General features: G+C 43.5%; 1 protein-coding gene across 2 annotated transcripts; it reads right to left on the reverse strand.

Moving 5' to 3' along the window:
* Window positions 1–12,999: 12,999 nt before the first annotated feature.
* On the reverse strand, window positions 13,000–91,995 carry TOP1 (DNA topoisomerase I). Of its 2 annotated transcripts, XM_032767335.2 has the most exons (21): window positions 91,835–91,994; window positions 91,066–91,090; window positions 58,154–58,256; window positions 46,687–46,813; window positions 46,088–46,143; window positions 41,912–42,007; window positions 40,430–40,505; window positions 39,143–39,243; window positions 34,877–34,992; window positions 31,842–31,963; window positions 30,025–30,147; window positions 27,805–27,992; window positions 26,965–27,109; window positions 25,731–25,874; window positions 23,866–24,051; window positions 21,959–22,027; window positions 20,388–20,502; window positions 18,886–19,013; window positions 17,113–17,207; window positions 15,839–15,988; window positions 13,000–14,454 (listed from the first exon to the last, which is right to left on the reverse strand). In XM_032767335.2, exons 1-21 carry the CDS (start codon window positions 91,865–91,867, stop codon window positions 14,352–14,354), a joined length of 2,301 nt encoding a protein of 766 aa, XP_032623226.1. In that variant the 5' UTR covers window positions 91,868–91,994; the 3' UTR covers window positions 13,000–14,351. The 2 variants fall into 2 exon arrangements, with proteins under 2 accessions (XP_032623226.1, XP_074928396.1); XM_075072295.1 differs by lacking the exons at window positions 13,000–14,454; window positions 15,839–15,988; window positions 17,113–17,207 and adding an exon at window positions 17,228–18,793 and having other exon boundaries at window positions 91,835–91,995.
* Between the last annotated feature and the right edge of the window lie 52,184 nt (window positions 91,996–144,179).

Consider the following 144,179-nt stretch of genomic DNA (forward strand, 5'->3'; position numbering starts at 1 on the left):
GTTGGAGGTGGTTGGTGGGGCACTCGCTGCCGGTGAAGGATGATGCACCATCGGTTCTGCTGATCCCGGATTGGACTCTGCTTGTGGCCAGAAAGCCTCGTTGACAAGGAACTTCCTGAGGCATAATAGACGACCCTCGCAGGGCTGCAGGGAAAGGACTGGCAGATCTCGCAGTGCATAGCAAGATGCACCTCTCTGAGGTAGCGAAGGCAGAGAGGGTGCTCATTGCTCACTGAGAACAAGCAAGGGCATGACGTGCAGTTTTTGAATCCTGGAACGCAGGGCATAGTCCCCGATGGGGGCAGCGTGGGCTTCAAGGCAAGGCTAACTACATTATCAACTATCTATACATAAAGAACGTAAGAGAACTATCTAACTATGGACAACAGACAAACGTGCTCTCGCAGCCAGACTACGAGCACGGAGGAATGAGGACTGCGACTCCAGCCATGTGGTGGTAGAGGGAACTGAAGGCATGTCAACCCTACACAGCCTCTTTAAAAACCTTGCCTGGAGCAGAAGGCAACATACGACTGGGATGACTCAACGGACACTGCTACTCGACAACTTCCGGCGCATTGTGCACATGTGCACCCATGTTTGGAATACACATATGCAAAGTACCAGATTTGCTGGTGCCTACGCAGCTGTGTGCTACTCCAGCCACTGCTTCAGCTCTTCCCCCATGACCCCACCCCGCTCCACCTCTTCCTCTGCCCCAGCCCCACCTCTTCCAGCCCCCATCATCACTCCCCTGAGCTCTGCACAGGACCAGGGGCACTGCAGTCACCGGTTGCATCAGGGTGGCTCTAGCTTTTGCGCTCCAAGCACGGCAGGCAGGCTGCCTTCGGTGGCTGCCTGCGGAGGGGTCTGCTGGTTCCCGCGGCTTTGGCAGACCTCCCGCAGGCAAGCCGCCGAAGGCAGCTGCCTGCTGCCCTCGCGGTGACTGGCAGAGCAACCTCCGCGGCTTGCTGCCCAAGTACGCGCTTGATGTGCTGGGGTCTGGAGCCGCCCCTGGTGGCAGGAATGCAGCAACCTGGCCCAGCTACACTGTGGTGAGTGCTGGGGGGTGGTTCCTCCCGCCCCCGAAAAGCCAGCCATCTCACCCCCATGGAGGCCTGGGGCCCACTCTGTCCCGCAGAGGCCTGGTGCCACCCTGCGGAGACCTGGAGCCAGCCCCTGCTCCCCTCTGCAAAGCCTGTGAGCCCGACACTCCACCTCCCATTGGGGTGGGGAGTTGCATAGGGCCCAGAATAGCTAGGGATGGCCCTTTCACATAGGGACCATCGCTCAGAGAAGCAGTCACTTTTCAAGTTCTCTTATTTTCCCTGCTTTGCATCCTGCCAGAAAACCCCCAAACAAACAAAAAACTTCAGAAGAACCACATTTACATCCTCTCAGTGTCACATGCAACCTTTCCACAGTCTGTCTCTGTTTCATTTACCTCCACTATAATCTTGACCACTTTTATGTCACAAGACAGGGCAGTGCTATGACCCCATTTCACAGGCGGGAACTGAGGCACAGAGAGGATAAGTGGCTTGCCCAAGGTCACACAGGAAGCCTGTGGTAGAGCCAGGACATGAACTCAGTCTCTCAAGTCTCAGGCTAATGCCTTACCCCACTGACAAGGGGTGCAGGAGGGGTCTGGGCTAGGGAGTGGAGCTGAGCATTTTGAGGTGTGGGATGGGGGCTCTGGGCTGAGGCAGTGGATTGGGGTGTGAGAGAGTTTCCGGGGTGGGGCCAGAAATGAGGGGTCAGGTTGCGGGAGGGGGCTCTAGGCTGGGGAGCAGGTTGAGGTGGTGTGGGGGGTGAGGACTCTGGCTGTGGGTGCAGAGTCCTCAGGGTGGGGCTGGAATGAAGGGTTTGGGGTGCAGGACGGTGCTCTGGGCTGGGACGAGGAGTTTGGAACATGTGGGGGAATCAGGGCTGGGGAGGATGTTGGGGTGTGTGGGGCGTGAGGGCTCCAGCTGGGGGTGCGGGCACTGGGGTGGGGTTGGAGATGAAGGGTTTGGGGTGCAGGAGGGTGCTCTGGGCTGGGATTGAGGGATCAGAAGACAGGAAGGGGATCAGGACTGGGAGGGGATTTGGGGTGCAGACTCCAGGCGGCGCTTACCTCAGGCAGCTCCCGGACGCAGCAGCACATCCCCTCTCTGGCACCTATGCAGAGGCACAGCCAGGTAGCTCTTCTCGCTGCCCCGCAGCTCCCATTGCTGCAGTTCCTGGCCAATGGGAGCTGCAGAGCCAGCGCTTGGGGCAGGGGCAGCGTGCGGAGCCCCCAGCTGCCCCTACACAGAAGGGCCAGAAGGGGGAGATGCCTCTGCTTCCAGGAGCCGCACAGAGCCACGGCAGACAGGGAGCCAGTCTAGCCCCCACTGCGCCGCCGACCGGACTTTTAACGCCCGGTCAGTGGTTCTGACCGGAGCCATCAGGGTCCCTTTTTGACTGGGCGATCCCCAAGGGGAATAGCTAGTGTTCATTAGTGCAGCGCTCGTTTGGTAAGAGACAGATATGAGTCTGGAGACCTTTGATGAAAGGTGAATTCTACTGGGGCCACTGTTATGTGTAGAGAGACCATCAAACCCCCCAGGGCTGGGAGGGCCAGGAATGCCCCCCCCCCCACCCACTGTACATGGGGAGGTGTGGGATGCTGGCAGAACCCCTGTCCTGAGCTCAACTGCAGAGTGAGCACTGCCCTCTAGCGGCAAGGTGCCCTTACTGCAGGTTCTCCAAGGCCATGCTGCTAACAGCTGGATACAGACAGAGAGATGGAAACGGGCACTGTTGAATAATTCAGCCAGCTGGATGTGTATTACAGGCAGAGCAGGCAGAGATGCCTAATACTTTCCATGGTCAGAGGCATGCGTGTGTGTATACACACAACATAGATAAATACAAACCCAACACCCTACCAACATCTTCTCCCTGCAGGCTCACACCTTAGGCACGGATTCACTGCAGGCCTAAGATTAAGCCTCAGCCTGGCTATTGTTAGACGTGGCTGCGAGATGCACCTGTGTTTGGGTCTTCCCAGCTGAGCAAGCCCTGACCTCCTTGCTGCCTGGGCCAGGGAACCTGGCACTCTGAGGTCCTGAATGGTTCAGCGAAAGTCTTATTAGGCACCAGAAACAGATGCTTATGGGAATAAATAACTAGCAGAAGGGATTGTGCCTGGGGAACAGAACAGCTTCTGCAGCTTGCATGGAAAACAGTCGCCTAACGCAAAGGGGTGGGGGGGCTGCTCTTCCTTGAGGTGCTACTGTAATAAATAATAAGCTCACTCTACAAATACTGGGACAGTTCTGGAGTGTTCCACTTCAGTCACTTGTTTCAAATTTCAGCAGCAGAGCAATGTTTCTGCCGAAAGAGAAAGATGTGGAGAAGCTGCTGGACGCTCCTCCCACACATTCTTGAGGAAGGACAAAACCTAGAATCTAAAAGTTCTTGCCAGATATAAAGATCATCACAACACACACAACTCCTTTGAAATGAGAGCCAAGGAAAAATGTTTGGGAGATTCTTCCCAGGCCAGCTTTCAGAATAAAGTGGAAAGTGCCATCGGTGGGCACTGTACCTCTCTTTTTAGCTTTGGACCTGTGGTGCACCAGGGCTTCCTCGCTGTTTTATACTGACTTTGTATTTTCTGCAACTATAATTGTATCTTGTGCAATGAATATGGCATAATGAACCCACACACCCAATCACTGTGTTCATTCTCCAGTGCCTTAGACTGGGCTTTGCTAAAATTGACCTGGTCACTAATAAAAGATATGCAGGTTGAATGGACTTTAAGAAAACAACCTATCCCCATTCCCTGGGGTGCGCCGATCAGCAGATCTAATTGTGTAGTAAAAGGAGGAGAGGTTCAATGAAAAATAAGCCTGAGCATGGCACAGCTGCACCATAATGGCCATCCCCGGGGGAAGATGACTGCTCTTTCAGCTCAGAATGTCTAGCTTGAAAACTGTCCTTACTGCACTTGCTGAAGCTTTTAGATCAATTTCTCCAGGGAGTCTGTAACTGCACTGTGGCTGCTGTTGGGAATAGCTCTCCGCTCACTACAGTTCCCAAACAGACCAAGCTAATAAATCATCTTGAATATTTTTTGCCTGGCTCAGCCACAGCACCAGGCTGCAGTCTAGTAAGCAGAGACTGTCCAGTAAACAGGAGTGGGAGAGATTTACAGTAACCCGGTGAAGAGGTAGCTTAGGGCCTCATCATGGGCAGAGCTTTCGGCAGATTTGGAAGCACAAGTATTTGTGATTTTCATGTCATTTTAGTGAGTGGCATGCAGAGAAGATATTCAGACATGAGGAGTTGGGGGTGGGGGAAGGGGTCCTCCCGGCCCATTTTTTACCGTCCCTGGTTCCATTAAACTCCCTCACTCCATCTCCACCGTAAGCAGGTTGGCTGGTCACTACTTTCGCATCCCGTGGTGGACCATGGCCATAGTACGATCAGATGAGCAAAACACCAACCTGCCACATAAACAGGACTTCCCCCACCAATTTTACAGCAGGGTTCCCCTCCTCATTCACCCTGCAACCTCCCAATTTTTGTATACAAATCCTCCTCCTCCAGGCCTTTTTTCTCTAGCATGGGTTGACACTCGGAGAGCCTCTTTCATACAGGAAACCCCACACTTCTGCCTGCAGTGTGGCTACTTCTGGGGCAAAGGGCCTGAATCTAGGAGAAGCAATTGGCGTACAGCATAAGCAGGGGTGCATTTTGGCCCAGGGAGTGGGGCTGGGGTGAGTTAACCTCTACCTCTTCTGAAAAGCACCCCAGAGAACTGGCACGTCCACAAACAACTGACATGGAACTCAATTCATCTCTTTCGGGAAGGCAACGGGCTAAGTTAACACAGTCACATTCAAACCCACGCTGCGCGGTAGGCTATGCTTTGGCCATGGAACGGTGCCAACACACCCTGCAGAGAATTGCTCTTAAGGCTCTGAACACTTCCTTCTGTATGCACACAAGCCTTTGGTTATGGTCTGGGTTTGCATGATACACAACATATCCCTCTACCGGACAGAGTCAAAGCTGCTCTGGATGCTAGGAATGCTCACCAGTGCCCTGCACTGGATGGGGTCAGACTTAACTCTGGCGCAGCTTGAATGTACCAACGTGCTGCGATGCCCTCTGCTGGACGGAATCAGAATTGCACAAGTATCTGTGATTTTCATGCCATCTTAGTGAGCGGCAGGCAGAGGAGACATTCGGACTCCTGATATTACTGACTGGCAGCTTCCAGAGCTTCTCCTTTAACCAATGATTCTGGAGCAGAAGGATCAGTGCACTAGTCTTCACTTCCCCTAAGGCTACAGGTACCTGGGTTAGCTGCTACATGCAGCAATAGGTTGTTGTTGCAATGTAAACATCTTTCACGCACCAGGTTCAAACCCCCCCGGGGGCCTTACTCTTGTTTTCAAACTAATGCCTGTGTTTGAACTCAAGCACTGATCCCATTTCCAGACAGACAGCAGAACCCTCTGCTCCCTTCCAATTCCCAAAGAGACTCTAAGGCTTTATACAAAAAGGGGCGTTTGCCTCAGTTCCAGGCAGCAGTATTGCTGCACTAGTGCAGAACCCGAGCGAAGATAAGGTAAATCATGCTTGACATCAGAGCAGCTCACCTCTGCATGGACTTGGGTAAAGTGCATCAACTCACACAATGGTTACCTTGGCTACAGCTTTGCAACACAGCCAGCTGGGATATTTGCAACTAACCTTTTTTTTTGGGGGGGGGTGGGAGAAGGAGAAGACAGCGTTGTTAAAAATTACAATGTCCCAAAACTGAAACTTGTCACAGGAAAGAGTCAGATTTGATTCATTTTCCAACATGAAAACATTTGGAAAAACAAATTTAAAAATTACCAAAATGTTTCATTTTGACGTTTTCTAAATGGAGAATTCCAGTTTTCTGCTCTGAAATGCCTTTTCATTTTGCAATTTATAGTAAAAGAAAATTAAACCTTAAAAGTGAAACAAAAATGTATTATTGACCCACACTGAAATTTTATTTATTTATTTTTGGGTCGCAAACATTTTCCAGATTTAGATTTTCTGTCCTGATTCAGGACAGGAAAAAACTTTGATCTCTCAGATTCTCATAGGATGGGAAAACCATTCCTCACCCAGCTCTGTGTTGTACTGGGGCATCTCCAGTGCTGGCTGGAACTGGGGCAAGTCCCCCAGAATAGGGCAGGCCTAAAAAACAAGAGCTCCCCACTCCACAATCTCAAACACTGTTCTCTGCCCTTTTTCCAACAAGGAAAAGTGATAGTACATATAATGCTGAAGCAACCCAGTACATAGATTATAATCCAATTTGCATCAAGCATCAGAACCCCTGCACACCATCTCCTTCTCCCATAGTATTTGCTTCCTAAAGAGTAGCTTTGTACTAGAAAAACATTTCAAACATGCACACACTATATTTGATATCCTTATCATACCAGGAGATTGACAAATCGATGTCTGGTAGCCTTTTCACAAGATTCATTGTGGTGATCAACAACACATAAGAGCACAACCTGAAGGTTGTCGTCTTGAACTTTGGTGTAAATTCGTTTATGCTGACATCATCACTTTTGCCATACCAGGCAGAGTTCTCACCACTTTCGACAACTCTCTCTCCACCGACCTGCAGAATACTTTCACTATTGGAAGTTCCGTCTCAAAGCCTCCAAATTCTTGGTAATAGCTTTTCACCTAAACAACAAAGCCACCAAGGAACCACTCAGTGTCACCTCCTGTGGTTGACAGGTCCGTAATGAGCCCTACCCAAAGTACTTGGGTGTAACCCTGGACAGATGCTTGACTTCTAAAGCTCATTTGGCAAAGGCACGTGAGAAGGTAAAAACAAAGAAACATGCCCACACCTTGAACAGGGACTCTAGTACTGGTATACTCAATGGCTGAATATTGCTCACTAGTCGCTGCAGGTAGCTCACTTACCAAATTGCTAGGTGTACAGCTTATTGCTGCTATGACACTCATAACTGGAAAATGAAAATCAAGACCCATTCAATGGTTGTCCACTCTGACACATACACTCTGCCTAAAATTCAGAGAGAGAGAGAGAGAGAGAGAGAGACCTCCACCTTTGTGAGTACAATCAAACCATGGCAGGCTTGAACTTACCGGTTCATAAGGACCTCCAGGATCTTCTGAAGAAACACCTGAAATCTTGCAAGCCTTTTTGGGGTTGGGCTAAAGTACTGAAAGTGCCCACATTCAGTCCTAAGGCACCCTTGGAAGAATTCTGGGATAATGCTTGTGTCCCAAACACACCTCATGGCTGCCATCCCCCAAAACAAATTTGAGGCTTTAATCTACCCTGGAAACAGTAGTCTATTTTGAACCATTCCAGATCATCACATGGAAGATGCTGTCATCTCTTACACATCTGGGAGATGAGAGATGATGCACAGTGTGACCGTGGACACCAGTTGCAAACTATAAATGAGGGCCTACTTCAATCATTGGCTGGTAGCACCTCAGGTTTGCACCAAGCCACTAAAAAATATCTGAAGGTATGCCCATCTCATAGAATTGGAAGGTCATCGAGTCCAGTCCCCTGCCTTCACAGCAGGACCAAGTACTGTCTCTGACAGATTTTTTGCCCCATATCCCTAAATGGCATCCTCAAGGATTGAGCTCACAATCCTGGGTTTAGTAGGCCAATGCTTGAACCACTGAGCTGTCCCTCATTGATGCAGTAATCTGAACCTGGTTATGTGGTTGCTTATCACCTCTCTTGCCATACAAAAGACTGCCCCAGCACTGCAGAATCAGTGCCCCTTTCAATAACGAATTAAGCATTGTGACTTACATCTGTCATGTGGTTTTTGCTTTCGCTCATCCCAGGGGAAAAGTTGTGTGCAGTGGAGTGTTTTGTTTTGGTAGGGATTCTTTTACACACACGTACACAATGCTATGTGTTAGAGAAGGCAAGATCAGAAAAGTGCACCTTGCACTTTGGAGCAGAAGGTGAGGTTTGAGATGGCTTCGTACCTGTGGGAAGTCTCTTCAGTCTGGGATCAGCCCCTTAGAAACTTCTGTCTCTTGCACAGGTGGCTTCATGTCAAAAGTTCTGTTGTGCCCAAGGAGAGGCCTTCTGATTGTCAAAGCATCAGTAACTCATGAGGAATTTGCAGTATTGCCAACCCTAAACGTTCAAAAATCATGAGTCAGACCCCAAAGATATCGTATGACTGGCCACAGATTATATCTTTTGTTTTTTTGTGGGTCCATCTTGATTTTTGAACTCTTCTTGCCCAGCCAGGTGGTGCGTGAGAGACAGACAAGACACGACACCTGGCCCCTGCTGCTGGAGTTCTCACTGATGCTTGAACATCAAGCTTCCAGCTTCTCCTCATACTCCATCATCCTAATCAACTGTCTCCTTCCAGCTGCAACACTGCTCCTTCCCTAGCCCAGAAATTAATTATGCATCTCCTACGTGACACATCCCCACATCAATTCTCCCCCTGCCCCAAATCTGCTGCTTCTGCAGTGCCAGTTGTTTTCCTCTCCCCACCCCCAGACATGAGCTGACTTACCTATTGTTCACAGGAGAGGAAGGGGGAACAGATCTGGCCTGAGTGACTGGGCTCTTTCTGCTCTCCTCTCCTCTCCCCTCCCCTCCTTTAGAATACTGTCAGTGGCTCCCTCTCTCCCCACTTTCCCCACGACCTCCTCTTGGCTTTGGGTGTGGGGAGCTCTGTCTTCTTCCTGCAGCAGCTCTGAATGGTGGCTCTTCTCCAAGAGGTGGGCAAACGTGGATGACAGCCAACTAGAGGGAGTTTTTTCCTAGGCAGGGCTGCAGCTTCTGGCATCGTAGCCAGGCTGGGACCGGTGAGAGCTGGGAACGCTATATTGGCTTGACAGCACATGGCAGATGGAGGATGCTGGTGGGGTGCACAGAATATGGAGCAAATTGGTTCACACAGGGCCCCAGGGGGAGATTTTCAAAAGCTCCCGAGGGATTATGGAGCGCACGCATTGATTTTTAGTGGGAACTGGGCTCTTGAAATCTGGGCCAGTGTCTCTATAATTTCCCTATCTCTGAAAGAAGGATAACTGTGTTAACCACATCACAGGGATACAAGGTGGATTAACCAGCATTTGTAACAGTGCTTGGAAGATACCAACTGTCAGGGATATTTCTCTGAATAAGAGGGTCATGGCCTTGTCCCTCGCTTGGTTCTATTATTTTGGATGCATAGTGTCTTCTCCCCCACCGTAAAAATAAATAAATAAATACAAGAAATTGGTCTTTTTCCATTTGGCAACACTGGGCTTTCTTCACCTGTTTCTAAACTAGCAAAAGCCTGGCACTTGCTTTCATGTCCCGATACAGTTTTGTCACAAGTTCAGCAGGAACAGGAATGAGTCTTGCAAACAGCCGTACACGCAGCAAGCGAAGGTCCAAGATATCATCACTTAGAGCAGGGGTTCTCAACCTGGGGGTCGGGACCCCTTCGGGGAGGCACCAGGTTATTACATTGGGGGGCACAAGCTGTCAGCCTCCATGCTAAACCTTGCTTTGCCTCCAGCATTTATAATAGTATTAAATTAAAAATACTTGTTTATATATTTATAAAGGAGGGGGTCGAACTCAGAGGCTTGCTATGTGAAAGGGGTCACCCGTACAATAGTTTGAGAACCACTGACCTAGAGTATGTTTCAGTACCAGAAGTTCATGTTGCCAAGATCTGGGTCCAAACAATGGGATAGTATCACTTTAAATTATTTCTGAACAGACTCGAATCTCTTGTGTTCTCTCACTTGGCAGCTCTGATCACATCAAGTATCATGTTTCATGCTGGAGAGGCCTTGGAGCTTTGTATTTCCTGCTTGTTTTAAAGCAGACAAAAGAAAGAGGGAATCCCTGGTGGGAAGCACCGCTGCCCTGAAATATGGGGGACGTACTCAGTTTCCTGCTCTGTAACCTTCAGCATCAGAAGATAATCCAGCCCTGAGTTCTCAACTACTGGACAAGGGGGAGTTGGCATATACAGAAAGGATATTTTTATCCATCCGCCTTGTCCCAACATGAGCAAGCCGGGAAGGCTCAGGAAAGTTATTTACAGAAATGCGGACGTTCCAGTTCCCTTGGCATTCATTTTCTGCAGCGTGTGTTTGGTTTAAAAGGAAGCCTCCCGAGTAACCCGAAAGTCAAATTGCTGCAGCTACTGACAGACAGCAAATCACAGCAAACAAAAAACGAATGTCTTAAAACATAACAAAGAATAATTCAGACAGGAAGCCATGCTTTGTGCTCAGGCTCCTGAAAGCATGGACTTACTGAGGGGTTATTCCTAGCAGATCACACTGGATGTTGAAATTGGCTATACCCTGCCTTACAGGTTTAAAAAAAAAACAAAAAACACACAAACGAACAGGTTTGATGGAAAATGTGTGAAGCATTGAGGATCATCTGGGCAGGGGTGGCATGGTCATCAAATCCAGTGGGTAGCCCAAAAATCATGATGCTTTCCCCACACATCTTTAGAGGACTCACAAAAAGCAGGAGCATTTTGGCAGAGATCCAGTGCCTCCGCAATACTCACAGGGCAGGTAGCCTGTGGGACCACCACACCTGGGCCGAACCCTGTCACAGTACAGAAGGAAGGCCGACATTAACTTACATTGGAAAACCCTCACATTTTCCTTGCCTCCCCACCCTTCCCCCAAGAAGCCAGAGCCAGAAGGGTGCCCAAAAGGGAAATGATACAATCCCAATCCAATTCCGCTCCCCACCCCCTACCCCTTGGGGAGAAATTTGGCCAAAGCACAGCTATTCAGCCGATGGCGAAAGTGAGGCACAAAGAAGTGAGAACACATGGCAAATCAATGGCTAATTCAGGAATAGAGCACCAGGTCTCCTGACGCTCACCCCATAACTTCACCAACAAACTGCACCATATTGGAGCCTTCAGCATTTCTCCTGTTGCGAATTCTGCACTGGACAGACTGGACAGGTGCTTCAAGGTAGCCGGGGTTAATCCTTTCTCTGCAACACCCCCCTGCATCCTCCCACGTTTTGTTGCTGCAAGTTCACCATTTCCTCCCCCTAATGGGTCTCTGAGTGAGTTCAGACCTGGGAGAAGTGCCAGTCTGGAGCCCTCTGTCCTGCAGCCAGTGGCAGGACAGGCTTCCAAACACAGGGCACAGCCCAATGCCCTAGTGTGCAGGAAGCAGCTGTAGGGGTGGGAAGGCAGGTCAGCTTCCTTAGCCTTTCCCCCCGAGCTACGGATCATACAGAGGGTCCAGTGCTGAGGCTCATCAGTGCAGAACTGGTCGAGACTATTACCAACTCAAACACTACTGAAGTGGGGCATGCTGAGTTTGCTGGCCTGGGGAAAAATGAGGGTACAACTGGAGCTCTCTGAAGTATCACTCGATTCCTTACACTCTCTGACCATGGGACTTCCCTTGGCTCAATGGAGGGCTTCTATCCAGCGCTGGTGTTATACAGCCCTGCCAGAGCAGAGCGTGCTGCACTGTTCTTTGAGACAAGGTGGAAGCCCCCCTGGTATCTATTTCCAGTTTCTCTCTAAAGGAAGTTAAGGAACCGAAGGGACCTTTTGTAGAGGGCCAGGAAATCTCCTGTCACCCAGCCTACAATCTTCTTGTACTCCAATAGCTTATAGCACCCACAGCTGCATGAGCCATTGCTAAGCCCATAACGGCCGCTCCATTCCCCAGCAATGCACCATATCTCCCATTCGACAACTCACTGCTTTCCAACACTCCCCCTTATCTGTTCCACTCCCCTTGTATAGCCTGCACACATACAGGAAAGCCCTTTCAAGAGACCAGCCCCATCTTGAGAATAGATATCCAGATGACAGCCCTGCATTGTACAATGAACTCTCACCGACCACAGGGGCAGCTCTGTTCATGGAAAGCTTGCAGGAGCAGGCCCTTGGAATGGAATGATCGTTTTTAACCAGATACTCATGTTTTCACATACACTCAAACCCAGGCAAATCCAGACTTACAGCAAGTGCAACGAGGAAGCTGCAGGAGCCATCCAGCATGACAGTGTACAGCAGGCTCAGACTTGAAAGTCAAATCATCTCTCTGTTATCTATCAGCATCACCAAGATTGGAACAGAGGAAGAACAGTGAAAATAAAGTAAGACCCCTATATTGCTACCCCTTTATCTTGAGTCTCCACCCTCCAACTGGACAGCAGAGGGCTGTGCGCTCCCCCCAGCACTGGGATGAAATCCAGCACACCGCAAACACTACACAACAGCTAGGAAGACAAGTGAAGATGAGTTAGCCAACACAATGCACAAGGAACAGTTTAGAAAGGCAGCACAATGACAATGTCCGGGCAAACACCTTTGACTATGGTAGAAAATTCCATGGGATCCAAAGACCACTCATAAATCAGAATCTCAATTTTAGAGCTCATCAAAAATCTGGCCCTTCCAGGCACACAGTGTCCCTAGTACCACACGAGGTCACAGTTTCAGGGGGAGGAGTGCCACTCACTGAATCACCGAAAGGACTTTTTGGAACACCTGGCTTTCTTTGAAGCTCTCATATCCAACTACTGACCCAGCCTAAGAACAGTTTAGTCTATAAGCTGCAATGAGATTACAGCTTGAGGTGTTCTTTGTGTAATGGCAGTGTCCCATTGTGCCAGGTGCTGTATAAATACAATGAGAAAATTGCTGTCCCCAATCTAGACAGACAACGGGTGGGAAGGAAGTCAGACGTACAGGTGAAGCGATTCACCCAATGGTTACACACTAGACCAGTGGTAGAGCTAGGACTACCCCACAATTCTCCTGACTCCCAGTCCAGTGCACTGTCCAGTGACCATGTTATGGCAGCTTGCACATGTTGAGGAGGAGGGCTAACAGGTTGCTTTTTCACACCTAAGCCACACCCTTTTAGTGATGCTTTCACTGATGGAGGCTGCTGTTGGCCCCGTGGGTAGTTGGACAGAAGAACACACAAACACCAATGTTCGGTTAAGTTGTAGGAATTTATTTTAAATAACCTACAGTTGATTAAAAGGGAATTCATGATAAAAATAGAAGATACTTGTTGAGGAAAGACTGCGGGAAATGGTCTTCTCACACACACTAAGCTAACAATGCCTCTAAAACTAATGATTATAGCCAAAAAAAAAAAGAAAAGAAAAGAAAAAAAAAGGTTTCACATTAAAATTCTGCTTTTTAATTTTTTAAATTTTTGTACACAATTACAAAAGAAAAAATAAAAGCCCTAAAATCTTGATTATTTTTCCTTTTTTGGACCAATGCTCATTTCCCTCGAAATTTATTGACCTGTGAAACTTCTTTTTACACAATAAAATCTTTCAAGTAAAAGAGGGGAGAGGGGTTAAAAAAAGGGGGAAGCAAAGAAAACAGTCTGCCAAACCTAAAAAGTGGGTATTCTTGAAGTGTATAGAGCATGCTCAGAACAAAGGATGATGGGAAAATTGTCACTGATTTCATTTCTCCTCAAATTCCACACTCATCCCTCCCCGCCCCACACTCATCCGTCCCTCCCAATCTTCCCCCCCAAATCTATACGATCTTTAAGATCAAGAAGAAAAACGTTTAAATATTTAAAAATAATTAAAAGAAATAAAAATTCACATTTAAAAAAAGAACACTCAAGTCAGGAAGCATCTTCCCATCATGCTTTGCTTTGAACAGATGTGGTGGGTTGTTTTGCATTTTTATTAAATTCATGTTCCAATGCCACAATTGTTTTTAGTAAAACAAACAAAAATAAAATAAAATAAAAGCAGGTATCTCCATGACCATCGTGACAGCTGTGTCAGGTGCGTTGGGTTTTAAAATTTTGTTAAATTCCTGAAATGGGGCGGGGGGGGGGCAGGGGTTAAGGAGTCCATTTTCTATTAAAATATAGAAGTTATTGCAAAACCCTAACTGTAAAAACGCACCAATATAATTGGATTTTGTATACAGTAGCTAAAAGATCCCCCAAGCTCTTCAGTGTAATGATGAATTTGCCTGGTGGAAGGTTGACAAATCCCCCATCCACTTGCCCTGCCTCGAGAGAAACAAAACAAAAAAACAAAACAAAACCATACAGCTAGAATTTGGATCTCTGAAACATTTTTAAATAAGTTGTCCATAGGACAACTGGCTCAGCTCCTTTATAATATTTCCAGGTTTATCTTTTCTCAAAGACATTGATTTCTTTGTCTGATGCTCGCTTGCCCCTCCTTACCCCCTCCCCCACAATTAGGACAAGTAAGGCTCACAGTTTATCAATCTCCCTAAAACCAGGCTTCCCTGCCCCCCCACCCCTTTTTCCATAAAATCCAGCTCATTAAAAACAGGTTAAAACTCATAATCTGCTTCTGCCATGTCAATTGCCCAGGCAAATTTCTCTCGTTGGGTTTTGTTATAAATCTTCTCTATAGGAATTCCCCACTTCTTACACCTGCAGGAGAGAAGGAGACAAAAAGTTAGTCACCCAGGCTCACAAACGTTCTCTTAATAGAAGCACCTGTCCAAGGATCATTATCCTTTGTGCTCCTATGCAACCTTTTTTCTGTTCTCTCTTGTGCCCCCCTGCTCACTGGCTCACACAAAGCTGGTTCCCCCTCCACCACAGGTCACATCTCCCACCACACTTGCCAACCCCTATTCACAATTCTTGACCAACTCAGCTTGCTGCTAGCTGTCCCTCTCCTTAATATTTGCATAGAGGGGCTAATCGGGGACAGGACTCCAATGCGCTTGCAGGTACACAAAAGGTGTACAACACAGTGCTCGTGTCAAAGAACTTACAATTTGCTGCGCCTCCTTCCCAACCTCACCCACTACCCAACCTGCCTGCTGCAGATTTACCTCCCTTCCCACAGTCCTCCAATCCTCCAACATGCCAAACTCAGGTGTATGGGCACCCTTATCTGTCCCCATCACTGTGATCACATGTCACGTTTGAGATATTACTACACAACACCTTTCCAATGCCACATGGCAGGACCTGCAGCTAGCAAGTCCAAGCTGTTTTAGTCACTCGGAGTGATTACTTTGGGATGGAGTTAACTCACAAGGATAACGTTCAAGTTGCAAACCATCCTGCAAGTGCTGGTAGCTAAGGAGAAGTTAGGATGGCTAACAGAGATCACAGGACAGGTGTATCTTTGCTAAGAACCAGCCAGGCTGCTGAAGAGTTTTTCATCTTGTCTATATGCATGCACTGAAAGCAAAGTGGAGATCCCTTGGCAACAGCCTCCTCTCCTCAAACAGAAGCCTTTGCCGTAGGAATTTCTAATACCGTAGGCAATTTAAAAGGCTAAATTCATCTTTGACTGCAGAATCCCCAACTCCTGTGTCTGACAGAGGTTAGGTTGAGACTGTTCACATCGCAAGCCACTTCCCTCACAGAACTGGCATGATTGCATTGTCTGCTCAGAAGGGGCTCAGGCCTGAAATAATGAGCAGGATGGGGTGGCTGGCCAGAGAAAAGAGATGTGCTAGGAGAGCTGAGGGAGAGGGGAAGGAAGTGTTCACAGTATGCCCGTCTCTAACCTCTACAGATGATAAATTAAGACACCAAAATGTAAGAGACAACAATGTAAATGGTGACTGCCCTTTTGGTCCCAGAGACACTGCGGTTGCTGCTGGAAGGTGCTCTTAGAAAAAATAATGATTGAGGTTGGCCTAAAATACAAAAGATTCAGAGAGGCTGAGATTTCCGAGAGGGTCAAGCTACTGCCTGGAAATGGATCACTGGGCAGAGCTATGCTAAAGCCTCCCACTACTCAGTGAACACAGCACAGGGACCAGCAGGAATCCTTCCCCACATGGCAGCTTACCAGGCAACCGAGATCCTGGGATCCAGGTAGTTGAGTTTGGAGGTGCTCAAGGCAATTTGCTTGTTCTCCTCTCTGTCTGTGGCCTGAACCTCCAGCTTCATCAGCTGCTCCTCAATCCTCTGCACGGCTTTTTTCTTGCTCTCTACTGTCCTGTGGGTGGGGAAAGAATCAGGGAACTGTTCAGAAAGAGCTTGGCTTTCGTGGGGTTACATGATTACCCGGCACGGATTCAAAGAAACTCTAGTAACTTGCACCTTCCCTGAAAAGTTCCAGTGCTTGGCAAATGATGCCAATCAGGACTGAGATGCAGCCATCACCGAGGTGAAAGGTGACAACACTTTAAACAGTTCAATACACAAAATCAAGAATCTGGTATCAACTTAAGCTATCTGATAACGTTTTAAGGAGGCAGAATGCACTTCCCTAAGCTGGAATTTGTCCAGGACTCTAGAGGTAACATTCCTATTCCCGTATAAAAAGAAGCCCCAGTTTTAAAGCCAGGCATGAAGTGGCATGAGATCATCTATTAAGCACAAGAGTGCAGTATTCAGTCTGATCTGAAAGAGGGTCATTTTTCCTACTCTGTAGAGTGCCCCCTTGGAAGTCTAAGTACAAGTGTATGCTCCTAGCTGGTTTTTGCATTCAGCACCCAACACGCTGCTCTGTAGTTTCTACTGGAGTAGACATTAAGATACCATCCATCTCCTACTCTGTGCACTAGAGGGAAAGCACACTGCTTCCAAGGAGAGGTAGGTAGGTGGGTGGATACGGCCTGTTTGGCGGAGCAGGACAGAGAGAGGTTTTGACGAGTCATAACAAAATGATATCTTTCCTGAGAGACTGAAAGCTAACAGAGTGAAGACGGCCCACTAATAGGCCCAGAAGATGTGACCTGGGGATTCTGAGCAGTGTTCTGCACTTTCCTGTCACAGACTTGCTTCTCTCTCACTAAACCATCAGCCACATGCTGAGCTCATGCAAGCACTGGAGATGAGGATATGTTGTGAAAAGCAGAGATCCATGCAGCTTGCTAGTGACCATGGAAGGAGAAACAATGACAGACTACAGGGTGCTCCTCATCGAGTGGCCATTTGCTAATGCAGGCCTGAAAGCATGAGGGGTGGGGAACAAAAACTCGGAGGATCACTGATCTGGAGGGAAGGGGGGGTGTATTTGAAGCAGCATGGCTGCAGTAGCAATCCCGTTTTGGGTTACCGCCCTGCGCTGCCGTCGTGAGACCTTTTACAGCTTATCTGCACTGAAGTCAGACTTACTTTTTGGACTTTTCATCCCTCCGGACCTTGGCATCGGCTTTGGCGCTTTTCAGTTCTCTCCTGGCATCGGCTAACTGGTCCTTCTTGGCATCGATCTGGAAGAGGCAAAAACCAAGAGAGCAGGGTGGGAATTAGGAGTCACACCCACAAAGCATGAAAGACTACAGAAGAGGGGTTCGCTGACATCCAGGGGAACTGTATAAACTTCCTAGCAGATTTGCCACCTGTATCGAAGGGCCTGGGATTCAACCGGTGAAGTATATGTCTGAGTGGGACACGAGCCTGGATCTAATCCATAGCAGAAGAGCCAGATGGGGCTTTAAATAAATCCTCACACACTGGGCCTACATTTTCAAAAGTGACTAGTGACTTAAGACACTGTAATAGTGTCTAATTTCCTATGTACTTGTGGCCTCTGACCATCAAGTTCTTCCAAGGTGTCTCAAGGTGAACACTGGAAAATGGAGTCACTCCGAATCACTAATCACTTTTGTAAAAATTAGGCCATTGGGATTTCAAATATGCTGTGCACAGAGACCAGCTTGTGGACGGTGCAGAGGGGATCGTCTCTCTCATAGTAAGAGGTTCCTATGGCATTAGGAATGGAGAGTTCCAACCAGAAGGTGGTATGTAGGATAAAGCCTCTGGTTACTGCTCAGGAGCTGGCACCTGAGCAAAGGAACTGAGTGGAAGTACAGTAGGATCTGCCAAAGCAGAGCTGGCCAATAGCCCATTTAATGGGTTCGGCTCTCTGAGTACGCTGGATGCAAACCAATAAACATTCATCGAAATGTGCCATACAATCCCATGGAGGGACATTTCCTGACCCAGGCTGGTGATCAGTTTATGCCCTAAAGCATGAGGATTCCATGCTCTTGTAATCTTCCAAAAAACATCAAGCACTGAATCCAGACAGTCAGCCTGAGCCTGGGATCTAATAAGGTTTAAAGATTCCCAGCTCCTCAGTCCTTAACTGTTATTTTCATACTCTCCACCTCCTCCCAAGGTAACAACTCAATTCAACTGTAAAAATCAGGGGTGGGGGCAGCCAGGTTAGGTGTTACAGAAGCAAGAGAACACCCCAGTGCTAAAACAGAACACCTTATTGAGAGGGTTATTTTAAAGTCAGGCTGTGAACAGACCTAGCCAAATTTTGACCTCATGGCCTTCGTCAGAAACAATCTGTAAAGGAAGAGGTCGAGTTAGCGAAGTAGAGTGCACTGCGCGCAAAAGCTGCATTGATACAAAGGTCTACCAGGCCACTCTGAAGGGATGAGACACCCACTCTGGTTTCCTTTCAGGGCCACAAATCAGAGAAAAGGACTGTGGTTTTAAGTTAAGCTCTGTAGCGTGTCCTCAGCGTGCGAATCAGACTTTGCTGAGGGAAAACTGACATCTTGCAAGAAAGATATTCTAGGGACTTTTTTGGCCCAGAAAGCCAGCTTATGCCCTCGGCACCTGATTGGTTGGCTGGGGCAGAAAGTCAGCTGAGAGGTGGCAGATTTTGTTCTCTCCCAGTGGAGAAGGGTGCTCGTGTCTCAGACGTTTTGTCTTCAACGTGGAAGATTTCCTTTTAAAAACCAGAGGACTCGCCTTACAAGACAGAGTGGTTTCAGACCCAGCCACATTAGCACTCCGTCGGCAGTGGAAAGTGGACTCCCCTTTAGTGGAGTTTGATACACTGCAATTAGAAGCAAATGATGATATACCCACAACCAAAGGAAAAAAGTGATTTCTAGCTCTGTCTGTAATCTGAAGGAGACTAAAAATTACCTTTGTTTGGAGATTCAGCATGGATTTCTCAAAAGTCTTTGGTGGCGCCCTCTGGTGGTTACACAGAATAGCAACAGCTCTATTGGCACGGTTATAAGAAAGAATCTTTGCTGGGATGTTGTCATCCGCTGAAAAAGTTGAAAAGCAGTGAAAATTCTGAGAGGTTGAACAGCCATGGACATGCACCATTGCCTTTACTGATTCATATTCACTAGTAAGGCTAAGTTAGTCTGCATTCATCTCTAGTATGCCGGCCCCTGCACTGTATTTAAATGCATTTATCCTGGCACCAAGGAGTTAAAGATGTCATTTTCTTCTCTTTGTGTACTAAAGTCATGAGTAATTTTGGGCAACAACAGAGAGGTAGGGAGGGATAACTCAGTGGTTTGAGCATTGGCCTGCTAAACTCAGAGTTGAGAGTTCAGTCCCTGAGGGGGCCACCTAGGGATTTGGGGGCAAAAGCAGTACTTGGCCCTGCTAGTGAAGGCAGGGGGCTGGACTCAATGACCTTTCAGGGTCGCTTCCCACTCTGTGAGATAGGTACATCTCCATATATTATTATTAGGTGCAGTCAGAGCAGGGTCAGGACTCTTCTTGATATTATATAACTTTGGGCCTGACACTTAACTGTGCTAAGCCACCATTCCCCCTTCTGTAGGAAGGACAATAATTCCCTGCCTTAGAAGGGGGGTTGGCTCATTGGCTCATCCATGTTTTGTGCAGCATTTGGGTGGATGGCATTACACAAATGGCCAAGTACTAACGTTGCCCTGCATGTCTCAGATACATAGAGGGGGGCATTTTCCAGGACACAGCCACTCTCCCTCTCTCCCCACCTCAAAGGGTCACTTCTAAAAATTTTAGATTTCTTAAGATAAAACGCCCATCAAGATAGTGGGGGGCAGGTCCTGGAGACCTAGCTGTGCTGGTTGCAGGACACCTGAGGATGATGGTATGAATACACCAAGATGACAGTAGGCCAAGTCTGCATCACCCCAATCCTGGGGTCACTGGCCCATCCCCAGTGCAAGCCAGTAGCCACAGGGCTGTTCCCTTAAACTCTCCCGCATCAGCCATGCCGCTTATGTTGGGGGCTGCAAGGGGATTAACACAGGTCTAGAATAGCCAACCCTATGCCACCTGCCATTTTAAGGGAATCTCTAGGAAGCCAGTAATGTCCTCTTTGAGGTTGTCTTGTGCCACTCTAGTGGCACAAGACAGCCTTGTGAGAGACCAGAACATACTTTCCCAATAATCTAATCACTTCAAGGGAAGTGAAACTTTGGGCTTAAGCTGAAGGAGGGGAGAGTTTTTGAGGAAAATCCTAAGCCGCGTTTCATCCTAAGTAACTTGTCCATCCCCTTCCCAGGGATCTGGGCCTCGTTATCCAGCAAGACCATTTTGTACTCACTGAGACACCTTGGAGATCCACCCCAAGGCATCACCATCACACAAATCATCACCACAAATGAGGCTAGGTGGTCCCAGACAATAGCACTTACGGGTAGTGAGTTCTTTTAGCTGCTGCTGTAGCGTGATGGAGGCATTGTAAGTACGGAATACCTTGGCTGTCAGGCCCTCCATGAGGTCTTGAAGATGTTTATTTAAGATACTGGTCTAAGGGAGCAGAAAGAGTTTGAGATTTCAGTCACTCCAGCATTAGGACTAGAATCCTTCTGAATATTTACATCCTTGCTAGACTCACAGTCTTGCCATTGGACCAGAGGTTTAGCTGTGAATTTCTAGGTACACACACTATGATCCAGACAAGGGAAATATGTAACCCATGCCTGGAATCTTCCTATGTCTTCCTTAAGCCAATATAGGAATAATGGAATATGTGGTAGCTACAACTATTGACAAAGCGAAAAAGGGGCTGGGGTGGAACTGGGCTTTAGATCAGCATTGATGGAGATTAGGGAGGAGGAAGAACTAGCATTTGATGTGACCACCTGAATGAATGGCAAAGCAATTCTTGCTTCACTGTTATACTTTTGGCCCCAATACATGGGGGTGGGTCTATCTCACCTCAGCAGGGGCACTCAGGTCCTTCAGTGTTCAAGTTGATCTGAGGGTGTGTGCGGGGTAGCAGGTTGGACAGTAAGGCATTCACCTGACACATCCCATGCCTCCTCCCCACGCTTAGGCTGCTGTTGCATAGCAACAAGCCCCTACTTGGAGCAAGCCAGACTGCTTAAAGACTGAGGTTTTAGACCAGTCACTTAAATGTGCACATCCCTACTGGAGACAGATAGCTATTGTCTCTGTGCCAGTCTCTGCCAGGCCCACTGGAAAGCGCGAGATGAAATCTAGGCCTTCTCTGCGGCAGTACAATTTGCTGTTGGCTGGCAAAAACAACAGAGCCGTCGTACCATGTTCGTCTAATACAGGGGTGATCAAACTTTTTGGCCTGAGGGCCACATCGGGGTTCCGAAACTGTATGGAGGGCTGGGTAGGGAAGGCTGTGCCTCCTCAAACAGCCTGGCCCCCACCCCATATCGGCCCCCTCCCACTTCCCGCCCCCGGACTGCCCCCCCCTCAGAATCCCATCCAACTGCCCCCCTGCTCCTTGTCCCCTGACTGCTCCCTCCCAGGACCTCACCCCCCTATCCAATCCCCCCCGTTCCCTGTCCCTATGCTTATCCACATTCTTGCCCCCTAACAGGCCCTAGAACCTCCGCCCCATCCAACTGCCCCCTGCCCCGTCCCCTGACTGCTCCCCAGGACCCGCTGCCTGTTATCCAACGCCCCCATCCCAACCCCCTTACCATGCCACTCAGAGCACCAGGACTGGCAGCTGTGCCGCCCGGCCAGAGCCAGCCATGCCGGTGGCTGGCAGCAGCTTGCAGCCCCACTGTCCAGAGCACTGGTGGCTCGGCGAGCTGAGGCTGTGGGGCACAGCAGGGGAGGGGTTGGGAGCTAGCCTCCCTGGCCGGGAGCTCAAAGGCCAGGCAGGATGGTCCTACAGACTGGATGTGGCCTGCGGACTGTAGTTTGCCCACCTCTGGTCTAACAGCATAGCAAAAATCACTAGGATTAGATTAAGCAGCCCTGAAGCAATATTGTTGCTTACATTGAGTCTGTCAAAGAGGTCATCCTCAGGCTGCTTGTTCTCCATGAACAGCTGAAGATTCTTAAAAACCTACAAGAAAGGAGAAGGGAAAAAAATACTTCACAAGGCAAAGCAAGGAGACTAGATGGCCCTGGGTTTGGGAATGGGATAGAGAGCCTTTTGCTTCTGGATTTCCAGTTCAACAGTGCCTGAAGGTCACTGTCTTCTAAAGGCTACCTGATGGTCCATGTGAGAAGAGTTGGATCCCATTCCAAGTGGACAGATGTCCACATCCCAAGTCACCACTAGAACTTGTGCTAATAGTCTCCTCCCTGGCAGCAGAAGAGCCAAGAAGTGAATGGCCCATCTCACCCCTCTGAGATGATCCCTCTAGGTCAGAGCAGAGAAAGACTCTGCTACTGCCATTGCTATTAATTGCCCTGGTTAAAGAGAGAGCCAAGCTGGCACTTTTCCTTGGCAGAACAAGGTTACTCTCGGAGCATCCTTGCTACCCAATGGGCACCCTGATCCTTCTCCCATTCGGCAGAGTTGCCATCTCAGGCCAAACCAATGATGTAAACCTCCTTGGCAGCCCCGATACAGCCACATCCCTTTGTTGCATTTGCTGTTTCACACAACCACACCACAAGCAGTTACACACAAAAACAATCAAGGCTTCCTAGATTATGCAGACAGACCAGGAATCCCTGCTCTACATAGCTCTGAAATCACTTGAAAATTCAACTTCCAGGCTTTTCAGCAACACATTTTGATAACAAGACATCTAATATACAGAGATTTGCATTTTCATAATAATTAATTCGTCCACTGTGAGCTCTTAAAGAACACATCCCAAGAGGGACTAATGTCAGTGAATTTAGGAACAGAAAAATAGATTTTTCTTTCTTAACCCCTGTGACCCCCTCATTTCCATAATAGTGGCGGTTTGAAAAAAAAGTCAACATTTACTGCTCTTTGCCATTCAATTTGTGACAGCATTACAGACACTGTATTTTACACACTGTGCTATGTGTATAGTTAGTGGGCCAGATTCCTCTCTCTTACACCAGAGTAATATAGTGTAAATAACTCCCTGGATTTTTTTAATGCCTCTGCTTATATTGAGTGGATCGAGATTTATCTTGGAGCCATCCAAGTAACAACAGAGAGAGAACTGGTGGACTGAATATAAACAAAGCAAATAAATACTGCATGGACAGAAAGGTCTCAGTCAGCAGGTATGTACTTTGTACAATAGTTCTTAGGTCAGGCATACTTCAGTGAAGCTGCTCCACTGATTTACACCAGAGTACTTGAGAACAGGGCCTACCCTACTGAAGGCAAGCATTCAGACAAGAGCTTCAATAGAAGAAATCCCTTGTATAATATCAAGGCACACATCCATGATACTTGATGTATAACTCCAAGTTTACTTATTGCTACACTAGTAACATTGCAGCCCAGTACTGACCACCCTGTGCTCTTCATGCTGCTGGGGAGGTTTGGCTTTTGCACCTGTGGCTATGATTGTGTCCCAACGACGTCTATCACCAAGAAAAAGGCAGGATGCTAAGGCTACAGACTAGCAACATGTCCACATAACGGCTTTAAAATAACCATTCCTGGTCATGTGGATATGGCATGGACTAAACGGCCACCAGCTCAAAGTATGGAGACTTTAGAAAAGGAGAAACCTCAATAAAGGCCTCACAATACGGTTACTTCACATCAGAACCAGGCAGGTGACAGCCTTACTCCTCCAAAGCACCCACAGGAAGGGAAGGCCACAAGATAAGCTAACTTATTTTCTGCCTTCGCATTTGGATAAAACAGGATGTACAGGAATCACCAGGTCTGGAGATTTTCCACCAGCCAGTTCCTCCTTTCCTTGTAACAGTGCACAGAGACAAGAATGGGAAACATCTCACCCTCTTCTCAACGGGGACTTTGTTGTAGTATCGGATGGAGTCTTTACCAAGGAAGTCAAATTCAACCATGTATTCCTGGCCATCCAACTCCGGATGCAAATTAATATGTTCCACTCGGAGGGAGCAACAGCCAACAGTGTCTGCTGTCTCCCCTTCTTCCTTCTCATTACCAGCTCTCAGGGCAAGCTACAAATTGAACAAGAGAAGGGGACGTGGGCAAATGGAATCAAAATAAGAGGTTTAGCATTTCAAACTGCTTGGGTAATTTATGAATTGTGGGTCCTCTAGGAGTCCTGTCTGCCCAGTAACCAGAGTATTCCGATTTAGCATGGTACCATGTGCCTGATCCTTGAACAGAAGGGGAGCACAGACATTCAGAGAAGCTAAAAACAGGTAACTCTTAAAAGGAGAGGTTTGAAACTTGGATTACTGACATTAAAATATAAATATCTAGTGTCACAATGAAATGCAATGGAAGCTATATGGCTGGAGCCAAAAAGAGGAGAAGATACATCAAAATCAGGATAAATAAAAAGTGGATTATTTTTTAAACTGGATTTTTCATTTAATTTAAAAACATTTTTAAAAAAATGTTTACAATTAAATTTTACATTATGATAAAACTTATGTTAAGCCCTAGTTTACTATAATTATTAAAATTATTTAAATATAAAAGAAAGCTTGTGCCTTAGTTACTTTTGGTTTCATTTTAAGTAGCAGTTGCACAGAGAACATGCATTAAGGTTCTTTATTTGCACTAGTTTATTCAAACGTGTGAGAAACTGACAGAGTTGACCAAATAGGAAAGCTTTTCCTCTTCCAATCCATGTATACAAACCAGATGGGAGAGGATGAAATCTATTAATGCAAAAGACATGGGGTCAAATTTTCAAAGATATTTAGACACCCTAAGGATGTAGAGAGGTTCTCATTGGGATATTAAGAGCAAATAAGCAGGTTTAAAAATAAGAATCTTCATAAGTGTAGATTAAGCTACATGATTGCTTAAATAAATGTATATAGATATAGTGCATCCTCCTGGTTGGCCAAAAGTACCACATTTAGAGGCTATATATAATTGCAAATAAACATATTTTAATATTACCTGCCAAGGAGAATGAACCTTTCTTTAGGAAAATAACTAAAAAGTACACATGCAATACAAGATTAAAAGCAATTATTTACATAAAGTTTCTTGCTTGCTAATTTAAATCATGACTAAAATTACTGTGATTTAACTCCATGCACACAGATCAGAATGAATAATTAACTGGTCACAGAAGCCATACAGCAGTGCTATCAGTATTAGGGCACAGTTTTAAACAATACAGTTGCATAAACATGGTGACCGACTACAGTTTTCTTAAGTGTGGCAAGAGCAATTAGCACAGTTGATGTCAGAGTCGTGAGGTTCATAACTAAGTGGTAATAAAAAGCAGGGCACTCCAGTAGGAGTTAGAAACTGCTGGAAGCCAAGGACCATACACCCACCTGCAGAGCTCCCACTGATCCAACTGGGGGGACTCTGGAATTAACCTAATTGTGACTTTTGTTTGAACAAAACAATATTGCTCAATGTAGCCAGGTTCAGTATGGCAATTTACTGATCCAGATTTTCAGTTAATTGTGAGGAAGTGGAGACCAGTGTCACTCCAGGAGGAGACCTCTGGGTACTCTGAGGACTGGACTTCTAACAGAATAACCGGTATTTTCTCTCAAAGCCCTTTAACTCTCTTATTTAATTTGTGCAGTGTGTGAACGTTTCTATCAAAATTTTATTTGGGCTTAGGGACAGGTGCCTACCAATCCTGCATCTTTATTTGGAGTGAGGCAGGAAGAGGAAACTGCCAGAAATCAACCCTCACTTTATCAATGAAGTACAGTGCCACAGCTCTCTGTCGCACTTTCATCTCTTTGGACTTCCAGTCTTCTCGATATTGATTCCGTATCTTATCCACACACTTCTTTAACCTCCGAGCCGTCTCATATTTCTGCCAGTCCTTCTCACCCTGCAGAAAACAGTCACAAGAAAGTCAACACACCTGAAAGTGAGCAGCAGAAGCAGAGAGAGTTCCTGCTCAAGCCTATGTGCACAAAATCACTGGGAATTCTTCGCTCAAAGTTCTGCCTGAACTAAGTTCACATGCAGTTGCACATAGTTCAGTAGCTGTGACATCAAGTGCCTGCACAGAAGTCAGAAATCAGATGAGAGAGGTACTTGGTCTTCCAGGCCCTCAATGTACAGTTACAGAGATTGCTATTTTCTTAGCAGTCCCCTTCTCACAACTAGAGACCCACTCAGTAAAGCCATAAAGACAGCAGAATGAACTCATTTAAACAAAGATCTGAATAGCACATTAGAGGTGCGTGATGATACGGTTACTATAGGTCATCAGAAATGATGTTCCACCACACACTCAGGACAAGATTCTTATTTTCGCTCCAAGGGAGCCACCCAGTAAGTGTAGTGTCTCTCTTAAAAACAGGCAATTTTCCTGCTGAGAAGGCCTTCCCAAAAATCTGTCCTACTAAAAATGGAAATCCAACTACCTTCAAAGTCTCATTGTTCGTTTTTACATGATTTGACAATTACCAGTTACCTGTGCTCACAGCAGGGTTTGTTCTTCTCAGAACATCACCTTCTTCTCCATCTTGCAGTGAAGTAACATAGCTGGATTTATGCCTTTAAATTGACACCCAGCACATGGTTAGGACTTCACTGCATGATCAGGCAGGAGACACTGGGGCCAAACTTAAGAGACAAAATTGGCAGAAATTTTCTTTTAAGCTTACTGCAGACCATGGAATGCTCCCAGCTAGGATGAGAACAACCTTTCACCCGAAATCTGAAAGCACTTCACAGATATTATTTCACACCTCTACAGAATAGCTATTTCCCCTATTTGGCAGATGGGGAAAACTAAGGCAAAGTGACTTGCCCAATATCATACAGTGAGTCAATCCAATGGTAGAGTAAGAAAAAAGTCGGTGTTGCCTCCCTGTCCGCTGCCTTAACCACTAGATGGCCACGCTCACCCTCTTAACAAGGTCGGTTAAGATGCAGCATGGCCAAGCAACCTTCCAGATAAAAAAAATTACCTTGATTCTAGAGCTGGGATTCAACATGATGTATTTAATAGATCCTTGGATGTTTTCAGTCCATGACACCAACCAGGTCACCTTGTTATCATGCCGGACCTCCTTCCATTTGTGACCTGGAGGAGGTGGGGGAACTTTGGAATCCCTGCATAAGGTAACAAAAACAACAAGAGGAAAGAAACGGTCTTAATAGACCCCAGGTGATAAAATATAGATAACTATCAAAGATTAAAGTGTCAGTGGACAGCAAAACATATTAAACAAGTCTCTCTCCCTACTCTAGTCTGGGAAACCGCATTTCTGTAGTGGGATAGTAAGATAAAAAACTGAAAGTCAAAGATCAAGAGATACTCAGTCATGTTTATGCTTCTTACAGAATTGTTCCCCTGTTAGTTATTGTTGGGAAGCTCATTGCTTTGATTTGGGGATGTTTCTGCAGCTTCAGTAGTCTACATGGAGAAGGAGAAGTCTGAAGACCCTACACATTGGTCTGTTGCCTCTTAGGACACAAGAAAAAGTCAAGTGGGAGAGCCATACATAAAATAAATACCCTTTGGCCCCAAGGAAGTAGAATGAACAGGAGCTGCCCTGCACTGTAACAGAAGATGCTGGTGTTGATCAACACTGAGGTGTGTGGACAGACCTGTGACACTTATGAAAGGAATGGCTTGTACACAACTGATGTTTCCATTATTCCTCTCACTCCTCAGAACATCTAAAATGACCAAGAAACCCAACACATGAACTTGTGAATGCTTAGATGCCATTCAAGTTACATATATGATAAAAAAGTTATCCTAACTAGTAAGCAAAGCAAGGTGCAAAGCATCCCATGCTCACTTGCTGCAATTAATGATGATGTCTTCTGGCATGATCCGTCTCTTCAGCATGCCCATTTTGGGATGGTTGCCACGCCCTCTGAAGAGGCCTGGGGGTTCAATCTTGAAGTTGGCGATCCTCTCCTTATGGTTATCCATGACACAAAAGCCATATTCTTTCACTAACCGCTCATTCTCCTCTTTGATTTTCTAGGAAGACACAAAGCAGGGGGATTGCACTGCACCCAAAGACACCAAGTAGCTCAGTATCAGATTGAAGCAAAATGCATTGATTATTTGTATTGCAGTAGCACCTACAGGTCCCAGTCAGGATTGGGACTCCATTGTACTAGGTGCTGTACAAACACTGAATAAAAGGCAGTCTGCCGAGAACAGCCTACCACCTAAATGGCGATACCAACAGAAATAAAGTCAGGAACTAATAGCTAAGGCTACGATTTTTGTCATGGAGGTCACAGAATTCATGGCTTCCAGAGACCTCCATGACTTCAGACCGCAGTGGCTGGGAGCTGCAGGGTCTCCCCACTTCCCCCAGGTGAGGCAGTAGGGGGACCCTGGACTTCCGAGCTGGAACCTCTGCAGCTCCCCAGCCACCGCAGGCTGTGTGGGGACTCCGCAGTTCCCCATTTTGTCGGGTATTTTTAGTAAAAGTCACAGACAGGTCCCGGGCTTCCGTGAATTTTCTTTATTGCCCAAGACCTGTCCGTTACTTTTACTAAAAATATTTGAGAAAAATCTTAGCCTTACTAACGGTCAAATGTAATATATGCAATATGTACAATTTTTTCTAAATTTGTAATTACATTTTACTTGTCTCTGACCTATTTCCCCAAACCAGCTGCCTCTCCATTCCCCTCTGTCCATGTGCCACAAACAGCAAGTTTAAGGACTTTTGATCCACTGCATTTAACATCATGTTATTTAAAAAAAACAAGCTTCTCACTTTGAGACCTAATAACACAAGGCTGAAAGGTATGAAGAAACCAATGCACCCTTAAATGAAGTTGCACCAACTAAGAAGTGGACACAAGAAAGCCCCCTCTACTCTATTAGTTATGTGGGGTGGGGTGTGTGTCAACCAATATTTATCAAATAAGAACATAAGAATGGCCGTACCGGGTCAGACCCAAAGGTCCATCTAGCCCAGTATCTGTCTACCGACAGTGGCCAATGCCAGGTGCCCCAGAGGGACTGAACCTAACAAGCAATGATCAAGTGATCTCTCTCCTGCTATCCATTCTCTCTCTGAGAAACAAGAGGCTAGGACACAAGTTTCTTAGCCTTCTGGCTAATGTCCATATAGGGATACTTACCACCATGAATTTATCGTTTCTCTTTAAACGCGTTATAGTCTAGATTCACAACCTCCTCAGGTAAGGAGTTCCACAAGCTGACTGTGCGCTGCGTGAAGAACTTCCTTTTATTTGTTTTAAACCTGCTGCCTATTAATTTCATTTCATGACCCCTAGTTCTTGTATTATGGGAATAAGTAAAAAACTTTTCCTTCTCCACTTTCTCCACATAAAAGGCTAAAAGCCAGCAAAGCCAGGCACATGCTATATTCCATACTGGGAACCTTTGAATCCTGACACCATGAGGTTCAACTGTATTGGGAAACCCATCCCCCATCCAGTTAGAGGAGCTCTGAACCTCACCACCTACGACAGTTAAACTAGAATTACATTACCAAAGGGACTAAATGGAACCAAAGTTAGATCTTGTGATAAATTTCTAGTTCTTACTGAAGTGGGTATTTACGGGTTGTGTGGGAGTAGAGGGAAGACATGCAGATACTCCTTGAAAATATCTTCATCCTAGTAACACCAGAGGGCTGAAGGAAAAAGGGCCAGAAACATCTGATCTTCAGAAAGAGACTTGCCGGAGGTGGAGGTTTCTTACTAAACATTGCTCTCGACATATTACCTATGCAGACATGTTAAGAGGATCATAAGTGACACAAGGAATCTCAGGGATGTTACTAGGAAACGAATGAATTTTTTGGCATCACAGTAAGATCAACAGAGAGACAGACTTTTAGCTAGAACTGCAATACGTCTGCCAATCCACCTTGGGTGGTACAGGTTTTACCAAATCCCTTCAGTGTGATAGGAGTGACAGACTGCGCACAGATGATATGGCCAGAGGAACGAATAAAGGATTATGATAAAAAAACCCAAACACCTAAATGGCTAGAACAGTCTTTTACAATTCCCTAGAGTACCTGTTTCTCTTCCTTGGACATCAGTTTCCTAGCTTCTGTCTGGGCTTTGAAATACTGGCTCATCTGTGTGAAGTCACACTTGCTGAGGTTCGTGATGGTACTCTTTTCTTCTGAAGTCATTTCCTGGACGGATGAAAGTACAGCATAAAGCCTTCTTATAGTTAGAATCAGGTTTAATTGCCCCTCTCAGCCCCTTAGAAGGTATCAAAGGGCAGGTGCTCCTAATAAACACAGCTTCTGCCTGCTTATCAAAGAGCTGTCAATTTCTAGAAAGTGCTCAACCTAGCCAGGGCGAATGAGAAAAGGATGAAGCGTGTATACGTGGCACATAATACATTAAGACTGTGTCTGATCTTTGCAAGCACTGAGTGCATATTCTATTACACAGCAACCTTTCAAACCACTTAGCCATTCAAGGGTCGTTGAAGTTACTGGGGGAAGGAGAGGCCACCTAGGTAACCTGGACCGGCTGCCTGAATATGCTTATTCTCTTGGCATGCTTATACTGGTTGGGACAGTGAAGCTCCTACTTTGCAAGACTCAGAAAGGGGCTAGCCTCTGATACAAAGGTAGTGATGGCTCTTCAATTCCACAGTTTCAGTGGGGCAAGGATTCATAAAATTCCAAGGCCAGAAGGGGCCATTGCGATTGTCTATTCTGACCTCCTGTATAAAACACAGGCCACAGAACTTCTCCAAATAATTCCTAGAGCAGAGCTTCTAGAAAAACATCCAATCTTGATTTTAAAACCGTCAGTGATGAAGAATCCACGACGACCTTCGGTAAGTTGTTCCAACGATTAGTTACTCTCATTATTAAAAACGTGCGCCTTATTCTCAGCCTGAATTTGTCTAGCTATAACTTCCAGCCATTGGATTCTGTTGCATCTTTCTCTGCTAGCCAGAAGAGCCCATTATGAAATAATTGTTCCCTGTATAGGTACTTCTAAACTGTAATCAAGTCACCCCTTAACCTTCTTTGTTAAACTAAACAGACTGAGCTCCTTGAGTCTAGTCTACCACTACAAGGCAGGTTTTCTAACCCTTTAACCATTCTCCTGGCTCTTCTCTGAACCCCCTCCAATTTACCAATATCATTCTTGTATTGTAGACACCAGAACTGAACACAGTCACACCACTGCCAAATACAGAAGTAAAATAACCTCTCTACTCAATATTTCCCGGTTTATGCATCCCAGGATTGCATTAGCTCCTTTGGCCATAGCATCACACTGGGAGCTCCTGTTCAGCTGATTATCCACCATGACCCCCACATCTTTTTCAGAGACACTGCTTCCCAGGATAGAGTCCCTCATCCTGTAAGTATGGACTACATTCTTTGTTCCTAGATGAATACATTTACATTTAGCTGTATTCACATGCATGTTGTTTGCTTGCATCCAGTTTTACCAAGCAATCCCGGATTGCGCTGTATCAGTGCCCTGGCCTCTTCATTATTTACCACTCCCCCAATCTGTGTGTCATCTGCAACTTTGGCAGTGCTGATTTTACATTTTCTTCCAGGTCATCGATAAAAACGTGATGATCAGCTCAGCCATACCCACAGTGTCACATCACATGCAAGTATGACTTGCAAAAGGTCTACCCTTGATCGTTTAAGAAATATTTACCAGGAGGCCCTTCCTGGAAAACTATAGCATAAACAGGAACTTTCAATGCTAACATCTGAGGCAACCCTTTGCTCTCTGCCTTGCATTAGCATTTTGTGCACCAAGTCAGCGTAGCCCCTATTCTCTCTCTCTAATACACAGGAGAAAATGGCCATGTAGGCTGTCATCCCAGTCCAGGGATCCGTACCTTTCGCCAGTCTTTAAAAAAGTTTTTCCTGAAGATATCCTTTGTAGTGTACTCATGATCAAGCATTTTTGCAAAGAATGTAGCCACTTCTTCTGCTTTGGGACTCAGCTTCATTACTTTACCTATGAGAGAGGAGGTTTAATTAAAAAAAAAAAAAAAAGTCAGCTGAAGATGTTCATCCCCCAAACCATTCTGCTTTTTGCACCTTGATGTTTCATGAGATCCAGGAACCCTTCCACTCAATGGTGAACCTCTGTGGACGTACAATACACAGCCAGATTAGCCAAGTACGTGGTTTGTCCTTGTATTTCAGTGTGGTTTTGTTCAGTGTGCCGTATGGCACCACAAACTAAAGTCCCCTGACACTAAGTATGGGATGCAGATGAAGTAGAGAAGAATGATCGGACTATTGAGGCCTAAAATTTGACTTGCATTAAAAGTTATAATATGATCAGGAAATTTCTCCTGGAATCTAAAAATACATAAATTAACTATCATCCAATCTGATGTCTGATAGGCATGTAAGATATATAGAGTAGGAAGGAAAAACAACTCCTGCAGCAAACCATTAATCAAGAGTCACCATGACCAGAGGTACACATATATATCCCTGCTGAGAGTAGTGATGATGGTGCACAAAGTGAAGGAGACAAGGGAGCCATATTGGTTTTTATTCAATTCCATCTTCTGCTTCTCAGCATCTTTACTAAACCAGGAGTCAAAGAATCATTTAGCCTTCCTATTCCCCTCACACACGCTGTTTAAAACGTCTCAACTTGCTGTCTACAAATAAGCAGCTATTTCTAGCCAGGAACAGAGGTAAATCTCTGCCAAAGCACACACCAGTGACACCCACAAATTGGGCAGCAGGTGATGCCAAACACTTCTCCTCTTCCGCAGGAAGGTAGGTATGTGCAAACTCCACCACCCAATGGAATGAGATTCAGGTAGCATGGGAACACACTCCAATGTCTCCAACTCCTCAGACTCCAAATATAGTCACATTTAGTTCTTTCAGTGATCAGTGACATCATAGTTCAGCTTGGTTGCAGGATCGCAATAGAGCCTTTCCTCAAAGTGAAATCACTGGGAAGAAGAGATCTTTTGAGAGCGAGGGAGAAGAAATTGCTGCATCAGAGCTCCACATTCAAGGTCTACCTTTTCTACTGAGCATCCCTCTTCAATCCCAGATCTCATTCTTGACATAACATTATCCTCTAGCACACTCAGAGAAATATTTTGCATGCATCTCATGGATACAGCTAACAGTGAGGAATATTTTAAATCCCAATAGCTTGCTGAAGAGTCCGCATCACTGGTTTTTTAATTGACTCTTTTACCTCACAAAAGTCAAAGCCAGAACTGCTACTGTTAACGGTTTAATAAACTACTGGGAAAGTAAAATGTCATCATCTTGATTCACCAAGTGAAAAATTTACATTGTATGCAAAAATTAAAGGGAGGGAACTATCTGCCCAGTCTAAAGAACTTAAGTCAACAAAACATAGCAAAGGAAGGCTCACGCAGGTCAAAGATGATTGAATACATCACACTAGAAACTAAGATACCAACAGGATTGCTATCAGTTTAATTGTAACATAAACATACACTATTTGTGTACTTATAGCAGGAAGCAGCAAAACAGAGGGTTGCAAAGGAAAAAGGGATAAAGCTGCTAAACCAGTTGAAAAAGGTGCAAGTGATAAGCTGGTAAGATGTTTTGGGGATTAAATGCCATTAAAGTTACTCAAAAGTTGCCTACAGTTGGCACAGAGTAACCACTGGCCTCAGTTGTTATTTTGTAAGCAGAACTGCAGAAACTTGCTTGGATTGGATTTCATCCCTCACCTTCCTTTCTTTCAAAGACTTGAGCAATCTTCCTGTGATGGGACCATAACTTCAGTACTATGGAATTTATCAAGAGCCCTGAATGTTAGTAACTCAGCTTAAAAAACAAGAGCAAACTAACATGCTACTTTGGCATCCACAGCTCCTTTGCAAGAGTCTGGTGCTGCAAGTGACTGGGAGCTCTAGCAATAGCTCCGGAGTAATTATGGACATCCTGTCAGATGGAAGCGGGCATTCTGCTGCAAAAGCAGGACTGGTCATGGGATGGATTCCTCTATTAAGAGGAGACTGGCAGGCGGTTGACCAAGTGTGGAGTACTGAAGTTTAAAGTTATTCTGGGGTAATCTCTGAATTGGACAACACCTCCTGAGCACAGACAGTAGGATGCTGAGCAGATCTCTTACAATAGCTTGTATGTGAATTCGACCCCGCATTTTCCTAGAGCTGGTCTTTGGGGTGGCTTGGACATTTGTTTGAACATGCTACTGATAAAAAAGAATCTCACAACTTCTAAGTTTAAAACTTCCACAATGTTTCATGGGAACATCCTACTGCTTCTGAAGCAATTTCACAGACAGATGCCCCTTTAGAGTGAAAAATTCAATTTTCATCCACTCAAGTACCTTTCACTTAATCCAATCCCTGGTTATTATGATCCTCCATTTAATGTGATCATACCTGCAGGAACCAAATCATCATTTATATTAAAATAAGTTCTGCCTGTTATTCTGATCACTTCAGGCAGGTGTTACGGGAAAAACGAGTAACTCGGTATAGAAAGCTGAAATTTAATAAATAATTTTAAAGAGAGACCCTAACACTGAATGAGAAGGACGAGGGCCCAAGGAAGACCAGCAATGATGAAAAATAACTACTAGTACACGGTGCATTGGTCAGATGTTGTCACTTATGATGCAAAGCATTATCACACGCTACATGAGCTGTGACGTGTATCCTAGTGATCACAGGGAGAATAAATGCAACTGCTTAATTCCCAAATAGATTCTAACAGAGGTTTCCTTGTTTCTATAAAGTTTATTCCTCTTTTTATGATCACTGGAATTTGCTTATACAGCAAATAATTAGACTGGGCCACCACCTCACCCCACCACTTTGCAAGAGAACCCTCCCCTCATATTAAGAATGCCACCTTTTATCCCAGTAAGGATGAACCCGTAACAACTTACCATCATAGTAGAACTTGACATTTTCAGGCAGCGGTTCATATGGCGGAGCAAACACAGGACCTTTGTGCTCTAGGAATTTCCATTTAATGCCTTCAGGGTGGCGCTCTTCCTCCCACCTTTAAAAACAGACCAACAAACAGATACAAAAAGACTCACCCTCCAGCCACCATTTCCGCGTCTACATGGGAAGGGTGGCATATAAGAACAGTAAGCAATCACTGCATTGCACTTCAGAGTTCACAATGAGCAGTACACAAGCAAACCCTAGAACCCCAACTGCCATCTTTTTGAAAAGCACAGAACAGGCTCCAGACACAAATTAATGTTCTGGGCCAAATTCACACTGCTGTTATGCCAGAGTTATATTCAACTGAGTTGCAGCAGGGATGAAGCTAGCCAATTATGTTCTTCACCAAACAAATGCATGCATATGTACTTAAGAAAGTAAAGGACTGAATGCCAGGTATAGTACAGTCTTCTTTACAGCAAACTGTCAGTTTAACAAGGCCCTCATCTAACTTCCAGTCCAAGATGTCTCTAGAACAAAGATGGGCAACAGCGGCAAATTATGCAATCCTTTTCTGATGTGGACAGATATCCCAATAAGGATAGAGATGACAAAGAGAAACTGATTTTCACTTGTGACCTAAGCAAACCCAGGTGTTTGGAGAAGAAATATTAATTAATCCTCTCTGTCAGCGAGAGCTCATTCCCCCCCCCCTTTTTTTTTTGCATAATAAAGAGAACACGTTCTCTAAGGCAAGCACAAAACAAAGGATAAGGACAAAGGTGCCCTAAGGCTTCTATTGCAATAAGTAATTAGGTCCCATAATAACCATGAGGTAGGTATTACTATTTTCCAGCTGGAGAAACTGAGGCAGAAAGGTTTAGAGACTTTTCTGGTGTCAATCAATGGTCAATGAGACACCCAATAACAAACTGAAGAGCCCCAAGTCCTGGATTCCCAGTCTTTTGCTCAAACCGCCACACCACACACTCCTTCCATACATCTGCACTGATCTTTTGTTATAGTGGCAATAAAGTAATTGTTACACACCACTGGCACAGGATCTCCTGCTGAGAAAACAATCTATTTCATCTTAGCATTTATGCAGCAGGGGGACACTATTATCCTGTCACAGCATTCGATCTCTTAATCACCCAGCCAACCTGTTGGACAAAAAATGCCAGGTTTCTTCATGCTGCTCCTGATTCCTGTATCCCCAGCCTCCTAGCCAGTTTCACGCTGGAGTGAGTCATCAGCTGGGAGAAAACATACATGTATTGGCAGCAATGCAGGAAATGTTGTGCACAAATAAGTGCTGGTTGCTGCAGCCCTAATTAGATAACAGGATCACTGAATAAGAGACAGGTACCATGTAAATATATAATAAGGCTTCTCTCTGAAAGCGCCCAAAGTGATTATTAACCGATATGTATATAGGCACTGCTGAAATGCAGTCACAGCCAGAGAGGAGACCAGGAATCAGCTGGGATATAGCAGACTGCTATGATACTGGTTTTGGTCAAAGAAGCTGGATCCATCATTACCTTTACAAGATGTGCAGTGAGCTCCTCAGTGTCCAAGCAGAGCAGACAGAACCTCAGTTGTTACAAGCCTCAGAGTAAAGACAAACTAAGGGCTTCCTTTCATAACATTGCACGTGTACGCTGGTGACACAAACTAAAAGGTAAATTTTAGTTCATGCCAACTTAGCCTTTTGGGCTATGTTAATGTGAACTAGGTACCTCTTAGTTCAAGCTAGCAGTCTCCACATGGGGCAGTTACAGTACAGCACATTGGTAAGCACTGCAATTCGCACCCCATGTAGTCTGCATTGCTATGCTGTGGAGACATAGCCTATGTTTCACAAGTCTAAGAACAAAGGCTGAGCTGACCACTTTGAGATCTGAACTTGCAATAGTAGGCGATTTCTAATCTAAAGTTTTCACCACTCAAAAGTCCACTCCAGCACGGAGAATAAGTTGACTCCTGCATAGTAGCTATGTGGTGGGGAAAAGGGAAGGAGATGATCTGCCATTATTAAGGCTATGATTTAGTCACAAGTATTTTTAGTGAAGTCATGGACAGATCACAAGGAACAAACAAATATTCACAGCCTGAGACCTGTACCTGTGATTAAATCTTAGGAGGGAACCGTGGCCTCTGTGGCTGGCTGCCGGAGCAGTGGCTGGTATGGCTGTCCCTGGGGCCGCTCCAGCAGTTGGCCCTGGAGCCAGCTGCTTGGGCAGCCCTGGGGTCAGCCAAACTGGCCCCTGCAGAAATCACGGAGATCGTGGAAAGTCATGGAATCCATAACTTCTGCGACTTCTGTGACGGACATGGAGCCCTAGCTGTTATTGTTGCAATACTTCAGGACAGATTTGCTACTATTCCTTTTAATGTTTGTTTGCCTCGCTAGCCCCTCACCAACAGTCCTCCTGACATTCCCTTGTACAGATTTTGTACCTCTGAAGCCACCCTACTCTCTAGTGATGTTGAGATTAGATTCATTGTTTTGTGGGGGCACTGCTCCGGTTTGGAAGTTGAGCTGACTGCAAAGTGGCTGTGCCTTGGAATAGGCTGTTCCATGCTGGGTTCTATTTGCAGCTCTGCCACTAACTGAGTGACCTTGGGCAAGTTATTTCACCTCCATGCTTCAGTTTCCCTGGCTGCAAAATGGTGATGCCATTGCCATCATCACAACGATTAAGATGCTCAGGAAGGCAAGCACTAGAGAAAACACCACAAAGAATTCAGATCTTCAGAAAACTGACCGGCATGGAACATAAAATCCTTTGAAGGGATGAGGCTGGAGCGCTACAAGATGGAATGGAACCCCCTTCAGAAAAGACATACTATGAAAAGCTGCAGATGGACTAAGCGAACACCAGCAGAAGGACACTATTACTAACTGCCAGGTTTTGCACTTTCAAATACAGTTTCGCTCAGCAGTCAGCACAATTTGCAGAGCTCTGGCACAGCTAACTTTGACTTATGCTGCCAAGACAGGCAAGGAGAAAGTTCTGTGGCCTTCCAGTAAAGGCTTATCGATGATACTGACTATGATATAAAAGAGGGAAATTAAATATTAGGGTACAGAGACAAAAACAGGAAGGTTTGCTTGAGATAAAGCCAAGAGAGGGGCTTGTGAGGGCAAAAGACCTTTTCTGGATCACCAATTCTTTACGTACTAATGGTTACATTAAAACTGAAATAGATGAAAGCCAGAGCACCAGAAAGAGGTCAGGAAGCTAGTGGGGAATTCAGAGAAGAGCACCAGGATGTTATGGAGGGGCTGAAATGACAAGATTTAGGATGAAAGAGTAAAATCTAAACATACAAGGACATTTGGTGGTCAGGGCTGCATTTGAAATCATGACAATTGGAGTCAAATATTTGAAGGCTGTAAACACTATGAGGAAGAAGAGTTAGTTTAGGGGGCTGCAAGGCATGATGGGATGAAATTGAGGAATGCAAGGTGAATACTAAGAGGGGTTTCCCAACAAGGAGGCCTACTAAAACAGCAGAATAACTCCCCAAAGGGAAGAGATAGAAGGAAGCTCCAAAGCAGAGTCACTCAAAGGCCTTACCAAATTGGACAGATTAAATCTTAAATGCTTTTAAAAACTCAAATAGAATGTGTCCCTTGATCAGCTTTCATTCATGTGTTCTTTAGGTAATATCCCTTTTGGCAAGGGAGCCTGTTGCACAGCTGAGATCGGACTGTAATAATCAGGGGTGAAAGCCAAAATTACTTCTACTTTAAGGAGGTCCCAGGATCAAGTCTGCCTTTGAAGTGATACATTGCTTAGTCTCCAATTAATATAGCTGCACATAACAAAAAAATCCTAAATCATCAATAAACCAAGGAGTTTTTATATTGCCTCATTATGGCAGAAACCCACAGTGTCTGATCACTATGAGTAGCCTCTGTTTTACAGCAGGGAAGAGAATGGATCCATCAGCTTCTGGATCACTTGCTCCAGTTCATTTTAAGGCAGCTCAGAAAAGCTGAAAAATGAATATTGTAGAACTCAAATTTCAGATTTTTTTTTTTTTAATGTAAAGAATGAGTATTCTGAAATGAGATTTTAAAAAGGTTATTGGAAACTAAACCACATATTCAGAACACAAACCTTACAACAGTAAAAGCTAGTGGATCTGCAGGTCCCTGTTCATTTAATCTCTAGCCAGAGCACGATATAACGGAGTTGAAGGTAAGCAGAGCATGACAAAAGGTTAATTTATCACAGAGATATTACCATTTCCACTTTTGCTCTTCCTCTTTCTTCTGCTTCTTTTTCTTGTTGTCTCCTTCAGGGGCTCTCTTATCTTTGCTCTTAGTTTTCTTGGATTTGTTGTCCTACAAAGAGAGGACGAGGAGAAAGGCAGAAGGATTATTAGAACGCAGCTATGTTTCATTCAACAAGATATTTTTAAAATAGGAAGACCTTACTTAGACCAGGTCCACACCAGAAAATTTATAGGTATAACTATGTCAGATAGGGCTGTGAATTTTTCTGACATTTCTGTGCAGGTGAAAGCCCTAGCGTATACATAGTTATACTGGCATAAAAGAGTGATTTTGCTGATATAGCTTATTTTGCACAACAAACCGGTATAAACCCTACCAGCTCAAAGCACTTTTCTGCTGGCATAGTTGCATCTATACTAGGTTTTTTTCTGCTGGTACAGCTATTTCAGCATAGCTTTTAAGTGTAAATTAAGCCTTAAAGAGATATGCACACCAATTGGGACTGTTCACAAAATACGTTTCACCAGCATCCCTCTGCCGGCAGACTGGGATCCTGGAGCACTATTCCTGCCCACCAAGTAGCTGAAATCTCGTGTCATCTTAGTAGCTTCAATTTCCTTTCCAAACAGAACAGGACCTCAGGGCTGATCTATAATGGCTTTTAAAAAAAACACTCGGCAGCTGCGTTGACACTGTTATAGCTAAACCCTAGACTAACTTCTTTGCCTTTGAGCTACATCACATCATCGGTGCCAATACCAAAAGTTAATAAAGTTCCTTTTTCCATTGATAAATGCATCTGTACAGAATGAGGGATGTCCTATGTGGATTAGTTTGGGAGCATTAGATCTGATCTACACTTACAATTTAAGTCAACATGGCTGTGGTGTTCAGGGGTGTGAAAAAAATCTAGCCCCCAGGGGCACCATTGCTATGCCAACATAATCCCCGGGACGACAGAGATCGATCAATGGAAGAATACTTCTGTTGACCTAGCTACCATTGGTCTAGGAGGTGAAGCTCCTACAGCGATGGAAAAACCTCTTATGTCACTCTAGGCTGTTTGTTCACTACAAGATTACACCAGCATCGTCCTCCTCAGTGTAGATATGGCATTAGAAAGTTATCTTCTTGAAGGAGTCTTAAAAATCACCAGTTTATTTCAAGGGTAGAAACACTCCTTAAATTTCTATTTGGCCTAACAAGGCATCAGATTAGCTTTCATTGTTCTACAAGATACCACAAGCACTCCGTTCCTAAATCCAGAAATTATAACTTTTGTCTCACAATTTACCTCTTCCTCCTCCTGTTTCCTCTTCTTTGATTTCTTGGTATCTTCTGTTTTGATTTTTTTGGGTTTATACTCATCACTGTAAGAGACACAGACTAGTTAACAACAACAACAAAATCACTGTTTCCTGGTATGCACTTACATATAAAGCATGAAGGCTACATGTGCAAATTCAAAAACACCTCTGGGATGGCCACCCATGCTCATTCTCCCCATCCTCCGAAACTTACAGTGGAGTCCTCACTAAGTTCTCCTAAAGAAAGAAGAGCACTTTTTTTGCTGGAATGGATTCAGAAGCTCTTCCCCACACCATACAGCCAACATCCCCCTAAAATTATCTTTACAAATCTGAAACTGTGATGTGAACAATCCTCTGAATGTGCAAAGATTTACTGAACTTCACTAACTCCAAGTGCATAGGTTTTCCAAGATAAGGAGCCAGTTCACAGGCATTAGAGGCCACCCAGTGAGAAGAATGCTAGATAAAGACAGGAACACTTTATAAGAGATTTTTTTGGGGGGAAAAGCCCATCTCACTCATTTTTCCTTGTCACTGCTAACAATCCAGATGTCACATCACTCCAATCGACTCACTTCTTGCGTACCAGTTAGTTCAACAATGCCACGATAGTGTTAGTGAGGTCACAATCTTTCCATAATAGACACTGGATTGGAAGGTCACTAAAACTTATCAAGCAGAAGACAGTGGCTGACTATACAGAAGAAAACTTCTAACTTCACATCCATCTCTCTTTTGGAAATTGACAAATACTATGCAGTAACAGAAGAAAAATGGGACTGTGGTAATGGTCATTTACTAACTATGGAAGCATGACTGTGCTCCTTAACTCACTAGCAGTGATAAGCAATGGCAGTGAGTTACTGAGATGGGTCACATTAAGATACAGCTATGCTTTGCAAAAAGCCCATTTTACTGTGGGATTTCACACGGCCTGTAAGTCTTACGTGTGCATTTTGATTAAATCACTGGGATAACTCACAACATATTTAGACCCTTTTAAAGGGGAATCCATGCCAAGCAGCGCAGGCAAAATTAGGGCTGACAAAGCTTTTTTTCTCCTGTGCAGTCTATTTCACCACACAGTAGAAATTACTGCAGCCACTTAGTGAACAGTTATGCCCCTCTTACTCAGATTTACGTTTTACATTCTTAATACCCATGTCCCTTTCTTCTGCCTGCCTTCTGATTTTGTATTCATTAGTTTTGCAACGTTTAACAGTGCCTTTTCCTCCTAGAGACAGAGCGCACCAAAGGATTTTTTTTCAAAAGGGCAACATGGGTACCATACTAAAAATACACCTAAATCATTCATAGACCTTAAGCATAGCAAAATGTATCTTCCAATAAAAAAAAAAAAATCTGGACCCAGATCCCCACTCCCACATCCAACTTGTTAATTCTGAAAGGCCCAAAACCCCTCTAAACCATTCTCTTCACACAGGCGCAGTACACAAGTTACTTACTCGTCCTCCTCCCGAGGTCTCTTTAGGGGTTTGGAGTCCTCCTTGGGAGATGCATAATAGCCATCCTCATCAGGTTCATCTTTAATACGTGGCGGACTAAAGAAAAAGGCAGAGGATTGTTTGTTTAAATACAGAACACCAAGTCAAATAGTTTTTTGAAAACAGAACCGATTCAATGTAAGAAGTGAACTGTAAAGAGATACTGCTGGCTGGTTTAGGAGTGCAGAGTTCTGTATTTCTCCTAGCACATGCACCAGTGTAGGGAGCTACACCCCTTACAGTGTCTGGGACCACGCAATTTCCCTCACAATTGCTGACACTATCCAAAAGACCTAAAGCAATGCAAGGAATGTGGTTGGGCTTCTAGGTTACTCTGAGGCTTGTATTTTAAGTAAACAGAGTGCAGCTTCCAAAAATTTACAGATGTATTGCTTAAAAACTATTGAAGACTATGCATTTATGCTGCGAAACAGGGACATCATCAAGTAACAGAAGTCCAGAGTCTTTGTTCAAAATAGTATCTCAAATGAAAACAGTTTGATTTTAAAAACAGCATTTGCAAATGGAACCTTGCAGCACTACGCTAAATTTGTGAGAACTAGATATGAAACAGACGATCAACAAAAGTTACTGAAAACAGACTAATTGGTGTATCTAAGCTGCAAGAATGCAACATGTGCATGCTTCCCCCCCACTCTCAGGCAGCATAAATATTAAATTAGGCATAACATTTTCAGTCTTAATGTGCCATGATGCTAGCAGCAGAAATAATTTTAAAAGAGATTGTCCTTTTAATTAACTTGTTTTAAATTTCAGTCTTTGCTTTTGTAAAAAGCATTTAACTTATCTTTACAAAACAAATAAGCTATAAAAAGAATCAGAAATCAGGTAAGCAACTCAAAGAGCGACATCTTAAGTATTCCTATTCACGTTCCCTCAAATGATTTCTGTATCAAATTAGCTCAGTTTCCAAGTCAACACTCAGATTTTGTTATTGGGTGGAATGGGAAAAGAGAAATCAAGCAGCAGTCTGCACTGTACATCACTCTCAGAAAGAGACATTCTGGAATCTTAATTTAGCTGGCAATTGTGTTGATGAGGCAGAACAGGACAGTTTGCTCTTTCACAGCTGTATAGCTTCTGTGCCGCTGGCAGATGTAACTCAGAAGGCAGATAACAGATATGTGCTGTTACAAGGAGCCATTTTTATGGCATTACTTATAACCAAGACTTAAGGTTCCAAATATTGAAAAGTATCACCACAGGGAAAAGAAGTATTCGTTTACCCTGTACAATTTATTCTCCCTGGAGGTAGAGCTCTGTGACTTTTTATTAACATCGCTATTATTAAAATGTTGTCTGCTTTATATAAGGAATCTTAATGCAGAAACATCTCCAAGCACTTGGCAACAACAGGAAATGAAGTTTGAGACAGACATTGCAAAATTGGAATAAACTGGGTACCACATTGTTCCCGAGAATACACATCTAGCTCACCAAGATATAGCCCAGGCCATAATGCTTCCAACCATCCTCCAAATCTTATTTTGGGTAGTTTAGATTTTTTGGAAGGTGACATACTTCTAGTGAGTTTGAAAATGGAACATTTCAGTGGGAGAAATATAAACTACTTCCCTATTAGCCTGTTTTGGGACACCAACAGTGAGAGTCTGGGAAAAGTCTTGAACTGGCATGAAGAGGTAATGATGCATGGTTACGCAGAGTGCTACAGTTGGAATCTGGGATAAGCCAATTTCATTAGTATGAGAGGGCCAAGCGTTCCCAGCTAAGGGCTTGTTTACACTTGAAACGGGACAGTGGCACCGCTGCAGCTGCACTTCTGAGCGCTTCAGTGCAGACACTGCTATTCCAATGGGAGGGGTTCTCCCATCAGTGTAGGTAATTCCCCTCCCTGAGAAGTGGCAGCTAGATGGTAATGGAAGAATTCTCCCATCCACCCAGTGCTGTCTACACCAGGGATGAAGTTAGCTTAACTACAGTGCTCAGGAGTGTGGAATTTTCCCACCCCTGAGCAACGCAGCTGGGTTGACCTAACTTTTTAGTGTAGACCAGGCCTAACACACATACATTCGGTGAAACTATGATGGTGCTCAATTGTCTGACTAGAATCATAGTGTTAGAAGGGACCACGAGGGTCAGCTAGTCTAACCCCCTGCCAAGAGGCAGGATTTGTTGTATCTAAAACAGAGGTGGGCAAACTACGGGCCGTGGGACTGTCCTGCCTGGCCCCCGAGCTCCTGGACTGGGAGGCTAGCCCCCGGCCCCTCTCCTGCTGTCCTCCCTCCCCTGCAGCCTTAGCTTGCTTGCTCCACCTCTGGCGCAATGCTCTGGACAACAGGGCTGTGAGCTCCTGGGGCAGTGCAGCTGCATGGCCCGGCTCCAGCCAGGTGGAATGGCTGTAGCGCTGCCAGCCACCAGTGCTCCAGGCAGCGCGGTAAGGGGGCAGAGAGCATGGGGGGCTGGATAGAGGGCAGGGGAGTTCAGGGTGTTGGTCAGGGGGTGTGGGTGTGGATAGGAGTCAGAAAGGAGGGGGGGTTGGATGGGGTGGCCGGGGTCCTGGGGCAGTCAGGGGATAGGGAGTGGGGGTCTGTGGATGGAGCAGGGGTCCCAGAGGGGCCGCCAGGGAAGGGGGGCGTTGGATGGGGCAGGAGTGTGTGGGGGGGCAGATAGGAGATGGGGGTTGGGCCACGACCCCCTCCCCTAACCGGCCCTCCATACAATTTATGAAACTCGATGTGGCCCTCAGGCTAAAAAGTTTGCCTGCCCCTGGGCTAAACCATCCAAGATAAATGGCTATCCAGTCTCCTTCTGAAAACCTCAAATGAAGGAGCTTCCATAACCTCAGTAGGCAGCATGTTCCATCAGAAGTTAACAAAAGGTACCATGTACTGTATTAGGTAATTATGGCAACTGCCACTGGCTTATGATAATTACGCTTTACATTTCCAAGATAATAGTTCCGAAAGGTTCTTGGAGAAGGGCATTTCTCTTTCCTCTACCAAGTCAGAAAAAAGTGTTAAAATATAGAGTCTGCGTGTTCAAATACTGCTACTTGAACTGAAACTGAAAGGCTCCTGTATCAAGAAGGGACATTCAAAGTAAGCATATGATTCTAATCAGCCAGAGCACAGGTAGGCTCCTCCTCCTGACCCTCCCTGCCACCATTCCATCTCAGATCAAGGTGAGACTGGGATGAATTCTCACTAGTGCATAAAATTAAAGAAAGGCAAAAAAAAAAGGGGTGGAGGTGGTTGAGGTTTCCAGCCCTAGAAATAAACTGCTTCCAAGGCAGATCTCTTTCAATACACAGCAGATGGTCACGCACCCCCAACTGAAAAACACAAAGTCACAGGACCCAGATTCATGACCTGAGAGCTGTATTTAAAGGAGTAAACAAGGAAATCTTTATTGTTTGTCAGATGTTAAGAAATAAATGGCACTTCTATTAAAAATTCACAAGTAAATGAACTACAAGTAAATCTAGTGGCGATTGGTACAATTCAATATTCATGAAGTCTAGATTGTTTTTTAAGGATTAGGAAGCCAATAGGTAGAGTAGAATAAGTGACAAATTTTCTGATTTTTTTTTTTTTTTTTTTAATTTTAACAAGTGGCCTATTTGCTATTTCTTTACGAACTAGGGTTTGAAATCCTAGTCCCTTGGTCTTGCTTTCAGGTAAGCAAGTACCTGGGGGTGTAGCATTATCAACCCCAACTCCAGAAGACAAAATGCATAATGAGTCAAATGCTTGCTACGACACCAACTTTACAGTGGGGTAAGGACTTCTAGTCCCCACTTAACACCATTTCCAGGAGTTTGCTCTGCCGTGGGCAGAGCCTAGTTTCCAGATCACTGGATGAAAGCATTCAAGAATCCACGGTAGGGAACAATCCTGCATGCATAGAATAGACCAGATGTCCTGACAAGTCTTTTCCCACCACTGACTTCTGGGAAGTCAGCCAATTTCCCAAAAGTGCATCCATTTGCTTGAGATGGAAGTTCTTTATATGGAGGAAAGATGTCACTGAAATATCAGAGCACCTGCCTCCACAAACTGGCTGGGAGGGGCCACAACAATTTGAGGATTAGGAAACAGAGCAAAAATCATGACAAACTGCTACATCAGATTACAGACCCCAGACTCAGTTTCTTACCTGGAGAAACCATTTTCCTTTTCCTTCTTTATTTTTACATCACCAGAAGATTTGCTCTGAAAGAGAAAAGGGGACAGAGAACGTGAAGCAAGAAACAAATGCTAGCACTACTTGTAACTTAGTCCTTTTAGCACTGACTGAGCACACCCAGAATGCCTACATCTTTGTGATCAGCTACATTCTGGCCTTCCATTAGTATCAGTTGGCAAAGATCGAGTGTAGTTATCAGTGCAATATCTGCTACATCTTATACTGGGAAACTGCAGCCTGCTGTTGCATAGGATGAACTTAATCTAAATTGACCTTTGACTATCTAAAACTGACACTGAGTTCAGAGTGGAATTACAATAGGAAAGACGTAGAGCAAGATCCTTAGTGGTGTAATTAGGCACAGCTCCGTTGTGCCCATTTACACCACTTGAGCATACAGCCCCTATAGTCTGTAGCTTATAAGATATTGAGCTTTAAGTCTCGAACTTAATTTAGGGTTAGTTTCCACTATTAGATAACTAAAAACTAGAAGCAGTTCTTGTGTCTTCATGTAGTGTAACAGTTAAAGCAGAACTGCTCCTTCCCATCCATATTCAAGAACTACATACCTTTTCTTCCTTTCGTTTCTCCTTGTCTCTGTCTTTGTGTTTGTCTTTGTGTTTCTCTGAGCTGCCATCTTTGTGTTTGGTTTTCTCTTTCTCTTTGTGTTTCTTCTCCGAGGAATCTTTGTGCTCACTGCAAGATAGAAGAGTCAGTTCAATGAGGGGCTGGTGTTAAGAGGCTTGACCAAGGGGAACAACTTGTTAACCTAACTCCTAAGGCATGAAACTTACAATCACCTGAAATAAAGTTAAATTAACAGGAAGATACAACAAAACAGTCAGATTCATGGCATTTACTTTCTTCAGAAGGTGAAGAAGGAACATGGGGTAAAACCACAGCTGCTAAGTATTCCAAATCAGGTTAACAGCATCAGTATGAGGTTGCCAGTGAAAAATCACAACATGATGTGTTTACCACAGTCGAACACTTTAGCTTGGCTCTTCACTGCTCTTGTTTCCAATTAAATCCTGAAAGGTCACAAGCGAAGTGATATTGATAGTCACATTCCACTCCTCTGTGGACATTTAGATAGTAAGTAATAAAAACAAATTTTGTAGTTCTGACATTTTCATCCAAGGAACTAAATTCACTTTATAAACATTTGGTAGGTGATTATTCCCCTATCAACAGGGAAGAAACCGAGGCAGAGAAAAGTTAGTGACATGCCCAGGATTACACTAAATCAATGGAATAAAACTCAGCAGTCCTTAACTCCTAGTTGCTTGCTCTAACAAAGCCACACTGAACCTCTGTCAAAATCACCATACAGCTCAGCACAATTGGCTCTCCGCTCAGGAAAAGCTCAAGTCGGAATAACAATGACAAGTCATGACAGGAGTGCAGAGATGTTACCGTGCCTAGTTTTAGCAAAGGCTATTAGTTCATTGACACTCAGATTCAAGTGCTGCAGATTACAATATTGCCAATCAAGTGTTCAAAAATGATAAATGAGTCTGCAAAATCATGATTAAAAAAAAATCAAGGTTCTTTTTATTTCCCCTTTCGGTTTCTGAGCCTTTTAGGATATACTCTAATCACATTCTCAAGTTTTCCACTGCAACTATAAGGGCTAGATGCTCAGGTAGTTACTTGATTCCAGGAGCTGGAATCTTATGAAACACACCACACATCTCAAGACTCATGTTAAAAAAGTCACAAGAGTTGGCAATGCAGAATTAGCAGCACTGTTCTTGAAGCCAAGCAGCAACTCTACTAGCTGAACATGCCTTAGATAGGCTTGTTTACAAAACTGTATGAAGTCCCATTAAAACAGAAGGAAGAGACTATGGCTCCCTGCAAGACATATGGGGGTGTGGGGGGGGAAAGAAATAACTGGGTTCTTGTTCTTGCTGGGGATGGTGAAACACCAAGCGTCTTGCCTGTCCTGACAGTTTGCAGACCCAGTTCCATCAGGACTACAACTCCCATAATGTACTCTCTCTTTTATCACTGTTATTCTTCATTGTTTTAACTTAGAAAGATCCCTGGCCTTAAGGAAACATTTTCCATCACTCCTTGGGATTAAGCTGTGTATCAAACATAAGCTACTTCACTTTCAAGGTCCTCCACAGCCTATCCCCACACTATTTATCTCTCGTTCAGTATTGAAAAATCAGCTCCCACCCATGATCAGCTTAAGAGACCAGCCTTCACCGCCCACTTGTTAAATTTTCAAACAAGCATCTTTGTACTTTTCTTCCATGCTGCCCTTCACATAGAGAGGAGCTCTCCATAAACATCCACAAAGCTATTCATTGTTTTCCTTCAAAGCCCTCCTTAAAAACTTTCCTTTGCTTGCAAAAATCTTGATAAAGCTTGTGCTGAGACCACAGCCTACCCTACTGGCTAATACGGACTCATTGCTTGCTGGTACTCCCCCATCAATCAATCCATAGCCATCTGTCATCTCTTCATGGACATGTCAACTGTAAGCTTGTTTGGGGTGGGGCTGTCTTTTTGTTCTGTGTTCATACAGCACCTAAACTGTGAGGGTCCTGGGCCATAATTGGGGCCCCTGAGCGCTACAATACAAATAATAAACTAATAGCACAAAGCTTTATGAAAATGTACGCAGCTTCCTTACTTCAGTCATTTAACACTCGAGTGCAAGTAAAGACACTGAATGGTGATACACTGAAAAAAAATCACGTCTAGGATGCAAGATGGGAGGGAGCTTTTGAGAGACAAGTTCTCCAATTCTCCTTTTGTTTCTACCTGAACAAAAAGGGACATGCAGAAATTGAGCTGCTGGTCTAAACACTTGAGACAGAAATGAGTGTGTTCTTCAGCACCCAGAAAGGTTGTGTATGTTAAAGAGAAGGGCATCTAAAGTTACAATACACCAATTTGTTCACACCTGTAGGACTGCAGAGAAAAATCTGACTTCAACCTCATCCTGTACACATACAACTCCTATGGACTCCTCCAGAGTTGCACTTGATAAAGGTCCAGCCAGAGGACCACGCTCAAAGTGCCATATTGTAATATGCATCTCTCTCTCTCCAAATCCAAGCAGTTAAGGAGGAAGATCCCAGTTCTGATGGCACTCACTTTACACCAAGCAACACCTAAATGGATTTTGAATCTACTGCACACGGTACAGTGCAGAGCACTGGGAAATTGCCACTGCATTAGGACAGCCTCTCCTATTGCTGGTTCAAAACAGTAAGAATAAAAAGCTTATATTACATTAGCAGGAGGTGGTCCTCTCACTAATTCAAGACAAGTGCCTCACTATGAAGTCTCCAGATAGAAGTCAATTTCCATTTAACTCTCTGGTGACAGGATTAGACTAGTGGAACAGCGTACAAGAGTGCCTAAACACTGAAGGAGATTAAGTATTTCTAGAGCGCCACAGACAGATATGCCATACCACAGATTGCCTGTTAGCACAGATTTAAAGACCACATACTGCAGACTACACTGTATATGCTATGTGATCGTGACAGCAGTACACACAGAACCCTGAACTGAATTTGAAAAGTCAAGTGGATGCCTGCTACCACTACACTTGTGTTGTTACCTCGGATATATTTCCCAGCTTCAGTATCCTAGAGGGAAAATGAAAAAGACGACAAGCTGATGATTCTCACATTGTTTGTGAGCTTAACTTTCATAATTATAAAAGTGTAAGAGAGGAACGATTAAGGAACAGCCCAAGTAGAACAGCAGAAAACTATTGCAACAGGTGCCTTGTGGGTTTAGAAGACAGATACATGTGGAGATGCCAGTCGGGCGAGAAAGCTAATAAAGCTATTTATCTCCCACAGTAGAGCTTAAACCTAGACTTGTGTCTGCAAGTCTACACTGTTCTATTTTCTGACCAGCAGATTCTTGTCACCCCACATTCTTCTGTGGCAGAGTAGGCAAGCTCTGGTATGGCGGCACGCAAGCTGATTTTCAGTGACACTCACACTGCCCGGATCCTGGCCACCGGTCCGGGGGGGCTCTGCATTTTAATTTAAATTTTAAATGAAGCTCCTTAAACATTTTAAAAACCTTATTTACTTTACGTACAACAATATATGTATTATAGACTTATAGACAGAGACCTTCTAAAAATGTTAAAATGTATTACTGGCATGCGAAACCTTAAATTAGAGTGAATAAATGAAAACTCAGCACACCACTTCTGAACGGTTGCCAACCCCTGTTCTATGAGTTTGTTTTTAAAATCCCACTTGCAATTGCATGGCTTACTAAATTCATCCAAATACAACAACAGCTTTTACAGCAGTTTGCATCTATGACTCTCAATGCAATATAAACAACAATGAATTCAGTTCCGTGATATAGGGAAACAGCGTTGTCCCTATTTCACAAGTGACAAAGGATCAGAAATTAAATGTCAATATTTTCAAGAATATCACGCTGCTTCTGGATACCAAACTCAAGACTCCATACCTGTAGGCCTCATTTTCAGAAGTGCTGGACACTCATGGCTTCCACTTCTGTTGTGCCCCAGGTTTGAAGTTGAGCAACCAAAAATTGAGGTATCCCAAAATAAATCAGCTGCAACTTTTGAAAACGTTGGTTTGAGTGACTTGCTCATTGCCAAATACAATATCACTCGTGCAGCCAGAAACAGGTCTCTCAGCTTCTGACCTTCAGGCCTGGGTCTTTACCATAAGACTACCCCCTTCCTCCCTTTGCTTTTTGGCAAGGCAACTTACTTCTTGCTTCCAACACCTTTAATAGTCGCCTCTCATTGCTCTTCAGAGTGTGAAGCAGCATGAGGAGGGAAGGCTCAAAGATCCTAAGCGTCCTGGGTGTTAGCCTGCAAAGCCTATTTCTAAGTAACAGTGATATAGGTGGTGAATTCTGAGATTCCCCCCACCACCATCTTTCCTCCTGTTATAAGGCTAACAGAAGCTTCCCTAAAAAAACAAAATTCCATCTGCTACTTGCTCTTAGGTAAGAAGGAAAACGTATTTCTTTCTCCCATTCATAAACAGAATGCTTGCCACACCTACACATTCTCTGGGCACCAAAATACAGTTCTGATTTTACAGACAGACAAGTGTGTCTGAAATCTGACACACTAAATAACAAAAGTAGGCTCATGCCATCCTGCCTACAGGAAGAGCCTGATTTACGTCGGTGCCAATGAGCGATGCGCATTGCCTGGGAACACGCTGAGGTTGGAGACTTCAGCCAGTAATCCTGGCAGCAGTAACAAGAGGCACATAGTTTTCCCAAATGTACCCATTTCAGCCAGCAAACAGAACGTGTTTTTAATCAGGTTAGGACAGCAGTTCCCCAACTATGGGTCGGGATCCCATTGTAATGAGGTCACTAGGGCCAGCATGAAACTTGCTGGGACACAGGGCTGAAGCTGAAGCACAAGCGCCACCCCAACCTGGAGAGGCAGGGCTCGGGCTCCGGCCCCTCTCCCTCTACCCAGGGTCATAAAGTAATTTTGTTGTCAGAATGAGGTCACGGTGCAATGAAATTTAAGAACCCCTGGGCAAGGATATCTAGGGAAGCCTCCAGGGGAAACACTTCACAGTTTGGCAACTATAACAGAAGAGGGCAACATGGTATCTCTTCCAAGGCACCATCCTTAACCTTCAGAATAGGTCTCAGCCTTCCATAGGGACAAGGATGCCTAAAGGTATGATTAGGGTACAGGTGTCACATTTTGAAGATCAGAGAATCCTTTTCTGGCCATTTCAGACTTTACACACTACTTGTTTCCCTCTTTAGAGAAAGACATGATGTGATGCAGCCACAGGATGATGACATATATCCTATAGTCCTTCCTCTGTACCCTTGCTTTTGTTACCTCAGTTGCATCCTTCCCTGCAGAGCTAGCCAGATTAAAACCCAAAAGTCGGAAACCTACTAAAGAGGATCAATACAAAGTATAAGGCCTTATATGACTACCGCTAACCCCCATCTTCCTGTTCAGGAATACATTGTACAGTCTAAGCATATTTATATACCCATATATGCATCCACACTACAAGGTTGTATGGGTGTAATTGTTTCAATAAAAAAGGTTGCCCTCCCTAAACAGACATAGTTATACCAGGACAACATTTGTGCTTAACCAGCATTTATCTGATCTAAGGAATAGGCCTGTTAAAACAATAGTATCTTGCTGCAACAACACTTGGAATGCAACAGGAATCTATCAGATATCTTGGAGGAAATAAGAGAAATTAATTTAACACCTCATAATAGGAACACATCAGCTAGTGCCCCACAGCGTACCATCAACTCTGTTTCCTGTCTCTCCTTTTAGAAGGTTTGTATAACACAATATCTCAGAGGGTTTGGGGGAGACAGGGGAAGAATGATGGAAATGTTAAGTGCAACAAAAGAAATCTGTCTCCTTGAAAACTCTAGCAGTATTCCCTCGATGAGCTGCCTAGAGGAAAATGTGATGGAGAGCATTTTATTTTATTTTTTTTAATTGGGGGAGGGAGCGGAGAATGTGCATCTGGCAGCAGCTGCTTATACTGTGATCAGATGGAAAGCCAGAAGTGGAAAGTGTTTCCAAAGGATGGCAGACGGCTTTGAGTACTTTAACACGGCATTCTCCAGGTGCCATTTATGTACAACAACAATCCCCTTCCTCCCCTTCTAATGCCTTTTCTATCCCAGCTTCAGATCACAAGCAGGTAAAGATGTTTTATCTAAAGCATCTCTATTTCCCCTCTAATTTTCCCAGCTGTAATTAGCTTGTAGTACCATAGCTATGTATTTTCTACTATTAAGCATCAGAACTAGCTGCAAACAGCACTTTGATGTGACAACTGATATCTGTTAGAATCCAACTGAAGCCTAAGTAATAGGCAGCTCTTAATTTATAGAAATCTTAAACCAACGGGGAGAGTACAGAAGTTATACTGCCTGACTTACTGCAATGCTGATAGAAAGCTATGATTACAGTCAGACCAATAAATACTAGTAAAGGCCAAGTTCTCAGCTGGCCTGCAGTTTTGTATTCCCATTGTTAGAGGTGCACCACCACAGAACAGAACTGAGTGTAAACCTGTGTGGGCCCAAATTGTACAGCTGAGCTACCAATTCATGAGAAACCGATTCCATGCCTGCTGAACTGAATGGGAGTCTTTTTATCCACTTCCACAGACAATGGATCAGGTCCTTAGCGAACACAGTATTTTGGGAATAAAACAGATGGCCAGAGCTGTAATCATCAGTTAGAGACAGATGAAAATGAAACCTCATGTGTGTGTAAGCTCTTTGGGACTGGGACCAGGCATAGCATGCATATTCTAGGCACTACTGGAAAGCAATAATTTTACTATTAGAAGACAGTTTTTCCAGATAGCAGCCCAAGGTCGATTGTGGACACAGAGGGGGATCCAATCCTTCTCGGTTCCCCCCACAGCAAGCACAAGGAAATTTTCAAATGGCCCTTTTCTCTACATGTACAGATTTCCTCCATCTTCTCCTTCCCTCTGCCATTTAGATAAATGGTTTGGGGGACAACACATGAAATATGGTAAAGAAAAAGGGAGAAAACCCAGAATTTTCCATAATCTGAATTTACCCGTGTATGAGACAAGTAGCTCTTCTCCCCATCCCAATTTTTGTTTTTGGCAAAACAAAAATCAAGAAATCACCATTGAGAATTGGGTCTATAAGCCCTACTACACCCTCAACATTTGTTCAAACGCAGAAGATAGCAAGAGACATTTTGTAACCAGAATGAACATACAAGCTGGAGGAGGATTTTTCTGAAGCTCAGACACTTGTCACGCTGACAATATTGATCAGTGCTGCCAATGTGGGAGTGGGGAGTCTCTTCACTCCATATACCACAGTACCAGTTTTCTGCTGATTTCAATTTATTGACAGCCTGCATTCCATGAACAAAAACCCAAGACACATGGAAACGTCCATTATTTTACCAAATATTTTTGTTTGATGCATTGAAACCAGGTATTTCAGAGATCATTTATCACAGATTAATTTACTGCATTTTGCCTTTCCAGGCAAAGAAGCCTATATTTAATGTGTTCATTATTCCTTCATCTAGTGTTTATTTACAAAAAGAAAGACTTCTGAGTACTACTCAATACATTGATGTAGATCTATTCTTTGACATGGAATTTGCTTAAGTAGGCTCTGCTGTATTTATTTATTTTGAAACAGGGTGAAGAAAAAAATAAAAAAGAAAACCTGAAATGCACAAGAGTGCTATTTTTCCCCCAGTTTACTACATCCGTACTTGAGTGGTTAGGATATAAAGCTGTCATCCAGTGAGTGGGAGAGGATGAAACCAGAAAGTGAAATTAAAGAGTTCTGCATAGAAGGCCAGCATTCTTCTACCACATGAGATCATGATTATCTATTTTAGGTATTTTTAAAGCACTTATCACTTGGCAGCTCAGAACCATGATCCGACCTCCCCCTCACACAAAGACAAGACAGAGAAATTATTTTTATGCAGGGGAATGTTTTTGCCCTCAACAGAACTTTATAAAACAACCTTGTTTAAGAGAGATGATAGAGCTGTCAAATTATTAGAGAGACACAGACATGGAGAGTACAGGTCTGCTTCCTCTACAACAGGGAATTGTTCCTAACTGCAACCTTCAATTATAAAAATCTCCCTTTTGGACTAGAGAGATTGGTTTGCGTCCCTCTCCCCCCACATCATCTCCCTTACAAAAAAGGAATATATATTAACGTGTTATGCATGACACATTATGGAGGTGCCAAAAGCAAATCCATAGTTCAGGCTGACTTAACTTTTGCACTTAAAGAAAATATGTATCTTTCATACATAAGTGGAATAATACATACATCCTCCACAAGATTACAGCACTTCGCCGAGTACAGAATGGATTTTCTGAGAATTTGTAAGCAATTCTGTTAGTCTGAGTTAAATTTCTTAAAGGACCCATTTTTAATTTTAGCACCACGTGTCAGACCTTTTCTGAGCCCTAATGATCTTAATAATAGAGCAACATGCTCTTCAAACTCCCCATATATTTAAAAACTCACCGAAATCTCATGCATTAGCTAAACCTATTTTTTAAAAAGTATTAATAGCTGTTTTTTTTTTGTTTTTTTTGCAGTTATTCCTCATAGGTAAAGTTTCTCCTTCAGCACAAGCAGACAAATATGTACTACTTCAGAGTTCTTTATGGAATTCTATCGCCTATGGTTCTCAACGGGACTGAAGTCATGGGCTTCCCTTCACCAAAATGGACACTGCTTCCATTCACCTGCTCTTTGTTCCCACATCCTGATAACAGAAGGGTTATCATCTTCCCTAATGTAGAAAAATGGGAAGTTGTGGCCATTTTGCAAGACAGCATTTCTTCATGAGTTTCTGGAAATAAGTCTCCCCACTTTTAGTCTCTGAACAGACTATTGATCCTAAAAATAATATTTTCAAAACCTACTTGTTGCACCAGATATATTCAAAACAGTAGCAAGAGGGACGATGAAAGATACTTAAAATGAGTCCCAGCCAACAGGGGCTGCTCTATGTTTTTTGCTACTCCACGCACGGCAGTCGGGCGGCTTGATCACGTGGATTCGGTGGCGTTTCTGTGGGAGATCTGCCGGTCCCGCGCCTGTGGCATACCCGCCGCCGAATTGCCGCCAAAGCTGCAGGAGCGGCGGACTGCCCGCAGGCACGCCGCTGAAGGCTGCCTGACTGCCGCCCTCACAGCGACTGGCAGGCCACCCCCTATGGTTTGCCGCCCCAGGCACGTGCTTGCTGTGCTGGTGCCTGGAGCCGCCCCTGCCAGCCAGTCCACATCCAGTCACCAAATCAAACAAAGAAATCACCATGAGTGTCAATATTGTTTAAATAACCATAGTTTGAGGTAAATTACGACAATACCAATACCAACAAATTTTTGTTTCCAGGCAAAAGTTGCAACTTCTTCAGGAGTTTTTATATGTTCTGCTCTCACTGCTCTGACCCTATTGTCATCTTCCTTGAATCCCCTTCCCTAGCCGACTTTCATCCCCTTCAGATTCAAACTTCTCATCCTCAGCCAAGAAACTCTACATCTTCGCACTGGTTTCTCCCTACTCAATCTCCCCCCAAACCTCTGATCTTTCTGCTGTCTCTCCTCCTCCTCCCAGTTAGATTCATGTCTTCTGTTATGTCTCCATGGAAGTCTCCTCACTTCTCATCCAGGATGCACTCTCTTCTTTCAAATCTCCTTTTAAGAACACAATAATATTTCCATGAGTCTTCCCCCAACAGTTTTCCTCACCACTGATCTCTCTGTACCCCTTCTTCTAAAACTGCTGTCCCATATTTTGAGCACACTTTATAAGGCAGGGATTGTTGTTATTTAATCCAGGTTTTATATAGGCACAGTATATATTTATGGAATTGTACTGGTGAATACTAATAAAAAAATTTGGGAGAGAAAAGTTTGTATAATAAAGTCAGTTGTTTCCACGAGTCAGTCATGTCTGCTTTAAAAATAATTGTATTTGATAGAGCGAGCAGCTGCTATGCCGCATATGACTGAGTGCAAACAGGGGTAGAGTGTGGTGTTTTTTTACTGCTACTCGACAAAAAGTCCTGAAGTGTTCTTAATGTGTGTGTAATGTTATTATCCCAGGAGTATCAGCCTGTAGTCACGACCGACTGATTCAACAGGCCAAATATATTCACCCTCAGGGACACATTTTGAAAGGGCTGAAAATGCACATAAGCACATGCACCTGCAACTTGTGTGCACAAACTGCAGAAGTGAACTGCAAAAGGGAAATTAAGTGCCTCACAGACCACTTGTGCATAGGAGAGGCAGGTCAACAATATTAGGTAACCATTCACCAAAACTAGCAAGAATTTGTTGTACACACTCAGATATGCTGGTCTTTTCAAAATCACAGGCCGCAAGTACAGCATGTATACCTGTTAAAGAACTCTGATTTATTTTTTTTTGGACACATTTTGATTGAAGTCCCACTGACTTCAATGGAAGCACGTGTGGAGTAAGGTACTATATAGTGTAAGTAAAGCTATCCCTCTGACCAAATGTGAGCTTAATTTTTTTCTACCCCACAAAAGGGCCAACCCTCAAAAAGCAATTCTACTAGTAATCATTTTCACTATCTCAATTATAACCTATCCATTCCACTCCCTAACTTCAAGCTGCCCAAATGTGATTTTTTTAAAAATATAAACAAATAGTTATGAGCCGTTTGAGAATTAGAATTCATGAAAGATTTTTCCACTTTAAAAGAAAAATCTTTACCACTCCCCGCCCCCCCGCCACAAGAGACGGAAGCTCAAAACATAAAAGTGAGCTTTCAAACTTCAGATATGGAAAACATATTAGGAGGTACTTGAAGGGCATGTGCTTTGTTGAATTTGCAAAAAAGATGGTTTTACATTTAGGTGAAAAACATTTGGAAATGTAGAGCCAAGAACGCACACAAAGAAACTGTGTTAAGTAGTAAGTTCAGAAGTTACAGACTGATGCAGTGCCAACATATGAGCAACAAGCAGAACATGAAATAGTAAGATATTTACTATAAAAAAGTAAATAAACAGAACTATAGAACACTCATGTGCGACTTAATAATAAAAAGAATCACAGGAATACCAAGTGAGCAATATGAACTTGGCCAAAATGCACAAAAATACCTACCATTTCTGAAATTTTAAGATGCATAATGTAATGTTTTTGTTAATAATGAATATACATAGTACCACAAAAAACCAAAAGTATCAATAGTACTGAACTCAAGTTTGCACAGTGTGGCAGTTAGTAGTCATTTCCTCAACTGATTTTTAATTACACCAATCTACATTAAAACACAGACCTCCATTTTTAAGATGACGTGAATTAACCGGTACATGTAAGAACACATGCACTTATCTGTGAGCATTCTTTTAAACACTTAAAAATTGCAACACTGTGCACATTAATCACCACATTAACTCTTCATATGAAGCCTTGACTGTGGGTGAGCAAAGGTTTTGGCAACAGTGACCTGTCAATTGATTTTCCTCACCTATTGCTGTGCTTAGACTTTTCCCGGTCTTTTTCCTTGTCTTTCTTGTGCTCTTTGTGCCGGTGTTCTCGATCTTTGTGTTTATCTTTGTGTTTGTGAGAATCTGTAAGCAGAAGAGGAAAGGAATTAAGAAATGCAACTGGGAGGATTGAACTGTGTGTCAAGTCATCAGCTCCCTCATGCAGCTTGGTATTTATTTTGCTCTTGAAGTATCCTTCACAATACAGTATAGGAACAGAATCTCAGCACTGAAAGGTCCTACTATACTAATTTGACAAATCATTGTGTTGGGACAAATTAACTCAAGATAGCAGCAGTTGCACGTACACCTCTCCCCCTATATAATGTGACCCAATATAAACACAAACTCAGATATAACACGGTAATGCAGCGCTCGGGGGGGGGGAGGAGAAAAGAGGGCTGTGTATTCCGGCAGATCAAAGCAAGTTCAATATAACGCGGTTTCACCTATAATGCGGTAAGATTATTTAGCTCCCGAGGACAGTGTTATATTGGGGTAGAGGTGTATATTAGAGCCTATGTTCAAACAATTTTGAAATGCTTTACAAACATTAAATCACAATTAGGTCCGGCCTCCTGGATCTAACAGTTAGGCCACACTGCCTCCAGCAGTATTTCATACTAGAGAAGCGGCCTTTTAGAAATTGCAGTATACTACTCTTATCCACATGGTGAGTGGGTTGACTGGCACAGAACAAGGCAAAAGCAGCCCACAATGGAAGGCTGTGAACCTTCTCTCTCAGTCTTCTGCAGCAGAAAACAGCTCTCCTTTTAGAGCCCAAACACCACAAAAACATGCAATTGCCTTCAAGAATAGATTAGGCAAGTAAGATGCCTCTGACAGCTCTTCATGATATGCATGTAGCTGGGCTTCCACATGGGATCTATGTAGATTAGGGCTAGTCCAAACAACTGGAGGCTGAAGTTTAGACAACTACAATGGTTTAATAATTTTATTTTCAAAAGTGCTGTCTCCCAATCCCACCAGTGCTTGTGGTACTGTACACTACTATCAGAACAAAGTCCTTTAAAAATACCAAAACAAATAGATGGCCCAACACAGGAAAAATAGGAGTAAAACAGGTGGCTGTTTTTTTTTTGTTTGTTTGTTTGTTTTTAACAAGTTCACCTCCAATAGGAGACCTCATTGTCTCAAAGAGGAGATTTTAAAAGTAGCCAAGGTTTAAAGGACAATTTTGTTGACTTGAAGTGGAGAGCTACCTAGTTTTTGTTGGTTTCTTCAGTGGTTGATTCACAGGTTGCACTGCATTATATATTGCTTACAGTAAAAACATATGCAATTCATCCACAAAAAATCCCTCCCTCCCCCTCATTCTAGGTGCACTCTTCTTAATGCCACTAACATGTTAAGTAACTCTCTTCAGGACATCTATTTATCAACTAGAATGCTGTGCTGACTTTGATTCAGAACAGATAGAATAAACCAGGCCAAAATACCAAACCTACAACAACATAGCACCATTTCCATAGTGCTTTGTGTCCCAGGATCTCAGAACTCTTCTCAAAATGTATTAATCCTAACAACTCCCTTGTAAAGCAGCCATTATACCCAATTTAAAGATGGGGGACACCAAAGCACAACAATTTAGTGACTTTTCATAATCTGATAGATTCCATGCAACAGATTTTCTAGGCATGGTCTACGCTACACGGTTAGGCAGCTTACACAACGTAATTATCCCCCTAATTATTCCTGTGTCTACACTATAGCCTTGCTCCCAGCCATGTAAGTGCCCTACTACCCCAATATAATAACTCCACCTCCATGAGAGGAGTAGGGCTTATGTCAGTGTAGTTAGGGTGACACAGTGTCTGTGCAGATACTGCCTTACTTATACAGGCTGTTGACTGTCTTGTCAATTTCAGGGGAGGAGCCCTGAAATTGACAAGAAAGCAGGGCAGCTACAGTCCAGCTGCAACCTGCTTCTATGGAGAGCTGGGGGCTGGAGCCTGCTCCTGCCTAGAAACACTGGCTGTCTTGTCAATTTCAGGGCTCCTGGAGCCTGAAATTGAAAAGGCTGCCTGGCTGGTGGAGTGAAGGGGGGCGGAGAACCCCCAGGCAGCTTCCACCCCTTCCCCTCCCCCTCCCACTCCTGGAGGGGTAGATGAGGGCAGGGCCAGCCCATAAGGAGCCTGTGGAGCAGCCAGAAGCTGAGAGACCAGACTTTCAGCTCCCCTCAGCTGCCCCTTAGGTCCGTGGAATTGCTCCTGCTGAGGATGTGCACTACTGACTCAACGAGGGTAGCGTGGACATGAGCTACCACAGCAATTACTGTGGTGGCTGTAAGTCAACCAAATATAGGTCAAGTTAAGTTTCCGGTGTAGACATACCCCTAGACTTGTGCTTTAGACAAAAAAAACATTCTTTTTCTTGCCCAAAATGAGCTCTAAGATCCTCAAAACATTTAGTTTTAGCACAAAAATACTAACAAAATAATACACCAATAAAAGTTCAACTTAATCCAGTGTTCCATGTACCTTAAGCTACTTTTCTGAGACCCTGTAATAAAGAGGCATAAAGTAATGTATAACATTCCAATCTCCCCATTTGGCTTCTGCCTCTTTCCTTACTTTTGTTAATTCAAAGTCCCTTCCTAACACTTCTCAACCTAAGATCTTATTGAATACATAAAACTGCATTAACAACAAGCTTACAGCTCAAGCAAAGATGAGCTAATCTATGACATTCTGGGTCACAGACTGACAGGACATTTCTGGATTTTAGTGCTGCAGCTTTAACCAGGTAGTTTTTAGCCACACAAGCAATAAAGTATTTCGAAGCCCTGGCATGCTGAAGCTTTACCGCAAACTTTCAGCAAATTCTAGGCAGGTACATTTACAGTCTCGGAACTGCCAAGTAGGGATTTCTTCTTGTAAAAAACAACACTCTACACATTTCCATGGCAGTATATGCCAATCTTGTAATTTTTCAATTCAGTCACTAACTGGAAGCCCAAGCTGTTTGGAAACTGCTGGGGGTTTGTTCCACAGGATCTCTCTCAGGGATTCTTAAAGCAATGACTGAAGTAAACCACCACCTATTTACATTTGACAAATGGGCTAAATCGCTAGAAAAATCACAACACTACTATATATAAAATTGTGTAGACTCATTTATTTTATACTGCATTTGATTTTCAAAGAGGGACACACAGATGTGGTATCAATTTTTTTTTCTATCAATTGGCTGCCAATTCCCTCAGTTCCAAAGTTGGAAAATATTTGTGTGTGGCTGTGCTATTGAAATTATTCTCTTTTTGTCCAGAGAGCAGCAAGACTATTTATTTTTTTTGAAAGAGCATGCATCTGATGAAGTGGGTATTCACCCATGAAAGCTCATGCTCCAAAACGTCTGTTAGTCTACAAGGTGCCACAGGATTCTCTGCTGCTTTTACAGATCCAGACTAACACGGCTACCCCTCTGATACTTTATTTATTTATTTATTTTTGAGTAGAGAGGAAGGAACTGTTCTCCATCTTTGCACCAGGACTCCCTTCCAACCAAGTGCATTTGCTTTCCATTTAAAACTGACATTTATTATTGGCACGCTCCTGCTGGAATTATTGGCAGGGCCACAACCAGTAAACACACCTGAGTCAAGCTTAGACAGGAAATCTCTCTGTATAATTTAGAATTAACTCTGTGACCTATCATGGGAAGCAAACACCACAAAACACATGTACTGGAGAAGACGGGATTTTGTTATAAAGTTTTATTGAAAAAAGATAACACCATCCACTTCTTCCACCTCAGTGGGCAGGAAATCATCAAAGAAATGCTCCTCAAAAAGAAAGAAGTAGCTATAATCCTAGCTTCCAAGCTCTTTCCTAGAGAGCTAGTTTGCAGATGGGTGTGAAGAGAGGACTGGCTGATTTTCAGGCACAACAGCAGGGGGTACAACAAAAGTGGTGTCTCTGAACCCTCACATCCCTCCCACCACTTCCTGATACTAAGAGGTTGGGTGAGGGTGCTTTAATGGGAAGTCTGGAATATTGCCATGTGACAGAGACCAGTTGGCAGATGGAAATGAGTGGTGAGCAGGAGACTGTCTGTTTTGTAGGGATGAAGGGAAAAAAGGGGCAAGAGAACTTTAGGCAAACTCACCCACAGACGGAGAGGTACCTTCCTACAGAAGTGGAGGAGGGTGAGGATGGAGTACACTCACATTAGAGGTACAGGATGAAGAGGACGGGCACACAGAGTAGCCTTGACTCTTAGTGAATACTATCTTGAGTTTCAGAATTGATGTATCTGCGCCTCGATACAATGATGAATGATCTATACAAGCAATTAGATTAGGATGAAGACTGTCCCCCAAAATAATCTTTCTTCAGAAAGAATATTTCACTGAAGTATGAATTCCACCAAAAGACAAAAGAAAACCAAGTCTCTCAAACTCACTCATGTTTAAAAAAAAAAAAAAAAAAATAGAGAGTGGGATACTGGATTACTCAGAAGTAGCAGGATAAGGAAGCCTTTTGTTTATAGGTCATAAAAGTCAATGCAGCTGCAGGTCACCCACATCTAGGAGTCATTACTAATGGCTATTTGTTGGCTTGCCTGAAATGAGTACAGTCATCTCATTCCAGTTCAGGTACTCATATCACCGAAACCAGTGTAGGCAGAGAGGACATGGAAACTGAATTCCCCTGGTTCCTAGATGTGATTTCCCACCAACCCTAATTGGGGAAGGTTGAAGGAAGGTGTATACAACTGCTGCATGTGCTATCACCTCTTCTGTGGACAGACTGGTTTTAGACTCCAGTCCCTTTAATTCTGGCACCTACCAGCAGAGGAAAAAGATATTTTCCAAAATAGCTTGTATAAAAACTGCCCAAATGGACAGTCTTGATAAATCCATCTTCCCTTCAGAACCCTTGGAGTAAAGCATTCTCCTTGATTCACAACAGTGTTTGGGGTGGGGTTTTTCCCCTCCCCCCTCATTTATTCATTGGCAGAGGCTGGTATACTATGATATAGTATTATTCTAAGAATGACTTGAAGCAAGTTGATTCTGGTTCAATTGCTAAAAGGATCCTTGGAGATTAGACTGAAAACTTTCACCACATACATGTTACAGCTCAAGTCATTGTGGCAGCATAGCCCTTTGAAACAGTCATTGCATCGCTGGCAAAAAAAAGACAAACTACTTTACCTTAATAGGCATCAGATTAAGAGGGTTTACTGTAGTAGAAAGTTGGACATACACAGATTACATCAGAAAGAAAACCTAGACCATAACATTTAGCAGTTATTCAAGATCTTTAAAGTGAACAAAGTGACTTGGTTACCGGAGGGAGATTATAAATGGGATTACAGTTAGACTGGTAGATAAACTTTGCTCTGGGCAACTTCTGGTTGGTTTTTAAAATGTTAGGAAGTGTATGTTACAAAGAAGAGATTCAGACAGCTTCCTACAAGTATAAAAGTAAGGAGCAGCAGAAAGGCAGTGGCAGGGCCCCCAAGCATCTGTGAAGACCAGATGTATAAAGAGGAAGTGAGATGGGTAGCAGAGGGAGGGGGACGGGGATCAAGAACTCCAAATTGTTAGAATCTTTCTGCAACCTCAAACAAACTAGTCACCTAAACTTTACATACTTCAGTGTAACCAACTTTAAAATGGCAATAATGCTTCTGTACTTGCAGGCATTTTGAGAACTTTAGTTATTTATAAGACACCAAGTTCTTCAGGTAAAAATACTATAGAAGTATGACCATGAAGTTAAAGTAATTATGAGACTGCACCATGTTTCTAGATTTCAATTATGTGGGATTGGCATGAAGAGAAGCGATGTACTTGGTGAGGAGAGTGGTTGCTGTTCTAGATGGAAAGGAGATGGTTTAAAAAGTGACAACAGAATCACATCCAGGTATCACTGACCATACAGCCCGAAAGAGAGGCAGGAGTAAGGGCAGAAAAGTGAGTAAATCAGAAGAAAACAGCACCACCAGAAGGAGGTGGAAGATGCAGGTGTTTTCCAGATCTCTGCATGTGATTGGAGGCAAAACTGGAATTGATATACCCAACTGGCACTTCTAAAGATGAAATATGGATGTGTGGATAAACTGGACTGGAATGAGCTTCCGGTGAGACCTTGGATAAGTCGCTCAGGGCTCGTTTACATTACGCGCAAGATCGACGGGCAGCGATTGAACCAGTGGGGGTCGATTTATCCTAGTCTAGACGCAATAAATCGACCGCTGAGCACTTTCCCGTCAACTCCGGTACTCCACCGGAGCGAGAGGTGCAGGTGGAGTCGATGCAGGGGGGAAGAGGTGCCAACCGCTGACTTACCACAGCGAAGACACTGCAGAAAGTAGATCTAAGTACATCGATGTCAGCGACATTATTCACATAGCTGAAGCTGCGTAACTTAGATTGATCTCCTCCTTCTCCCCCTCCTCCAGTGTAGACCAAGCCTTAGTGTCCCAGTGCCTCAATTTCCCCAACTGTGGAATAGGCATAACAATTCCTACTTCAGAGAGGTGCCGCCGTAAGGCTTAGCTCATTAAATGTTTGTAAAATGTCTGAGATCTCCAGATGAAAGATACCAAGAAGTGCTTAAAAATTATAATTCATGAAACAGCCAGTATATGCCCATTTTAAGACAGATTCTGATTCACCTTAAATTATCTGGGACTGGATAGCAAGTGGGGAACAATGCCAATTTTTGCTCCATTAGAAACACTGGGGAAGATGGAAACAATGTTTGCTCAATAAGAAGAAACTAGATTGAAGAAGAAAGTGGATTTTTATTTTCCAGCCCTACTACGTCCCAAGGAAGAAAAGCACTTTAGAGCTGTTGAAGCAAATTTTCTAGGCTCCTACTTGCTCAGTTAGAAGCAACATACTTCAAAAGGCTCTTTCTTTCAAGAGCAGCCTGAAGTGTGACCCTTAACCAATTGAGTTCGAAAGTATCCCTACAATGAACACTACTTCAGATTACCACTAGCCCACAGCTTATACAAAAAAAAGTCACATCCATAAACAGGGATCAGGGAGGAACTTTTATTTTTGGTCATCTCCAGTTCAGACTGGATAGTTTAAGGGGGTCTGTTATATTCCAAGTGATGGTTGAGGTAGACACCTCAGTCCTCCCTTCCTTAAACTGGATCAGAAGACGGAAGATTTCCACTTCACTGTGCAATAATTAAAAGTCAAAATAAATGCTGGAATTAACTCTAAGGAGAACACAGAAAACCTCACACAGGAGCTAACAAGCCTCAGAATCAGAATACTAATGACTGATGCTTCTTTTGAAACTCAAATCATCCATTTTCTAGACCCACTAGCACAGAAAGAGTACAAGAAGAAACCAGTGATAAAAATTTCAGGACAAACAAGATAGATTATCCTGCCAATCAAAATAAGAACTTCCTAAATTAATGAGCAACATGACAGTGCTCCCGAAGTGTTTTTATTTTTCTTAAGTGAGAAGACAAGGAAATCTAGTACCCCCAGTCTAAATCCCCCAACTATCCTCCAGGCTGGAGACACACAGACTCCAAGAATCCTCTGCCTCTAGATTTCCTGTTCATTAGGCAGACCCAGCAGGTGACAGACAGTAGGAAAGATGGTCATAAACGGTGGGATATATTGGCTACAAGATATGGAGCCGAGTCTTGCTCTCCCTTGAAGGCAGATTTTATCAGTGAACGTAATGGGAGCCGGATAAGACCTATGGTCTTGTATCCTCCTAACAGCTAAAAGTCTAACATGGCCCTGTAGTTAGAGTTCCAGCATCCCCAGGATTCTGCCCTGGTCAGGTACAATGAGATAAAGGGAAATACCAGGTACTTTTGTGGCACAGGATTTTGATACGACACTGTCTTTTCAAGAAGGGAAAGAATCCATAGGAGCTGTACTCTGTTATTCCTAGATTTTAAACCCCCTATATTTCCCATTGCTGTGCTTTACCAGTTGTCCCATCTCCTCCCTCTCCCCCCAAGATGGGCCACACAGACTCTGAGGAACTAAAACCAGTCACTCTAAGGTCTTGCTTACACTGCACCCCAGTGAAGACTATGAGGGTATGAATTGTAGAGTTTTACCAAAGAGTTGAGCTCTAACTGCCCTGTGTGGATGCTGCTGGTGCGAACTAAAAGTTACCTAGTTCGCATTAACATAGTCCTCTTTCAAACAGAACTACTTTAATGTGAACTAGGTAACTTCGTTTGTGCCAGCAGCAGCCACACAGGTCAGGTACAGTGCAACTCTCGAGAGAGCCCTACAATTCATACCCCCAGTCTGTACTATGGAGCAGCACAGACACAGCCTAAGTAGTATGTTATAAAGAAAGAGATGAGATGTGTTATTTTATTTATACACAAAACCCTTCATTTTCAGTTTTTACTGATTTCTACCAAAAAAATTCCCAGTTTTATAAAAGCTAATTTGGATTTTTACCAATTTTCTCCCAAATTTTAGATCATGCCAGTACATGAAAATGCCAATTATCTTAAGAAAATCCAATACACTAAGTGCAAAGCCAACACTATCTGTTAAAGTAAGACAATGTAGTAGATGATAAAAACACACACAAATGTATGTGTTACTGATGGAGCCTAAAAAAGAAGCTGGAACTTCTAAGACTGGGCTGTCTGCTCCAGAAGATGGCAGCTCAGTAACCTGGACAGCATAAGTAACCAAGTAGCCATCTCTCCTTCTGGACCAGGCCCAGAAGCGGAAGAGGCAGCGTGAGGAGATGGTGCCCTGGCCCCATCCCGGCCTACTCTGAAAGGAGAGAAGATGTCTCAGTAATCTGGGATGCCCAGGTTACCAAACCACTATCTTTCCTTCCACAGAAGGAAGCAGGGTCAAAAAGTACTCTTACTTTTTTCTATTTGTTGCTTTTTTGTTTGTCCTCCTACCTCCCAATATTAACAGAAAACTGTGAAGTCAATTTTTTTCACCAATTTTCACCCGTTTCTTAATTTTTGTAATAATCATCAATATATTGGCAGGAAATTGTAAACAACATGAATACAAAAAATGAAGGGTCTTGTTTATACAATACCTTAAAGTACGAAGGAGAATTTACCAAACAGTATTAACTTCCCTTGCATTCTATAGAAACTCTTATCTGAGGGCAGCTATTCATCAGTAGCGTGGCCATAAGAGGAGAATTGAAGCGTTTGATAAAAGTGTTCAACTGAACTGTTAAAGCAAAGTTATTCTGTACATTCAATTCAGTCTGCAAACAAAGTCTGGTTACCTAAAAATTTATTCACATCTTTATACAAGTCATGTTCTACAATTTAATACAGACTGGCTTAATGGGCCAGAAATAAAGAAACAGCAGTGATCATTAATGTCCACCCTTTGTGTGACTGACATCTCCAGAATACCAAAGGCTGAAGTCAACCTGAACTCAGATTACATTATTGTTGGCATTTTAATAACCTGAACAATCCTGTAGCAGGTAGGTATTTCAGCAAGAGGCAGTGGGAAATCACACAGTTCATAGAAAGAAAGGATGGCTTAGTGGTTAGGTCACCAGCCCAAGACTCAGGAGAACTGGATTCAAGTTCCTGCTCTGCCACAGACTTCCTGTACGATCTTGGGTAAGTCACTTAGTCTCTCTGTGCTTCAGTCCTCCACTGGTAAAATTATATTAAAAATACCTCCCTACTGTACAGGGATATTATGAAGAAAGATGCATTAAAGATTGTGAGGTATTCAAATACTACAGGGATGAATCCCTATAAGATTTGGATTCCCTCAAGAAGCCTCAGAAATTTACATTAGGAAACATTTAGGGCTGTCAATTAATCGTAGTTAACCCACGTGATTAACTCAAAAAAATTAATTGCAATTAATCGCACTGTTAAACAACAGAATACCAATTGACATGAAATATTTTTAGATGGTCTCCACATTTTCAAATATACTGATTTCAATTAAAACACAGAATACAACATGTACAGTGCTCACTTTATAGTTTTTTTATTACAAATATTTGCACTGTAAAAAAAGGAAACTGTATTTTTCAGTTCACCTAATACATGTTCTGTAGTGCAATCTCTATCATGAAGTTGAACTTACAAATGTAGAATTATGTACAAAAAATAACTGCACTCAAAAATAAAACAATGTAAAACTTTAGAGTCTACAAGTCCATTCAATCCTACTTCTGCCAATTGCTCAGAGAAACAAGCTTGGTTAAAATTTGCAGGAGATAATGCTGCCCCTTCTTGTTTACAATGTCCCCTGAAAGTGAGAACAGGCGTTCACATGGCACTTTTGTAGCCAGCGTTGCAAGGTATTTACGTGTCAGATATACTGAACATTTGTATGCCCCTTCATTCTTCAGCCACCGTTCCAGAGGACATCCTTCCATGCTGATGATGCTCGTTGTTCTGTTTTACCTGCATTCTGCCATATATTTCATGTCATAGCAGTCGCTGATGATGACCCAGCACATGTTTGTTTTAAGAACACTTTCACAGCAGATTTGACAAAATGCAAAGAATGTACCAATATGAGATTTCCAAACATAGCTATAGCACTAGACCCAAGGTTTAAGAATCTGAAGTGCCGTCCAAAATCTGACAGGGACAAGGTGTGGAGCATGCTTTCAGAAGACTTAAAAGAGCAACACTTAGATACAGAAACTACAGAACCCAAACCACAAAAAAGAAAATTCACCTTTTGCTTGTGGCGACTGACTCAGATGACGAAAACAAACATGCATCGATCTACTCTGCTTTGGATCGTTACTGAGCAGAACCCGTCATCAGCATGGACGCATGTCCTCTGGAATGGTGGTTGAAGCATGAAGGGACATACGAATCTTTAGCTCTTCTGGCACGTAAATATCTTGCGGCACCGGCTACAACAGTGCCACTTTTAGTGTTCTCACTTTCAGGTGACATTGTAAACAAGACACGGGCAGCATTATCTCCTGCAAATTGTAACCAAACTTGTTTCTCTAAGCGATTGGCTGAAGTAAGGCTGAGTGGACTTGCAGGTTCTAAAAATCTTACGTCGTTTTATTTTTGAATATAGTTTTTTTGGTACATAATTCTACATTTGTAAGTTCCACTTTCATGATAAAGAGATTGCACTGTAGTACTTGTATTAGGGGAATTGAAAAATACTATTTATTTTGTTTTTTTACAGTGCAAATACTTGTAATCAAAAATTTAAAGTCAGCACTGTACACTTTGTATTCTGTGTTGTAATTGAAACCAATATATTTGAAAATGTAGAAAACATCGAAAAATATTGAAACAAATGGTATTCTATTATTAACAGTGCAATTAATTGCAATTTTTTTTAATCGTGCGATTGATTCATTTTTTTAAAATCGCTTGACAGCCCTAGAAATATTTGAACAAAATGTACAGTGAGGCAAGTGAATAATTGTTGAGAATGAGCACAGTTGTAATATGTGAAAGTTATGTGCGAGTATTTTTACACGTATATTTCTGAAATACGGGGCTTATTTGTATGTACTTATTCTATGCTGCATCTATTCAGTTGCTAATTCATAAAGCTGAAAATAATTCTATTTCACTAGAAGACACTATGGAGAAGAGAAAAGAAAAGAAACCTTTCAGTAAGAAAATAGGAATGTTTCTGATTACTTTACAGCTGGGAAGAGGCTATTACACTAACCATTTCAGAATTAAAAAACTTCTTTCACATGCCAATTGGGTCACAACTGAGAGGTATCAACTAGCTGTCCACACAAGGTTTATATTTAAAGACCCAAGAGATTTTATAAAATCCAATATGAATAAAAATGTTTTCACAGACTGAGAATGTAAAACATTTCTCCGTAGTTGTGTAAATGAGAGCCAGAGGATGAAACTAATCAGCTTATTTTCATTGTCCAAGCTGAATAAAATGGCATAAATTGCAAAAAGCAATTAAGATTTTATTTTTTGGGGAAGCATCTCACTCTAGACTATTTGTCCATATGATAAGACAACACCACAATATGGTATGAATGAACGTTTAAGTACTTATACACACTTCCCACCATCATGCACACCAGCACTCATTTTAAGAGCTCTCTCTCCCTTCTTTTCCAGCCTGTAGGAGAAATAGCTCGATTAGGTTTTTTCCCCAGTTGGCATGCATTTGTGTCTATTTGACCATGCTGTGTATCCGTATATGAGAAAGCATCTATGTACTGTGTGTAGATCATGAAAGAGAAATCTAAACTGAAGACATGCTTTTGCCTTTAGTTGCAAAAGCACAGAAGTTTATGGAATTTACCCATGCAGGATTAGCAACCACAGTCCTCTGCTCAATAGAAACCAAGGCCTAGAACAGTAATGTTACTTCAGGAATACGGTGTTAAAAAAAAAAAAAAGCAGCCACAGTGGGAGCCGTCAACTAGAATATACCAGAGGGTGTAAGTCAGAAATGGGGGCATATTGACAGACTGAGTGTGGAAGCTTGCAGAGCACACGCCTGCAACACACCCAGATATACTCTCTCTTTCACAAGCGCTGAATCCCCATCTTTCCCAACTAATTATTTTTCAGGGCCAGTAAAAACAAAAAATGCTAAATAGGATAGAAAAGTGGAAAATTAGCATCAGCCCTGGCCCAGTATAGCAACCTATAACCCATTTTAAAATTAGGCCTGGGTCTACTTGAATACCCTGGCCCTGTCAGAATCCTGTGCACAACAGCAATAGGCAGCCATACATTTCAACCTTGTTTGTTTTTTGTTTTTTACAATTAACCCTCTGGTTTTAAAAGCTTTATTCCCAGCCACAAAAACCAGACAAGTTGTATTTCATATGGCTAACACGTGTATACAGGGTTAATTAGAAAGTTGCACAAGTCCTCCAATGATGCATATACTGAGTGAGAAGATTTGGGAAAATCTCTGTTGCACAAATACAAGGGAAAAAACGTTAAAAGGAGGTTCGCTGGGGGCATTTTTTAAAAATCCAGAAAGTGTCAAATCTTTACCAGAATATTTAGTTCCTCCCCTCACTTCTGAAGTTATATCCCTCACAGCTGTGCTAAATACAGCAAACAAGCACAGCAAGAACAATCATGCCTACCGAGAAACCAAGGGCCAGGCAGTGGTTTATGTGCAGGGTCACACACGAGTGGAATTTTAGTTTAAATGTTGAAGGAAAATAGAATTTAGGGGATTAGTGGGACAATGCGAAAGACACTTATCCTACTCCGAGTTAGTAAAATATCCGGCCAGTGAGACTTTGCAATGACCCCATAATACAAAGCCAAAGCTTTAGCAAAGAACTTTTATTTCGTTGTATGTTGACATAATATCCCAATACATGTTGGTGACATTCTTCTCCATACAGAGAAAAGGGGAGAAAGACACACATGCAAATAGGACTACAAAGGAATTGCCAGGAGTCCTTTGGAGTCACGCTCACAGCAAGAATCACATGCAATAATTACAAGCACTTCCTCATCCACGTAAATTCTGCTCTTCAGTTTTCCAGAAGTGTTCCCCATGCAGAAGCTATTGCAACATCACAGCCACTTTTAGACTTCGGAGCAATCAGCCAACCGCAGGAGATAATGTGTCCCTTACTTCATCATAATCAAAAGCAAAATGGCCCAGTTAACCCTTCAGCTCCTGGATGGCTGTGTAAAGTCCTGATTTAAAAAATAAAGAACTCTTGCCCAAAACTTTTGTAAGCCAAGTGCAGCTAAACTGTCAATAGACAAAAAGGATTGCTTCTTGGCCATAGGCTTAAGATTTAGCGTAGTATCAACTGACACAACCTATATCAGAGACTATTACTATTTATTGACAACTGAGTATTTGGCACCGCACAAACGTATTGAGAGGAAGTCAGAACTTTATGGACTGTGTCCTATCCTCACAGGCGCATAGACAACCTAACAGGAGTTTTCTGTCTTTATCCACTATAATGTGACTGCATACCGCATCATTAGAAAGGTGTGAAACAGCACAGTTCCTAGCATACAGTCAAATTGCCAAAACAGATTGAGAACTTGAAGAAAGTTTTGGTTTTAATGGTACTTCAGCCAAGAGGAAAACTTTCTGTATTGTCAAAAATAATTACACTGTATCGGTGTTTGTATTAAACTAGAAAAATATTTTCACTTGCTGGTGTACAGAACAAATACCTTAAATCGCTAACATTTTTGGATACACTAAAAAGATGTTTGTAAAGCTTTCATTAAGCCCTATGTCAGCAGCAGGGCCACATTTGTGTCTCAACAGCGCTTCGAATAGTGCTTGTATTCATACCAACGCAATGCAAGGACATGCCAGATACCTCTGGATATCTTGGGCTTGATCCAGAAAAGGGTCTCCTCCAGGTAAGAACTTCACTGAGGAACAAGAAAATATAGGCTGAAATCCAGAACAGAGTGAAGTCAGTGACAAAACTAACTTCATTAGGGTCAGGATTTCACCCATGATGTATACAAGGGAGCCTCTAAGACTGAAATATATGCAGCATTCCCAGTGAAGAGGTTACAGTGGTGTGTGATTATTTTTAATCGCTCTCTACAAAGGAGTTGTAGTAGGCATGACTTGGCCTCAGGCATTACTGGTCTCCTACATGCTTTCCTCAAGAGGTTCAAGGAGATACACTATTGAATATGGTTTATAGCTTCATTGTTGAGCATTATCAGAGTATGAATTGTGGCTAAAAGATTAGGATGGGCTTAGTAGAAATTTAAGTTTTGTTTTTGTTTTTAATTTTTTGAAGGTCAATCCTGCTCTCTACCAGAAATATAAGCTTATACTCTTATCCTACAACTGAATCTACTAGCGGAGACCCCTACATCCATGCAGAAACCTACTGACATCAGTGGGATTCTCTCCACACAAAAGAGGAGGCATCCACATTTGCTGATCTGATTGGAGGATTGGGGCCAAAGTTTGTGTAAATTTGTTCCAGAACAGTTAAACAGCCCTATTCAGTTATCTCACTCAGCACTTGTCTTCATTATAGGAGTTAACTCAGGTGTTTACTGGAGTACTTCTTATGTTCTTACTGCCCCTAACCAGAGTCTCATCACCACACATTAAACCCCTTTCACTTACGTGGTGGTGCTTTATACCTGAGCTAGCGGTCCCATCAGGGGGTATTCAACACTTGAGCTGTTAACCTCACAACTATGCAGTGTGACTGCTCTCATTCCAGCTCCGCCAACTGAGTGTCAGGCATCTAAATCAACTTTGCAAAGATGACATACCCTTCCCAAGGGAAAGAAATGCAGTCCACTATTTTCTCCACTACTGGGCATTGGAAAACTGTGTTCCTGTTTTATATCTCAGCCACTACAGACCATCTCCAAGCAAAGTGCACTAAACAGTAAGATGGAGTAGTGGTTCAATGCTGGCTGAGAAGAGGGCACGAGGATGTAGGGAGAAGTAGTATTCAGACAACCTTAGCTTTGGAGTTCTGTGCTATTACTGTAGGTGTTAAATCATTAAGCAATAACAAGCACGGCTCCTAGATCTCAGGAATTACTCCTCCTGGGGGAATTCTGCACCAAAATAAATAAATAAATAAAAAATCTGCACACGCTAATTTAAAATTCTGCCATTTTTATTTGTCAAAACATCACCACATAATTATGCCAGTTTCAATTATTTTGGTAATTTATTTCAAAATAACTGCCAGCAAGTATGTCTGTAACAATACAGACACATACAAAAATTCCCCCAGGTGTACAGAGTTAAAGAAACCCCTATGAGAACCCAGTTCTTGTTTCTCTGTCCCTTCCCTCCCCCCTAGAGCCCAGCTGCAGGGCCCCCCCAGCCAATACACCTGAATCCCCTCTAGAGCCCAGCCATTTCCCCCCCACCCCTCAGCCCCGACACCCATCCCCCTATCACCCAGGGATCCAGAAGGACACAGCCTGTGGCTGGGTCGCAGGCTTGTGTGGAGTTTCCCGCACCACCATCTCCTTCCCTCAAGGCATGCAGGGAGCTACAGCTGCAAGGAACTCTCTACTCTCTCCCCTTCCCCCTGCCTGCAGTGTCTTCTCTGTGTGAGCTGGGCTCTGCCGGGGCCAGCGGACCCTAGTGGCGGCCAGCAGCACATTTCTATGGAGGAAAGGAAATTATGTGCTAAAATCATTAATTTCTGCAAATTTCTGCATTGCGCAGTGGCGCAGAATTGTCCCAGAAGCAAACTACTGAACTAAGCCCTAGCAACAACAGCCCTTTATTATTCTCTTCTGGAGGAATCTGAAGAGAAAAGCAATCAACTGAAATAGTTTGTTTGCACACAAATATTTGAGAGATGGGGAGGAAAGAACAGCTCTTTCCACATGTGTATTGGGAGACAGAGATGGAAAAGGGTTATAGGAGGTCATTTAACAATTATGGTGGCTATGTCTTTGTCCTTACAGTCAAATCATGCAGTGAGCAGTTCATATAAGCAGTCAGTTTTTAAACAATTTGGTTGTGAATTTTAAGTGTTAGGACACTCCGAGCTTTGAGTGGCTGCCTTGTGGTGATCTTTATATAAAAATCAAAATTAAGTGCATGTGTATTTTAATGTTTTCACATCCACTGAATGCTCAGGAAAGACGACAGTTTGAAAGCTCTAGACACTGAAGTCATTTTACTTGTTTTGTACCTAGCCATACATCAGAGGAAGTGGCAGCACAAACCTCTCCTACATTGCCCTGTCAATGTGTTTCAGACCGGACTGGATGGGATCGCTTCTAGGACTGAGAGCATACCTTCTGTGTTGTCTCCTGAAGGCAGGAAGTCATAGCTCACACCCATTCAGAGTAGCAGACTGCTGTTTATTCAATAGCATCAGAGGAAAAGTCTCTGAAAACAGCCTCAGCGATTTCTGAAACTCCAGAAGCCAGATACTCTTAATATGCCAACAGAGTGTAGATGTATTTCTGTTATACCATTCGAAAGTTTTAAAGAAGTGTGCCTATTTTTGTTTAAAGCTATACACTTCCTTTGGGAGATAAGAAGTGCTGCCTTGAGTCAGTTTTACTTCTTAACTTCAGATTGCTGTTTCGGAACAAAACACTGAGTATTAAGGGTCCAGGAATGAGCAGATTGTGAGGTGTGGTACCGGTACAATAAAAAGGAATTTTTATATATTCTTAGAATATCAATAAGTGAAAAATTATTTTTGTGATGCATTTTTAAGATTGTTATCTTAACATGCCATCCCAAAATCAGCCTGGCAGGATGGATAAATAAAGTTCTTCCCAAACAAGAGACAAAGTGGGAGGCTGGATGACAGAATAGGTCATAACTAACTTTCACTTCTGGAGATTTGGTTTCATCCCCTTTTGGTTATAAATGAGCTAAATCTAGTTTCTAAAGGACATTTGTCTACATCACATAATTTGGATGTATATTCTATATATTTTTTATAACGTGCTCATCACCAAAGTATCTCAGGGCTTGGCTACATTAGACATTTCAAAGCCCTGCCGCGGCAGCGCTTTGAAGTGTGAGTGTAGTCAAAGCCGCAGCGCTGGGAGAGAGCTCTCCCAGCGCTGCTTGTAAACCACATCCCTTACAGGTGTAGCGTGCAGCGCTGGGAGCCGCGTTCCCAGCGCTGCCGCCCTGATTACACTGACACTTTACAGCGCTGCATCTTGCAGTGCTCAGGGGGGTGTTTTTTCACACCCCAGTTGCAGTGCTGTAAAGTGCCAGTGTAGCCAAGGCCTTAGTGCCTGCAGCATCTAAACTCCTCTCTCTGCTCAAGAGAAATATTAATGATTGGAGTAGCAAGTCAAGGGCGAGATGTAGACTTTCTTTACTGATGAAAATGGTATTTTTTAAACTCAAGATAGCTGTCTTGATATGAAAATGCACTTTCTTGCCGTGAAAACATAGCCAAAGATGACAGTTTTCTAAAGCTAAACAATATTAAATCCCAGTTTCCTAAGAAAAAAGAACAATGCACCAAGATTAAAAACAAAAAGAAAGTGTATTTATGTTAAATAATGCTGTATTTATAACAGCCAGGAGTTCCCTAAAGGTAGTTCTCTCAATGAGCTATATACAGCTCAAAATCAGTCCTGTCATACAAAATTAATTTTGAATCAGAAATTGTCCAGAAATGTCAGTAGACTATTGCGTTTCCTGACATCCCCTCCCACCTTATCATCTGACTCAGAGTTAACAAACAAGGAGATGTTTGACAATCAATTTCCAGGTTGATGCCCTTTAGAAGCACCAACCTGCTTTCAGCATTTTTTTTCTTCCAATTAATCACAGATAGAGCATCACTGCAAGTTGAGTTTCAGACCACAGGATTTAGGAGATCACATAGCACTAATTCTAATAGCAATAGCACTGTTCAAAGTAATATTTTGATTTTTCAAATCCCCCTACCAAAAAAAAAAAAAAAAAAAGTTTTAAACCGCTCAGTCTTCAGAACCAATTCCTGAGCTGTAATTTGACATGGGAACACAGAAGAAGAAGAAGAAGAAAATCATGAGAAACCTAAAAATCACACAGAAGTATTGATCCATTTTTATATCTCCAACTACTGCACAGATACCCTTGGGTGAGCTGGTCTGAATTTTTAATTTGATTCAAAGTGGAGACTAACAAAAATAGGTTTTTCACGCTCACCTTGGGCGTCTCCTCGCAAGCAGTGGCCTATCCTGGCTGCTCCTCGGCGCTGCCCTTCCCCAAGCACTAGGTTCCACAGCTCCCATTGCCAAATGCAGACTGATAGAGACTTCTTCCCACACTCATTACCCCAAGCTTTATAATGATCATTAAAAGTGAGATCCAAAAAAAGTTTCCTCCCCATCCTACCAATGTTAACACTAGCTAAGACAGCTCACAAAGGAATCCTGGGACTGGAAATGGATGGCTTGACTTGGGGCTTGCTGCCTTTGGTTACAGCTAAAGCAATGGACTCCTGGGCACTGGAATATCTCTACCTTTCTAGAATCCAGTATAAAGAGAAAAGTAACAAGATGAAGAAAACCCTGTTATTTAGAAAGGGAAAACACATTTTTAAAAAGCTGGCCTTGAATTTAGCAAAGAATGCGATCATTTAGTTTATCCTGAACACAGTTGCACAAAGATTCCTCAAGAGCAAGAAATCATTTTACAAGAACCAGTTCGGCTAATGTAGTCTCGCAAAAGCAATCTATGTGAAATACAAGCCCTATTTGGATTATATCTATATTACATCAAGACCTTGAAAATGCTCTTCCTTCATGCCTGATGATTCTTTGTCATTCTAACAAAGTAAAGAGATGAGCTATGGACAAAGTCCAACAGATTAATTCATGGCTGATCCAATCAATCCTATGGATACTGAAAGTAACTCATTCAATCTCACAAAACAGGGTTATTGGGCAACAAAACTGGAGATGACATTCAATGTTAAGTGCAAACTAAAGCCATTGGAAAATATAAACCAACTACACAAACAAACTGATGGAGTCCATAAAGGGCTATATAGCCCAGCTTCTGGCAGTCAGAAGTTTAGGGACATCCAGAACACGGGGTTACAGAAGGACCATCAATGACTGATAACTGAGTATCCCTAAGCTTCTGACTGCCAGAAGCTGGAACTGTATGATGGGATGGTTCCCTCAATTACTCTGTTTGAAGCATCTTTCACCAGCAAGTATTTGACTAGGATTTGCCCCTCTTCTTCTACTGAAATAAAACATAGCAAGCTGTCCTTAATAAAAGGCCATTCAGCATATACAACAGGTAGTATGACTAAGATATGCCTCTATGTCCTTTGAAGAGATTCCTGAGTGGTGGAGGCGGCCGGCAAGGAAAAAGTCTGGAGAAGAGAAGACTCAAAGGGCACATGATAATAGTTTTCAAGTACATAAAAGGTTGTTACAAGGAAGAGGGAGAAAAATTGTTCTCCTTAACCTTTGAGGATAGGACAAAAAGCAATGGGCTTTAATTGCAGCAAAGGTGGTTTAGGTTGGACATTAGGACACACTACGTGTCATGGAGGCTGTGGAATCTCCATCACTGGAGATTTTTAAGACCAGGTTAGAAAAACATATGTCAGGGATGGTCCGGATAATACTTGGTGCTGCCATGAGTGCAGGGGACTAGACTAGATCAGCAGTTCTCAGCCAGGGGTCCGAGGCCCCACTGGGGACTGCGAGCAAGTTTAAAGAGGGTCCACCAAGCAGGGCTCCTGTTAGACTCACTGGGGCCCAGGGCAGAAAGCTGAAGTCCTGCCACTCCAAGTCCCATCACCCAGGGCTGAAGCCTGAGCACATTCATTTTGCGGGGACCCCTGTGGCATAGGGCCACGTGGAACTGCCCTGCTTGCTATCCCCTAACACCAGTCCTGGCTTTTATATGCAGAAAAACAGTTGTTGTGGCACAAAGGGTCCATGGAGTTTTTATAGCATGTTCAGGGGGCCTCAGAAAGAAAAAGGTTGAGAACCCCTGGACTAGATGACCGCTCAAAGTCCATTGCAATCCTACAGTTCTAAAACGAATGCATCACATTCTCAGAATGCATACAACTCAGACAGCTGGGGAGGTTGCTTTCCCCTGCTGGAGCAAACCAATTAAAGGATGACAGCCAGTAAGCACCAGACACAGGGGAGTAGTGCTATCCCAACTCTGATTTGTATCGGTCTCCTCCTACTGTAGGGAAGGATCACACTCACTTGGCTGGCCCAGAACAGGGCAACACTGGAGAAAGAAAACTTTCAGTTGTTAAAAAAACAAAACAAACAAACAAAAAAAACATCCACTTGAAGTACATGGACCTATTGTCTCCAGATCCGTTTGCAGAGTGTGTATAAGTATCTGAATAGGATTTGCTTCCCTTCTTCTACTGAAATAAAATGCCTGAATACTTTAACTTCTACCTCCAGCTTCCACAGACATTCATGAACAACTCTACAACAAATGTACGTATTAGATGGGAAAGACTAGTAAAAAAAGTGATTGGGTTTCATGTTTAAGATGTTTAAAGTGAATAAGGAAATGTTACAAGAAGAGATATATCTTGCCATTAAAACTATTAAAAATGATAATGTAATGCTGAGTCTGCAACAAAGGAGCAGGTGGCTTTTTCCTCCCCATCTGGTGGTCGTTAACTGCGCCGTACAAACCTTGGAGTGGGTCATTAGTATTGCTCAGTTCCTCCATTTTGTATATACTGCTCGGGTTGTAATGAATCATGGTGTCACATGCATCTCTCCAAATAGCTCACACTTCCAGTTTCCCAGAAGACTGCACTTGTCCAACCTGTAAATATAACTTCCCAGGCAAGTTGGAACTGGAACATGCCCATCCTGACTATTTCACTTTACCTCTCTAATAAGGGATCCACTCATACTTGCTATGGCTCTGCAACAGCACCGGTAGATGAAAGTATGCTGGACAGATGCTAGTCACATTCAGGCTCTGAAACCCACTCCCCTCCTAGGCTTCAGAGCCCGAGCTCCAGCCCAAGACTTTACACAGCTATTGTTGGCACTGTAGCGTGAGCCCAAGTCTGTAGACCCAGCTTTTGAGACTCACTGCCTCAGGTTTCTGCTTGCTATGTAGACATATTCTTGTTGACAATGTTAGGGTATTAGAAACTATGGTGGCAGTTGGTGTTATCTGATCATCATCACACAAACTGGACATGGACTGAGAATACAGAACGTGTTTCACACAGGCTATTATTCTCCATTCAGTGGGGGTAACTGTTAGCTGACAAGAGTCAGACTCAGAACAACTCACAAGTAGAGACTCCATAATTGAACATCAATCCTACAAACCATCTCACCACCCAAGCACACTGGTACTTACTTATTTGGCATTTACAGTGTTAACTTTTGATTACTGCAAGTTTAAGAGTACGTGTACTTCTGTGTTCTAAAATTCTGCCTGCAGACATCAACAAGAAAAAAACAGAAGCCCTTCTCCTGCTACTTATGCAATACCAAAATAGTTTAAGTCCACAGATTCCTTACACTTCCAATTAAAAGACCACAATGTTATTCAACTATTTCTCTATCTAAAAATCAAACTTCACTCACCGCTCTAACAGGAATGTATACTGAATGAGATGTGTTCCATCTTCACCTGAAGCAGGTTTTTTTAAGCCACCTCTTAAATATCTCTCAGACAAGAAACTGCAACCTTAGAGTAAGATGAACAGCTGTTTCAATGAGTTTGGCCCTCATTCAAATATTGCAATATAAAACCTGACCAAGAATGCATTTCTATGAAAGAAATCTTCAATATAAATCTTGCCAATATTTAGAGGGGGACAGAAAGAGCTGAGAACCTAGTCCCACATATTAAAATGGAATTTTAAAGCAGAATTTTAAAAGTAACTGTTAAAAAATTAAGACCTATAGAAGTAGCAGCACAGGGAAGAGCCCCAAACAGTCCCCACTCAGCAGTTTCAGTTTTCATGTATCAGAGTAGTATTAGGTTGTAGAGCACAAGTAGTAACAAATGCCAAGACACACAAAAAACTAGCTATACTTAGGGACTGCTAAATTCCCATTAATTATTTTGCTAACTTTTACCATGCAGCTGTACTTTAACGTACAGCTGATGGCTAATGAAAAATATTCAAAATATTCCACAGCTCTTTCCTGGTGGTGCTTTACTATGAACATTTGCACAGAATGAGAGCTTACAAGTCCCACATCTACACAAGGGAGTAGTTCACCAATACTTTAGGAAGTCTTAAGTCGTTAGACCTGGTCCACTGTGGCCTGGCAAACAGTGTTCAATCAAGTACTCTGAATGGGATCTTAGACAGCTTTAGAGTAACTGGTTTTATACATAGCTTTACCCACAATGTAGATGAGGCCTAGAAATTCATTTACTCCTATGGTTCATTCCCTACCTCAAATTGCCTAATCCTCCACTGGTGAAATTCCCAAATTGTTGCTGTGGAAGTTTATAAAATGTTGCAAATCAAGGATTAGGACTTCAGCAAGCACAATACATAGCAACAGGGGATGATGTATTTAGACACAGAGGTCCTATTTCTATATAAACATCTTAAAGTTAGGGGAAAGTAAAAATAGTAGAATCGTATCTACATTGAAAAATAGTCTTAAATTCTCTCTGAAATCATAGGTGCTCTTTAAATATGTAAGTGTTTTAAATGACACCAAATACTGCAGCTGTCAAGACATAAACACACACACTTAACTAATAAACACTGACTATACAGAATTTCTTTGGAGAGGACAGATGTGTGATCTAGATGATCCTTCTGGCCTTGAAATCTGACTCTAGAAGATGTTTTGATCAGGATGTGTAACCGAGATTAGTGGAGTTGGGTGTATACCATGGTTTCCTTCAGGAAGAAAATTATCTCGATTTGCTGTTTTAAAGAAGTCTGCTAAATGCTAAACTGCTCTACCTATGAAATTATTCATAGGATAAAATTCCTATCTTTAACACAAGGACCCATCTACATGGACTGTGGTGATAAGATGCAGATTCACTCCTTCAGAGGGGCACCATGAAGCTCATTAGCAAGCCATTCTCTCAGGGTACCAAAGGTAGTGTTTCAATAAGGCTGAAATCAGGTTTCAGAGTAGCAGCTGTGTTAGTCTGTGGCCACGTCTATACGACGCACCTTTTCGGCGCGTTAAAATCGAAAGCTCTGTGTTCGATATATCGCGTCTCGTCTAGATGGGGATANTATACGACGCGCCATTTCGGCGCGTTAAAATCGAAAGCTCTGGGTTCGATATATCGCGTCTCGTCTAGACGGGGATATATCGAACCCAGAGCGCGCTTACATCGATTCCGGAACTCCACCAAAACAAACGGAGTTCCGGATTCGACTTTGCGAGCCGCGCACATCGATTCGGCGCGGTGAAGACGGGTGAGTAACTCGATTTTAGATATTCGATTTCAGCTACGCTATTCCCGTAGCTGAAATTGCGTATCTAAAATCGAATTTCACGCGTCGTGTAGATGGGGCCTCAATCTGCAAAAAGAACAGGAGTACTTGTGGTAAGTTAGAGACTAACAAATTTATTTGAGCATAAGCTTTCCTGGCCTACAGTCCCACTTCATCGGAGCATGAAGCTTATGCTCAAATAAATTTGTTACTCTCTAAGGTGCCACAGGTACTCCTGTTCTTTTTAATAAGGCTGAATGTTATTTTCACAGCCAACTGCTGTAGACATGACAGTTTAAAAAGCACGCACACAAAACTGTACTAAAGCCATAATGGTAGATTATGAGAATGCACAAATGGGTTTATGGTTGGGATGGCCAAAAAATACCGACTAGGAATCTAAAAAGATACTCACCAGGATCTGCCTGGGAAGCAATTTTTGGCCCTAACAGAGAGATTGATAGGAACCCTTTAATACAACAACTTTCTATTGTCTTGGTGCATTCCCCTCTTCACAACGAAACTATCATATTTTCCACAGATTAGCGCCTCGAACTGCAAAAAAGTATTTATATAATTTAACTAGATGCACAGATTTATTTTTCTTGAATAAGAGATGTACACTGACGCCAAATGACAAGTAACGATGACTGGCCTCGCTACATCTCTCCCCATATCCGAGCCTGCACTGCCCTCATCCCATCAGGATAAGTATTTCAAACAGATTATGCTTTCCCCAAAGCTTTTCAAAGGCGAGAGGAAAGCATGTTCAATGCTGTCTGACCTTGTAATTCCTTCATGTTGGAAACTAGCTGTTTCCAACTTCACAGCTGTTGCCAGGACAAGCTAAATTTTCTCCGGCTAAACTCAACTATTGTAGAGGCTGCTTTCAACGGAAAAAGCCATCAAGATTTAAGCAACAGATAAAACAAAGGTTCTTCCAAATGAAACTACAGTCTGAAACATAACATTAAGGGGTACTGTTTTGCAATTTGCTCTTTACAAGGGATAAAAAGAACAGAAATACAATATGTTTATATCTGATAGCTGTGCTGTAAGATGATGGAAAAAATATTCTCCCCACAAATTTGAGAGCTTACAGGTTTCTGTCAGTGGCATGCTATTCATTTAAGGACTGTCCCTTCCCTGATCATCTTTTCTCATTCCAGGTCCCATCTTCTCCCCTTCATTAGTTGTTAAAAGTGACCTGCCAAGGGCTTAACAAAAAAAAGAAGAATTTGGTTTGTGTCCTTTTTTGCTTCTTTTGTGTATAAAGGTCTAAAAGGCTGCTCACTCCATTCCACTTGCGACTACCTTACCAACAACAGATCCCACAGGGGCACCAGTGAAAAGGAACAGCAGCAGAAGCTACAATTATTAGCTATTAAAAAACCCAACGAAGAATAATATTTGGACCAAATTCTGATCCCAATTTCTGTAAACCTGAATAGCTCTGAAGTCAAAGGCATTATTCTGAATTTACGCCAGCCCAGGGAGTTTTACAAACACTATGCTGAGAATGCGTTAGATGCTATAGACTTATTCACACCAGGAAATTTAAAAACAAAAAAATTCCTTACTGGAGTTACAACTAGTTCAGCTGAACCAGTGATGGGAGCCCTAGAACAGACAAGTCTCCCGTTGCCTGGTCAGATGAGGTTTTTAACTATTGTATCAATTAAACTGCTGAGAAGCATGTTTAACTAGCAGCTGTAAATGCTGGAAGCTACCAGAGGCATGTATGGTGGAAATTATTTTTAATAAAAGTTCACTAGAGCAGACAGTCAAGGACAGGAGTCCAAGGACTACAGCAAACCATTAATGCTATTCTCCTTCACAGATTTCATTGTGGTCAACAGAACCTACATTCTTCCACCTTTTTTGTCTGTCTTTTCCCAGCCTTTCTTGATGTAAACAGCAACATAACCCAGAATGCTGCTGTCTTTTGACTCTCCAATCAAACTGAAACAAACACTAAGTGGAAACTCTCTTGAAGTTATCTTAATGGGAAATTCATTTTGAAGTCTAATTATGACACTTACTTAAATGCTGACATTGCTGAATAGGTTATAACCAATAGTTACGCAGAGGGAAAGGGGAGGCATGGTTAAACATATTTGTCATGTGCTGCTTGCCTGTATTAGTCAAATCACACAGGACACTCTAGAGCAGGGATTCTCAAACTGGGGGTCGGGACCCCTCAGGGGGTCATGAGGCTATTACATGGGGGGGTTGCGAGGTGTCAGCCTCCACCCCAAACCCCACTTTTCCTCCAGCATTTATAATGGTGTTAAATATATAAAAAAGGTGTTTTTAATGTATAAGGCGTGATCGCACTCAGAGGCTTGCTATGTGAAAGGGGTCACCAATACAAAAAAGTTTGAGAACCACTGCTCTAGAGGAGTTAGGCTGTAAACACCAAATATGTAACAATTAATATTCTCTTTCATATTTGGATAATTAAGACACAGGATAAAATTATTTAAAAAGGTGTAGCTAAGAATATGCCATAACACTAAACAGCATTTTACTCCCATTGTGTGGACTGTGGGACTCTCTTATGAAACTAGAAGCCACAAAGGCAGTTCAAGCCAATAAATATTTTGTAATGACTGCCTGTCTAAGGGTATCTAGTACTAAATTAGCAGAGTCAGCTCAAGCAGAATTAAAAGATAAGAAAAATCAGCAAGGATTTCTCCTCAACATTTTCCAAGGTGGGATTATTTCTTATTTGAAATTGTCCCTTTCATCAAGAAAGAAGCCACCTGTATCTCATCACAGCCTAAACTTTAGTCAAGTAACAACAAAGGAGCAATGCCAATTTACACCAGCTGAAGATCTGTCTCCAATGTCACTTTCATTAACAGAACAGCGGCTTGATGCAAGGAGCTTGCGTTATTTCAATAGGGCTTGCTTTAACAAGCATTCTGTGAAGTTACTAATAGAAGAATTTGAGTCAATGAGATGTGAAGTACTGTACTTGTTATAATTACATATCACTACCATTTCTACTGACAGCGCAGCTCAGGAGGAGGTTGGAATTCAGTGGTCTACCCAACAAATAACTGAAGTTGCAGTTGTGCTCTTTGACTTGCTAAAATTATTTCAAAATTTATGTCGTGAATCCTTGATAAACTGTGTGTCTAATTCAAATGTGAAGTCATGCATAGATCTGAAACTCTGCATAAAAGACATTTCAGCTGAGGAATGGGTTTATTTTGGGACATAAAAAATGAGGCCAACACTGCAGATAAACAGAAGTTACCTTACAGTGTTGCCCCCTGCCCCCCCCGCCCATTGCTACAATGTTAAGACTTATTTTATCGAAGCAGAAAGTCTGTGTGCCCATTAGTCCATGACACAGACCTTTAATTGTCTGAGGGAGTTTTGCTGCAACATAATAGAAACAAAATTGATTGAGATTAATAGAAGCATGTGTATCTCTGCTCTCCCAAAAGACTTGCACCAAGTTTTAACCTGAAAGCTGCTCACATATACACCAGAACAATTAACACAACCGATTTCTACATCAGTAATGAAACACTAGTTTTACTCAGCATAATGATATTAAAAAAATATTACTAGGAGTAAATTTTAAAAATTTACATTTCACTAAGTTTAATTTGCAGTTGATATTTCTGAGACGTTAGGAATAACCACCTTGCTACAGTGTTTCATTTGTAACAAAGACTGCAGCAATCCTTATAAAACTATGCTACAGTATTCTACAGTATAAAGCTACACATGCTGCAATAATGCTACCGTAAACAGTAAAAATAACTACAGAGTTAATATTAAAAAGTGTTTTTAAAAACCAAAGATGAGCAGTTTTCATCAAGTGTTGCAAGCAACTCCAGCTGCTGCTGCTCTGAATACAGGAATACCTTATAAAAGTGGCTATACTGTGAAAACATCTCAGTTAGGAAATGATGGCACTCTGCAATTCTTACATTTCTTAGGGCTCTGAACATGCATTTATCACAAGAAGAGAGAAGGACATTTGCAGACAAGCAAGATAAGTGCTTTAAATGTTTTTAAGATGCCCTTAAAATTGTGTCTTTTGGATCACAATCCAGAACATTTGACATTAAAGACAGCAGACTACATCATGCTCCCAGGGAGGTCAATGAGTTTTGCCTCAATCCAGTGAGTGGAAGAGAGGCCCCAGTATGAGACTTGGCTTCAAGTTTACTAGTTTATACAGGTTCATTTACTGCTATGTAGTGCCTGCAACAACATTGCTTAGGTACACATAGAACTAAATTCCATAAGCATTTCTGCTCTTCATTAAAAAAAAACTACACTTACATGACATCCAACTAAGCAGAGTCACGTATAAGCTTATTCTTTAAACTAACTATGAAGTACCTTATAATTTTCAGTCAATGGGATACCTAAAAATAGCTTTGAGAATCTTAGAGTTTTTCCATCTTTTTAAGTTAAGATCAAACTAGATAAGTGTTACAACACCCACATATTTACAGAAGAGGAAATGGAGGCAGAGAGATTAAGTAACTTGCCAAAGGTCACTTTCTATTCCTAGCTTTCCCAGTGACTTAGCAAGCAGGAGTCCTGAGCTCTAGTCTACTTCTCTTAAAAGGCCACAATTACTCTCCACTGTAGTTTAGGATACATTTTCATTTTACTACACTTGTTATTCACAAGTCTTTTGGAAGAGATTTAAGAAAAAAAGATTTTTCCTAATAATTCAAAATATATTAAAATTGTGAGCAGGCTGACATTTCCTGAACTCATTACTTTCCTGGCAACATTAGTAATACCCAACTGCTACCAGGGCTGTGTGCATAAAAAAAAAAAAGATTGATAAAATATTTTATCAATCTTATTTTTCTGAAAAAAAGTTATTTAAGTTTACTCCTTTCTGTTGAGTCACATTTTTCGCATGCCCAATTGTCAGCTTAAATGAAATGTGCATTTCATGCAAGATAGAAAAACACATGCTAAAGTGGCCTCTGAATTTCCATCACTTACAAAGCATTTGCTCAGCTCCAATGCCATTTAAAGTTTCCTTTTTCCATTTCTCACTTCTTTTCAAGTGTTCCCTCCACAATATAAAGCTGCCTCTAACCTGTCATATTAATGCCCATGACAACACTACAAAACTGCCAATTTCTGATAAGATTCTTGCTTTTCCCCACTTTTGGCATTTTTAAAGTTAACTATTAAGGAAGGAGTTCTCACTCAAGCACATTCAGCTTCTAAAAATAAGCTTCCACGCAGCCAGACAATCAAAATTTGAGCTTAAGTCCAGTTAATATTTCACCGATTACTGCAGTGATGTTGGCCTTAAATCCCATCTTAAGATATTTAGTTAAATCAACAAAAGGGGAAATTCACTGAGTGGGCCACATCTTATCAATAATTTTCATACAAACTACCTTTAAAATTTAATAGGCATTCTGGACACAGAATAATAGGCAGGAAAGATATGGCCTTATACTGCGGAAATAAAATTGTGAGTCTTAGGAGCTCCATATCCAAATTGTTCATTTTACAAACAAAGATATTTTTCTAATTGCTATGTTCTGCAAACACAACAGGAAAATTGAAAGTCAAGATGGGTTCCTTCTGGCCCATTAGCAATAAGAGGTTCTTCAATTGGAACTTGGTTAACAATGCTGTTGATGAAGCTAAAGCCAGAAAAGAAACCATCTAGTTCCTGCATATCTAGAATATTTCTGTAGGCTAACAGGAGTAAAAAGTAATAACATACACCTTTATCCTCAAAGCAGAGAGAGATAAGATTCAGAGTACACATCTGTTGAATAAGAAGGTGCCATTTTCATAAAATGACCATAAAAGGTACTTTAACATATTTCCTACTAGAAAATAAATTTTCTTTATATTGTATTCAGATTTTGAGGATGGTTTTTTAGCTCTTTTATAGCACTGCTCATCTTTACATCCCAAAGCATTTAACAGAGGAGAACAGTATTATCCCCATTTCACAGATAATACATACGCTTCAGGTTGATGTTTTAAACAGCACACCATTTACAAGATTGTCAACTTAAAATGATATACACACACAGGAATCACTTCACCCACTTCTAGGACCAAAGATGCCAAATTCTTAACAGGGTACAGCAACAACAGAAGACACTTCAGGTGAAGAAAAATACTGTATCCTAATTATATGGCAGGGGGAATTTGGGTAGTTACACTAATGCAATTACCAAAGTTAGCATTTGTCTGGGACACACTTGCTAGGAGTGGCACGGATATTTAGTGATCAGAAATGGTCAGCACTTCCATTTTACACTTGGCCTTGATTCTAGGACCCACTGATGCTAACATCATGCTACTCCATCAATTTGGCCCCTATTAAAAGCTAATAGTGCCAAAAATTGAATCACCAACATTATTGGACTTTGGAGATCTCCCATTAACTAGAGGATCCACACCCACCTTGCTTAGGTTGTGACATCCGAAGTGATTACATTACAGTGGTATAGCCAAAGACATTAATTCCAAGTTTCCTGTCTCGCTAAGAATAATTACAAAAGTGTAGATACTGTATTACTGACAACCATAGAGTATCAAAGAGTTCTTTGTTCCAACAGTAAGTATCTCTGCTTAATGCTTATATAGTACTGTATGTGGACTGAGTAGTCAATACCACATTGACACTTTCAGGACTAAATACTTCCCTTCACTCTTTTAAGTGTAAATAGGTGGGGGCCCTAACATGAGACAGCTCCAAACAATCTCATAAAAGTACAAACCAAGTTTAAGTGCTCAGAATAATGTATATGGGATTCTTTCTGCCCATTTCTACTCCTTGCAACTAACTAAGATCCAGACAAGAAGTATATAAAGCCCAGATTCCCATGGCCATGCCTAAAATGAAATCTGGTATTTCTAAGATCAACATGTGACAATGTCTGACACAGAAGTGAGATGCAAGAACAAAAGAACCTTAGAGTGAAGAGAGACAGCAGGTTTCTGAAGTAGGTTCAGCTTTGGTGGCAAGGTCAGAAAGGACATGGACTATCAGTAGTGTTACTCCCTTAACAAGCCTAGCAATTACAGCATTCAGCACAGAAGATTTTGCCTTTCTGTTGCCTGAGTTAAACTACAATGATGACTAATGACAGTCAAAGGAAGACTTGGAATCATGATGGGGAGGAGGAAGAGTTCTATGACACCTTCATTCCTTGAAATTCATCAGGCATGTTTGAGTCTCCAGTTATATATGTTTTGTCTGAGATATGTGGTACATTCTAAGTTTAAATCTGTGTACTTGACTTCCTTCAGCAGTTGTGAGATGACAAGAAAAACCCACAGAGTCAGAAGGGTGTCAAGTACTCTATGTTCCTAAACCACTCTTAATTGGGAACAATAAATAGTGTACAGCCAGCCTTAATATCTGGGGGCAAAACCCTGTTAAGATTGTCCACTGGAAGAACTACTAGAGGAATCAATGGACTTCACATATCTAAATCAGCATATAACTGGAGCTTTTTCCCCCCCAGAAAAACTTACTCTAAAGCAGATATTTCTTACACAGGGAGGTTAGAAATATTTATAGACATACTGATACTGAAGTAATTCTAAAAATGTTTATTACAGTTCCAAGGAAATGAAGTATCTTCCCTTCTCCCTTAAAATTATACTTAGTAAATAATTATTTTATCTATTAAGGGGAATTTTTTTAAAATAGCATATTTGTATCTGCACACTTCTGTTATACACACATTTACATTATATATTTGTATTGTCTATAAATGCATTATGTGCATAAATATAAAAAGATGTGCATACACAAATATTTTATATTTGTTAATATTTACATGTATAGCTGTTTGCAAAGCAAGTAGGCATCGAACACATTGTCCACAACAACAGTCCAATGATTACAAATGCCAAGAACCCAGTATCATAAACACAGTATTATTGCAATGGGATTGGGAGGCAAGATGAAACCGCCTTAATAAAGAGGTGGAGTGAAATCAAACACTTTTAGACAACAGGCACATCATCCTTCTCCACTCCCTATCCCCATTACTTAGGGGACAGACAGAGCTCTTCATGTAAACCCAGTCGTTTGACAGTGACATATGCACGCAGAGGCAAACTGTACCTCCCCTTCTCACCCCCTCTCCACTTTTAAGTATACCACCCACCAGCTTAGGAAAAAAACCTGAAACCAATATGCCACCCAGCAGTATGCAAAAAATTGGTAGCCATCCTCCTAAATACAATCACCTATAGAGATCATACAACCTATTGCCCAAAAATGAACAGCCAACTTCAAAACTTTCTGAAGTGATGCTACCTTCCTTTCTGGAATTGCTTACACTCCTTTTATTTATTTTTTAAAATGCAATTATTTACATTAAAATTTTCTACCCAATAAGGTAAAGTTAGCTCAATTAAACAGCAAAGAAAGAAATAAGCCTGGTCTTAAAATGGATGCAGCAGAATCTTTTAAAGAGCAACATGTTGCAACCACCGTTCATTTTAGGGGATGAGAGGGATTGACTGAAAGAAACAAAACTGGAGAGCAGAGAGAGAGGTGGGTAGAATAAAGGCAGCTTAGTGATTTATTTAACCTAAAAACTTTGCCTTTCCCCTTCTCTGGGAGGGTATGTGGGTCGGGAGGTGATTATTTCTCCCGTGTTTCTCTGCAGGAGGCTCCTGCTCGGCAGCTCAGGGGAGGAGGAGAAGGAGAGAAAGAGACACACACAGAAGAGAGAGGAGAGAGAAAAAGAAAATGGCGCAGAGACTAAGTCCTGACCGTCGACAAGGCGACTTTCCAGGGAGGAATCGGGGCCCAAAGGGAACCCCAGGAAACCCGAAGGGGCCGGATCTGGGGCCTGCATTGCCCCCACTAGGAGAAGTGGGGGTCGGGTGGAACCTAAGCCGCTCGGAAGCAGGAGCATTTGGCAGCTCGATGGGAACAATGGGGCCGGTGAGCGAGGAGACGGGACTTAGTCTCTGGGACGCCATGTCTGTCCTTTACCATCCTTATTAACACACAAGAGGGGGGAGCGAAAGGGGGAGGTAAAGTGGGGTAAATCGCCCCCAAAACGCGGGGGTGGGGGGCAGAGACTCACCGTTCGCTCGAAAATCCGTCTCGATCTGTAAAGACAAGTGGAAGCGAGTGAAAAAAAAATCATGTATGTTTTCAAAAACAGCAAAAGAGCCTGATCCAGGGGGCAGTTTAAAATGAAGAGGAAGGAAATCGACTCACCGTCCGTTTCCCACACAGATACGTATTCGCCCCCCGCCCCCAAAATCAAGGGCAGGGGGCGAAATTCAGACTTCCTAGCGCCCCAAAGTTTTAACCTCCCCCCAAGCTATTTTAAGTCCCCCCTCATGCTTATGCACCCATTCTCTGGGGCATCCCTGCCCTGGTACCCCTTCCCCCCGCATGAAGAGGGGGGGCACGTTCCCATCCTCTCTGGATCTGTCTTTTAAAGAGAAGGCAGGAGAACCCCCCCCCCCCAAGTGTGCGGCTTGGCTGGGATTTTTCGGGGGGCGGGGGGAGCTACAGACCCTTTATGTGTCTATGGGGAAATCACCAATCACAGAGAGACTGGAGGAGCCCGCGGGGCAGTGATCAAGGCATCCCACCCTAAGTGTCCGAGGGCAAATAGAGAGGGGGAGTCAAGGGGGTTAAGGATCCAGAGCTCTGGGTGGGGGGCAGGGGAAGGGGCGCCCCCACTAAGGTGATATGGGGGTGAGGTCACCCCGTGGCCCCACGGGATAGTGTGGGGCCGGGGACACCTCCAAGTGCCCGAGGGGATTTTGGGGGGGCTGGAGGTCCCCACTGGGGCCCCAACTGTCTGAGAGGATACTGGGGGCTGCGAGGGGGTCCCTCACCTGGGAGTCGTTGTGTAGCTGGTCCCCGCTCATGCCGGCTGGTGGGGAGGCCCTCCTGAGAGCAGCAGAGTCTGAGGCCGAAGGGAGAGTGCAGCCCCCTCACTCAGCACAGCAGTCAGTTGTGTAACAGACTAAGTCCTCATTTCCCCTCACTGCGCAGGCGCCGCTGCTTTTAAACCGGAGGAGGGGCTGGGACGGGAGGGGGAGAAGGAGGAGAGAAGCGAGTTCCAATATTTGCATGCTCGACCACGCCTCGTCCCCACCTCCAATTATAAGAGAGTTTGGGCCATATTAGAGCCACTCCTCCTCCCGGCTCTCAGACCTCCGGCTTATATTTGCATGCGAAGCCACGTCCATTCTCCCTCTCCGCAATTTACAAAAAACGCCGGGTTGCTATTTGCGTATCCTTCTCTCTTCCCTCCTTTTAGAACGCCGGGTTCTATTTACATATCCGGTCCCGCCCCTCCAACCCTCTCCTCCAGTCACGAAGGAAAGGCCGGCACTTATTTGCATATCCGGCCTCGCCTCCTCCAAGGGAAGACTCCTGCCCCCCGCAGCGGATGGACTGAAAGCCCGTCCCAACGTGCGCGTAACGCTCATGCGCAAGAACTCCGCTGCAGGGATGCTCTATTTGCATGTGAGGCCCCGCTCTTTCTCTGCAAGCCTGACTGCTGACTGTCAGCTCCAGCTAAGGGTAGCATTAGAAGGGGAGAGGAGCCAGGTGCCAAAGCTGGAGAGCAGTAGCAGCAGCTTTATTTTCCGACCTGCCTCCCATACAGCTCTTCTCAGCTGCCTCTGACCCCAGTACACAGAACAGGGATCAAACAGCTGCGAGGGTGATAGGGTGTGTGGGTGACAACACGGATGGACAGCTGCTGGGAGATCAGGATGGACAATACATGAGCCCCTCAAGCAGGCTGAGAGAATGATATCAAGGGGATAGCAAGAAGTGGATGGGAGTGTGTGGGGTTGCACACATTCATCCCCTAAGGAAGCCAAGGAAATCTCCAGTCCCCCCAGCTTTCCCTCTAAAGTAGCCCATTTCCTGGTGCAGGAAGGGTTTGATTGTAATCCTACTAATTGCTCATTTTCAAAGTCATATTTTTAAAATTAGATTGTAAACTCTCTGGGACAGGGACTGTGACTAATTGTGTGTTTATATAACGCCTAGCCCACCATTTCAGCTGTTTGTCCTTGCTTGCTTCCGCGTTATGGTTTATTTAAGATTGTGGACTTTTTGGAGTATGGACAAGTTTCCTATATTTTAGTAAACTCCAGAAGCAACTCTAGCATAGTATAAATAATTATGATTGTTTTATTCTCTGAAAGCTTTCTCCAAAATGTGGCTTCTTATATATTTTGGGCCTGTTTCTCCACTCCATTACACTGGTTATCCACCAGAGTAGCCCCACTGCAGTCAAATGAATAGTGCTGATGTAGAACAGGGATAATAGATTGGAGAATCAGGCACTGTGAAATGTTCAAAATCAAATTCTGAGATAATCATAGCAGTACAGCATGTAAGTGGATGTGGGTGTACTGTAGAACCACTGAGCATATTACCAAATGTATTGTGTGTGTTGCAGTAGCACCTGGAGGCTACAGTCATGATTAAGGGCTGCACTGTACTAGTTGCTGTACAAATGCACAGCTAGATTTGCACTGGGCTTTACAGCAAGGGCAATAATCAGTAGTTTCTCATAGCTTGGATCTTTTCTTTTGAAAATGGGATCAATCAGCCAACAGATTTTTTTTGTAGTGTAGTGTAGTGGAAATTGAGGGAGAATGAATCCTACACCTTCCAATAAAGAAAATCTGAAGACATCTGTTTCTGTTCTGCAACAGTTCACAGCCTTCACCAAAGAGGCTTTATCTCTGGTCTACTGAAAGGACAGTTTAGTATATGTGGTTGGTACAATATCTCACTGGACTGCCTCAAGTCTTCATCTTGCAGTTTCCTTCCAGGGTTACTGCATGAAATGTACCTTTCCCCTGCTCCTTTACGCTATTGGATCCTTGATTTGATATTAAAATAATCCTATGCTGCCAGGCTAAATGAAGAGCTCAGGAAATACATAGAAATGTGAGCAGGCAGCAGCAGCAGCAGCAGCCACGATGCTCTGAATATTTACATTGCTGTAAAGGTAAAACTCTGTCACTTTCTCACAATTTTCAGGTTTCAGAGTAGCAGCCGTGTTAATCTGTATCCGCAAAAAGAACAGGCGTACTTGTGGCACCTTAGAGACTAACAAATTTATTTCAGCATAACCTTTTGTGGGCTACAACCCACAGCATCCTATGAAGTGGGCTGTAGCCCACAAAAGCTTATGCTGAAATAAATTTGTTAGTCTCTAAGGTGTCACAAGTACTCCTGTTCTTTAAACAACCTTCAGAAGAGGATGTGAGTATTCCCGTTTTACCATCCGCAGCCAAATATTTCTGGCTCCAAATTTGTTTGTTATGTAAACTGATTTAGTAGACTGATAGTTTTTAATGTATATTCTAATGAACTGGCTGTACTGTGTCGCATGAGCACTAACAAAGATTCTCCTTTGGTTCAAGTGGAAAGAACATGCATATTTGAGTTCTATGCCATAGTCACACTGAAGTTCTGAATGGCCCTGGTGGGAGCATAGGAATAATCAGGCACTCATAGAGGCCAGGGGTTTGTTACACTATTTGCATTTTGTTGCGGCAGGACATTTATCTGGTGCCAAAATTATGGGATCTAGGCAGCCTTAGAAACCCCTAGAGATGCATTTCTTTGAAGTAGCAGTTTCATTTACTATAAGAAAGTAGTACAGTAGGGCCAGTTTTACCGTTCTTGAGATAGTTTCAATCAGAGCTTGAATGGGGGAGATTTGGGAGTACAGGGCATCACTATCACCTTTACCAAGTGCTATCTTGTGCTCCAGAATCTCTGCTTCAATTTTTTTTAAAGCAAGTTTCTAGTCTTTCTGTTTGCAAAGAAAACCTTTGAAATGTGAAATGAGCATAACCATTGCAGAGACATCTGCTGACAGCCTGAAACATTAGCACCAAGAGGTATGAACCTTCCCTGAGGATGAAGGCTATGTTAATACAAACTAGGTATCTTGTAAAGCACACTAGTGGGGTCTGCTCAGGGCAAGGAAAGTGTAACACATTAGAGCGCTCTTCAAATCAACCCCTTGAGTGCACTTTGATGACACGGTGTAGAGAAGCCATCAATGAAGTGTGAACTCAAAGCCCAATAATGATGATTTAAATGTCAACATTGTTAACTGTTTTACTGATGATCAAAGCTTTTAGTGACAACTCCTTTTGGCATCAAGGTGGCTGGTGCTTGGATGATAGTACCACTCTTATGATTCCCTTCTCAAAAAGGAGGGAAACACAAGGGGCCTTGCAGAGCCCAGCAGGACATCTGAGCCTGCTATGGAGAAACTAAGCCCAAGGAACCCGCAGAGATCATATCTTGAACATCTGGATAATCTACTGTAAGTGACACATCATCTTGGTATCTCCAGTGGGTGGACCCTGTTTCATGGAAGAGTACCACTGCCCTTTTTCCAATTGGATCCTTAATCCTTGGGGAGACAGGATTGGAATAAAAAATTATTGGGCAGAGACCTTTGAAGCTTGATATTAAACTCCATCCACACTGGAGATTGGATTGTGTTCACTGACCCACGTCTTTGGTGGGAGTTGGCATCTGCAGAGAGACAGCAGAAAGTTTCTAAGATTCATGAAGATTTATTTTCCATTATTGTTTTGTCATGCTTAGCCATGTTCTTATGTTTTGTAACCTGCCATATAGACTCCAACACATGCAGTACCCTAACCTGCTTTGAATCCGGTATATTATAATCCTTACCCATTGTTGTAAATTGCCTCAGAGTGCACCTTAGTGCATCAGTTTCATCTTCCCAGTTCTGGATGGCAGGAGCCCCCACCAATTACCAGATAACATAAGACAAAAGGATGGTCATTCAAAAGACATTTATAAGGATACTAAACTGAAATGCCTTTGCAGCTACTTCAGCTAGAACAAGATTTATAGAAAACTCACAAAATCCCACAGGATCCTGCAACATCCTACAAACTGCACCAAGAGAGTCCAGATGTTTTTAGTTATTTTTTACCTAATTGATAAGCACATGTCCATTTATAAACATGTCCATTACCCTAGTAAGCAGGAGACTCTTTGACTATTATTCAGGACTTGCATTGTTATTGCTGTGTAACATCCATTCAAATGAACAGAATGTCAGTACAAGAAATGTCCAGTTTAATTGGACATTTCAATTACACTGACCAGCAGAGAAGTGGTTAACGATAAAGTGCGGTTCTGACCACATACAGGGGCTTTGATGGTTCAAGATAAACGGGGAAGTCCACACTTCTAAGTGCTATTTTTTCAATCTGTCCCTTTGCTGACTCAATAAGACAACAGTACCTCATCCCAGGGGCTAACTTGGAAAAGAAATAGCTGGAAACTCTATTTTTAAATGAAATCAGAAATCCTGGTGAATTCAGAAAAAATCTGAAGGAAACCCTAAAATCTTCAGATTGCCTGAATTTCTACTCTCCAGGCTCCTATGTATTTGAGTCATTTGGTTCTGTGGCGGTATATGACAAAGATCTCATGGCATATCTGAAAGAGGGAGGTGGCACCTCAGTGTCCTGGCTAAAAAACCCAAACCAGATTCTAATGACCAAGGGTCAAATCCTGCAGTCAGCACCAGTCCAAGTAATTGCTGTGCTCTTAGGAGCTCTGCAAGGGCTGCAAGAAATTCCCTTGTGGCTGAACTGTGGTCTCAGGGCTTCTGCAGTAGCTGTGCTACTTCTGCTGTGCCCTCCTCTGCAGGAGAAATAGCTCCTCCAAATCAGCCTCTTCTGTGCAGCAGAATTTCTGCCATCAGCAGCCTCCCCAGCTGCAGAGAGAGAGGCAGGATTTGTCAAATGTAAAACGATAGCAATAGCCACAAAGCCAGACTGTAGAGCTTTATAACACACCCCAGGCAGGATGAGTGTAGAGGAGACATACTGCAGCAGGCTGCCCCATGAGGAATTCTGGGTAACACCATCAGATTTCTTCTTGTGGGTCCCCAGCAGCACACGTGGCAAGGGAAGCTCTGCTACCCTTCCAAAGGGGGCAGTGCAGGACCCTGCACTAGGGCAGTGTAGTTGGTAAGTGTGAAGAGTGTTAGGCTGGTGGCTCTGAACTACTAGCAATGAGCAGCACCCTCCCCGGGAGGCCTTGGGACACCAACTGGATGAAGTCATAATAAGGGTCAAGAGGGTGAAAATAAGGAATGCCTACATGCTGCCTGTTCAATGGAGAAGACCCTGTGTTTCCATTTGATGGAGCCTGCAAATGTAGCAGCCGGTCACCTCCTTCCCCTGCCTAGGGATTTCGATGGGAATGGATGCATGCAAGTGTTACAGTTTTATTGTAGTTTACTATTTAAAGTGGCTTACACCAACACAGGGAGTGAATGAAGTAGGCGAGATCCATGGCAGATTGTAATGTTTCAGCTGTAAGGACAAGATGGTCAAAATTTAAACAAGGCCCCATGTCTCATGCAGCATGTTAAACCTAAGTTATAGATCTGAACCTCTAGAATTATGCAGCCCTTCATCTCCTGCCTTTAGTCCAGTACTGCACTATTATTATAGTATCACCTGTGCTTGGTATTATTTATATTAAATTCAGTTTGTTATATGCTGCATCCAGGTTTCACTGATTTTATACTGTAATGTGTATATTCAATTTCTATTCACTCTAAATTAAAAAAGCAAATATCCAGATCTTTGACCGTGTTTGATAGTGCAAAAAAGTGTGGGTGACAGTGCATATGTACACAGTTGCCACCTCTCATGATTTTATCACAAGTCTCACAACTTTTGGTGTATTTTCTTAAAGCCCAAGCTACTGGAATCAAAAGATTGCATGAGAATCTCAGCTCTGCTTTAAAAGAAAAAGTAAGTTTCTAGCCCTCATGGTTGTAGAGAAAAGCTTGTAAGTGTGAAGTAAATGCACTTTAGAAAGCAAAGAAATCAGATGCCAAAGAGAAAACCCAAAGTTTCTTGTTTAAAAATAAAAATCTCATGACTGAGTGGGGAATGGGATGCACACTGACCCATGATTTTTGAATGCTTAGGTTTGTCAAATCTGCATGTATCTATTCCCAGCATCCATTTAAATAATGTCATTAAGTATCCTGAGACACCTACATGGTGTGCTGGATTCTGTATCAGTGTAGTCTTGAAAATTGTCACTCGAACAAAAGAGTTCCACAAAACATGAGGAATCAAATATATTACTGCCCTCATTCTTTATTAGAATAACCTGCTCCGAAACATTCATACCGATTATGTTCTGAAACTAAATGAGCACAGTGCTTTCAAAAGCTCCTTGTTTTCCACCTTGATAAACCACCGCAATAATTCACAGTTTTATATGTAGTGTGCAGGAGCAAATAGAAGCAGAACTAGCAGGTGTCATTGTGTGAGGTAACTTCCAAAGGCCAGCTTTAATTACTGGGTTGCACGTGGGAAGGGAGAGGTTTGGCGTAATCATGGGTAATTACTAGTTAGGAAATAATAGCTGATAGGGGCTTGCTTTATTACATGAATGCTTGCATTTGCTGTCATAGTTTGCCATTATTATTATTGGAGTCAAGAGTCAGATGGAAAAAAGGATGATACGTAACAGAAGAGGAGTGAAACCAAATTTTTTTAAATCAGATTATGAGGGCAAAATTATATCTTCAGGTATTTGTCATGAATTACTTAAAAGGTATTATGCATTGGAATGACCGGGATAGTGTAAGTGTTAACACTGCCTTCTACTAGATAAAATCAGAATTCTTCTGTGTCACAAGCTCTGTACTGCTAACAGATAAGACGATTCTCCTTAATGTGTGTTCAGGAAGCCACAAGTGGTGCATTGATGCAGCCAGCCCTCCTAGCTCCATTTCATAGTGCAGTGCCTCATATTTGGAAACTACACCATAGGTCCTGCTGTCACCAGCAGTACCAGGGATTATGAGGTAGGCACTTTAGGGGCCCCAGAATGCACAGGAAAAGCCATCTTTGCATGGTATGTGGTGCAACAAGATGGCTCCATTACAATGCTAAAGTGTTGCAAGTACAACTGAGACAAGAAACCATTTCATCTAATCAGTGTCCCTAGAATGGTTCCCCTACTTTACTGTCCAAATTTGGTTAGTCAGTTTCACTTCTTTTTTTCCCCTCTAGTCAATTTCACTTTCTATTTCTCATGCAGTAACACCATGCTGGTGGTGCATTCACAACACTGCAGGGAAATGTTTGTCTAAACAATCTTTTTATATTGGGATTTATATTGTTTTTTAAAAAACGAGTCCCTAAATCTAAATTTGGTACCTCTGTTTAAGGTCCCTTCTAAGTAAAATACGGTAATATTTTGCCCTTCGACAGCATTTTCTGCACAAGGGGGGAAATAGTATCCCCATTTTGCAGGTAGGAGAATGGAATCACAGAGAGATTAAGGCTGAAGTTTTCAAGAGTAAGCACCAGCCCCTTCCATGAAAAAAAGGCACCCAAAATAAAAGAGCACTTTCTAAAATGTGCCTTTAAAATAACTTGGTCAAGGTCACACAGCAAGTCAGAGCTGAAAATAGAATCTTAGTCTATCCTGGGATTTTAGCTACAGGTGAAGCTGCATCAGCACAACCCCCTAAACTGATAAACTTTCAAACTGCGGCAGTATTAGTAGATCTTTATCATATACCTCCACAGAACCAAATGACCCAAATACTTAGGAGCCTGGAGAGTAAAAATTCAGGCAATCTGAAGATTTTAGGGTTTCCTGCAGATTTTTTTGAATTCGCCAGGATTTCTGATTTCATTTAAAAATAGAGTTTCCAGCTATTTCTTTTCAAAGTTAGCCCCTTGGATGAGGCACTGCTGTCTTGTTGAGTCAGCAGAGGGACAGTGAGGAATCAGGCCCAGGGTTTTAAACCTGACAGTGGATCTGATCCTTCCTCTCTGGCTCTTGCATGGCCCCCATCACCTAGTAGCTGAACACCTCAAAAGCTTTTCATGTCTTTATACTCACAACCACCCTGTGAGGTAGAAGAGGAATTGTGGCATAGAGGCTCGAGCCTGGTCTACACTTGTTAGTTTTACAGGCTGAGCTATGTCTGTTGCGTGTGTGTGTGTTTGTCCTAATGTAGACACAGTTATAAAACTGCTTATATCAATATACCAGTGTAACTGTGTATACACTAGGATTTTATTTATTTAGCTGCTTTTCCTAGGCCAGCATAGTTAAAGTGTAAAAACTGAAGTGTAGACAAGGCCTAAGTTACTTGCCCAACTGGAAGTCTCTGGCAAAGCAAGAACACTGAACACAGGTCTCCTGCAGCCAGGGCCCTGACCACTGGACCATTCTTCCTGTGAACCCCTTAGTCCTCAGAATAGCCTTTACTTACTGTGTAATCCCACTGAAGCCAATATAACTATTAAATGGGTCAAGAGGCACTCCATGATTGCAGGCTGCAGAGATGGGGCCCTGTATCCCTTTGAAGTATCAATGCCACTTTATTCAGTTAATGTATCCATCCACACAAGAACCCTGGCCAGTGAAGGACTGTTCCCTACAGACTAGCACCCTCCCTATTGTCTGGATTGACCTACTGGCCAACCTTAGCATATTTCAAAACCATCAAGCTGAAATAGATCTTGGGCATGAGTCTGAACTCGCCCTCCCAAGGCCGGCACAGCATTGGCAGCATGGCGTGCTGACATCAAGATGTCACATCACAATGTCAAAATATAATCGTCAGCCTGTAGCTATTTTGGAAGGAGGCTCATGGTCACAGTTGAGTTCAGGAAAAACCAGTGGGTAAACCAGCCTATCAAATTGCAGGTATCGCTTGCCAGTGTGGGAGGCTTCACAGGGCTAGCAGAGGAAAAGCTGTTCTGTGGTTAAAGCAACGGATTGGGAGGTAGGCCTTCTTTACATTGGGGATTTGGCCCCGTTGCAGCCATTGGTAGCCAGCAACTGCTGCAACCACCTAGAGCAGGCAAACAAAGTGGCTATAAACTACTGTTTGCACGGATACTTCTTCCGTTGTTTAAATTACTTTGGTTAAAACAGTGCCTGTGTAGACACTTATCACAGTTTAGTTTCAGTGAATTCCTAGACTGACTTAAGATAAACTGAAACATGCCTGGCTTAAACTGAATTAACAGTGTCCGAAGAAGGTTTTAGCAGTTTAACTAAGTCAGTTTCAAAGCCCCACCTTTACTTAAGCTGGTGCAAGTTTCTCACAAGACCTATGATACAACCGAGAGAGTTGGCAACAATGATATGGCATAAATAGTGACAAAGGAAATTCCATATGTAGAATTACTACTTGCTATTTGTATTGCAGTGGATCCTATGAGCCCCAGTCCTGGGCCAGGGCCCTATTGGGCAAGGAGCTGTACAAACACAATGAACAAAGAGTCCCAGCCCCAAAGAGTTCAGATACAGTGACAAGCACCAAATAAATGTGCAAGTAGTAGCTATGCAGAAATACTTCTGAAATTAATCCAAGTTGTTATACATAACATTGATGAGGACATTTTTTATATACACACTGCCTCAATCCTGCAGCACACTCTGCGCAGCTAGACCCCCTGTGCCCAGTTGGAGAATCAGTGACTTTAATGGGGCTCCACCTAGATGTAGGGGGACTACATGCATGGTTCTTCCTGCCGGATTCAGGCCTCTGCTTTAAAAGCAAAGAGTATCTCTTTGTGGGTGTATTTTCCCCCATCTAACATAACAGGAAAGCACAGCAGCAACCTGTGATTCAGAAAGCAGCCAAAATTCCAAGGCTCACATCTAGGTTCATCACATGGACATTCAGTAATAAATCAATAAGCAGGGTTACAGGTACTAAATAAATAAAAAAGGAGTGGGGCATAATCAGCTAAGGCACAAGGCTCAAGATCTGCCAGGGGAGGCCTTTTTCTGCACAGCTTACATAGCTGGTTTGCTTCCATGAAAGCAATTCAGAGCATGCCATGGTGCCAACCAAATATGACTCAGAGAGAAGAACAAAGGAGATGAAACTGGCTTTCAAAAGCCCACATGCCTGCCTCAATCCTTAGCACAGCTGCCTCAGTAGTACCTCCCAATGCTGTTACTAAAAAGGAACTATCCTTCCAGACATCTCTCCAGGCAACTCCCATAGTAGGGAAGATTTTAGAAGGAAAATATTTAAGTCACTTCACGACTACACTTGGGGTGGGGATGTGGGACAAATGTCATCTCCCCCCAAACACTAAGGGAAGTTGCAAACTACAAACCCAATCCCCCTCCAGCTGGAAACATTAGCAAAACCACAATGGAAACAGGAAAAGGCTTTTTCTTTTCCAAGTTAAATGACTTACCTTGGGAGCACGCAAAGTGCCTCATCTGCGGCCAGTGGATCCTTAAAACAAGCCCCATATGTGCCCTCCTTTTCATTGAGGGATAAGGATGAAACTGATCATTGGTGGCTTTTTATTGCAGTTGAACTCTAAAACAGAGCAATTTCTATTCATGTATCACAGAGCAAACAAGGCATCATGGTCATGCGTGTTCATTTTCGATCATCACATTTAGGACAATGATAGATGCAGATGAGCTGTATCTTGCGGGCATACTACCAATATAGGGCCTGATCGAGTTGAAGTAAGTAGAAAGCCTCCCACTGACTCCACCGAGCTTTGATTCAGACTCTTGGCGTCCAGCAGGCTCCTCTTAATGAACCAGAGATCAGAACAGAGTAACACTAGAAAATGTTCTGCTGCAAACTGGATTAAAATGATCAGCTTGGGAAAGAGGAACAACAATATGTATAAGGGCTAAGGGTGAAATCATGGCTCCCTTGAAATTAAGGAGAGTTTTGCCATTGGCTTAAATGGAGCCAGGATTTCATTCTAGATATTTATCTAGAACCTAATACAATACAGTGCTTGTATTATTTGATACTAATTATTACTGACCTGTTTCAGAGAGGTGGTGTTAATGTGTGCACAGAGCTTTGAGAGTAGCAAAGGCTGTATAAGTGTTAACGATGTGGATGACTTATTTTTATTAGTTTCTAAAGATTGTGTTGTGTAGTGCACCTCACATGCTTTGACAAGCACTTTTAAAATAATAAAGTTGTGATTATTATTGTTACTGGAACCTTTCAGGCCTGGGGAGGTTGGGCAATAAGTTTCCAATGGGAATTTTTTTTTTCTTACATGCACATACAAAAATGACTGAGAGGTTTTTCCTTGAAACTTTCCAGAAAAAAATCACCCTATCATTACAGACTAAGCCAGGACGATTTCAGCCCCAAAGGAGAATTCATCAGAAAGTGATAGGCAGGTGAAAACAGGCAGTTAATAATTAAGGACTGGTTATAACCTAAGACTCAGTTTTGAAACGCTACATCTGGGATGTTTGAAATCCAAACCCTCATCTGCATCATCACCACTTCAATGGACTGAGCCCAAACCCCAAGTGCAAAACCCCCTGAACTTTTGGGTGTGTGAAATCTGCATGTGACTTCTATGGTTTGTGCTCACCTAGTTATTAGACTTGAAGCCATTTAGCAACTTTAAACAGTACGTGCTAGCAAGGGTGTGCTAGAAAGAGACTGAGGGAGGTAACAGTTTTCCCACTCTATGACAAATTTTAACATACTGAAAAAATTTCCTATCCTTAATTGTGATGAAAATTTGAAATTAATTTTTTTTCCATCAACCAAAAATCTCCAACCTGCTCCCCAAAAATAAAAAAAAAACCCAAAAGAATGTTGAGATCAAAACATTTTGTTTCAATAATTTTTGAAACAGTTCATTCTCAATTGTGTTTGCTTTGTGTTTTAAATTTAGTCTAAATGTACTAAAATTTCAGAACAAAAAAGTCATTTTAACTTGAAAAACCAAAAACTTTTCCATTTGAAAATATGGAAACAGGATGCTTCAGTGGTTTCAAAACTTTGTTTCCATTTTTTTTTTTTTGAGTTGGGAGATTGGTCAAAACTGATTCTGTTGCATGAAAGTTTCATTTTCAACAAATTCGCATTTTTCTGTGGGAAAATGAACACCACCCATGTTCATTGACAAATTCCTAACCAGGAAGATCACCTAAGAAGGTGATCTAGAAACCCAGCCAAGAAACACCAGCTATTTTATAATGTTACAGTGGATGAATCCTATGATTTAGTGAAAGGGAATGAGGGAGAGGCAGAAATGAAAGGCCTGATTCTGTCCCCTACTACAGCCCCTTCATAGCCCTTTAGTGGAGTAGAAGGGTATAAATGCCCCCGAAGATATACCCTTTATGTAAGGGTCATCCCCAAATAGGGCTGGCTGAACCCTGTGCCTCCTCCCCTGCAGTCCCTGGTAGAGAGGGATGTAAGAGGGGGATATCATGGGAAGAAATGGATGTGGCCAGAGTGCAGGCCTATGATTCAGGGTTTGTCTATATTAGACAATTTCCACCATTGTAACTAGATCTGTTTAAACCCTCAGATGGTCAAGATTTATCTTGTGTTGATAGATTACCCAGTTAAGTGGACCCCATCTAAATGGGATTTCAATCAGTCAGTGTAAATGGGTCTACAGTAGGTGTTCATACCAGTGTACCTAGATCAATTTAAAATGGATTGTTTAGCAGTGCAGCTTTTCTAATATAGACAAGCTTTTAAGGCAGCCACCACTGTATAGGTTCTAAGGGTATGTCCACATTGCAAGGTAAACCAGGGTTCAAACTCATGCTCAAGCCTCCCCCAATCTACACATAAGGCACCCTAATCCAGGGTTTAGTAGAAACATTATTTTGCCTCCATATTTGGCACTGGTGTGACCGCTGCTGGAATCCAATGTCCAGTTCTGGTGTCCACAATTCAAGAAAGATGTTGATAAATTGGAGAGGGTTCAGAGAAGAGCCACGAGAATGATTAGAGAACATGCTTTCCAGTGAGAGAGTCAAGGAGCTCAATCTAGTTAGTTTAACAAAGAGAAGATTAAGGGGTGACTTGACTGCAGTCTGTAAGTATCTACTTGGGGAGCAAGTATTTAATAATGGGTTCTTCAATCTAGCAGAAAAAGGTATAACACAATTCAGGGGCTTGAGGCTGAAGCTAGACAAGTTCAGACTGGAAACAGTCAATTTTTAACAGTGAGGGTAATTAACCAGTGGGACAACTTACCAAGGGTTGTGGTGAATTCTCCATCAATGACAATTAGAAAAACTCCCAACCTTGATTTACAAAGAGATCTGCTCTAGGAATTATTGTGGGGAAGTTCTATGATGTGGGATATAGACGGTCAGTCTAGATGATCCTAATGGTCACTTCCAGCCTTGGAATCTATGAATTATGAATCTTCTGAGCTGCAGCACAGATTCTGACCCTACAAGCCCATTAGCTGCAGTTTAAGAATAAAAGGATCCTGCTACTTCTGAGTCCCAAGAATTAGCAACAGCAGATACCTGGGAACCATGGGGACCTTTGTCACAGTGCAAAGCGAGGGCAGAGTTCATTCATAAAACTGCTGTTGGCTGAGGGCTGGAATTGAGGGGGAGTTGGGATGGAAGAAGGGGAACATTGGTTACTTTGTTACAATGAAGCACTGCATTGAGTACACATGTGGGCGGAAGGAGAACAGAAGGGAAAGAAGAGTTTCTCTCATTAAATATGTATCCCTGGTGCCCTCTTCCCACCTTGTAGAGCAGTGCGTCTCAAAGTCAGGCTGCCGCTTGTGCAGGAAAGCCCCTGGCGGGCCAGGCCGGTTTGTTTATCTGCCGCATCTGCAATTCGCCGTCCTAGGCCAATGGGGGCTGTGGCAAGCAGCGCGGGCCGAGGGATGTGCTGGTCACCCTTCCCGCAGCCACTATTGGCCTAGGACGGTGAACCGCGGCCAGCGGGAGCTGTGATCGGCCAAACCTGTGGATGCAGCAGGTAAACAAACTGGCCCAGCCCGCCCAGGGCTTTCCCTGAACTAGCGACGGACTGGCTTTGAGAAGCACTGCTGTCGAGTTCATATTTTAATCATCTAAACCTCGGAGTTAGAAACGTCTCTCCATTTCTCCACCTCGAGAACCTACCGGCTTGTGATTACAGCTGCAGGCCACAAGCCCAGCCTCCCACAGCTCACTGTCTCCTTTATGGAGATCAATGCTGCTCCCCATCTCCTACTGCCCCTCATCTCCCTGCTAATTCCAGATGCCTCTTATGCAGCCAGCTCACCAGCAAGAAGCTGAAGGGGAAGATGGGCAATAGAGAAAAGACCCATCCTCTGTGCTGACAGGGCAGCCTGTTATCATAGGTGAGTCCATAATGTGAACTGCTTGTCATATGGGTGGAGGATTATTAAGATAACTCAGGAAAGAAAAAAAAAACAAACTAACTAGTGGAGGGATAGTGGGACAGAAAGCCATTCATGTCACTGTGGCCTAGTGGACAGAGCACTGGCTGGGACTCGTGAGACTGGGTTTCTACTGCTGGTAGCTTTCACTCTGGGCCAGTATAAAATTTAAAGGGCCACTCAGTTCAATGTGCAATCTAGTCAACGAACAAAAAGTTAAGTGAGAAGTAATTTCAGAGGCTAGCCCCAGTTGCTGAGCTTCCCACCAGTTTGTGCTGTTACAATCTCCCATTTTAAAAAAAGATGTTGCTCTCCCTTCACAAACAACAGGGGGATGGGCTAGAGGCCCCGTCCTGCAAACACTAACACGTCGAGCTAGACTCACGTGAGTAGTCCCATAATTAAAGTTACACATGTGCATGAACATTTCTAGGGTTGGGCCATAACTCAGAGCAGCTCTCGGCAGGTTGCCAACTCCTATGACTATCTCCAGTCTCGTGATAATTGGTGTTTTTCTTTAAGGCTCAGCTCCTTGAATTGTGAGACTCTCACAGCTTTCTTTTTTAATTTAAAGTAAGTTTTTTGGTTGCAGAGAAAAGCTGGAAAACGTGACCTCCCCTCCACCCCCAAGGGCTCAAACCCCAGAAGGCAACTAAAAAGGCCCCAGCTGTGTTATTTCTTTACACTTCATGCTTGTTAAGCCAATGTTGTGAATTTCAGGGCCTCATTCGTGTTTTTTGTTTTAAACCCTTGAAGTTGTGACATGGTGATAAAAATGCCTGCTGCCCGCGTTGGTTCACGCACCCATCAGTGGAGCTGCAAGGGTGGGAGACTTCCAGGAAATTGTCAGTGTAGGCTCAGCCTAAGATGCCAAGGTGCTGATCCTGCAAATTGCTTCCCTTGGTGAGTGGCCCACAGACTTTTGTGTGGGAATGGTGACCTGCCCATGTGCAGTAGTTTGCAGGATTAACACCCAAGCGATAAAAAGGTTTTGAGGTGATGATCCTGCTAAACATGGCTTGTGAGGCCTGAGACAGCAAGATGTCAGGGGGGCATCTCGGATCATAACGTCAAGTCTGGACTCAACGACGGGATGTTTGTGAAAGGGGATGTGGGAGGAGGTCGGTGCACAGGAAGCAGGCTGGGCATTTCCTGTGCTGATACTGCTTGGCACAGTCCTCTGGGAAAGAAAATAAGGACAGTAACAGAAAGAAGAGACTCAACCCAGAGAAATTAATGACACGGCCACGGGTGGCTCTAGGCATTTTGCTGCCCCAAGCACGGCAGGCAGGCTGCCTTCGGCGGCATGCCTGCGGGAGGTCCCTGGGTCCTGCGGATTTGGCGGCATGCCTGCGGGAGGTCCGCCGAAGCCGCGGGACCAGCGGACCCGCTGCAGGCATGCCGCCAAAGGCAACCTGCCTGCTGCCCTCACGGCGACCAGCAGAGCGCCCCCCAGCGGCTTGCCGCCCCAAGAGCGCGCTTGGCGTCCTGGTGCCTGGAGCCGCCCCTGGACACGGCCTTGGGTTTGCCTCCCTGCTTCCATTGGGTTCTATAGAAAGGCAAAGGATTAATGTATTGTTTCAGAATATTATTTATTATTTGACTGGTGCAGGGGCTCCTGAATAGAAGGGAGGATTTTTTTCTGTAGCCACAAATGCAGTGGTGGGGCAGAATGCACAATACACAGTTTGCACATTGCAGCTCAGGAAGCCTGTTGGAAACAATGCCCTTACAGTCTTTCAGAGGATTTATTTAAACTTCCCCTGGTGCTGGCAGCCATGACACATGCTTAAGGGCACTTGGGATGGGAAGCAAGGCCTCCCCTGTGAATGGTGTGTTTGGGAACAGGGGTCAGATTGATGGCCCCACGGACTGAAATGCTGTGTTTAGTCACAGTGTGTTCAGCCGGCCCTTCCAATGTACCTCAACCCTGACCTCGAGGGACCTCTGAGGAGGAGCAGGGAGTTGGTAGTCTCTTAAGATGGCAAATGGGGCCAACATGTGCCAGTGGTGATATGGACACCTGTGCAGTAGGAACAGGGCGTTAGGACCAGGATGTAGGTGGTCTGGCCAAGCAGTCAAAGCACAAGTCAGGTCTAGCAGGTGGAGCAGGTGTCCAGGCTGGGGAATGAAGCCAAAGGTCAGCACCAGAGTCAACTGCCAGTTACCAGAGCCAAGGATCAAGTCAGGAACTGAAGCGGAGGGTCAGAGCCGAGGTCAGATGCCAAATGCCAGAGCCAAGGGTTAGAAGTCAGATGCCAGGGTCAGAGGCAAGACTGGTCACTGAGGATTGGAGGTGAGGTGTAAGGACAGGAGGAGAGGCAAGGATCAAGCATGGAGTAGGAGCACAGTGGGAACAGGAGTGAAGGCCAGGGTAAGCTAGGAGCAGAGCAGGAGCCAGGAACAAGGCAGCCACAAGCAGAATCCAGTGCAACCACAACAGGAAAGCACCTTGTTGCTCAGACAAACTTCCTGTTCCTCCTCCTGGTTTAGATAGTGTAATTGGATCAATTGGTGGCAGTGGGAGATCCTCCAATCAGAGCTGCCACGAGTGGTGCCTTGTCTGGGACTATAGCACAAGTAGCTTGTCAGCCCACTAAGTTTCAGTACCCATTGAGTGGAGGCAAGGATGTGGGAGGTGTCTGGGTTTAAGACCTGGGACATCATACAGGGCTGAAATCAAATCTTTCACTTCACCCCTGAGCTAAAGCACCAGAACAAGGATGAGTGATGCTAACTACACTTCTTGCGTATGCATATTAGATATGTACACACATGTGCGTGCACAAGAAGTGTAACTAGCATCACTGAAAGCTGACGATTGTTTTTCCCCCACTCAGGGCAGTCAGCTCATCAAGGAACTAAACTTAATAGCTGAAAAGGCTAAAAGACTTTACGTGAAGAAGAAAGTGAAGAACTTGAACATCACTTTCAAAAAAGTGAGTTTTTCCAGAAAGTTGGATTACTATTACAGATCTTAACACCTATAACAAGTCAGTTACACAATGCTCAGGGGAACTAAATAATAGATAAAGACTGAAATCTGGAAAAAATGTTCTTATCAGCTATTGAATGTGAATAGTCAAGTTGACCCAGCTGTGTTTAAGGCTGTTAACTGCAAAGGCAACGACGACATATTGGAAGCAGAAATTGAAGCCACAATCAAGTTCCTGAAAACAAGGCACCTGGCCCAGATGATATGCCACCTGAAGTGTTCAATATGGTGGAAGAGGTATACTCATGCTCCTTTGCAAACTATTTCACCTCATTTGGACAAAGAGTGAAGTTTCTGAAGTCTGGCAACACTCAATCATTGTACACTCTTCAAGCAAGGTGACCTGACAGATTGTGACAACACCAGAGCGATATCTGATAAGCATTCCTAGCAAACTATTCTGGAGAGTGATTCTTGGCCAAAATTAAAAGAAAAGCAGAGGAATCCTTTCTGAGACACAAGCTGGCTTTAGACCTGGACATTCTACCATAGATCAGATATTTGTTTTTCATCAAATCCTGAAGAGAGGGAGACAGAGTTCAATGAATCCCAGTTTTGCACGTGTTGACTTTAAGACAACATTTGGCTCCATGAACAGAGGGGCTTTGTGGAAGATACTCAAGTGGTACAGTTTTACAGCAAGTTGATTCAAATACTGCAGAGTGTGTATAGCATATCATGGTGTGCGGTATGAGTCAGTGGTGAGCTGACAGAAGTTTGAAGTGAAAACTGGAGTCAAATAAGGATGCGTACTCAATCCAATACGTCTTACTCTATATTTAGGAACATCTTGTTCAACTCCCTTAGTAACACCAGTGGAGGCTGCAGGATATTGGGACAAATTATGATGATATCTGCCAAGTCAAGGTGACTGATAGCGATAGCCTATGGAAGGAGTGAAACTAAGCAGCAGCAACAACTCTGAGCACAACAGACAGAAAATGAATGAACAAAAGCCCAGACTAACAACATCATCAAGAAACAGGCGAAACCAATAACTAATGGTGTAGACCTCGAACAAGTAGTCAGTTTCTGCTGCTTGGGCTCCATCATATGACGACTGCTATGAATGTGGCATCAACCAGCAGAGAGCTCCTGCCAGCAGAATGTTCGCAAGACTGAACAGAAGTGTTTGAAACTGTCAAGCCGCGTTAATGACAGTTAACATCAGATTATATACAATGCAAAAGCCACAAACGTTTGAACGGAGGTGCCTGCATTTGTATCCTAGGCGTGACGAGGGTAAACAGATTAAGAAAGGATGACATTTGTAGAAGACAAAGTGCAGGGCATGCCTACAATCAACAGGTGCCAAGTACAATGGTTTGGCTATGTTGCTAGAAGGACCATACTGCTGCTGCTAGGAAAGAGGCTGAAATCCAGGACCTCTATGGTAGCATTCTCCAAAATGCTTCCAGTTTCACACGCAGGGCCAGATAGGCAGGCAGAGCTTCAGAGTGTCCATGCATGGATGAGACGATGGTTGTAGAGAGGAGGGGTTTAGATTTATTAGGAACTAGGGAAACTTTTGGGATGGGGGAGCCTATACAGGAAGGATGGCCTCCACCTAAACCAAAGCGGATCCAGACTGCTGGCACTTAACATTAAAAAGGTTGCAGAGCAGTTTTTAAACTAAGAGATGGGGGAAAGCCGATTGCTGCAGAGGAGCACATGGATCGGACAGAGACTTCTCTTAGAGGAGAGTTTATTGATAGAGATTCTGTAGTTTTTAGTCAGGAGGAGAGGCTGGAAGAGGATAAAGTAGAGGCCAGATCAGATGAGAAACATTCACATAAAAAAGAATCTGACACATCAGAAAAGGACAGAAATAAACAGTGACAAGTTTTTAAAGTGCTTGTACACAAATGCTGGAAGTCTAAATAATAAGATGTGTGAACTAGAGTGCCTCATGTTAAAGGAGGATATTTATATAATAGGCATCACAGAAACCTGATGGAGTGGGGACAATCAATGGGACACAATCATTCCAGGGTGCAAAATATATTGGAAGGACAGAACAGGTCATGCAGGGGTGGGGGAGTGGCACTACATGTGAAAGAATATGTAGAATCAAATGAAGTAAAAATTTTAAATGAATCCACATGTTCTATAGAATCTCTGTGGATAGTAATTCCATGCTCTAATAAGAATATAACAGTAGGGATATTTTATCGACCACCTGACCAGGACAGTGATAGTGACAATGAAATGCTAAGGGAGATTAGAGAGGCTATCAAAATAAAGAACTCAGTAATACTGGGGGATTTCAATTATCCTCATATTGACATGTCACCTCAGAACGAAATGCAGAGATAAAATTTCTCGATACTTTAAATGACTGCTTCTTAGAGCAGCTGGTACAGGAACCCACAAGAGGAGAGGCAAGTCTCCATTTAGTCCTGAGTGGAGCACAGAATCTGGTCCAAGAAGTAATTATAACAGGACCGCTTGGAAATAGTGACCAACATTTAACATTCCTGTGGTGGAAAGAACACCTCAACAGCCCAACACTGTGGCATTTAATTTCAGAAAGGGGAACTATGCAAAAATGAGGAGATTAGTTAAACAGAAATTAAATTAGAGTGAAATCCCTGCAAGCTGCATGGACACATTTCAAAGACACCATAATAGAGGCCCAACTTAAATGTATATCCCAAATTAAAAAACACAGTAAAGGAACTTAGAGACACTGTGGTTTAACAACCATGTAAAAGAAGCAGTGAGATAAAAAGGCATCTTTTAAAAAGTGGAAGTCAAATCCTAGTGAGGTAAATAGAAAGGAGCATAAACACTGCCAAATTAAGTGTAACAATGTAATAAGAAAAGCCAAAAAGGAGTTTGAAGAACAGCTAGCCAAAAACTCAAAAGGTAATAAAATGTTTAAGTACATCAGAAGCAGGAAGCCTGCTAAACATCAGTGGGGCCCCTGGACAATATAAAAGGAGCACTTAAAGACAATAAAGTCATTGTGGAGAAACTAAATGAATTCTTTGCTTCCGTCTTCACACCTGAGGATGTTAGTAGATTCTCCAACTGACCGTCCTTTGTAGTTGACAAATCTTGGGAATTGTCACAGATGAAAAAAGTATGTCACTTAAAGGTAGTTCGTTGGAATTAATTGATTAAACTTAAACAGTAACAAGTCACCAGGATCAGATGGCATTCACCCAAGAGTTCTGAAAAGAACTCAAAGGTGAAATTGCAGAACTATTAACTTGGTTCGTAACCTGTCTTTAAATCTGCTTCTGTACCCAATGACTGAGAAGATAGCTAATTAAATGCCAGATATTTAAAAGGGTCTAAAAGTGGATTCCCAGCAATACAGACCAGTAAGTCTAATGTCCAGATACCGCGCAAATTAGTTGAAACAACTAATAATGATATAAAATTGTGATCAAACACATAGAAGAACAAATTGTGGACAAGGTCCAACATGGTTTTTGTAACAGGAAATCATGTCTTACTAATCTATGAGAGTTCTCGAATGTGGCAACAATCGTGGACATGTGTCGAATGGACATGGTGTACTTGATTTCCAAAAAGCCTTTTAAGAAGGTCCTCACAAAGGCTATTACGTAAATAAGTGTTCATGGGAAAGAGGGAAGATCCTTTCATGGATTGAGAAACTGGTTAAAAGACAGAGAAAAAGGGTAGGAATAAATGGTAAATTTTCAGAATGAGAGGGCTAGGGTGGTTTCCAAGGTCAGTCATAGGACCAATCCTATCAACTTATTCATAAACGATCTGGAGATGGGGTAAACATATAAATCCATGGTAATGCCCACATTGAATACTGTGTCACAGATGTGTTCTCATGCTCAAAAAAGATTATACTGGCATTAGAAAAGTTCAGAGGACGACAACTAAATGATTAGGGTGAGGAGAGATTAAAGAGGCTAGAAAAAGAGGAGACTAAGGGGGAATATGATAAGGTATATAAAATCATGATGTGTGGAGAAAGTGAATAAGGAAAAGTTATTATTGTTCCATAACATAAGAACTAAGGGTCATTAAATGAAATTAATGGGCAGCAGGTTTTAAAACAAATAAAAAGAAAGTTCTTTCACACCAGCACACAGTACAATGCTTGTGGAATCCTGCTTGAGAGGTTGTGAAGCTAGACTATAACAAGGTTTTAAAGAGAACTAGATAAATTCATGGGGTTAAAGTGCATTAATGGCTATTAGCCAGGATGGGTAAGGAATGGTGTCCCTAGCCTCTGTTTCTCAGAGGGTGGAGATGGATGGCAGGAGAGAGATCACTTGATCATTACCTGTTAGGTTCACTCCCTCCGGGACACCTGGCATTGGTCACTGTTGGTAGACAGGATACTGGGCTGGATGGACCTTTGATCTGACCCAGTATGGCCATTCTTATGTTGACTGCCTAACATTGTTCTCCATGGAAGAGTGCATGGGCAGAGGCGCTGCGGATGTCCCAGGAGACAGTGATACAACAGTCTATAGATCCATATAGGCAACAACTACAGGCTCAGATGGTAGCTCAAAACAGACATGGATGGAATCGGCTCATAACCTCGCCCTATCCATCCTTGGTGTTGGAAAAAGCTGCTGCTGCTGAACATATATGTCTATTAGCCCCCTGCCTGCAAATTCTCCCTGTGGCTGGTGCCAACTGAGCCCTCCTACCCACCAACTATTTGATGTCCTCCCACACACACCCTCTTCTTCACTATCAACTGGGAACAAAGAGTGAGGGGGTGGGAATACCTGCCAATGAACGCTGTTCAGGGTGTACGAACCATCTTTTACCTGGGTGAACTCTACTTCTGCTTACCAGGGACATGACTGACAGCAGCACCTCTTGATTAACCTCCCCAGAATTGTTTTTTTTTTAAATTAGGAAAAACAGTCTATGCCCGGAGTGAAGCAAATCCAGGTCATGGTGGGGCTTCAGAACTCAGCAGCTATCTTCTTGCAGCCTGAATAGACTCTCCGGACCGAGGTCCCCCATCTATGTAGCTCCATTTCTTCAAAAGAGCTAGGCTGACCTACACCAGTTGAGGATCTGACCCACTGTTCCCCTTCAATTCAATGCCATTTTCAGGATTACAGGTCTAGCAGCATCCACTAAATGTGGCAGCAAAAATCCAGAGATTTTGGAGGCAGCCATGTTACAGGTCTCAGGCTCAAAGTCTGTGGTTAGGCAGGTCTCAGCTACTCCCCTCCTTCATACATGCTACTGCCATATTCACAAAACTGATCTACACATCAACTACCTGCCTGATGGATTGCCAGTAAACCAAATGCTTCTTTATTAATTTGGGAAGTGAGACCTCTAGTGGACAAAGCTATGAATCACAACGCAAAACCCACCTGAAAGTCACCAAGCTCCTGCTGAAATAATGCTCTGTGCTGGAGTGCAGGAGGCCTGGGGTTGATTTCTGGTTCTAGTCTTTCACTCCCTGGGTCAGTGCAGTGTCTATCCTTGCCCAGTGGACAAAGATAGTAGTGGGAGCTAACTTACTTTCTGCAAAGGACATAATCTGGTTAATTACATTCTGCCTTCTCTCTCCAGCTTCCTGCTACATTTTCAACTGGCTATGGCATTCTTCACTTCCCAACCTAATCTGTTGTGCAGTATCACTGTGTGCTGTTATACAGCTGCTATGTTCTACCCCAGAGGTGGCTGCACTTCAATGGTGGTGAAGTGATTTACTTCATGTACAGGGACCAAAGCCTGCTTTGCAAGAAACCCCTGCAATTCTCATTGACTTTGGTAGGTGTTGCACAGTAGCCCCTGAGGGCAACACTGGGGTCCAAGTATATAGGCCCCACATCTTGCTAGGGACCTTTGTGCCTGTTCAGAGGCATAGTTTGACTTCTATCCCTGGGGGGCAAGGGGCTTAATAATATAGCTAGTTCTATTTTCGCATTTACCAATTGTTAATGGGAGTTAAATTACAATGTACTTGAAATCACAAATGCAATTTATGTTCATTGTTTAATCACCTTTTTTATTTAAAAACAATTTGCCATGTTTACCGACTACCCTTAAAAAAACCCCAACATTAGCATAAAAACAAAATCTTGAATATACAGAACTGACCACTTTCACGTAACTATGAATCACGTCTCCCTGGTTTTAGAGTTACATCAGCATTGACTTCTCTGGGAGCTGAAAGCTCCCAGTACCAGCTCTGTGTAGAGTCACTGGGCCCCATTCTCAGTGACACAAAGGCCCTTTGACATTGCTCTGGCAGCATATAGGGCCTTAAAGAGGGAACAGCCGGCCCCTCCTGCACCTGAGAATGAAGTGGGGCACCCTGGGCTATGCAGTGTGACTGCAAAGACTTTGAGCTCCCCTGAATTCTTGGGGGCCAGTTTTTCTGGTCTTGCTTCTTCTTCTCAGCCCACCCCTGTGTGGGGAGAGGAAGGGAACTAGAATGCACTGCACTCAGCTGTTCTCAGCTTCCCAGGGCCCCTAGGGGAGAACATTCTTGTTGCACCATGCACTGGGGTTCAGTACTCACTGCTGGAGCACTTCCTTACATCTCACCTGCGGATTAGCTCACCACTGGTCAGCTGCCCCTTCCTGCTTTGCTCAGCTTGTTGGCTCAATCTCAACCTCCAGGACTCAGGGTAGCCTTTTTTTTTTTATTTTTTTTTTTTGAGACCCCCTGGCTCCCTCTTTGGGGCCAGAGGGCCAGGTCACTATAGGCCTCCCTTTCCAGGGTCTATCAACGTCTCTCAAGACAAGCTGTCTACCTACTGTTCCAGGCAGTCCTCTGTCCACAGTCTGTGCCACTTTCCCAGTGACTAGTAGGGGAACCCATGCCCACCCTCTGCTCCAGGTTCCAGCTCAGGGACCCTAAGCTCCATAACTATGGTCTACTTACTCCCAGAGCTGATTACTACTTCCCTGGGCTCTGGTCTACTCCCTACTTCTATCCTCTGGGTTTACCGCCCATCCAAGCTGCTTCTGCTCCCCATAGCTACTTCCCCTTTTGGCTCCTTGCCAAACCCTGTTATCTCCAACACACCTCCCTCCTGTCAGGGAGGGATAGACCATGAACTGCAGCCCCTTGCTGATTTCAGCTTCTTAGCTTTATAGAAACCCCACCTGCTCCTGCCCAGGTGAGCTTCATCCTTAATTCAGCATTATTGAGCCCAGGTCCAGCCTATCCAGTTTATTGGCCCATCTGGCCCACCATAATCCCTTCAACACTGGTATGGGGTGAACACCCCAACACATACCACTAATGCTTTCCAGTTCCCTGGGGGCAGCCCCTGTCTGGGATGATCAGAGGGGAAGCACTTAGCAGAGACACTGCCACCTCTGCTGAAGGCAATGCACACAGTATGGGCTACCACCCTTGCACTCTACAGGCCCTTGCCTGTGCTGGGGGGCAACCAGGGGTCACAATCATTTACCAGTGCAGAGATTGCTCCAAGTGCAAATGCAGCCGGCTGAAGCTGTGCGCTGCTCTGGGTCCCATGACCTTTGGGGCCCTGGAGTGCCACTTATCATAGTCTTTGGTCTGGTGAGTGCTTCTCTCTGGGTCCTAGTGCTGTCTGAAGGAGAGCTCCAAGTATACCTTTCCCCAGGGTCACAGCATGGGGAGCCCTACTGGAAGACAGACACTATTGCCCCTCAATGCAGCCAGTTTGCAGCACTCACATGCTGAACCCTGGTGACCTGGCCATTATTTAGGCTCATTTGCAGAGGGGAAAGTAAGGGTAGGAGGGGGGAACCAAAGCCCTTGACCCCCCTCTCTCCTGTTGTAGCGCTGGGCTAGGCTCTGACCTTTCATTGTCATTGCTGAAGGCACTTCTTGTTGCCTTGGCTACAGAGTGTGTGGGGAGGGATAGCTCAGTGGTTTGAGCATTGGCTTCCTAAACTCAAGGTTGTGAACCCAATCGGGGGGGGGCATTTAGGGATCTGGGGCAAAAAAAAAAAAAGGAGTTGGGGATTGGTTCTGCTTTGAGCAGGGGGTTGGACTAGATGACCTCCTAAGGTCCCTTCCAACCCTGATATTCTGCAGACAAGGGTTCAGGTCAGCAAGACCCAATCAGCATTTAGGTCCTTGCATTTGTCACAGTGCTGGCTAGACTGAAATGGGACATTCCTACCAGAATGGCCTTCCCTGTTCTTCCCCCCGCCATCCTTATTGTTCCATGACACCTTGCTTGTACACAGGAAAAGGAATTCTAAGGGGAAGCCCTTGCAACAGGAACCCTGGATTCTCTTTCTAACAATCTGTGTAGTTCCCTGGCTCAGATGTGCTTGGTGGAAAAAGAGAGATGGTCACTTGTTCTTAGTGCAAAACTGGAGCTGTCATTTTGTCACAGAGTATGACTGGAGGGGCTATCTCTTCCATGCCGTGTCTTGCACCTGATCCTCCATCACCCTGAAAAATCCTTGCCAGTGGTGTAAAATGCTGCCAAATCAGAACACTGGTACGTGCACCCACTTTGCACTGGTATAAACGAGGGCACAAGATACAGGGTGATGGAGAATGGGCTTGGGATATGAAATGTGTTGAGTGACAGGGGGCATGGTGCAGGTCTTTGTGGTTTTTTCTTCATATATTAACCCTTTGTTGCTGGGCTCTGCTGCAGCATAGTGATGGGGATGGCACCCACAATTTTGGCTTTTCAGAGGTGACGTATCCAACACATCACACTTGAAGGGCAACATTCCTTGTATTGGATACATCACCTCTGAAAGGCCAAAATCCTGGGTGCCACCCCCATATCTATGCATCAGTGAAGCATCATGAAGTGCTTTACATGGGCATGCAATGGTGTCTTTTTAATTAAAGCGTCGAGCCGTTTGGTCATGATCAAAATGGCAACAAGACGGAGATGAGTGAATTTGTGTTGCCCAATGTGTGACTGTTCCAATCCCCAGATACTCAGTAATAGAAAAACATGATGCTAATCCTTGTACCATAAAACACCTGTTTTGTAAAATCAAAATATTTAGACTAAATATCACAAAAAAGTCCCTTCTGTGTGTCATTAACCCCACCTTAGTGTCCTAGGGGTCAGAAAGAATTTAAAAAAATCTAATTTGCTCTTTTCCATTTAGGCAGGCTGTTTACTTTCTGCATTTCATTTCTTTTGGCGGAGGAAACTAGACTGGTCAGGTTCATTTTTTATTTTTTTTGTTAGTTCCACTCTCAGGCTCTGTCTTCACTGAAAAAAATAGGTGCATTTTTACATTGAGATAATGTGTTCCCCAGGAACTGAAATTAGAGGAGTCATTAGAATTTACAGCCAGGATTGGAAATAACTACATTGGCAGCACTGCAGGTAACTGGCTGACCACTGCGGGGGCTGATGGGGTTCAGAGGGGTGTAAGGAAAATCCAGTGGCACAGGTAGTTTTTACCTCAATGGACTTAGCTGAGCTCAACCCCATGCCCCCCACCTGAGGGTCACCTTGACTAGCTTCATTGAAGTAAAAGTTACCTGTGCTTTGTCCCCACTAGGATTTTACACTATTAGCTAACCCAGTGTAAAAACACACCTTTTTTGCAGTGAAGACATAACCTCAGATTCTCATGCATTAATATGGTACTGCTCAGTTTGAGTTCACAACAACACACACATGCATGCAGACATCTATGTAAAATGTAACACCCTCTACCCACCTCTTTACATTGAAATAACAAAAAATCATGAGAACATTTTATTCACTTTGTTTTCTAATCACTTTGCCTCCCTAGCCCTCCCCCCAGAAGAGTCTGTGTTATTCCATTATTAAAATATTATGGAATAAAAAATATGTGATGCTGAACACTACATTTCTTAAAGGCTTTATTCTGAAATTCCATGTATCTCAAACTCATTAACAGATGTGCTTGCTAATTCTCAGACAAATTCATTCTGTAATGAAAGAACAAGTGCATTTGGGGAGGTCATGTATCATTCACACATAAGAGAGGTTGAATCCTAGCTTCAGGCTCAAAACAACCTTAACTATGGAGTTGCAACAAGCACTTCTGTAATAACTATCTAGCTCTCTGTCTGTCTAGCTAATCTCTCTCTCTCTCTCTCACACACACACACACACATGCTCACACACATGGACACGCACACACACTCGCTTTTAAGTAACAATAAAGAGGACATGGATGCTACCACAATTAGGAAGAGAGGTATACAAGTATATACACACAAGAGATACATACATACACGATGGACACCTACCCCCCATCCTCTGGATATACATGTTGTTACTGGCCTGCTGGGTGACTTTGGGCAAGTTGCTTCACCTCTCTGCACCTCAGTTTGCCCATCTGTACAATGGGGATAATGACAGTGACTTCCTTTGTAACATGCTGTGATATCTACGGATGAAAAGTGCAGTATCAGAGCTGGGTAGTAGTATTAGCAGTATTAATACAGAAGAACCTCAGAGTTATGAACACCAGAGTTACAAACTGACCCGTCGATCACACACCTCATTTGGAATGGGAAGTATGCAATCCGGCAGCAGCAGAGACAAAAGAAAGCCAATGTAGTGCAGTGCCGTGTTAAAGGTAAACTATTAAAAAAATAAAGGGGATGTTAAAAAAAAGATTGGATAAGGTAAGGAAACTTTCTGTGCTTATTTCATTTAAATTAAGATGGTTAAAAGCAACATTTTTCTTCGGCATAGTGAACATTCAAAGCTGCATTAAATCAATGTTTACCTGTAAGCGTTTGAAAGAACAACCATAACATTATGTTCAGAGTTACGAACATTTCAGAGTTACAACCAACCTTCAGTCCATTCTGAGGTTTTACTGTAATATAATTAGGGAGAAGGGGCAGAATTAGATATAGCAGGGAAAGAACAACATCATAGGCAAAGCTGGTTAAAATGAAAGCTGCCGGAAGTTTCTCGGGCCAGGTTTAAACAACAAAGTTTTGTAGGCGGAGCTCTGTTGATCAAGGGTGTGATGAGGTGTGATTTGTGGCTGGCAGAGCTGTGCCAGCACAAGCTCCTAGTGCCAATGCAGTTCTAGCAGCAAAACTGAACTTTTGCCAGTGTAGCTAATTTCACCCAAGGGGGGCGAGTGGGTTTTGTAAAGCTTCCAGACCAGCAGGTGAATTAGTCACTTAATACATGCTATTTCCACACTTTTCTTCATATCTGTGACACAAGTTTAACATCTGTAAAATGTCCCAATTAACAATTAATCCCATTTAGACTCAGCTATCTGCTCTGTTGGCTTGTTCATTCACGGGCCCAAATTCACTCAGGAAAACAATGAAAATAAACATTGAAATGTAACATTGCCACCTCACATCAAAGGGGATTGTCTGCTAAAACTTCTAGCAGATGAAATCCAAATAAATAGTTTGAGGCCCCGTTTGTAACAACACAAAATGTTTTAAAAAATCTTTTTGTTTTCATTATTTGTTTTTAAATATCAACATTAAGGTATTTTTATTTTTTAATTTAAACACTGATCTTTTGGAGTTGGGGGCTCACTGAGCAGCCCTGTACAAATGCATAAAAACTTGCAAGTGAAACTGACTACTAATGACTCTGAAACTGACCCCTCTAGTTTCACTCTCCCAGCTCAGTTAAATGTGAAAACAAGTAAACCTCCACAGACGTAACTGACATGCCGAATATATCCAGTTTGTGCTAGTACTGGATTTAGAAGAACACAAAAGATCCTGGTTCCCAGTCTTGTGCTCACTCCACCAGGCTATGCTGCTCCTTAGCTGTACTCTGACAGACCATCTGTGACACCCCACAAAAAGCCCCCAATCTATAGTTCCAGTCAGACAACCTAACTGACCCTAACAAGTTATGGGGAAAGAGTTACCTTTTATGATATGTATCACAGTTTCCAGTTAACTGCACACATGTGGCATTTGGCGCAGCACTCAGAATCTTCAGGTTCAAAAACCTCTGCTGTTTATGCTAAAAGCAAATGTGAGCTAGCCAGAGTGTAATGGTGTAGTGCACCTCTTTTACACTTTGCAGCAGGAAAGAAAAACTAACTGCAGATGACAGCTTCAAACAGGATTGCCTTTCTTCCCTTCCTAAGACTCGCAAATACATTTCCTCTTCTCCTTTTCAGAAGTGTAGTAATGCTCCCCAGATACATCTGACGAGACAGGGCACCACCTATAGGGCAGACTGTGACAAGACTTCCTCCTCCTGGGTAGACTCCCAGGTTGCCACAGATTTTCTTTGCTTTGATGAACTGTCAATTTGTGTCAGGTAATTCAGTATTATGGTAGAAAAGAATAGTTCAAAAAAACCCACAGCAACAAACCCTGAAACATTCACATTCTTTCCTCCTTGAATACTCTTTCTTACTTCTTCCTCCTCAAACTACCATTGTCTCAGTGGCGAAAAAACAGCACAAGAGGCCCTCAAATGTGCTAATAGTTGCACAGGCCTCTTGGGGACATTTATCAGTCTTCAGAAGTTGTTCCCATGGAGATGACCTAATATGCCATTCTCCCTTTCCTCCATTTCCATAGCTCTTCTGCCTGACACACAGAAGGACAAAGTTTATGAAAACAAACCTCTGAAGTCCTTGTTCTCAAATCTATTTGGGAAGAAAGATGTACACAAATTTCAACCCTTTCGGGAAATCTTCAGTAACAGGGTCCACTCTAGCCCTTTAAGGGAAGCTATATGTCAACCTTTATATGTGGCCTAGATGGCACTGGAGGGGAAAGAGGGGGGGGAAACAGAGGTCCACACTGAGTGGGAGTGGCTGGGAAGGAGTGCTAGGGTATAGAAGGAGCAGCCTTCGCTTGGAAAAGTGAGAGACCAGAGCTAGAGCATGCCTGTGGAGGGGCTGTGAGACAGGTAAGTAATTAGAAAAGAAAAGAACCTCAGGTAGGAGTAATGCATGTGAAGGAAAAGATCTGGAGTAACACAATGGGAGTTTGGACTTGAGGCCTGGTCTTGCACAGCACCTGTGTTTGTTTAGAGGCTCCAGAACTAGAACCTTCAGAGAGATATGCTGAGTATGGGGTTCTGGTTCTGCATCAAATCCAGAACCAGAAGGAACCAGTTGTCCTGAATGCAACCCAAAATAGCCAAAAATCTCATGAGATGTGCACTAGGATTTTAGCAGAGTTAAATCTAAAACAACCACATCTAGACACCTGCCTCATCTCTAAGAAACACATCATTGATTGCACAGTCAAAGTGTTGCCTGGCTCTTAATTTGATCAAGAATTTTGAGTGTTTCTGAAAATCCCAACTGCTGAAGCCAGGAGATGACAGGAGAATCCCATGTTTTATTTTTTTTAAAGTTTGAGAGTGTGACCCCTTAAGTGTGTGTTAAAGATGCTATGTAAAGTTAAAATGTATCTTTTCTGATTCCGTGAAATTCTAGTCTTTAAATGTAATTTATGAGTAAGGCATGAATTGTGAATAGCTAGTATTGCTTTTGCTAACCCATGAGAAAAATCAGTTGCTCTGAAATCTTGCCTATAGGACTATTGGCTACAATCATTCTCCTGAAAATGGAGTAAAGAATTATTTTACTGAACTTCCTAGCAGTCATCGTTTTATTAATCATCTCCTAGGGAACGGTGTTCCAGGTGGTTTTCAGTAAATATGGGCTCCAGCTACATAGGGTCCAATCCAATGCCTACTGAAGTTAATGGCATTCTATCCATTCACCTCAATGGGCATTGATTTAGGGCCATAGTTCAGATCCAAAGTTCAGGGGTTGCTCAGATCCAAGGAGTTGGTTTGGTTTGGTCCCCGTTCCAATATTCAGTTTCTTCCACTGAGAGAGGTGAGTCTGAGCAGTTTTCCAGTCTGACTGTATCTAACAAAATTAGTCCATGCCAAAAAATGAACATCAATGCAATGTTAAGTTTGCAAAATCAAGCTCTTAGAAATCAGGAAATTTTATAATCTGGGATGGAATTTTCAAAGGGAATTAGGCACTCAGGTCATTATGTCTCAGGGATTTGGGCACCCAACTCCCTTAGGTTCCTTTGACAATCCCAGTCTTAAATATGAATGATCAATGTTCCAGCATTAACTCTTCTCCACATCACTATCCCTTTAAATATGGCTTTGCCTGATATCACTATATAGTCTCTATATTTGTCAAAATTATACTATGGTACAATCTGGAATTTCACATACAACCATACATTCAATACACATACTGTATATTGTTCTAGCACAGAACACAGACTGTTCATCTAATCCAAACACACTGTCTTCAAATTTGGCTCAAACCTGAGATCTCAATGAGATTTACAAAACAAGCCACGTTTGAGGTTTCTAACTTCAGTTACTTTTAGTTTTCTGAGCAAAATGCTTCTAACTGTCTCCCTGTAATTTAACACTTGGAAAAATTAAATAAAGGCTGAAGTGGTTTGGTTAAGATTTACCACATTTATCTTTGCGTTGGGAAGATGATAGAAACAGTCAAAAGCATGAGGGGACCTGAGACTAGAGGAGCACTCAGAGTTCAGCTTCTCCCTGCATTGGTTGGCTGTAGGCGGTGATGCTTGCTGTTCAGACACTCCTATGTCTGAGCCCAGTCCACCCTTAGGGCCCATATTCCAAATACTCTGCTATAGTCTTTCCATGTTAAACCACCAGGAAACATGGCAAAGGAAACCTGCACTAGTATTTCCTCAGTGTGACTGTGTTGGTCAGTTAGCTGTCACTCAGCGTTCACCTGCCTGTTAGTGGTTCCTTGTTTCAGTTCCTTCTGGGTCTGTTGGTTTTGCTCTTTGATTTATTCTAAGGGGAACAGCATGCCCGTGGGCTGAGGCCAAGTAGCAGAGATGGTGAATGGTTTAAAATCTTAAAGTCACAAGTGAATGGAGCTTAATGGTCTCTACAGGCTTCAGGGAAACACCATGGCATGACTGGAAAACAACACAGGCTTAAAACAGCAGGATGCTGCAGGGCAGGAATGAGTGGCTCTGGTAGAGCAGCTTGGGGGAATTGTGCATTATGCTGCCCAGGCAGTGCTTAGCTCAAGTCAGTCCCTTCACTAGCGTCACCTACCAATTTGTCTGGATTCTTAAGCTCCCTCTTTGTGGCTGCGGCTGCTGAGAAATCCTGAAGGGCTGATTTATTTTTTTGAAGCGGATGCATTCAGACGCCAGACTGAGGACCATCTGAAGCCCACCATTTCACCTCATCCACTAAAACAGCCTTTTGGTTCATTGTGACCTCCCACTTGGTGAGCCTAGATGATGGTCAAGAGAGTCCTTTGGCATAACAGAAACGGGGGGGAGCGAGATCCAGCTTGGTGGAGCTGGCACAGGGTGCACATGCTGTGTCTCTTCAGAAGCAGTGGTCCATGGAATTTCTCTTCGCTGGGTTGGCTGGGGACAAAGGTGGTAAAGGCACAGGAGCCACATGGGGCTGACGGCTGCCTGAGGTTGCAGTGGGTGCCTTGGAGCAGCTTCATTGCAAGTGGGTGAGATTCAGTCCTTCCCTGACACTCCACCTCAATGACCTTCCCTAAAATGCATCACATACGTTCGGGCAAAAAGCTGGAGCGAGGCAATGTGGTCTAGTGGCTTGGGCCCTGGACTCTGAAACTGAAGTTCTGTTCTTGGCTCATTCACTGACATGCTGCATTACCTTGGGCAAGTCATGTCCCCGCTCTGTGCCTCAGTTTCCCTTCTCTATATTTGAACTATCTTCTCCTTGGGGCAAGGTCTTGTCTCTTTCTGTGTGTTTGTTGATCTCCTAGCACAATCCTGCTTGGGGCCACCAATATAGCACTAGGTGCCCCAGTCATGGACCCAGGCCCCATTGTGCTAGGTGCTATATAAACATTGAATAAAAGACAATGCCTTGCCCAAAAGAGCTTACACTCTATGTATAAGACAAAAGATGACATGTGGATACAGACCGATAGGGGAATACAAGAAAACAGCAAGACTTCTGCTGTGCATGACAGGCAGTGGTCTTAGTATATGGGCTACTCAACCATCATCAATTTTTTTGTGGGCATTAGAGCAAAGGAGAGTTGTACACATCCCATTTGCTCTGATCATTGGGAACAGGAACATTCAATGTGAGAAAAAAACAACTACCATTAGTATTAAGGTGGTTCAGAGCTGCACATTTAAATAAAACCCAAGAGAGACTAAGGACCTAAGAAAATGAGCTCAGTCTGAAGGGTAGAGTCTAAGAAACTCAGTCTTCCTTGGCATTTGCACTGTCCAAGGAGTGAGAAGGACATCAGTGCTAATTCCCAGCCTGAGGAGAAACCTAGAAGCACCTTTCCTAGTAATGCTGTTTGAAGGAAGGAGTTTCCTTGTGGGGAGGGCTGGGGAGGATGGAAATAGAAACGAGAGGTTTCAGCACCATCTTGTGGCAACACGATAAATTGACATAAGTGTTTATGGCTCAAGTTCTTTAAAGCAGTCTTCAAATTTTCACCATTTTAGCTTTGGATTTTCCCAGTCGTGGAGACATGTGGCGTATCTGCATGCAAGTCAGGTAAGAAGATATCTAACAGCCTGATCTACATGCATGAATCTCATCAGTAGACTTTGGCAAATAAAGGCTAGCCAAAAAGAGCAGTTCTTTGGCTGGTAGCTCCATTGACTTCAGTAGTTCCGTTAAAGTGAACCCTATGAGTGAGGGTCTGCAGGGTGAGGGCCTAGGAGGAGCCTGAAAGGTGATGGCTAGGAATATGGAAATTGGGATTGTTTAGGATTTTAAGAAGATATTAACTCTGTTAGTCTCCCCCAGGCCAGTTCTAATCCTTAACCACACTCGTACTGGTAACTGTGAACACTTTCATTCCTGAATTTATGGCATCAGTGAGCTTTAGGCTCTTAGGCACTCTTGAAAATCCCATTAGGCATCTGTCTGCATCTTTAGGCACCTGAACACCTTTGAAAATTTGGCCCCAGGCCTTTCCACATTCAGGGCATGCTGAAAACTTCATCTTTGAGGAGCATTTCCTCCAAAGGAAGTAAAATGATAGCTGCCATCTTGGCTAACAAATGAGATCGAACCAGGGATCTCCAGAATTAAACCCTGCCTCTGTAACTGACTCATATCCTCTGTGGTTTGGGCACAGAGTAGGACCTGTGACACACTCCCTATCCCAGCCCCAATTACAGTAGTATCTGAGACCTCACAATCTGTAATGTATTTACCCTCCCTGTTGAGCAGCACAGTGCTGTTATCCCCACTTTACAGATGGGGAACCGAGTCACAAAGAGGCTAAGTGACTTACCCATGGTCATACAGGAAGTCAGTAACAGAGCAGGGAATTGACTCCTGGAGTGGGGGGGAGTTTCCCCTTTTCTGAGTGGGTTACACAAGCATCTTTAACAAGGGACTGGTTTCATGCAGCTCCTGGAAGTGGTGCTTTATCCTCTGCTGAAGGGCTCTTTTGTAGTTTCTTACAGCAATATTCTTCTGCGAGGCCCTAGTTCAGCAAGGTGACTTCAAAGGCACTGCCTGTGAGGTTCAAGTTAGGCACTTGCTCCTGTATCTTGCGGAATTGCCCAAAATCGCCCAAAAGCTAGACATCCCTGCAGGTGAATTAGGCCTACAGGAGCACTATACACTGAAACATAGCACCCAGTGTCACTGGAACTGCCAGACAAAGTCCATGTAGTCTGTCCTAACCTTGATAGCTTTGAACCTTCTCAATGATCCTGCCCCCAACTTTTCCCTGTCTATGTTGACTTAAGTTTGTGCTCATTCGGTCCTACATACTGGTTCAGGGGTAGGCAACCTATGGCATGGGTGCCAAAGGCAGCACCTGAGCTGATTTTCAGTGGCACTCACACTGCCCGGGTCCTGGCCACCAGTCCGGGGGGCTCTGCATTTTAATTTAATTTTAAATGAAGCTTCTTAAACATTTTCAAAATCTTATTTACTTTACATACAACAATAGTTTAGTTATATATTATAGACTTATAGAAAGAGACCTTCTAAAAACGTTAAAATGTATTACTGGCATGTGAAACCTTAAATTAGAGTGAATAAATGAAGACTCAGCACACCAATTCTGAAAGGTTGCTGATCCCTGGTTGAATTCTCTGTGGTTTCTGCCTATGCACTGCACCCCAAGGAGCACACAAAAATACAATATGTTCATGGCTGCGTCTGCACTGTGTGCTGGGGTGTGACCCCCACACACAGAGATGTAGATTTGCTCACGTAGATTTGCTTGCACTAGCTGTCATCTGAGCTATCACACTAAAAATAGGAGTGTAGCCACAGTAGCCTGGGCATTGGCAGCAGCAGCACAAGCTAGCCACCTCGAGTATGTACCCATGGGGTTCAGGTGGGTTTGTACTCAGGATGGGTCCTGCTCACTGCTATTTTTAGTGTGATAGGAATCACACTCCTAGCGCTCCTAGTGTAGATGTTGCTTCAAAGACGGATTTCCTTTGTACTGGAATAGTGCATAGTCCAATGTATCAGGATATTTCTTTTTCTGTTACCCCAAGAAGTCTTCCCAAACTCGCTCCACCCCCAAGCCCAGCGTTAATTGCATCAGTTGCAATGTTAAGTGCCAGCTCTGGTTGGGAGCTGGCGTGTGCAAAGTTCGGGAAATTCTAAGCAGTGCCTCCTTCATCAACCATAACTTGAGGGCTTGTTACTGAATTATACTGAGGTTCCACAGTTTCAGTGAAATTCCAAATATTCTTGATTACTTTTGCACATGCCACTGGCCCCTCCCTCCACACCTTGGTGCTGCCGGCAGTGGCTGCTGCCAAGTCCCATGCCTCCCCTTGGCTCAGTTGATTTGAGAGAGAGTGACCTGTGACTCTCATTCCCACCATAACACTGCCGAGGGTCTTGAACTAGAACTGATAAGCATCCTCATGAGGTTGATGAGACAGCTGGTGGCACCACACAGCATCATCACATTGTGTGGGAAGCAGCATGGTCTGTGTTAGCAGCTGAGTGCTCTGGTTTCTATTGTCAGCACTGGTGCTATCTTGTTGCGACTTAATGTCACTTAATGGCTGTTTGCCTCAGTTTCCCCACCTGTAATGCATGGGGGATGGTGCTCACCTACCTTTGGAAAGTGCTTTGAGCTGTAAAGATAAAAGGAGCTACATATTATTATTCTGAACCATTTCCCTCCAGGGCAGGGAGATTTATGGCATAACTGTTCCAAGGGATGAGGGGGCCAGGAAAATCGTACAGCAAACCTCCAGCAGATGATGCTCTTGCTCTTCAAAACAGCCCCTCTGCCTCCCAGAAGATGGCTTCCTCAGAACCTGACAATAAATAGTTCTGGATAGATTGTCAGGCTGTGTGATTTAGGGCCCAGAAATAGCGAAGCTGTGGAGGTTTCTCAAAAATTTATTTTTATAAAATGACAGATAGATGAACCTAGGTATTTTTTTGCACCCTTCCTACCAATCTTCTGCCTACTAGGTCTTAGGGACCATACCTGAAGGGAAATTTTAACCCCTCTGCTATGGCTTCATGTGCCAGATATGCTGAGGCCACCTGTTCTGTGCTAATGACTACACCTGCCATGTTACAATGTGCTAGTGGCTTCAGCATTATTAGTATAGTGATGGTAAACAATGATTGTGTTGTCCTAAGATCTCAGAGCACATCAGAGATATTATCTGATCCAGCCTTGCAACACTCGCGGAAGACAGGAGTGTTTCCCCATTACTGAAATGCAGCTGCCACTGGTGTGGAACACAGCAGCTGTTTAACAGCTTAGAACAACATTGCGCAACTGAGGAGGGCAGGAAATGATGAAGCCCTTATCCAGTTGAAACAGCCGGCGGGAATTGAAGGAGATGGGATGTGATTACCTGAGCTGGAGTTTGGCCTGGTCCCTGCGGATAACCCCCTGCTCTGCTGGAGATCTAAATCCAACTGTGCCTTCAGGTCCTATGAGGCTGATTTAACAGTAGCTCCCGTGTCCTGTTCAGGTTCAAGTTCTAGGATATGAGGAGGATAGAGGGCATGTGGTGTGCACACAATGGCATTTGACTCCTAATTACGGGGTGGAGTTTATATTTTTCTTGACAGTGGGCAGTTTTTCTTTAATGCAAGTCACAGGCTGTGCTTCATTAGGCCTCTGAAGTAACACATGGATTCCTGTCGGTATGTACCTCTGCAATGTCCGCTCATGCTGAATCCGACTCTGGGAAAACTTCTCTCCATGTGTCAGGATTGTGAAGAAGAACTCTAATGAACTAACGCTCATAAAATGCTTTCAGGTCTTCCAATGACCGAGGGCAAAGTGCTCACATTTAAACGAATTCCCATAAGGAGAAGGGGATGTATCCAGCTCAGGGTGTGTTTGAAGGGTGTTTTGTGACTGCCCTTTCCCATCTCCTGGCTGTTTCTGAGTCACTTGCATGCAGAAGCAATGCTCTTGTCAGTTGCTGTGTTCTTCGTGGGTGTAATGCTGAGCTCCGGCAACACTTCTGGAAAACAGATGGAACTGGGGGTGCTAAGAAACTCTCAGGATCAGGCCCTACGAATGCATGCAGGAAAACACCTGCTTTGTCTGTGTAACTCCGAGTTCCTCATCTTCAAAAGTACCAGAATGTTTCCTTACTTAAATGATGGAGTGTAGTGCTCATGCGAGATAAACTAATCGCATTAGCTTGTATCTGGTAGGGGGCAGATCCAGAGCCCTCTGAAGTGGATGGAAAGACTCTCATTGACTCTACTGGGCTTTGGATCAGGCCTGTACTGCAGCTTCCTTGCACAGTTCTGGCTACACACATCAATCCTGACTTAGATCACCTCTTCTTATTCCAACCCTGGGCCCATGCTTCAGTATTATCTCAGCTGTAGCTACTGTATCAGCTTCGAAGTTCTGAAAGAGATTCTGTAGGTAAAGAAAGGCATGTATGTGTATTTATAAGGCTGGCACAGCTGAAGGCTAAGGATTCAATCACAACATTAAAGAGGAACCCGGTTTTGTACAGTAATTATTCCGAGGAACACATTAAATGAAATACAGGAATTTTAAAAAATCCCATGCAACTTAATAGTAACTGAACAGTCTCTTTGCTCACAGAAACCCTGCTTTTTCACAGGATTGTTTTCAACTCTCTGCCTGCATTTTGCCCCAGTCTCTGTCTCTCACTGACTTAGGACAAACTGGATCTTTCAAACTTAGATGCATCAAATCAATGCTTAGCTCCTGAGCCTGGCTATCCACCACCTGTGGAAGTGGTGTCTAACTCCAGGTTCTCTGGATCCAGGCAGCCCACCTTTTCACGTGGTGTATCATAGCCCCAGACATTGACTTAGTGTTTCCAACTCTGAACCAGGGCCGCCCAGAGGATTCAGGGAGCCTGGGCAAAGCGGGGGAGCTGTGGTGCTTGTGGTGGTTCGGGTCTTGGGCAGCATTTTGGCAGTGGGGGGCCCTTCACTGTCGCCGAAGATCTGGAGCGACTGAAGGGCCCCCCGCCACCGAAATGCCACCAAAGACCCGGAGCGACTGAAGGGCCCCCTGCCGCCGAAATGCCGCCGAAGACCCTGAGCGTCTGAAGGGCCCCCTGCCGCCGAAATGCTGCCGAAGACCTTGAGCGACTGAAGGGCCCCCTGCCGCCGAAATGCCGCCGAAGACCTGGAGCGACTGAAGGGTCCCCTGCCACCAAAATGCCGCTGAAGACCTGGACTGCTGCTGGGCCAGGTCTCATGGGGCCCCTGCGGGGCCTGGGGCAAATTGCCCCACTTGCCCCCCCCCTCCGGGTGGCCCTGCTCTGAACTAAGAGATCAATTCAGATTTCTGGGTGGGATCTCCGCATTGGCCTCACTGCTCCATCAATGGCCATGGGAAGAGGCAGAGTCAAGTCACTGCTGAGCATTTTGGATAATTCCACTCTTGGTCTCCAGAGCTATCAGTTTAGTATACATGTATGTCTATATAGAGGTTCTGGTAGTAGTATAGCAGATGGGGTTTGTTGTATGATCGGAGTTTGCATGGAAAGAGCTTTACCTTGCAATAATTTGAATGAGCCTGTAATAATGATGACAAACTTTTGTGCACTTGAGGGCATTAGTGACAAAGGGGGCAAAAGGGATGATATCATGAACAAAACAGCCACTCCCTGCCCATCACTAGACTGACTTGGTGGAAATCATGCCGTACTTATTAAGTACCGACTGCCCCCTATAAATTATGGATCTGTCACTTATTCTCCCTCCAGGAGGTGTGGTGTAATTTTTGCAGCTTCTCTGCAGCTGCCCTTGCACAGCAGCGTCTGTTTTGTACATTCTGAAGTCTCTTCAAATTGGTATTTTAACATTTTTATGTTTAGTTTGATAAGATAATTGTTCTCTGGTGTTTAGATTTGTTCCTTTTTTGATTAAATTTCATGCAGCTGATGTACTAATTCTATTCTACCTACGTTCAGTTCAGGGGTGGCTCTATGCTTTTTGCCACCCCAAACATGGCAGGCAGTCAGTTTTCAGCGGCGTTCCTGCCGGCGGTCCGCTGGTCACGCAGATTTGGCGGCATGCCTGTGGGAGGTCCACTGGTGCGGCGCCATCAGCGTCCCTGCCGCTAAATTGCCGCCGAAGCCGTGGGACCGGCGGACCTCCTGCAGGCGTGCCGCCAAAAGCCACCTGCCTGCCGCCCTCACAGCAACCAGCAGGCCGCCCCCTGCGTCTTTCCGCCCCAGGCATGTGCTTGCTGTGCTGGTGCCTGGAGCCGCCCCTGCTTCATTTGGAAGTAGGATTCTGGTTTGGTTCCTGTAATAGATTATTTAAATGGTGTTGCTGTGTGCTGTTACACAGCCGCTATGTTCTAGGACAAGGTGAAGTAGCTGCATTCCAGTGGTGGGTGAGGTGATCTAATTATATCTCACCAAATTGAGTCCCTGCCATTGCACTGGTGCCCCTCGCTCCTTTCTATTCTCTGCCTGTGGCACACAATAGTTTAGTCTCGGGAGGGCTGTAATACTGTAGTCTAATCCAGGTTATTGGGTTCAATGCGGGGATCAATGGGAGGGGGTTTAGTGGCCTGTAATGTATTGGATGTCAGACTAGATGTTTTGATGGTCCCTTCTGGCCTTAAAAGCTATGACTTAATAATCCTTACAAAGCATGGTGGGATCCTTGGGCTGAAAAGAGATGAAGAAATGTAAAGACACATGGGCCTAGTCTATTATGTTCCAGCTCAGATCTTACTATTATTTATAATGTGCCTATGCCAAGAAAGTCCCACTGGGATCAAGGCCCCTTTGCGCTATGTTCTTGTCCCAAAGAGCCTTCAGTGTAAGTCAACAAGACAGACAAAAGGAGGGAGTGGAAAGAAGTGAGGTGATTTGTCCAAAAATCACACAGAAGGTCTGGGACATGAAGCCAAGTCAGTGCCAGAGCCACAAGGTTAGGCTGCACCTAAATCCAGATCCAAATGACAGAGACGAGCCTTCTCCACAGACCTGAGTTTTGTGTTGTATGAAACCCAAAGCTGGAAGGTTTCAGATCTCAGTGTGTTCTGCTGTGGTCCATTCCCATCATTAATAGAAAAGCAGGTAAAAGATGCAAGGACTTACACAATCCTAACGGAAAAGGTAAAAGTCTCTGGCATGGGACACCTAGTGTAGTTGCAGTTCATTAAGTAAACACTGCGAAGCTTAGATCTGCTGTTATTAAAAGGTGTAATATAATGAGAAGCAGAGAAATGAGCAGACAGGTTACACCTTGCCTCAGGCAACAGCAGCAGCTGTCCCAGGCTGACAAAAATAATGAGTGTACGAGCTATTGCCAGGTATGATTTATCTTTTAAGTGGGAGCTGGGTGCAGGGATGGGATCATAAAACCCCCAGACTGAACTCCTGAGACTGGAATGGGTGACTCTGCAGCCGGAATCGCCTCCCAGCTGCTGTGTTCAATGTAAGAAGCAACTGGAGCATGAGGAGAACGTTACTGGTGTTTGAGCCTTTCGCTCCGAGGGTGCAGGTCTGAGTTCAGCCCATGCAGAGAGCTGATCATATGGTGCCAGCTCTTTGGCAGTCTTCGTCTGACATGCACTGGAGTCCTCGCTCTGTGCCTATGTGCCAGCCCCAGAAAGCAACCGCTACACTAGACACTGGTTGGAAACAGACATGCCAAACCTGTGAAAAAACACAGAAATTGGGCTTGTTTTTGGCTTAATGGGCTTGTGAGTTGCTTGCTGGCTAGCTTTTGGCTTGTAGCTTGTTGCTTATTGTTTTTGATCGGCTCCCGGCAAGCAGGAACAATGGGGGACAAGCAGGGGCAAGAGGCAGGCAGGGGGGAGAGAGTCGGGGTGCACAGTGGGTCCACCACAGTCCCACACTGCATCCGCTCGGGGTATCTAGTCACATAGAGAGTTGGAGTTCTTAGGGATTGGCTTGTTTTGAAATGGGATTAGCTTGATTTTTGGCTTATTGTGAAAGTTGGGATGCTTATTTACTGTGTGAAAGTTGGCAACTATGGTTGGAAATCTCTCCTCAGAGCCCAAGGCTTGAATGGCCCTGGAGGTAGGGTCGCCAACCCTCCAGGATTGTCTTGGTGTCTCCAGGCATTAAAAATGAATCTTCAATTAAAGACTAGGTCATGTGATGAAACCTCCAGGAACGCATCCAACCCAAACTTGGCAACTCTCCTTGAAGGGGAACCTCGGTCCTACTGATGGCCTCTCAATGAAAGGGAGGAGGCACTCTGCAGGACAGTGTGGGGGAAGCTTGCACAGCTCCTGCCCTGCTGTGCCTGTTCTGTGGACAAAGAGAGGGATGCACTGTCCTGGGCTGTCAATGTGCTGGTTAATGCTCAGAATTGAACCTATCATATAATTGCTATAAGCCTTGGGGCAAACGTTCTCTGGACAGAACAGCCAAGCAACCACCAATTCAATCAGTGCATCAAAAATATTGTTTTTTTAAGGGCCCACCATAAAACAGCTACATGCTCCCTCTACTGTCCACAGTGGCGTTCATTAATCTTCTGCTCATTATTACAGGGCTGGGTCCATTTCTGTGGGTCCCATCAGTTAATGTAGAGAAGCCAACAAACAGGTGCTGGAATGTCAGAAAGACAGCTCAAAAGAGTTACCTAGTGGAACAGGAAAAAATTGGTCAGGAAATAAACATCTGAAGATCCTGAGAGGAAATTACAAGTAGTGGAAAGTAAGGGGTGGGTGAAGCAAAATTGTGTTGTAAATTAAAGGAAAAAAAGCTGCCTTTTAGGAGCTTCTGAAAAAGATAACCTAGAGGCCCAGGTCTGCACACAACCAACCAGTCACTGGGGCTTTGGCCTGCAACTTGGGACACCCAGGTTCAATTCCCTGCTCTGCCACAGACTTCCTGTGTGACCTAGGGCAAGTCTCTTAGGCCTAGATCCTCAAAGGTGTGTAGATGCCTCGCTCCCACTGAAATCAGTGAGAGTTAGGCACCTAAATACCTTTGGGATTCTGGGCTTTAGTCTCTCTGCCTCAGTTCCCTACCTGTAAAATGGATCATAGCACTTCCCTAGCTTACAGGGGTGTCATGAGATTAAAAACATCAAAGATTGGAAAGTGTTCTGATATTATGGTAACGGGAGCCCTAGACGAACCTCGGATAGTAAAGTGCATCACAACTGCATGCAGTTAGCTAACTCACACACACAGCGTGGGTAACAGTGTGAAGACAGCTAGGCACCTAATTAGCAGGTTGCACATTCATTCATTTTAGTGCATATGCATCTCTGTGTGTATGGACTTCAGGCCTCCCTGACTAAGAATATGGCCCTACCATTCAGGCACTCTGTTTGAACACAGGGCTGCCAACTACCACAACTTTATAGCGAGTCTCATGATATTTATATTTATTAAAACCCCAGCTCCTAGAATTCTGGGATTACCTGGGAATCTTAGTTTAGGTCTCGTGACTGCAGAGGAAATCTTGCAAATGTCACCTGAATGCATTGTAAAGGCTCAAAAGCCAGAAGACCCCCACCCAAAAGGTATGATTTTTAACAATATAATTTTTTTTAAGCCAGTCAGATGATTTTTGAACATGGGGGAGGGGTGAGCAGTACTGAGAACAGCTCTTCCCTGCTCCCAGGACAACTGCCACTGACCCACTTTGCTCACTGTACTCTCCGGTAGCCCTTCAGGAGAATGACCCTTTGATGGAACAATACATCACAACAAGAGGCTGACTATTGTTAATGAATTTGCTCCTCATTGTATTAAAGATGTGTCTCACTCAGTGACATCCAGGTTGGTGTGAGGGGCCTGGGGATTCTGCAGGAGCTCTGTGCCCTGAGTGGGAGCAAAAGGAGAGCATTACTTTATACTGTATTATGGAAGCATGGATATCTCACCAGTGAGTAGGTGTTGTGGGTCCCTCTTTGTGCATGATCTGCAGAGACTGTTAGAGCCCTAGCTAGAAAGCCTTGTATTTAGCTCAAGCTGGAGCAACTCAGCTCTGGAGGACCCCAGTTCAGTCGCTGACGTGTTGGCTAAGATGGCAGCTATCATATATGCCGAGCCACAGGCAGTTCCTACAGAAGGATGAATCCCAGGGAGTGCTCGTACTTAGTCCAAGAGACGACTACATTGCTTACTTGCCTGGTGCTTGTGGGCTGCTTTCCTCCTGTCCAAACCAGTTAATCAGATAAATGTATTGTCCAATGTATTTAAATATCAGTGCAGTGCATTTTATGCAACTTATGAGATGTAAGAGATGTTTGGGAAATGAGTATTTTTCAGTACTGGGGAGTGCAGAGATGACTCTTGTAACACCTGGAGCCTGTCCTCCGAATTGTACATGTGAAACCCGTGATGGCCAGGTTGGGAACATAGTCTCCAGCAAGAGTGAAGTTCTCAGTTCAGCTCTTGTCACTAAATGGACTGAACAAGTTGGTTACCAGCCACTCATAGGACTGGAAGGGATCCGCTGAGTCACTGAGTCCAGTCCCCTGGCGCTTCTTGGGTCAAATTCCATTGACTTCATTGGAGATGCACCTGCTTGCATGCATAAGTTATGAACTTGGCCCTCTGGCTGCATGATGTGTGGAATCTTGCAAAAATCATCTTGTTCTCTTCCCCTCCAACCACCCTTAGACTTGGTATGTTGGAAAAAGGATAGAGCAAGACTACTGCAGAATCCCTGTTTAGCATTGAACACTGTCCCTTTATAACATGGAAGCTCTTTATGACTCTCCCTAGGGTGACTTGGTCTCACCATTCAGGTGCTTGTGACATCTGATAAATTATCACCTAAGGGCTGTGATTTCCCAGCATGTAACAGTACAACCGGGGCTTCATTCTCCCCTCACACTCAGGAGTAACACCACTGAAGTCAGTAGTGACATTGGTGGGAGAGGAGACTCAGTCCCCAGATCTACAGGAGTAAAAAATCTCCCAGCTGAATGTAAAATGTTAATATGTTTCCTTCAGTTGGAGTAAGGAAACCAACCAGCAGCTTGTTTGTTTACAGTTAACAATAGCGTTAGAAGCTGGAAGTAAAGCCAGAACCACTTAACTAGACTCCTAAAACTTTGGAGAGTTCAAGTAGAATAGGATCCAAGTTGGAACTGTCCCTGGTTCTGGTTTTGCAAAACAGAAACCTTATCTGTGACAATTTGCCAAAGCAAAGAAACCTGTGTCTTATCCTGTCTCTAGATTTCATTGACTCGTGCTGTCGCCTATGGCATAATGTCTTCCGCGTTCCCTTTGATGCTTCTGATCTGCTTCTTTCAAGCACTAACGAGCGATGATTAAAGTATAGGCTAGAACTCAGCACCCCTTCCTGCCAAAAAGGAGGATCTTGCCTGCTTAGAGATCATTTATGGTCAGAAAGGTGTCTGTCTAAAGATAGCATACTCTTACTCCACAAAGCTGACCCTTGTGGGTATGCAGAGCCAAAACAAGTGACAAACAGCTTTTGGCTGTTTTTTACTCTTGTGAGTATTGTGAAACCGGTCCGGTGATGACAAAATGAGCTGGCGTCTATCAGGCCTAGGAATCATCAACACGATAGTAAACCAAGTTCAAATTGCAGAATCTTTATGTAGCTGATATACACAGGTGGAAGCCTCACGTGCAGCTGTAATACACTTCAGTCAGATCAGTGTGATCGGTGGTGATGCACCAGGCAAAAAGAACCTCGCTTGACTTCCACATTTTGGGACTGGTGGTTAGAGCATACATCCTTGGAAAGCAGGGATTGGGAGTCAGAGAGGGAGACACAGGACCCATGATGCTATTTTTACAATTGCTTTTCAGGCCAGAACTGCAAGGAGTTTAAGGATGGAATTTTCAAAAGAGCTCGGTTCTGTGCTAACTGCGCTTATCGAAGTCCATGGTTAAACTCCCATTGATTTCAGTGGGAATGGCATTAGACTAATACTGAATAGTAATACTGAAGACTAATACTGGGTTTTAGTGTTTGCATTGTGTTCTGCAGCACAAAGATTATAATCCTTACACAGGCGTTCCAGGATTCCATAGTCAGGGAAATGGAAAGAATCTTAAAGGGCATCTGTTCCATTCTCTCTGGCCCAGGATCTTTTGCTAGTGTTGTCATCTCTGAGACTATCTTCAGAACCTCTTCTGTCTCAAGCTTAAAAGGCACATGCAGGCCCATCCTCTCATGCATAGTCCGTGAAGACACTTTGTGGTACGGAGCTGTCGGATGTGGCATTTGAGAAGTTCCTTTCTCCTTGAGATTACATGATTACTGGGTATAATTATTTAATAGAGTCTCAGCACAGTCCCCTGGGGCTAGGCAAGGTGACTGGCCACATATTTTTGTCACGAGGGAAAACCAACAAGCATACGCTTGCCAATTATTGTACTACAAACCTTCTAAAGGTATTTTTGATGGATGGAGATGGAAGCTCAGAGATTCGGGGGTTTAATTATTGGTCAGTTAAAAAACAACCCCCCTCTTTTCTTACTTGCTTGTCTCAGAAGCAGTAGAGCAATCCTTATTTGCTTCATTTCTCCATTGAAGCTACTCATCTATTATAGGAAGTTTGAAAATGGACCATTTTGCACCCCTGTATCATAGAATTCTCCCACCATCTCTCCTTTTGGCTCTCACTCTCCATCATTTAAATCCCCATCTCAGAACCTCTCTCTGTTCCTCCTCTTAATTAATGATGCTACTTCTAAGGGTGAGATGTCTCCTCCTGTTCTTATAATGCCATGATTTTCTTCTCATTTGGGACTACCAGCTGGTGACTTGTTTTGTTGTATTTTTGTCATGGCTGATTCTTATTGACTTGTTTTTTTCTTATCCTTTCCCAGCTCTTTGGGTCACAGGCTCATTACTTTATAGAAATTAAGGAACATAATATAACTATTTGATCTTGCATCTTTTGTGTGATGAGTGTTAATGAAATGTATAGGCAAAATGGCCAGTTTGAGGTACTTCACCTGATCCAAATTAGCTGGGCAAGGCATTTTATGCAACATATGGTGTAGGAGGCCTATGAAGAAATAGACTATTTTCCTGCCTATGCATTCTAGGACTGCTGCTGACAAACGAAGCCATCTGGTTCCCTTAATCAAGGCACCTTGTTATGGGCTGGCCCTAGGAGTAAGTATTAAGCATACTGTACGGTGGCATTATTTATGACTTAGACTGACACTGCATCACTCTATTATCCATACTTATAGAAAAAGACCCACTGTAAGTGTAATTAGTTAATAAATCACCATGAGTGATAAACAGAATGATGGATGCAGGTTTCAGTTGATCACTTTTTTATTAAGGAGAGATAAATCAGCATCGTATTGTTGCTGTAAACCTTTCAAATTGGTCAAAAAATCTTGCCATGCCAAAATGCAGCAGGGAGGTGATTAACGTGTCAATTGTACTGTAACAAATTGTACCCAATAATTGATATCAATCAATCCTTTTAATTTCTCCTCAATGCAATAGGCGTGATAAGTCATCCTGCTGTTCCTGCATCTGCAGCCTGGTGCTCTAGCTTCTGCATCCTTATCCCCAGACCGCACCCTCCTTCAGTGTTCTCCTCTAATGCCACAGCTTCTGCATCCTCAAGCAAAGTTCTCCTCCAACCGCATCCCACTGATCAGACGTAACTTACGATTAATATTACAGCAACACCAGAAGACTTCAGTTTAGATCAGGACCCCATCGTGCTAGGTGCTGCACAGACATGGAGGCCTTGTCCTCACTTGGTAAAAAGGTGTCTTCTTACCCTGTGTTAGTGAAAATGAGAAAGTCCTAGTGAAGACCAAGCAATTTTAGTATTAACATGTGCTGGCAGGCTGATGTGAACCCTACACTTCACCCTAGTGATTACCTTGACCTGCGAACATATGTGTAAACCACACACTGCCTTGTCTTCATCTGGAATTTACCTCATGTTAGCTAAAGACACAGTTAGAACAAACCTCTTTCCTAGTATGGGTGGATCCATAGTGAAGGACAGTTTCTATCTTGGAAAGATTACAATCTACACAGATAAGTCAATCAAAGGGTGCGCGGTGTCATTTTTCCAGCAATGGGACTGTGGCACAGAGAGATTGAATAACTAGCCCAAGGTCACACAGGAAGTATATCTAGGAACTGAACCCACATCTCCTAAATCCAGGTCTGGTGATTTATCCACAAGGCCATCTTCCTTACTCCAGTAGCTTGTAAACTCTTCAGGGCAGGACTCACAATGCTTATTTGTCTGCCTGGCAATACACGTTCATGGTGCTATGTTAAAAATAGTAATAGAGATAAAATAACTATTCCCAGTATGATCAGACAGGAGACACTTGTGAGCACTGACTTTTATCATTGTACTGTAGGCAAGCCCTATGAGTATAGGGTACTTTGATCATTGCACCAGTTTTTGTAATCATGGGAATTTCCATTGTGACTATGCTAGAAGTCTGGGAAGGGTGGAGAAGAGATGGTTGTAGGGTACTTTACAGTTAGTACAAATAAAAAAGTTTTCCGATCAGATTATTTTCATATCTAACTAGAGACAGGCTGGAATTCAAACCATGGATGCACGTGCACAAACTCTAGCCTGTTCAAGCACTAGATCCAAACTTTGTGGCAGGAGCTCCTCTCTGATACAAACTAATATATAAGAGAACTTACTTTGCTTCACATGACATATTACAATGTCATATTCTAGGAGACAGCACATAGCTGGGCATACTTTAAACAGGCATATGTAGCACAAGGATTATTGAATGGGATTAGGCAAGCATACAATTTTCAGTCTTCTGGGGGGCAAGGGAGCAACATTTCTCATGCCAAAAGGCAGTGCTTCAATTCCCCATTGAGTCATTTATTAATGTGCTTTTGGATCCCTGTAGCTGCACCTACCGCACTGGTGAGCATGCTGTGCCTAGTGATGACATCTGAATGGAGTATACAAGGATGCAACTGGCACGGGGGTGTAGACACCCTTTACACTCCTCAGTACACACCTCGTGTAGAGCTAGTGAAGCGCCCGATTTGCAGACACTGTCCTCTGTTTTAATTGACAGATATGAACAGCTGCAAGCACAATATTGCTCTGGAAACCAAGCTGGTAGCTGAGATCACTCTGATGTCAAATTGGGGGTGCAAGATTGTTTGGACAATTATCTCATGCCATTTTGAGGATGCAGATAGCGGAGGCCTGGTTATGACTGGGATGAGTATTTGACCCACTACATATTCATGGCAATAGCGTGAGCAACGCAGGGAGAACAAGCAAAGGGCAGCTGTTTGCTTTGCCAGCTGGGGTGAATTCTACAAACGCTCAGCTATATTTAGAGATAAGTCACATGCATGCCTTTCCCCTGCTTTCCCAGTTGAACTCACTTCACCGGTATGAGCTCTCAAGACTTTACCAACCTCCTTATGTATTTCAGGTGTAAAAATGCTCACCTATTCAGGCTCGATTGCTGTGCAAGACGCTATTAACAGGAAACTTTCTGCATGTGGGAGTGCTTCAAATTAATCTCTCAGAGCCACGATATCAGCTGCTCCGGGGATTTCTATCTACTTGAATTAGCAGATGCATTGTGAGCTCTTCGGACACTGAGGTACTGAATCCCAATGTAAAGCTGAGGGGCTCTTTTCTGATGAATGAGGCACGCCCCTACTTCTTGCTAAACTATCTTTGAGGTGAGTTACACAGATGGGGCCAGATCCTCAGCTAGTGCACTGAAGTTGGTGAAACTACATTGATTTACACCAGCTGAGGATCTGGCCCCTATCTCCTGCTTTGATGATAGCCTGCCCTTCTACGGTCAGTCCATGGCAGTGGCTCCCCCACCCTTTTCTGTCACACCCAGTGCTGTCTCGCTCCGAGTACGTCATATCTGTCAGCTATAATATCCCTGTGACATAGCATCCTCTCATATTATACTTGCCATAATACAGAGATGATGAATATTGCCCCATAAATGCCTCTTAAGTTAATGTAAAACCACATCTTGCTACATCATGTGTTCAACAAGCTGTCATTTTCCTCATAAATTTTGAAGAGTGTTTTAGCGTCTTTAAGTGATTGGCTTGCCTGTCCGCCTGAGAAGTAATCACAGCCTGTGGCCTAGTCTGGGTGCTAGGGCTGTAAATCAATCTCAGGGCTTTGTGGCCATTCTATCCTTGTGGTTCCCCACCCACCCTCAATTCAGCTGTCATCCTGGTTTATGGCATCAATTGGTAGCATATAGCTCCATGTGAAAGCCAGACTCCTGTGTGACAATGAAGCAGATGACAATTCGGTGTGTGATCTAACTTCACTTTTCTCACACATCAGAATGTTACAGTTCAGTGGGACCTACTCATCTCTTTACTACTATAGAATCAGTCTATCAATCAGGCTTCACTCTTAGGGGCTCTGGCAATGCGGCTCTGTATTTTGCTCTGATACATACTGGGACATCTCCAGTTCCACCCCTGCTGAAACAGCTGCACATCATTGGAAGCCCCCTGACTCCTATGCTTTCTTCTAGGAGCACAGGAACATTGAGCCTTCAAGCCCAGCTTCCTTCCTGTGGCAGTGACTCATACTTGATGCTGCAGACAATGTTAACCCTTTACAAGGCACTGGGGCCCAAAGCCTTTGAAAATGACCTCTGATTTTCGGTGCTCAACTTGAGCGATCTTAAAGAGGACTAGAGACCTAGATACAATATGAGATGCCACTAAGCTCCTCCAGGTTGAATCACCCAAAACCAGTGGCCACCTTTGAAAACAGTGGCCCTTGTGCCACCTATGCAATGCTATAAATGGGCGAGGTGGCAGAGTGTAATCTCTTCTTGTTTCCTCAAAAATGATAGATTCTGTTAGGATGATCCCCTGACCAGATGACTGAAACTCTGAAGCAGGATATTGGATTATCCTTAGCTTTGCATTGCTTTTAAATCACAAAAAGCCTACGTTTAAATCACAAGATAAATGAGTTTCTGCACCTCAGGCTCTCTAACAGCTGTTTCCTATATCAAACAAAAGTCATCACACAATCTGGCCCATTTGGCAATCTCTAGCCAGGAGAGATCCCCAGCTGGAAGACCTTCATGGCAGGACTGAGGTGCATTAGTTGAATGGTGCAGCGAAAACTTGCACTGCGTTTGACTGAAATATTCCTGGAGCCGGCTTAGAACTATTAGCTGCTATTTTTCATGAGCACTAAAATTCACATACAAACAAACCCTGCAAGACTTAATACCTGTCTTTGCTGCTAGAATAATAGGATAGATGAAGTCCAGGTGAAGCTGAATGATAGCAGAATAAAAGTCCATCTTAATCACACTGTCCCTAACTAGAATAATTTTACATTGCCGTCCATGACCAAGATAAAATTTGCCATGAGACACTGTCCTATGGAACTGGCCATTGCTAGCCTCACCTTCTTAATATGGAGCTTCAGAGAGTATCATAACTAGGGCCCTGGGATCTCATTTGTACCTTATTTCATCACGAGGAGACTGTATGGCCTAGGCCTTCCTCGTCAAAGGGAATTGACTTTTTCTCTCCGTACAATTGCTTCTCTTTGCAGAAATGCCTCTTGGGAAGCTTCAGTAACACCAATTCCCTCTTGCATTCAAGTACCCCTGAACGAATGACCCTGCTTGTGGTGCAGTTTTTCCCCCTCCTCCCATCTCTCCCTAACTTTGATTTGATCAGGCCAAATCTGAAATGATGTGTGAAAGTAATGATATTTTGTAATTAAATCTCTGGTGATGGCTCCTCTAATTTGTGGTACATGCATTGTTCATAAGGAAAAAGGCATCAATTCATTTTCTGACTGGCTACTCCAGGGACTCATAATTAGACCCAGCTCATCTCTTGCTGCCTTGCATATTAAAGAGCTGCTGAAATGCAAAGAGAATTTGGGATTTTTTTGCCCCCCTTCCCAATCCTCCCCCCACTTCTAATAATGTTAACTCAATTAGAAACATTCAGAGATTTAAAGGATGATCCAAGAATATAAAGACAGATCGTTTTTAGCATGCTGTTCAGGTTAGGGGGTTATTGACTCATCGGGAAGATTGGGGCTCTACTTCACGTGCAGAAAGCTATGGAGTTGTGTAACTGAGCAACTGGGCAAAATTCTGTTCTTTATTACATCCATCCTATGCTCTCTTAAGTCAATGAGGGGATACCTTGGCCCACTGTGAATTTAAATGGAACATGATCAGTGATAGCACAGTCTTGCTTAGGAAAAGAATTTGGACAGTAAGATGCTGGTTATTCTGCATAGGTTATGTTATAAATGCTGATAGATCTAGATTAAATGTTAAATACACATATAGCCCTGAAAACATTATAAGGGGAAAATCTGGGCCATGGGAAATAATAAGTATGGCTCCGTTTGCCATATTTACTGTGTAATACACGAAGGAGCACTTTCAGCAGGTGTTGCCCCTTCTAAGAAACCGCTTTTAAAGCTTCTCCTGGGTTTCCAATGGAATTTTGTTAACAAATACCTCTGCTATCACAGGTGACTGATTTTGGCTCGCCTTGTGAGTGGTCGCCGAGACTTTTCTTTGTGTGTGTGAATGTATGCACACACATTACAGATATGTGTGCACATCTGCAGATGAAATACCAAACGGCTACTTCAAGTAAAATAATCCCTCGCCACCCCTAACACAACCAACCCCTCCTCC

The sequence above is a fragment of the Chelonoidis abingdonii genome, chromosome 14 (genome assembly GCF_003597395.2).
Source record: "Chelonoidis abingdonii isolate Lonesome George chromosome 14, CheloAbing_2.0, whole genome shotgun sequence".
In the NCBI taxonomy this organism is placed as follows: Eukaryota; Metazoa; Chordata; order Testudines; family Testudinidae; genus Chelonoidis; species Chelonoidis abingdonii.

Excerpts from the sequence above, each read along its gene's own strand:
- TOP1 (XM_032767335.2), bottom strand. The coding sequence starts at position 91,867 with ATGAGCGGGGACCAGCTACACAACGACTCCCAG. Across the intron at positions 91,091-91,834 it reads AGCTACACAACGACTCCCAG|ATCGAGACGGATTTTCGAGC; the intron begins GTGAGGGACCCC and ends TTGTCTTTACAG. Across the intron at positions 31,964-34,876 it reads TGTCAAGTTCTACTATGATG|GTAAAGTAATGAAGCTGAGT; the intron begins GTAAGTTGTTAC and ends CCTCTCTCATAG.